General features: G+C 49.6%; 2 protein-coding genes and 1 non-coding gene across 3 annotated transcripts; all 3 read left to right on the top strand.

Moving 5' to 3' along the window:
• The first annotated feature begins 44,921 nt into the window (after positions 1-44,921).
• Positions 44,922-45,530, top strand: LOC133067163 (small integral membrane protein 20-like). Its single transcript, XM_061158346.1, has one exon. The coding sequence runs from the start codon at positions 44,922-44,924 to the stop codon at positions 45,123-45,125; it is 204 nt and encodes a 67-aa protein (XP_061014329.1). The 3' UTR covers positions 45,126-45,530.
• A 17,085-nt stretch (positions 45,531-62,615) lies between these two features.
• On the top strand, positions 62,616-118,852 carry ESRRB (estrogen related receptor beta). Its single transcript, XM_061158345.1, is given in 8 exon segments — positions 62,616-63,012; positions 81,755-81,871; positions 101,499-101,609; positions 102,603-102,764; positions 112,231-112,500; positions 118,111-118,349; positions 118,630-118,663; positions 118,666-118,852. Coding segments are annotated over 8 exon segments (1,455 nt in total). The 3' UTR covers positions 118,791-118,852.
• Positions 78,453-78,525, top strand: TRNAW-CCA (transfer RNA tryptophan (anticodon CCA)). Its single transcript has one exon. It is a non-coding gene; the product is annotated as a tRNA-Trp (tRNA).
• Positions 118,853-142,965: the final 24,113 nt, after the last annotated feature.

Genomic DNA, 142,965 nt, shown 5'->3' with positions numbered 1-142,965 from the left:
TCTGCTGACCAGCACAGGGGGATATAACTCCACATCCCCCAATTCAAGCCTTGAGAAGACAGTGGGCCCACAGGGGTGTATGGTTGGGGACATTTTCTCTGGCCGGGAGTTCACAGAGCCCTGACTTGATCAGCACGATCCCCAAAGATGCCCAGGTCAGACTCACTGTCCAGGCTGGGCCCACCTTAGTCCTCAGGGACCATCAATGGATGCACTTTCCCAGCTCACCTCCCCCAGTGCTTACCCTGGGGTGGAACAGGAACAGGCTTGGATTGTGACTCAGACAGTTCCACGGAGGCACCCTCTCCTTCCTGGGCTGGTGGTAAGGAGTAATTACATGCCTTGTAGGCATCATTCTCACCTGGAAACTTGGTGCAGTGAACGTGGATGCGGTCGAGGAACAGGGATGCTATAAACTAATTTTAGTGTCTCGCGTTCACTGTGCTTAGGGAGTACGTGGCAGGATCTCCAGAAATTCCTGCTGGGTCTTGTCTTTTGTGATGAGGCCATCAGGTCCTCCTGCTGGGTTGCTTGGCTTGAAAGAGGAGAAAAGCCTCCTCATGGTTGGGCTGGACAGTAGCCAGTGCAGGGAGGGGATTCAGGAGTCTGCGAGACACTGCTTGCTGCTGTTGTTTCCTGGGCAGAAAAGACCAGTGTCAGAGCAGGGTGGGGAGGCGCCTCGAGACAGGGACACACACTCCAAGGGCGGAGATCTTCACCACACTTGTGCCAAGGAGTGATGCTCTGGGTTCAGCTGCATAGATTACGGCAAGGCAGCTTGAGCGGTCCTCAAGATCCGGGTACAGGCACTCAGACAGCCCGTTCTAGGACTCAGCCAGACTGGGATGGGAAAGAGCAGGTGGTTAGTATGGACCTGGCTTCAGCTATTTGTGAGACACTGGCTGCTTTTTGTACCCAGGGGAACACAGGTCTGGGGGACAGAACAGGCTGAACAGTGTCTGGGAATCTTTTCCTACTTATCTGCCTCCTGGAACTCAGCCCCAAGGAAACCACTTGGGGAAGAGTCCACACCCTTAAGGGGATGGACACAGAAGCCTGGGTCCCCACCATCTCCCAGGTGATGTGTGTGTGTGTGTGTGTGTGTGTGTGTGTGTGCAGTGTGTTGCCAAGGGCATGGTTCTAGTTTGGCTTCATAGTCCTTAGGAGAGAGCTTGAACTTAGGGAAGGAGGGAGAAGGGAAAGCAAAGAGACCTGCATACAGAGAGTTAGGAGTAGAATAAGTAGAAATCCATGCTTTGCCAGGGCTTTGTTGTGTGACCTTGGGTAGGTCACTCCACCATACAGGGCCACTTAAAAATTTCCTTATTTATAAAGTCTGATGATGGTTCTAAATGATTCCCTGAACCCTCCCCATTCCCACCCGCCCCAGCCATAAGGTCTTGTGAATGTAAGAAATGTCTATTTAAAGGAGTTTGTCACAAGAACAATGTCAGCTGCGGTTCCCCTTCTACCCTCCACAATTCCTGTGTCCGATGCCTTTTGTTCCATTCTCCTTGGGCTGACTTGCCCACCTAGGGCTGCCAATATGGGGATAGAGGAGAGTAAAGAGGTGGCTTAGAGCTTTGTGCTGGGGTGGAGGTGGACTACAAATAGCACCTGCTCCGGGTGAGCAGTGGAATGATTGAGAAGATGATGGGTTGAATAACTTTCAAGCTTGCGGGAGCCCAAGAACTCTGCCCACCCCCACTCTGCCCCCTAGTACCACCTTTGCTTTCTGGAGAAGAGATGGCTTCAGCCAGGCCATGCGAAACGGTCGGGTCCAGAGCCGAGGTGTGCTCTGCACTCGCCCTCCAGCCAGAGGCCTGGAACCCACCTTCGCTTTGGGAAGGAACCCCGTGAGCTGGCTGGGGACAGAGGGGAGGAGAGAAACTGGTCCCACAAAGAGTGTGCGTCCTGGCTACACTTGCCTGGGAAACCACAGGAGAAGCCTGGCCCTGCTGGGCTGGATCAGGTCCCCAGGGTGTCCGTGCCAGTGGGCCCTCTCCTCCCCTTCAGGGGAGTCTGCAGGCGCACATTTGCCAGGGAGGGAAGGGAGGAAGAACTCTGCTCCAGGGCCGTGTGTGATGGGGCTGGATAGTCACTGCGGAGGAGGAGGACGTCCAAAGAAGGCTGGATCTCAGGGACCTCTTTCTCGTCCTGGAGGACAATCAGCTAGGGCCCAGGGGCAAGGCCCTTAGTTACCTGCGTCCCCATGCCTTGGATGCAGACAGTAGTTAGGTGGGCAAGAGCCTAGCTTTTTTAATGTTAATTTTTATTGGAGTATAATTGATTTACAATGTTGTGTTTTTCTGCTGTATAGCCAAGTGAATCAGTTATAGAATACCCACTCTTGTGTAGATGCTATTCCCATATAGGCCATCACAGAATATCGAGCAGAGTTCCCTCTGCTATACGGTAGGTACTTATTAGTTATCTATTTTATATACAGTAGTGTGTATATGTTTTGAACCAACACAGACTTTCTGCTTTCCCTCATTTGCACCCAGTGGCTTTGCATCCACTCCAAGCTGTGAAGTTGTCTTTCTTTTCACGCTCCACTGAGTGTGCTCTATCTCCAGTTTACAAAAGGCGCACCCACCGCAAAAGCCCAGTGGATCTCATACAACCTGTTAGGAGCTAAGTCCCTGTGGGGCAACCAGCCTGTCCCGACAGCAGACGGCCCCCGCCCCACTCTAAACTGCTATGGTCTGACATTTCATTCAACAAGGTTTTAATCAAGCAACTGCCATGTGCCAGGCACTGGTAAGCACTGGGGATTCTTCAGTGAACAAAACCAGACACGGTCCCTACCCTTATAGAGCTTACAATCTAGTGGTGTGTGTGCACGCATGCATGTGCAGGGGGTGGTATTAGTCATACCAATATATGTATAATTGCAAACTAATAAATTACCTGAAGCAAGGCAAATAGCAGAAGCTTTCAATGTGATCTGGAAGCTGGGGCATCCTGGGTGGCAGGGACAAAGCCTGAGGGGGCCATCTCATGGGCTGAGACGGGGTGTGGAGACACACAGGGGCTTGTCATCTGGGGCACGCTGGTTGGCCACGGGGAAGGACTGGGGTCTCTTTCCTAACTGCAACAAATTGCAAAGGGGACTTTGGATGTTCATTTTACAAAGTGCTTCCTGGCTGCTAAGTGCTTAGCGAGTGGATTTCCAGGGGCCAGAAAGGAGACAGAGAAACCAGTTTGAGGTCTTGGCAACACATGGTGGTTGGATCCCTGCACCCTCTTTCCATTTCCAATGTAACCAAGTACCTATGTGATTAAAAAAAAAAAAAAATCCAGGGCTGCTGGGGGCTCTACTGACAGAGCCGACATCTTCATCCATCTCTCTGTGAGATACCTGCCGGCATCCCGAGCCTGGAGAATCCCACGCGGTCCTCCACTTCAGCACATAGGAAAAACCTCAGCTCGGTTTCCCAGCCTGCACGAGCTTCCATTTATCCAAGTCAAGTATCATCTGCCGTCCTGCTGCCCATTCCCCAGCCCCTCCCGGGCGTCCGGCCCCTCCTGGGGTTTCTCACAAGCCTCCTGCTTTTATTCCTGAAGTGCTTGAACACTGCAGTTACAATCCATTTAGACTTTATTCTGATGATAAAATGATGTTTTCCCCCCTACTGCTCATTGTCTTTTGTAGAATATAGGAGAATAAGGTGGTGGTCTCTCTTGAGGGCTTTTTTTCCCTCCCTTTTAAATAATTCTATACCTATCTCCTCCCCACACTCATTTGAACCATCAAATTGATTATTATCCCTGTGGCTGGCACATCTCAAAAGACGACAAGCCCCAGAAGAAGGACTGGGGATCGACTTACAGCTGGTTTTAGTACAGTAATATTCGGGTTCATGGAGAGAGCAGCAGACAGGGATGCAGGTATGTTCGTAGCTGGGGATTCAGGTGTGTATGTTGAAGTGTCTACTTGTGCCTTGAAGTGGATGTGGCTGGTAAGTTGGTTGTTTTAACCATAATTGTGTTTTTCTAAGCAGACAGGAATTTATTTGCTTGTGTCTGTGTCCTGGGAACGTTTCTGAGGGTTGTCAATGAAGAGAACATCACTGTATACATCTTGAGAGTGTTTTATAGAATCAAGCCCTGCCGTCTAGTCGTACGAGAGCTGTTCAGAATCCACTGGCCCAGGTGATGAGAGCTGGGGAGGGAATCAGTCCCTCTCTTGCTGGGGCTCACCAACGAGCCTGACCCTTTGCACTTTTGTGCACCAAACACCAGGTGTGAGGTTCTGAATTTCTAAGGAGCTGGCCTCTTCTTTTTGATAGGCGGGAGGAGAAATGGGTCTCGTTTTTAAATTTAAAAACATACCCCTTCCAAAGAGCTGAGAGGTGAGTTTGCTAGACCTGCCAGTTAAAAGATCAGATTGGGGGTTGGGGGTGGAAAGGATATATAAAGGGCACACCTTTCAAGTCCCCAGCCACACCAGCCAGTTGGGCTAAAAAAGAGAAAAAAATTTTTTTTTCTTTAATGGCGAGAGGACAGGCCTTGCGGCTCTAGAGCACAGTTCTCCTACTCCTCCGGAGGTGGGGACCTCGCGCGAGCGCCTGGTTCCATTGAAGTCTCTCTGGCTCACCCCCCTCCCCCCACCCCAGCTCGATTCTGTCACTTTAAGTCCAGCCCCTGAGAGATAGCCAATAGGAGCCAAACCATACATCAGTCTCCGAGCCTTAAAGCTACAGTAGGGTTAGTGGGCTCCAAGTCTCTGGTGCCCGAGCCGCCTCCGCCGCTTCGCATCCCCTCTGCCAGCACGGGAGTGTGTGCCCGAGTGCGGGAGCGCTGGGCTGGGCGCGCACCGCTCTCGGCCTCCCTCGCGCCCCGCCGCGGCGCTTCCATCCACCCACTCCGCCTCGGCCGGCTCACCGTGCCCCTGCCCGGACTCGCGCCTCGCCGGTGCCCTTCACTCGCTCTTCCGCGTGATCTCCCCGCCGCCTTTTCTCTACCAACTGGGAATGCTAAAACGGGACTGATGGACGTGTCCGAACTCTGCGTCCCTGACCCCCTCGGCTACCACAACCAGTAGGTGCTCGGCTTCTCCGTCTGTGTCTGTCCTTCTGCCTGTCCGGCCGGCTCTGTCTTGAGTGTCGCAGTTCTTCTTCCAGGCATTCTTGAAGTGGCAGGGACCCCGGGGTTGGGGGGTGGGGGGAAGGTGAGGGCACTTGGGGGGGACGTCGGAAGGGGAAAACCGCACACTTTTCTGGGTTTCCTTCTGGGGGTGAACCCGACTCTAACTTTTCCCTCACCACCCCCACCCCCCCGCCTTTGACAAACCCTCACTCTTAGGTAAGAGCAGAGCTTTTCGCCTTCACTCCGATCGTCCCCCGCGGGGAGAAAATATTTGAGTTTCTGTGGAATGGGGAGGAGCGAGCCCAGAACAGGTGCGGGAATGTCTCAAGGATGTCCCGTTCCCACTCGGGAAAGCGTCCCTGCGGGCCCTTTGACTTTAATGTTTATTTTCATACTGGGGACCAGAAACGGTCCCGGCAAGGGGGCGAAATTGAACGTGCCGCGCAGATTTGCAAACTGTGGGCGGCGAGCGCGGTCTCGCGCTGCGGTCCCAGAGCTGCTCCCCGAGGGCGCGCACGCGGCGCGGCGGACCCAAGTCCCCCAGCCACCCGCCCTCAGGGGTGCGGGCGGCGCGGCCAGGTTAGACTGTGCCCAGAGCGCCCCGCCAGGGGATGCCCGCCTCCCGCCAGGAGTGGGGACAATCGGCTGGACGCTGCAGCGGAGGCAAAGTTGGTTCGCGGCTTTAGACGAGGCCGTGCCGGGTGATTTCCGTGCCCCGGGGCGGCTTTGCGCTCGCCTCCCTGGAACTTGGGGTCGTCTGAGCCGCGTGCCCGCGGGTGGCCGGCGGGGGCTGCGGTGCTAGACACCGGGTAACCGCAGGTCGCGGGACTCGGGCAGCTTGCCGAGTGCGCAGAGTGGGGAAGCGCACAACTGATTCCCAGAATGGTGGAACGCTGCCCCGCGCGACCATCCTTGACTTTGCGCGGTCCTGCTCCGGCCACCCGCCGTTCTCCTGCCAGGGCCCTCCGCGATCGTCGCCCCACCTGCCCAGGTACCTGTCCCGGGCTCCCCGCGGGCGCTCCCGGCGCCGCCGCGCTCCCGGCAGGTGTCCGGGGCGTCTGGGTGTGGGCGCACTCCGTGTGGTTCCCCCGGAAGGCTTCAGATAATACTACAATGAAAACTCCAGATTCTCGTGGACCTGCTTAAACTTCTTGCTATTCTTCCTCCTCTTCAGCCCCGCCACCCCGCGAAGCAAGCTGAACTACCAAAGTCAGTTCTCCTTCGGTCATCCTTTCGTTTCGTTCCCCTCCTCCCAGGAACCGCGACATCCCTAAAACAATACTCTGGATAACGTGGGGTCCCTGTAGGTGTGATTACGCCCCGCGCTGAACAGAATACCTCCACCCCAGGTGGACCGCGCGTGAGAGAGAAGGCGACTCCACAGCAGCGTCTCCTGGGGGCAGGGACCGCACGGTCCAGCCTCCACGCTGACCTTTTTGATTCCAGTTTGGCGATTTCCCCGGGCAGAGGGTCCTTTAGGTGCCGCCAGAATTGAAACAGAGTGTCAGAAGAGGCGATTGGATTAGGAGATGAGGGGCATCTTGGATTCACATTTCCATCAGTGTGAAAAGTGGCTTTTAATTCTCTTTAAAGGTTATACCCATCCCAGCTTGTATGGCTGGTGCAGTTGGGGTGGGGTTTGTTCCACACTGTGGTGCTCCCTCCGTAAGGGAGGGGGAGCCCCCAAAGAAATCTCCCGGTTAGGTGAGACTGTGAACTGTGTGTGATGCTTGTGGGGCATTTCCTTACATAAAATTACCAAGTAAGACAAATATTGGATATTTAAATTATTTAGTTTTCCCCTCTCCAGAGGTGACTTCTTTAGTTGAGCTTGAAATATCTATGTATTTGTCCCTGGCTCAAGTCACAGTCAATAAATATGAAATTTCATATGGGGAAGTACATCTTTTGATTATGTTGACCAGGAAAGCAAGGAGAGATGGGGGATTTAGCAGCTGGGTAATTCATCGAGTTGACGGCAACCCTGGCTTGAGTTTGAGGAGAAATATGGGCAAAGAAGGAATGTCAGGGAAGCGGCAAAGGGGAATGAGGTAGCTGAGGTCCTGGGTGTCTGGGAAGGGTTTGAAGTGGAAATCAATTATAAAGTAAGCCTGATAGTGATTTGGACTCCCTAGCCTTCTTGGTGTTTTTTTTTTTTTTTTTTGCAAAGAATTAGCTTCTCCCTCCATGGGGCACAGGAAAAGCCAGAAAGGTGCCTGCTTCGTCTACAGAGGATCTAAGCATCCCAGTGAGATGCTGTTTCTCAGAGTCCCAAACCTGCTGGGCAGCAGTCCAAGCATTAGTGAGCCGGGCCCCCACACACAGGTGCGTGCCTCCTGGAGAAGGTGTACCTCTGCTATGGTTACTGGGGTACAAAATTGCCAAGGACAAGCTTGTTGAGGTCGGAGGCTGCCGTTGGGGGAGGCAGCCTTCTGACCAGCCCCCCGCCCCCGGTGTTTCTCTGCTCCACAAAAAGTAGCGTTAGAGGCCCCCTGGCAGCAAAGTGACAAGACACAGGAATGCATTCTTTGGTTTGTTGGAAGGACGGTAGCATGAGTCCATCCATTTTGGTGCCGAGGTTTCTCTGGGAACATATACAAGAGTAGGTGGGTTCGCGTGCTCTGTATGGATAGTTTCTACCTATTTGCCTTAGTTGACATTTCTGGACTTGAATAAAAAAAAAAACCCAAGGGTGCAGGGACCACAGTCCAGCGAGGAAGAACTCCCCAGGCTTCCCTCTCACCTGCTAGTATACCGAGAGTGATCTTTAATATTTTAGTGTTATTTTCACTTTCCAGGTGAGAAATTCACTCACACACACACACACACACACAGATACACTGGGACCTTCATACCTCTCTCTCCTTCATTTTCCTTTTCCTGTAGCCGATCCTGTAGGTGACTCCATTAGCATTTCTAATCAATATTTTATGTACATATATAATCAGCCAGAGTCGGAGTGAGCGTGCTGGCTTGTGTGGGCCTGTGTACAAATGCGTCAGGGACGGACCCGATGGAGACCCTGGGCAGACAATCCGGGGAGTCGGGGGTGGGGGCTGTGGGGGCTTTGTCACCCACCATCCGATGACCACTTTGCTGATGTTAAAGAAGCAGAAAACAAACTGTCCCGAAGGTAAAATATGTGGGTTCACACGTAGGAAAAATGCCACATGGTAATTCAGAATCAGTGACCCAGAGAAAAACAAAGGGGGAAATTAATTTTTAATGGTACATTTAAGAATAAATCAGCGGGAGGACATTCATCTTGGTTTTCTGAGGGAGGGGCTCTAGGAAATAAACCTTTCTGTGGCTGCTCCCCCCTTCTGGAAGGTGTGGGCTGCCGTGGAAGAGGATGGGCTCGTTCAGGCCTGAGGGCGACAAGCTTAGCAGGGAACAGGAGGTCACCGCGAGGGCCCCAGTCCTGGGCCAGGCCCTTTCCAGCTGAGTGAGATCTTGACATCAACTGGAAATTTCCTCTCGGAGCTCATTTCCGCAACTCCATTTTAGAAACAGTCCTCGATTTTTACCAACAATTGGAACATATGAAAAAGATGTTTCTTAAACAAACATATATGAAGAAACAGACTGACCCACCAAACAAGAACCTTTTCATTCTATTGATTTGGAGGAATCAATACATATTCCATTTAGTCCGAGAGAGGAGAGACAGAGGGGACTTTCGGGGAAAGCTCTGTGAGGGAAGTGGCTGTGACAGAGATTGCATGTCACAACCCTGCCTTCTCCGAGTGTCCCGGCTCTAGCCCAGGGGGCCCTTGTGACTGTCTGCTTGATTCGTGTTCCTGATAATGGGACATATTGCCAAATGTTTTCTTTTCTTTTTTGTTTTAAGCCCCTTCCTCAGTCCTCTACAAAATGCCCAGCTTCTTTTGAGCACAGCGACTGGGAAGGTCTGTACAAGCCTGGCAGCCCAAAGGAAGGTGTGGGGAGGAGAGACATTGCCAGCGTGTTTGCATGGGGGTGGGCGATGGAGCTGGCTGTGTGAGGGAGCAGGATTCAAAAGGAAAGCAAGTTCAGTCAGACATTTAGACAAGAGCCGAGATGCTTTTGACCAGGTTCTGCAGCGCCCTTCCCTAGAATGTGTCTTCCAGACGCTTTAGGTGGTTTTCTCAATATGATTTTTTTGTGGTTCTCATTTAAGAGGACAGAACAGCAGAGATGCGGAGCCTAATCCACTCCTTCAAAGTAAAGTCCAGCCCACACCCTGAACACCCCAGGCTGGTGCCTTTTCACACCTACCGGCCATCGTTCAGCTCTGTCTGTCTTCCAGCTTGACCAGGAGGTCTGCCCAAAATTCGTCAGGACTCCTCCCAGCTTTACTGGGAGCTTCTGGCTTGAAGCTGGGTGGCTTTTGGCCGAAGAGTCCCCTGGGGAATGCACAGCTTGAGTGCTGAGCCTCCAATGTCCTCCACCAGAGGATGTGTGGGGCGCCAGCAGAGGGTCCACAGACCAGGCCAGGAAGCCCCGAAGGGCTCAGCTTGAGAATGGGCTGGGAGCAGACAAATCTGAGCTCATCTCCTGCCCTTGAGGCCAGTTGCTGACTTCTAGGGATAAACCGAAGGTCCGAGTGCTGGTGACCTCTGATTGGACTTCCTCTCTGGTGACCGTCCCCTTTCTCAGGCCCAGCAGCCTTGGACCTCCGGGGAACCGTCGTATGCCTGGTCACTCCTCGGAGGAGGGGTCCACGGGCCCCATGGGCTTCTGCTGGCCCCGGTGTCCCCCGGTGTGGCTGGGGTGGCCTGTGGCGGGCTCACATCCTGGTTGTCCCATCCGCTGGTGTGGCCAGGTCCCTGCGCAGGGAGGTTGCAGTGTTTATAATTGCAAATGTAATTAGCAGACCAGCTCTGGGGGACTGGGATGCTCAACTTCTCTACACATCAGAGTGACCCCTGTGCTGGCTGGCCGGCAGATTAACCCTTCCCACCCACCCACACACGCTCCCCGCACCTCTAGTGAGGCCGCTGACCTTTCCCTAATAATGGCAGGGCTGTCCCGGGGAAGGGGGTGGCCTGGCCAGACTGCTTTCTGGGAGAGGTTGTCAGGGCAGTGCCTGGGAGAGGTCAGTCACTGGGGGCGTGTTTCTTCCCTAGGCCACTGGGCATGTGACCCTTACCACTTGTGACAGTGTGACCCCCCCTCCTTTGGCAGGCTGGAGTATTTCCTGGCACACTTCCTGGGCCACACTGGAAGGAGGTCACTGGAAGACTGTGGGTGCATGCTGGTCAGTGGCTCTAGGGGCTTCGCTGGGGGAAGCAGGGCTCTGGAGGGGCCTCCTTGTGACTGCCGGCTGGCTCCCAGGTTCTGCAGGGTGCCCTCACTCCCGATGTGTGGGGGGCAGACTGCAGGAGAACACGGGCTCAATTTGTCCTTGGGAGCAGAGACCACACACCCCCCTCCCCGCCACAACCAGCCACGCAACGAAAGACACCGACAAACCAGACAAGCGGGAAACTTGGAGCCCACGCATGGCCCCCGCCCCCCACCCCTCCTGTGAGTGCACTGGTGTGTCTGCCTACCTACTGTGCCTTTCTGTAGGATCAGGATTAGAACAGAAAGGATTTTAATAGCCCCTCTACTTATAAGCATTGGCTTAAGGGAGTGTCAAGCCCTTTTTTGTTGCCGTTAACACCCTTGATACAGAGGATGTCTCCAAACCCCGAAGCATCAAAAGCCGAATCCATTCCTAGGAAAGTGTCTGTGTGTGCAGGTGTGTGAGAGCCACGGCGGGGCTCCCCTTTCAGAGGGGAGACGAGGGGCTCTGCTGTTTAAACCCGGCCCCTGCTGACCTGCCTTTTCCCCCTTGCCTGGATTGAGGTCAGGCTGTGGCCACATTCCAGCGAGGGGCTGTGCGCCTTGGGGTTTTTCCGTGGTGTGGGAGGGAGCCCAGAGCGACCCAAGGGGGCTGGCTGTCCCTGACATCGGAGGAGTTCAGTCTTTCCTAAGAGGCTTTCTTCAGTTCTCTGGGCCTGGGTAGGGCTGGCAGACCCCGGAGAGGGCGAGCAGGCCGGGCTGCCCTTCTCCCGGAGAACAGATGGCCACGCTCAAAGGGGCAGGCAGTTCTTCCCCAGGTTCCCGGCTAACCCTTCTCTCCCTGGATATGCCCATCGACAGTCTTATCGCTAAAGGTCAAATGTGTTCTTACGTCAAGGAAAATCAGACTGGTTTTCATTTGCCCATGGGACTTTCGATATGAAACTGGATGAGGTTAAAAAAAAAAAATCTATTGGCTAAATGCCTTAAATTCAGGATTGTGTGGTCTCGGGTTAAAATAAGCTCCAAATAAAAGTTTTCCTGGGGGTTAGAGATGTAATTGTTTTTTCATCTTCATTTGTCATGCTTTTTAACCTACACACGTTTTAGTCCCAAAGAATTTTGTTTTCCTTCTCTTCCTCTCCCCCGCCCCGCCTTTAAATTTCTCTCCTGTGTTCCTTATGACTTTAAAAATGTTCATCTTTTCAACACTGTCATTCAGAGTCCCCAGGATTGAGCCTTTTCTGGGAATGGTTTTCTGGATAATGTTATTTTGTTTCTCAATGTCATTTCATCCAGAGGTCAAAAGGCAGTTAAACAAACTCCAACAAGGTTTTGTTTTTATCTCCCGGTTTTAAATGTGATCAATTTTCATTTTAAACTATATCAGAGTCCTCTCCTGCCGATTACAGTAGCAGCCAGCCTCACGCCTGACCGTCAGTGTTTACTGAAACACTGCATTAAAATTGCACGAATGTGAAGTGCCCAATTAGAGTCAAGTCTTCCTATCTAGGAAGCTGTGAGTTTCAAAACCCCAATGCTAAGTGTTATTTTAACTTTATTTTTTTAACTGCTTAAAATGACTTACATTCATAATGTTTTTTCCTTTTCTTGTTATACAATTCTTAAAGTATTATGTTTACTTACCTTTATGTTTTTGGTGTTTTTACCTGGCTTGTATTTTTAAAAAGATACCCAGCAAAAGGTTTTTGAGCATCACTGGTCTTTTCCCGTGTTCTTGGTTTCTGAAAGACAGAGAACAAGAAAATACAGTCCTAAGGAAACGCTGTAGTTGGGGGGTTGAGGATGTGAAGGGTGACATTTCAAATGAAATTCTCTCATATCTTTCAATTTAACATTTCCTTTGTCTTTACTTATTTTTTCCCTTTATTTTCATTCCAACTTGCTCTAGTTCATGTTTTATCCCTCTTTGGTTTTATATGTTTTAGAGGAAGGAGTATAGGGTGTGTGTGTGTCTACTTGAGCGTGTGTGTAAGTATGTGTGTGTGAGTGTTTGGGTGTGTTGGAACTGTTTCGAGGTACTGAGCATGATTAGTTGAGAGAAGTCCCAAAGCAGAATGGCTGTTACAGGCCACCTCATTCTTCTTCAGCCATCAAGACCTTGACCCACTGGTTGCATTTGGTGGGGACAGCTAAGAGGGTAAAAACCTCCTGCTGAAAGCACACTCCAGGTTGGTCATCTGTTACCCGAGGAGGTACGGCTGAGAGGGTGTCAGGATGCCCACACTTTATTCGAAGCCAGTTTTTCCATCTCTCCGCCCTCTCACCTCCTCACACTTGGAGCTCTAGTGTGGGATCCTGGTGATGTGAGTGAATGAGCCGGTGTATGCTTTTGTTTTTGCCATCCTAATCGATAGGGAGGAAACATTCCTTTTGACGGTGAGACATCTCTTCAGTCCGCATGCAGAGTGCAGTATCTATCCTTTTCCTTTAGCCTCACTCTTTGTCATTTGTCCCTTGGGTATGTTGACATTGTCTACCTAAGCAGTCAGGGTAACAAGCTTTGGCAGAAAGAACACCTCTTTCACAGAAGTAATAGCAAGAATGCAATGGTTGTAATAATTATAACAGTAATAACAGCTTGCAGCTTTTTCTTTCCCAAAAGCGCCGAGCAATTCTCATGACCATTCCCTCATAGTAACTGGATGAGGGTTGCTGTGTCTTGCCTCCAAAAGTAAATGTTTTTCTGCAAGCACAACATACCAAGGCTTCAGGTTTGCATGTCTAAATTCATCCAGGAGCAAAGAAAATGCCTGGTGTCTGAAATATGAACAGACGGGTAAAGGAGAATACAGTGCTCGACACACGGCCCCCTTGAGAAATGCCGGGTGTGTTGCCTTTGAACTGGGAAGGCAGAGATGTTTCTTGTAAAGGATTCTGACCCTCCTGTCACGATCACCTGAGATCCATGCCATGCTCTGCCTCTCCTTGCCCCCGTGTTCCTTAGTTCTTCTGGCTGAGATCTCAGGAGAAGTTTGCAGACCAAAGGCACATGGAGGACGAGGGGGTTATGACTTGGCACATGTGAATAGCTGGGAACAGAGCGGGGTGAAGAGAGAGGCAAAGTCACCTTGCCACCCTTGATCGCCTTCCCGGCCGTTCAGCGTCTCCCAGGGCTTTCTGTCTCTCTTCCTGGGTACCTCAGCCTGCTCTCTGGATGCAGAGATTGGAGGGAGGGTGTCCGGAAGCCAACCCCTCTGGATCCCTGTGACCCTTTTGTGACTTTTCATGGCGACACCCGGACCTGGACCTGCTCACGTGCAAACTGCTCATCTCTGCGTTACTTCTGAAATTGGCTTGGCCTTTGTTATTTCCTCTCTCATCGCTGCCCCCCTTTTTTGTTTGTGTGGCTTGGAAATAGGAGACAGCCTCAGACACCAGCCTAATACTATCAGCCAAACATAATCAGAGCCACCTGAATATACCAAGGTCCCAGGACTGTCTGTAATTTTTTTCTACTTCAATATTCTTACTCAAGTTCTTACTCAATTTCCACCCCCCCCCCAAATACCCAACAACCCAAAGCTTTGGGTTATTAATTGATTATTATCTGATTTAACAAACAAAACGTCCTACCCCACAAGGAATCCCAGCAAAACTCTGGCTGTGCTGCTCAGGCTGAGATCTGCTTTCTTCCCCCCCTCCATCGGTGAGAAACGTTATAGCTTCAATTCCCTTGTTGGACCCTGAGTAAAAAATTAATTCATGAATAATAAAAACCAATCAGTCTTGTTGAGTTTAAGAAGGATTAGGAGAAAGGGTGTTTTTTCTTACAGCGAACATTTGGAATCTGCATGTCATTGTCACCAAGTGCTCAGGGTGGCTTGAGTGTGCCTTTATTCACAGCAAATGAGCTGTTTATTATCCCGAAGTGTAACACGTCTTCCTCAGCTGTAAGGCCAACTTACTGAAGGTTGTTACACGGGTTTCCCACCCAATTCTCTCCCACAGCCCCATACAAATCAGTGATAATTCATTGAAATTAAGACAGTTTCCTGTGGAAGTGGCACATCATCAAATAGCAACAGACCTGGCATTGCATTATGAATAAGCTGGTTTGTTGATGGAGTGGAGTCAGTCTCTCTGTTTCCCTCCCCTTTCTTTCCCTGGGAAGTAATTGACCAGAAATTTACATGCCTTTGCAAGAAGTACTGAAATTAGACTTGTAGATACTCTTCTTTTAGTTTCCAGAATAGAATCTACCTCCCAGCGTGGCTGTGAAGATTAAACAAAGGTAATTTACAAGTGTCAGGCACATAGTGGGTGTACATTAAATGTTTGATGTTCTTATTAATTTTTTGATGTTATCTATTGGGAGTTACTTTTCATTCCTTTGATACAACTCCACAATGAGAGTTCCTACTCAGGAGCGAGATTGGGGTGCTTGAACTGATTACTTCGTTTAATGAGATCAATGTGGCTTGGGTTTCCATATGTAACACAAGGGGATTATAGAAGGAATTATGACTTGGGACCCAAGGTGATGAATAGGAAATTTCCTCTGAATGAATCCCTCTATCCTTGGGCTGTGGGTAAAGTTGCCCAGTAAAATACAAGACCCTCGGTTGCATTTGAATTTTAGATAAACAACAAATATTTTTTGGTATAAGTATGTCCCATGTGATATTTGCTAAATCTGGCAACCCTACCCATGGGTGTTTTTCTTAAACTGATCTGATCAAGAAACACATTTCCCTTATTTTTTTCTACTTTTTACAAAGCTTCAAAGAACAATTATATGCAGTTTTTTCAAACTGTTTTTTAAATGACTATCATTAACTTTTTGCCGACATTACCTTGTTAGGTTGGTCATGTCCTTAGACGTTAGTGGGTACAAGTCATTTCCATCATCCAGATATATTGATAGAGTAGCAATAAGGTAAATACGTCTGCTGAATGAGGTCTTCTAGCACAGCACCCAGAGTTACTGAATGTTGCCTTAGGGAGGAACAGGGTAAGCAGTCTTTTAGGGAACTTGTCTCTGCATGATGTTTCTCTGACAAGCAGGTTGAGGGAGTGGATTACTTACTAGGAGCTGACACCCCAGCAGTTGGAAGCTACACTTGCGGCGGAGGCTGACCGTTTGGAGACATCCCCTAAGAGGGTGTGGGGGAAACAGCCCAGATCAGTGTTAGGTGGTAATGTAACAAGGACAAGGGCCCGAACCTGATACACGCAATTGAGGGCATGGGTGAACTGGGACACACCAACAGGGGACCAGCGAACCCCAGCTTTCCTTCACCTGCCTTCCAGGGCAGCATAGTGGTTTAGCCTAGGGAAACACAACCATTGTTTTAAGCGTGGTACCCTCATCGCCCAGAGTATGGGGAATGGAAGAGCTCTAGAGCCCCCTGCAGGCCATCAATGGCACTGCACCTCACGGGTGCCCGTCCTGCTACAGAGCCTCCTGAGGGTGGGACGGAGTGTGGAGGATCCCAGAAGGTGAACCTGTAGAAACGCAGGATCCTAGAGGACTGGGTGCAGAACCCTGGTTTCAGAAAGCAGCTATGGTTTCAGAACTGCCTTTCAGAGCCACACTCCTCGCTTTTTAGCACTGTAGTTACTTCCTAGTCTGGTATGCCAATGACCTCCCGCTATGCACACGAACACACGCAGGGTGCTCATCACCTCCGTGGCTTGCCGTGGCCTCCAGACAGGCTGGGCAGTGCTCAGGCCTCACTCAGCCCGAGAAAAGCCCTCCCTCCAGCTGCTGGAAGTGCAGAACCACCACGGCCAGCGCTATTTTCGGAGCCCGATTGACACTTGCTGTTCAAATTCTCCTCTTTAAGATACCTGACTCCCTGGGGATCATTTAAGGATTTGCTGGAAGAAAAGTCTTGGGGAAGAGGAGACAGCTGAAAATAAACTGCAGAGTCAGAGGTGGACAATTGTAATAATAGTAATAGTAACCGCCGTTAAGATTTATTGAGCACTTACTGGGTACCAGGCTTTGTCCTAAGATCATTTCATGTGTTAACTCACTGCTTCCTCACAATAACCCTATTGGGGTTAATCGGAAAATAGGAACTAGGTCCTATTACCATCCCCATTTCACAGGGAAGGAAACTAAGGTACAGAGATGCTAGGTCACTTGCCCAAGGTCACACAGCTGACAAAGCTGGGATTTGCTCAGGGGCTGGCTTGCTGCGTACCTCCAGTCTAACCAGTGTTACACATGTTACCTGTCACTCACTGGGTCTAGAGTTTTAGCCTTCTAACTTCAGCTTTCAGACCACCCCTTCTTAACTGTGTGGGTCTGACACATAGGTAAGGTTTGGAGAGGAGGCAGAGAGGAAAATTGGACATGTCTTATTCCAAATAGGCAGAGGCAGAAGGCTCACAGTGAATTGGACCATGTTCCCGCCCCCCATGCCCTCAGTCTGTGTCATGGAAAGGAAAGCTGGAGAAAGGAACTTTTCGTCTTCCTGGCCTCATCCTCCAAGGGGCCATGGGCAACCTCCAGAGGTACCCCTTCATGCCTCCCTCTGAGTCTGTCATCAACATATGCTGAAGCTGTATTTTCTCCCATCTCAAGCCCTCCCCATTCTCTCATCACCTGCTCTCCAATAACTCCTAAGTCTGAATCTCAGAATCCTACTCTTGTGTCCAGCTTGGGCTCCCAGGTGGACCTCCCGCCAGCACATGCAAAACAGAATTGCAGCATGGTCCTCCGGATTGCCTCTCCCTGTGTCTTCCTTGTCTTGCCCTCCACTGACGCAGAGACCCCCAGCCAGGATACAGAGCGTGTTTTCAGTTCCTCCACCTCCCTTTCATTGTCCAGTCCCCTCCTCAGTCGGCACAACACATTCGTCTATTTTTTCCTTTTTTGTTTTCGACTCCCCATTCCCCCTTTGGTGATTAAAAGTTTGTTTTCTATGCCTGTGAGTCTGTTTCTGTTTTGTAAATAAGTTTGTGTCATATTTTAGATTTCACATATAAGTGATATCATATGCCATTTGTCTTTCTCTGTTTGACTTAATTCACTTAGCATGACAATCCCTCTGTCCATCCATGTTGCCATAAATGGGATTATTTCATTCTTTTTTTTATGGCTGGCGTCTATCTAAATAGACACCTCAGAGCTACTCTCCCCTCTTTGTACTGATGGATATCCCCAACCCTCAGTCTGCTGGGAGACTTTCTATTTATCTTTTAAAACCCTGCTCGTATGTTCCCCTCCTGATGAAGCCATCCCTGACCCTTTCCAGGGGGAAGGAATCTCACTTTTTGCAGCAACAGTCTGGCCCCTGCCCCTGCCCCTGCCTGGGTTGTAACCTGTTGGATTTGAATATCTACTTATCTTTTCCCACTACATCATCAGCCCCTGGAGTATCAGCTTCATCTCTGTCCCCATTGCCTAGAGCAGCACCTGGCATGGAGTAGGTGCTTGATGCATGTTGGTGGGGTTAATCTAGGGAGATCAGATATAGGTAAAGGGGCATTCTGGGGGCATAAGAGGGAAGTAGATGGCTATGGGAACAGCAGTGTCAGGAGGGCCCTGGCCCCGCAGCAGCTATTGCCCTGTTGATGGATGAGGGCAGACCTGGCTGGCTAGGTGGACCTCTGTGCCCTTCTTGGGGGCAGTATAGTGTAGTGATTAGGAGGGAATGCTCTGGCTCCAGATTGACTGAGTCTAAATCCTGGCCCCAGTAGTGTACGGGAACCAGCTCAAACTGGCTCAGAAGAGTCGAGCATTAAATTTTCAGGATTTTTTTAGCTGATTGTTAAACACAATCGTTATTAAAAATGAAATTATATAAACTTACTAGTTAATACATTGTCTTAAAAACAAAGGTAATAAGTACTCAAAACTCACTTGGTTGTTGTTCAGTTCAGTTGTTACGTCGTGTCTGATTCTGCCACCCCATGGACTGCAGCACACCAGGCTTCCCTGTTCTTCACCATCTCCCGGAGTTTGCTCAAACTCATATCCACTCATGAATTGGTGATGCCATCCAACTATCTCATCCTCTGCCACCCTCTTCTCCATTAGCCTTTAGTCTTTCCCACCATTAGGGTCTTCTCCAGTGAGTCCACTCTTCCTATCAGGTGGGCAAAGTATTGGAGCTTCAGCTTTAGCATCAGCCCTTCCAATGTATATTCAGGCTTGATTTCCTTTAGAATTGACTGGTTTGATCTCCTTGCTGTGCAAGGGACTCTCAAGAGTCTTCTCCAACACCACAATTTGAAAATCTCGATTCTTTGGCATTCAGCCTTCTTTATGGTCCAATTCTCACATCCATACATGGCTATTGGAAAAGCCATAGCTTTGACTATACAGACCTTGGTCAGCAAAGTGATGTCTCTGCTTTCTAATACGCTGTCTAGGTTTCTCATAGCTTTTCTTCCAAGAAGTAAAAGTATTTTAATTTCATGGCTGCAGTCATCATCAGCAATGATTTTGGAGCCCAAGAAAACAAAATCTGTCACTGTTTCCACTTTTTCTCCATCTATTGCCATGAAGTGATGAGACTGGATGCCATGATCTTAGTTTTTTAAATGGTTGAGTTTTAAGCAAGCTTTTTCACTCTATTCTTTCACCATCATCAAGAGGCTCTTTAGTTCTTCTTCATTTTCTGCTATAAGAATGGTGTCATCTGCATATCTGAGGTTGTTGATATTTCTCCTGGCAATCTTGATCCCAGCTTGTGCTTCACCCAGTCCAGCATTCTCATGATGTACTCTGCATATAAGTTAAATAAGCAATTTGACAATATACAGCCTTGACTGTACTCTTTTCCCAATTTTGAACTAGTCCGTTGTTCCATATCTGGTTCTAACTGTTGCTTCTTGACCCCCATACAGGTTTCTCAGGAGACAAGTAAGGTGGTCTGTTATTCCCGTCTCTTTAAGAATTTTCCACAGTTTGTTGTGATCCACACAGTCAAAGGCTTTACCATAGTCAATGAAACAGAAGTAGATGTTTTTCTGGAATTCTGTTGCTTTCTCTATGATCCAAAGACTGTTGGCAATTTGATCTCTTGTTCCTCTGCCTTTTCTAAACACAGCTTGTACATCTGGAATTTCTTGGTTCACATACTGCTGAAGGCTAGTTTGAAGGATTTTGAGAATAACCTTACTAGCATGTGAAATAAGCAGCATTGTGTGGTAGTTTGAACATTTTTTGGTGTTACCCTATTTTGGGATTGGAAAGAAAACTGACCTTTTCCAGTCCTGTGGCCACTGCTGAGTTTTCCAAATTTGCTGGCATATTGAGTGCAGCACTTTAACAGCATCATCTTTTAGAATTTAAAATAGCTCAGCTGGAATTCTGTCACCTCCACTAGCTTTGTTCATAGCGATGCTTCCTCAGGCCCACTAGACGTCACACTCCAGGATGTCTGGCTCTAGGTGAGTGACCACACCATCGTGATCATCTGGGTCATTAACATTTCCATTATTATTGTCGTGAGAACCCCATGAACAGTATGAAAAGGCAAAAGTCACTACTTCTCATATTTTACTGCCTTTATGTACTTGAACTAAATTTGCATCTAGTATGTCTGTATGGTGGGAATACTTTTATTACTGCCCCTTTCTGCACAGCACCTATCATGTCACATTGGTAGCTTGAAACTGACCACAGTGGGAGTATTTATACCACAGAAACAGGCAAATCAGTCTGCCTTTTCCAGCCGGTTCTTAAATATTTACCATCACACCGTTGTCTGGCTTCATGACATCCCAGCTCTGTGACCCCGGATAAGTTACTTAATCTCTCTGTGCCTCAGATTCATCATCAGTGACCCCCTTCAATGCTGTTAAGATTAAAAGTTGATCACTATAAAGTAGTTAAAGCAGACACTGGTACAGAGTAAGTGCTCAAGAAATTTTGGCTGTTTTTTTTTTTTTTTTGGCTGTTTTTTCAGTATTTCTTTCCCATGGCTCCAGGCATGTCCCTGTTGAAATTTTATCAAAACTCATGACCTTCCCGGATAGCAGAAGGTGAGTTTTCTCCTTAGACTGTAAGATGATTGCTTTTTCCCTGCTGAACCCTTGCCCATGGGGTTTAACTGTAGTAGTCTAAAGCAGGAGGCAGAAAGCACTCGTTTTCCTGGGAGACAGGCCCTGGTGGAGAGGCACACTCAAGCCTCCAGGCCAGGAGAGGAACTGGGACTCCTGCAGTCACGAATGTGGCTGAATGGGTGAGGCGGGCGCAGGTGAGGTCAGGAGAGAATCAGAGCAGATGCTAAGCAGAGCCAAACTCCAGGGTGGAGGCAGCCTGTGTGGTGGCTGCAGTGGGTCCCTTAGACCATATGAGAGGGTGGCTCCTCTTCCTGGAAATGCCGGGGAGTGTAGCCATGCCGGAGGAGGCAAGAGTTCCTCTGATTTGGGGAGTTGGGGGAATATTTATTCCGGAGCATCCCCACGTTAGTGCACATGCTGTAGTCAGCTTGCCCTGGGGTTACACTGGCCGTGCTGCAGTGGCTGGGGAAGCCACAGGAAAGTGGGAAGTAGAGAGCTTGTGGTCCACAGCGCCCAGCACAGGAGAGACCCAGGAGAGGGCCAGAGTGCGCCAGCCTCTCCTGGACTCCATCTCAACCGGTTTCTCAGGCCCCAGCCCTCTCTGGCCTCAGAGGTCTCTGCACTGGCAATTCCCTGGAAATTGCTTCTGGCTCAGACCGTTGGCATCAAGAGGCCCAGCTCAGAGACTCGGTCACAGACAGCCCGCTTTTAGCGGTGAGAGGACCGCCAGCCTGCAGACTTGGGAACGGCTAGACCCGCACAGCTTTGCAGGCCAAGGGCGCATCTCATCACTGGGGGCTCGCTTCATTCTCTGAATTCTTGGTCTGTTGAGAAATGACTTTGCCAAGGAGGAGGCAGCCTTGAGAATTACACCCTCCTTCCCACCTCTCTGTGAATGTTGTCCCATTACCCTGAGCCCCTTAAAGGCCTGAGTCCCATTTATTTGTGAATCTGCAGCACAGGGCCAGGTGTGGAGGAACCGTCAATAAATAAGAGGTGAAAGCTTGGATACCTTTTGAGAAAATCTGTGCATTGGACAATAGGCCACCTGTACGGTTGTACAGGTTGTCCACTGACCAAGAGTGCCTGGTTGAGGGAGTGGGTGAGGTCTGAAGCTAGTTTTTCTGATTCCCTCCAGGGTATACATGGCAGGGGGTTAAGCTGTGAGTATTCAGGGCCTAGAGGGGCTGAGGAGTCCTGAGCCCTGACACACACTGGGAACAGCCCACTGACTTACACATGCCCTGGTTCTCTAAAGGCCACCATGTTTCCATCTGCCCAGCACCACCCTTGCAGCCTGGATTTAGAGCCTGAGAAGTCTTCGGAAGCCTTTCTGCCCTGTGTTACTGCAGTTCTGAGTGGGTCCCCGCAAGCAGGTGGGACCAAGAAGGGGCCCCCAAGCCCTGCTCTTGCCGCTACGATTACAGCATGCCCATGAGCAGCTACGGGCTGGGCCCCTGTGTTCCCAGACTCAAGGGGCCTGGTGGTATGTGGGTGTGGGCAGGCAGGAACCCTGGCCTTCAGGGATGTTGGAGGGAGAGTGTCACATGGTCCCTGACCACATGAGTAGATTTCGGGGAGTGCCAGATCTTAGCCACGTGGAAGGGAAGGGAGCTGCTTTGTTGGCATTTGATCAGGGGCTCACCGGCATGATCTCTTTATCAGTGATGCCTCAGTAAATTAGGGGTCCCTCGTGCCGAAAAATTGATGCTTTTGAACTGTGGTGTTGGAGAAGACGCTTGAGGGTCCCTTGGACTGCAAGGAGATCCAACCAATCCATCCTAAAGGAGATCAGTCCTGGGTGTTCATTGGAAGGACTGATGCTGAAGCTGAAATTTCAGTACTTTGGCTATCTCATGTGAAGAGTTGACTCATTGGAAAAGACCCTGATGCTGGGAGGGATTGGGAGCAGGAGAAGAAGGGGATGACAGAGGAGGAGATGGCTGGATGGCATCACCGACTCGATGGGCATGAGTTTGAGTGGACTCTGGGAGTTGGTGATGGACAGGGAGGCCTGGTGTGCTGCAATTCATGGGGTCGCAAAGAGTCAGACATGACTGAGCGACTGAACTGAACTGAACTGATCCCCCTTTTAGGGAAGAGGACCCTGAGGTCCAGAGAGGTTGAGCGACTTGCTCAAGGTGACGGGGATCCACGTGAAAAGCCAGGCCGCAATTCCAGATCTGGCTGAAACAGCGCAGTCCTCCAGACCCCCCCTTCCTGACATTTCCCCCACCCCGATAACGTGGTCCCAAGCTGCCCCAGGAACGGGAAGCACAGCCCTGAGAAGGGCACGTGGCTCAGCTGAGCAGGGCATCAGGGCCTCCAGAAGTGTGGACCTCGGTGTCCGTCGGGCAAGAGGAGGAGTAAAGTCCCACCCGCTCGCTGCTCCCAGCTCAGCCGCCCAGGACACCGTCGGCCTTCGTGGGGAAAAACAGCCAAGAGTGGTCCTCCTGCTTGAGCTGGAGCTCCTGGCTGGTGCCTCCGAGGGCCTCCACATAGCCTGTGCGGAGGGGATGTGCCGAGGGCGGGTTTCCTGCTCGTGGCCTTCAGGGCATGGGGCGAGGGAGCCGGCTTTGGTTTGTCTGAAGCTGTGGCCGGTGTTTAGCAGGCTTGGGTTTGGCTTTGAGGTTTTCCCTCTCGTGTAAATCCAGCTCCACCCCTGACCAGCAGAGCAATCCCAGGAAGGACTAGGGACCACAGTAGGGGACCTGCCCTGCCGCCGCCCCCCCCCCCCCCACCCACCGAGGACAGGCACCCCTCAGCAAAAAGGCTCTCATCGCCTTGGGAAGGGGCTCAGCTTGGCCTGATTAGATGCCCCAAGTGTGCTCACGGCCATCAGCCTTGTTCACCCCTCTGCTGCCCCTCCTGACCTCCTAAGTCTTTACTTTGCCAGTACTTTATGGTGGTAATAGTAAAAAAAAAAATAATAATAATAAATAGTTACAGTGGTCTGAAATGGATTTTTTTTTTTGAACAGGGTCTGTAAATGTATTTGTCTAAAAAATGTTGCATGTTATGACATCTAGATATTGCATGAAATACCTTTATGGCAGGAGATTAAAGTTACCTGGACCAGAGGGGTCCCAGAAAATAGGGACCCCTGGCAGCCAAGCCAGGCCCACTCAGTCCCTGAGTGCCCCGCATGGGTAGTAAGTGGGACTCCCTACTTCCCAGAGGGAAAAGGCAGATCCTGGGGGCTAGGGAAGACCCAGGAGGCTCATGGCCACCTTAGCCCCCATTTGACAGATGGGGAAACTGAGGCCCTGAGAGGATGAGGGCCTTGTCTATAGTCCTGTAGCTCACGTGCAGAAGCCAGGCCCGGCCTTGCCCCGCGCTTGGTTGTGCACGGCCTGACTTTCTGAATGTAAATCCTCTTTGTCCTCTGGCTTCAGGGAGGGCCTCCAGGCCTCATGGTCTGGAAGACCTGATCTCTGAACCTCAGAACCAACTAGGGCTTGTCACCGTCTCTCTATTCCACTGTCACACTCTGTACCCATGCCCAGGTCAGGCAGAGAATCGTAGGGGTGCTGGACAGACTCAACAATTCCAATCTTTTAAAAATATCAAAGAATTGAGGGTTTCAATAGACGGTCCTAGGCAAGGAGACCTCCCCTCCGCATGGTTCCCCTGCCATCCGTCCCCGATGCAGGCTTATGGGCCTCTTCATATTTCTTTCCTTGTGCATCGCTTAGGCGGTGCTGTGCTCTTGGGGACCAAGGTGGAGACAGCAAGGAATTCCTCTCCCAGCACATGTGGAGGAGAAGGTGGGCGATTTGAGCCACATGATAGTAATCACCAGGTGCTCTGTCTGGCTCCCACGGGCCCTCCCCTCCTGGTGCCTCGCCCCATGGCTAGCACCAAAACAAACAAAAAACACGTTGCCCTGTTGCCCACCCTGTGGGCACTCTCAGGCAGCACCCCAGTTGCTGCAGTCCATGGCCGAGGTCAGCATCTGACTGGCCAGCCCCGACCTGAGGTCAGCGTCAGGGTCTGCAGTGTTCATAAATACACCTGGCCAGGCTGGCGAGGCTAGAGAAGGCCTCCAAAGAGGAAGGAGAAGGAATCATTTCCTGACACCTGACTCACGCTAGTGGACCCACAGGAGTAGACCGTCCTTCTATGATGCGGTGGGGAGGGCAGAGCCTTTGATGTCAGACTGGGCTGAATTCACCGACACCCCTGGCTCTGCTTGCTGGGCAGCCTTGAGTGAGTCACCAGACCTCTGTGCCACACTGGCATCGTCTGAAAAACAGAAATGATAACCCGTCCTTTACAGGGCTACGGGAAACTTTATTACAATAGTACTTATTAAATGCTCACACAGGGATATTGTCAGGACCTCACAAAGTCCATGATGCCCTAGCATTCTCTGTAAGCATTCTGCAGTCATTGGAAGGAAACCTGCAAACTCATGTGAAAGTATGACTGAGTTGTGAATTTACTATGTATTTTCCAACTGATGAAGAATACAGGTACCAGGATTATGATAGAGGGGAATCAAGAAAGGTTTTGATGTTAAAAAACCCTCCTGGGCATTGTAGGTGGATGCCTTACCCGCTGAGCTACCAGGGAAGCCCTAGGTTCACACGGAAAGTGTGAAAGTGTTAGTTGCTAAGTCGTGTCTGGCTCTTCATGACCCCACGGACTGTAGCCCTCCAGGCTCCTCTGCCCGTGGAATTCTCCAGGCAAGAATGCTGGGGTGGGTTGCCATTCCCTTCTCCAGGGGATTTTCCCAACCCAGGGACTGCATCTCCTGCGTTGCAGGCAGATTCTTTACCCCTGAGCCACCAGGGAAGCCCATGGAAATACAGACAGCATAGAGTTAAGCGGAAAAAAGCAGATGGCTGAGTAGCATATATAGTCAAATCATAGATATGGGTTTTTAAAGTTCCAAATCCTGGGCATATGCTTTGGGAATTTCTGGAAGGAGACACAAAAAGCTGTCCTTTGAGTTACCTCTGGGGAACCTTCTTAGGAATCCTGGAATTGGGAAAGATGTTTTTCTTTCGACCTTACCCTTTTGGTTGTATGGAAGTATGTGCTCTCTATGAAAACAGTTTTAATTTAAAAAGTTGACGAAACTGACTTAAGTAAACATGCTCGCAAATGCACCTAAGAAAAATATCAAAATGAAAAAAGGATCCTCTACAAACTTGGAAGCAAGTGCTCTGGACAGACAGACTTCCAGAGACAAGAGTTCTGTCCTTCTCCACTTCCCTGCCCACCTGCTCCCCATTGGCCCCTGCGGTGCTCAGCTCAGCACGCCAGAGTGGGTCATCCCTCTGCCAGCAGCAACTGCTGAGACAAACCCTGGTGCAGGTCTGCCCGCAGGCTGGGCTCCCAGGGCTAGAGCTGACAGTGGATGAGGCAGCCCGGCTCTCCTGGGCAGGCAAGGGCTGGCCTCCCTCCCTCCCGAGTCTTTCTCGGCTTCACGCCCGGCAGAGCCAGGTTGGGGGAGTCGCTGGAGGAGCTTGATTGGACGAGTGGGCGGCTGCCCCCCTGCCTCGGAAACCATTAATCTTGTGTCTCCTCGGCCTCCCACCCACTGCCGCCCTGGCGCAGACAGACTGGAGAAAGGACTTGAAAGGGGCCCTGGGCTTCTCTCTGTGGTGGACCGTGACCCTGGAATGTACCATCTGGCTTTTCTGTGTGTCTTCTGACACCAATCCCCAAGGTCGGGACCCATCAAAGAGAGCTGTGTCTGGTGACATTTCTTATTGTTATTCCTTGGGCCAGGCCTTCTGGGTTCAAGGTCAAAGGTAGATGCAGTCTCCAGGGGCTGCCTGGGGGGCCTAGGGCCACCCATCCTGCTGTGGATGCCTTAGGTGGGGTTGGGTGTTTACACTGGGAGACTCAGGACCACAAGACTCTATTCAGGGCTAGGCCAGGGACCAGAACTTCCTGGGGCTCCCAGCTCTGTGCTTCCTTCCCAGCATCCTGACCTCTTCCCACACACAACAGCCAAAGCACCAGGTACCCAATCTGGGGTGTCAGCAAACTGTGTAACATTGTATAGAGTTTGATGCTGGCACAGGAATCTCAGCTTTAGTCTCAGATCTGTATTTGCTTTAAGAAGGCAGAGGTTGCTGGCTTTAGATTCATTCCAAAATAGAATTATTGGGGATAGGGTAATTTGGGGCAAAGACGAGTGTCTTTGATTAACCTAGATGTTTTGTACTCCGAAGTGGACTCTTTCAGAGCAGTGAGTTCTCCATTGCTAGGGGTATGTAAGTAGAAGGGGAACCTGTTTGGATTGAGCTCACTGTTGTACACTTTGCCCTTTAGGAAAAAAAAGGAATCCATCATTTCATATCAGTGGGGAGCAGATGGTGGACCTGTACGGGGCCACGTTGGACAGCATCTCACCTTTTTACTTCTGACCTTTCCAGCATGGGGCAGCACCTCGTGAGCTAACTTGCACTTATTGGAAAGTTGGTTCACTCACCCTAAGAGCTAACACATATCTAAGTGTTTACTGTGTGCCAAGCACAGCACTGCATGTTTTTACCATTTTTTGTCTTTGCACCCCCACAGTACTGCAGAGTAGGCACACATATTTTTCTCATTTGACAGATGAGAAGACCAGAGCTCAGAGAGGTTGAGTAGTATCCACAAAGTCACAGAGCTAAAACAAGGCAAAGCCAGGATTTGAACCCAGAACCACCTCCCTGTCCGCTGTGCTAGACACCCTCGTGGGTGACAAAGGGTTCCCCCGTCTTCTTTGTTCCCTGTCGGAAATTGTTTGCTTCCCCTTTTTGTCACTGTTTATACTATCAGTTTTAGAGGCTGTCAAGAACCTGGGTGGTCTCCACTTGGCTGCTTACTGCCTTGGCAGGTCTAGGGGTAGAAGGGGGTCAGGGCTCCAGGGGAGGGTGCCCAAGGGGTCACCCTTGGCAGTAAGGGGGCATTCACCCAGGGCTGGAGGTGCTTAGGGTTGGGCATCTCATTCAGAGACAACCTTCTCAGGCAGCAGACATATGCTCACCGAATCCTTGCAACAACCCAGGGCGTCTTTCTGTACAAACACTGAAACCAAGGCCCAGACTGGCTGCATGGTTGATCAGCTGGTGGACTGTGGAGTCAGAGTCAGATAAGGGTCTACATGATTCCTAACGCCATCTCTCCACTGCCGTCCTGCATTTTATACAGTTCGGCCTCTGCTGTGTTGTTGAAGGGATGTAGGGGATCAGAAAGGGTTCATTTACATAGGTGGATGAAGGCCATCCTAATCCCCCTTTTCCAGGTGCAGACCCCGAGGCCCCAAAGTGTCTTGTTGGGGAGAGAAGTTAGGGACCCAACTTACCATCAGGCCTCTCTGTGTCCCCTGGCTCCAGTCTTCCCTCTCTGTGGAGATGTCCAGTCAGCAGATGCTGACCATTTGGGAGGAAATGGTCACGTGACTGTGCACAAGGGGAGGAGACTGGATGATCTGTTGGCTAGATGTTTTACTTATTGTTTTTTTAAGTCAATATTCACATCTTGATTTAAACAGGTGGAATTCTTTGACCAGTCCAACAGGACACTCCCTGTGTGGGAGTCTGAGGCCCTAGCTTAGCTCCTTTGGTAGATCTGTCATCATAACGAGACATTAGCCTCTGGATAATAAGGATAACAGCACCCCAGTTCTTTGCGTACATGGGAGGGTTGGGTGAAGTCAAGACTCCAACCATGGTGAGACTTGACTCCCTGCAAGGCACAGCCTAGCAATGTCTCCATCCCTCACTCCACCTCAGTGGGCCCTCGGAATCTGCATCATCTTCCCTGAGCACGCCTGCTGCTGACACATCTTCTCCCCATGGGGGTGGATTTCCTTTTTAATGCAACCAAGGTCATTGGAAGGCAAGTGTGGGGAATTAGCTGGGTGACAAAGCGATTTCTGATTACAAAGAAAAAGTGAGTGTGTGACTCTTTTTCTCTGATAATCGGGCTCTCAAGTCAGTTCCCAAGAGGGGCTTTTAATAATGCTTTGACCAAAGACAGCATTGCCAGGACCTGGGCAGAGATGCCCAAGGTGACCACGTGGAAGGGGGCAGCACTCTCCGGGTGTATAAATATCAGTTGGTCACAAGTGGTCTCCTGACTTCACAGTCACGCCCCACTGCTCCTGACCAGCTGCCACTGTTGGTGGAGCAGACTTGGGGCACCAAGATGGGGGGTGGAGGGGGGTGGTTCATGCAGGTGTCCAGGGGAGCTTGAGTAGTTTTGGTATCCATGGGTCAGGTTCTGTGCCTGCTCCGTAAAGAATGAGTCACGGCCCAGCAAGATGCCTGTAACTTTCCCATGTTACTAGCCAGATCTGCAAATTACCCAGCAGAACCCACGCTGCTTTGGCCAGGAGGGCCAAATAAGCCAGACCTTTGGAGAGTCTAGCTGGAGGCAAAAGGGAAAAAGAACACCCACCCCCTCACAACCGCTGGAACATCATTTGCTCTTGAGAATTAGCCTGGCAGTGGGAGCCCTAAAAGTGGGAGTTTAAATCCCTTTTTCTTGTACTGCCATCCCCTGGCATTTTGCTTCTGGGAAAACTTCCAGAGGAGCCCTTCTGGGAAAGGTAGAAATTCAGAAGTTCTGAGTAAGAAAACGGCAAGCCAAGAACATAACTTGGGGAGAAAGGCAGAGAACCCCGAATAGCGGCAGATGGACCTCAGAGACTGGTCTGAAGACTGTTAGAGATCAGAACAAAATGAGGCAAGTAAAAGTAGCACCGGAGCCTTCCAAAGGCGGTCACTTCAAGGGCAAGGCTGTCTCCATGATTCAGAGATGATGGCTTCCTCATTTGGGATGCTAAAATGGCTTTTCTTTCTTTCTTTCTTTCTTTTTTTAAAAAATGGTTCTTATTTTATGAAATGATGGTCATTCTGTGTTCTTCACACCGCCCCCCCGGCCCCGCCATTAAACTTCTTACTTGATGAAATAGTCAACTTTGTATTGGTTCCCAAATTTGGTGGTAGTGGGGTTGAGTGGGGTTTGTTCCGTGAGACTGAAAGATGGGGACCCATTGGCCTAGGACGCAGAACCCAGACCCCAGACGTCCACCAGCTAGGCCACAGGCTTTGCAGGGAACCTGAGCAGCAAGTGCGATACAAGCACTCCTCGCTGATACTTTTCAAGGGAGAGGCTCCTGTGAGATGGGGCTCCGTCCACTCCGTCTTTCCGCCTTGCAGCTCTGCTCTGTGACGTTCAAGGGGCAGCTGATTGGAGGTCCCAGAGAGGGGAGACCTCTTCTCTGCTTTGGCCAAGCACCATCCTCACCCTCCCTGGATTCCACCCCTGGCCTCCTGCAAGGAAGAGTGGGGGGAGATGCATGTCTCAGCTGCATGTCTGAGAAGAAAGGCTCCTGTTACCCGTTGTGTTGATGGCTGTTCAGGGCCAGGCCCTGTACAGGCCGTCACAGCCCCAGGTGCTCATGTGAGAGGATCCAGAGGAGAAAAGCGCTCAACTCCTAGTGTCAGCTTGTGTCAAAAGAGATAAAATCTGAAACAGACTGGGAATGGTCATTCATGAAAGAGCTCAGTCCAACTCTTTGCGACCCCAAGGACTGTACAGTTCATGGAATTCTCCAGGCCAGAATACTGGAGTGGGTAGCCCTTCCCTTCTTCAGGGGATCTTCCCAACCCAGGGATCAAACCCAGGTCTCCCACATTGCAGGAGGATTCTTTACCAGCTGAGCCACAAGGGAAGCCCAAGATCACTGGAGTGGGTAGCCTATCCCTTCTCCAGTGGATCTTCCCCACCTTGGAATCGAACTGGGGTCTCCTGCATTGCAGGCAGATTCTTTACCAACTGAGCTCTCAGGAAAGCCCCATGAAAGAGCACCCTTAATCCCCATTCCAGCCCCAATTAAGAGCACTTCTTAATCCCCATTCCAGCCTTTTCATCCTTGAAAGTGTAAAGTGTTAGTCACTCAGTCCTGTCTGACTCTTTGCAACCCCATGGGCTATAGCCCACCAGGCTCCTCTGTCCATGGGATTCTCTAGGCAAGAATACTGGAGTGGGTTGCCATTTCCTTCTCCAGGGAATCTTCCCAGCCCAGGGATCGAACCTGGGTCTCCCACATTGCAGGCAGATTCTTTACCATCTGAGCCACCAGGGAAGACTTCAGATTAAAGGACCCTGATGAATAGGGACCACAGTGACACATTGCTTCAGAGAGCACCCCAGGGTTTAGGGTGAGGGTGGCCCCACTTTCTGGGCAGTGGGAGGGAGCCAAGGCCTACAGCCCTCTTCAATTCAGACTCTCAACTGCAGAATTCCTTGAAGCATTTGTGAAACTTAAGGGCTGCAAGATGCTCTCAAGAGAAAGAAGTTTCTGTGGTTGTGGGTTCTCCAGAGAATCAGAACAAATAGTGTGTATATACACACATATATATACATATATGTATATATGTTGTTGTTGTTCAGTTACTAAGTAGTGTCTGGCTCTTTTGAGACCCCATGGACTGTAGCGTGGGGGGCAGTGGGCCATTCATGCACCACGTGAAATACATAGCTGAGCAGGGCCTGTCACCAGCAAGGGGGACCGTGGGCCAGGACACTCTAAATCAATGCTCTCTGCCTTTCCCTCTGAAATGTAAGCACATTTTGTTGTTCAGTCGCTCAGTCATGTCAGACTCTTTGAGAACCCATGGACTGCGGCACGCCAGGCTTCCCTATCCTTCACCATCTCCCAGAGATTGCTCACACTCATGTCCATTGAGTCAGTGATGCCATCCAGCCATCTCCTCCTCTGTCATCCCCTTCTCCTCCCACCTTCAATCTTTCCCAACACCAGGTTCTTTTCCAATGAGTCAGCTCTTCGAGTCAGGTGGCCAAAGTATTGGAGCTTCAGCTTCAGCATCAGTCCTTCCAATGAATATTCAGGGTTTATGCCTTCTAGGATTGACTGGTTTGATCTCCTTTCAGTCCAAGGGATTCTCAAGAGTCTTGCCTGGGGAATCCCATGGACAGAGGAGCCTGGCGGGTTGCAGTCCATGGGGGTCGCAAAGAGTCGGACATGACTGAATGACTTAGCACGCATGCACTCAGGAAACTTCAGGTAGCTCTCCCAGCCATCTTCCCCTCCCTCTCCCCTTCCTCCCCTTCTCCACCTCCTCCTCCTCCCCCCTTTCTCTGTCTCTCCCTCCCTCCACCCTCCCATCCTCTCCTTTCCCTCCAGTGCTCATTTCCCCTCCCCTCTCCTTCCCTCCTCCCCTCCCCCCTTTAGGTCTCCCTGCCTCTCCCCCTCTTCTCCTCCCTCTTGCTCAGTATCCCCTCCGGGTCCCTGGTGCTCAGAGTCATCTCTGGCTCCAGCCCAGCCTCTTGAATATCCTTAATGATTTTTACCTCCCCACCCCCCCCACCCCCAGCCCCGAGAGACAAAAGTCATTCAGAACCAAATACATGAGCTGGGTTGTTGACCGAGTTGGTCACTAATCCAGAGATGATAAATGAGGTGTAGTAATCAGACTAATTTTTTTTAATATTAATACTTTTTTGAAGATGGCCCAGTGCCCAGAGGGTGGGAGGAACTGCCTTCTAAGTTCTCCTGGGAGGTGGTTTGGGAGCTTAAATGCTGAGTTTAGGAAATGGCAACCCACTCCCGTGTTCTTGCCTGGAGAAGTCCATGGACAGAGGAACCTGGCAGGCTGCATGCAGTCCATGGGGTCGCAGAGTCGGACATGACTGAGTGACTAACACGCAGATACACACACACACACACATGCTGAGTTTATGGGCATGATCGGAGAGGGTAGAGTGTGCCCGGCAGTATTTCCTAGTGAACCCAGGGTGAGATATCCTTGAATCTTAGCAAACAGATCCCAGAGGGGAGAGGGAAACAGACAAAGCCTCGCATCTCCAGGGGCCTGTGGTCAGGTTGGTAAACCAAGGTTAAGTTAGCTCGTCTCTGCCAAGCCTCTCCTTTGCCTTTCAGATGTCTCTGTGGGGCCTTGGCAGGAACTCCTCCAACTCTGATTTCCTCTTTTTCTTGTGTGTGCACCTAATTTCACCATGTTCTCACTGCCTGCCTGGGAGAGCAGCTACCCAGGAGGCCAGGCCCTTTCCCTGTGATGATGGATCCCTGCAGAGATGGAGGTTGCTCCAAGGGGTTCGCCCTGCTACCCCTGGGCATAGTTGGAGTGGGAGAGAATGGCGGTGTTCTGCCTCCCGGACTACCTCTTGCTGGGCAGGCCTCCTTTCTGTCTACCCTTGGGCTGCATTGCCTCTTCCTGCTCAATCTCTGGGAGCCCTGATCCGGGGGCCCTGGGCAATGAGCCAGGTTTGGAACCCTTGCTGCTCTCATAGCTTAGAATACAGCCTTGCCCACTCCCCAACAAGGGTGTTTAAAATCTTCACAAATTATATCAAAGCATTTGTATTAAATGTCTCACTAAAATGCTTTTCATTGTAAAAGTTACTTGGAAAGGTTAAAAACCCTTTGGAATATTGGTGATGCAAATAACTCATTGACTTTACAATAACCTCTGATTTCTTGCAAATCATTAAGTCAACTCAGAAATTCTTACCAAAAAAAAAATCTAATCTATCGATTATTTTCAGATGTGATGAAATGTTTATGAATACATCATTAACAAGGCAAGTTGACATCGTTATGTTTTGTGAACATTTAATTAAACATTAAAACTTTTTGATTTTGCATGTTTTTCCTTTTCATATTGAGGATTAATAATATTTTGCATATTTCAAACATGTGAAGGTCTGTGAAAAAGTTCATGGGCCAGGGGCTCTGTGTGTGTAGAGCTGAGTGGACAAACCAACCCTGTTCCACCCTGGGGAGTTTCAGGGTAGGGAAGGTGCAGGAGGGGGAGGTGATGCCTGGAGAAGCCCAGGGTCTCCAGAGAGCCAACTAGGGTGGTGGGTGGAGCTGGAGCTAGGGGTTGGGGGGCTGTGTTCTGGATTCTTCTCTGATGTTTAGTTGATCTCACGTGTAAAAGGGCTTTGATGCCTTGTTCTGTTGCCAGGGGTGCTTCTCCTCTAGCCCTCTAGATGCGCATTTAGTTCCCTCCTTCTCTTCGTTCAAGACCCTACTCAAATGGACACATGCGTATGTACGGCTGAGTTTCTTTGCTATTCACCTGAGACTGTCACAACATTGTTAATGGGCTGTGCTGTTGGTGCTGCTAAGTCTTTTCAGTCGTGTCCGACTCTGCAACCCCATGGACCATAGCCCAGCAGGCTCCTCTGTCCATGGGATTCTCCAGGCAAGAATACTGAAGTGGGTTGCCATTTCCTCCTCCAGGGGATCTTCTTGACCCAAGGAGTGAACCCATGTCTCTTATGTATCCTGCATTGTCAGGCAGGTTCTTTACCACTAGTGCCACCTGGCTATACCCCAATTAAAAAAAAAAAAAGAAGAAGAAGGAAAGCAACTGTAAAAAAATGTCATCTTAGTTAAAATGACACTTCATCCTTCTCCAATATATGATGCAATGTTAAGGACCCATTAATACTATGAAGAAAAAGGAGTAGGGAGGGTCCTCTGTTATGCATTAGTTTACTTGCACGTGATCTGTCTGGAGCCTCTTGCTGAATGGGATTGTGTTTTGTTCACGGTGGCGTCTCCAGCACCTTGGACAGTGCCTGGCACCTAGTAACTCCACACTGCTTGTTGACCCCTTAAATGAGCGAGAATCTTTGTCTGCTGCCTCCAGTGGCTGTTGGGAGAATCAGGGGAGAAAGATGCACTCCAGATGATCAACTACTGTGCCAGCGGCCCCAGGAGTCAGAACACATTTTCTGTATGCAGACAGATTTCCGGGTGTTCACTATATGGTTCATAGAACAGCAGTTCTCAAACTTGTCTCCGTGACAGTCCCTTGGAGAACATATTAGGGTTTCCCAGGTGGTACAGTAGTAAAGAATCCACCTGCTAATGCAGGAGACCACATAGGAGACTTGGGTTCGATCCCTGGGTCAGGAAGATCCCTTGGAGTAGGAAAAGGCAGCCCACTCCAGTATTCTTGCCTGGAAAATCCCATGGACAGAGGAACCTGGTGGGCTAGAGTCCTTGGGGACGCAAAGAGTCAGATATGAATGAGCAACTGAGCATGTGCACACATGGAAAACATATCAAAGTGTAGCTTGAAGCCTCATGCCCAAGGATCCTGATTCTGTGGGTCAGGGGCAGAGCCTCGGCATCTGAATTAAACAAACCCTGTGGGTGATAGTGTTGCTGTTGGTCACTAGGCCACACTGGGTGAAGCCCTCCCCAAGCACCAGTTGTAATTTTCACTTCATTTTGTAGATCAAGCCAAAAACCCAGAGCCCCTGGGCTGTCTCAAGCTAGAATGTAGTGTGACCCTGGAGCCCACGGTTCCAGATTTGGTGGTTGATGGGGCCAGGGGGCTGCCCCTCTTGAGGGGCACTGAGTCCTCTGCACAGAGAAATGTGACTGGTTTGGGCATCCCTAGTCCTAGTCCCCCTATTTCTTCTTTTGAGACTAGAGGATCAAGGTGCTGCCATCACACAGGCAGCTCAGGGATGTACATCAGGTCCTGCAGGACCAGCCTGGCTTACTTCAGCCTGCAGCCTTCATCTCTGAGCAGTGACGGTGGCTGTGCTGTCTGGGAGGAGCGGGTCTCGGTGCCCCCAGGAGGGCAGGGGTAACCGGTGACTGCCTGATGACCCTGGCACAGGGCACAGAGCTGCTGGCATTGGGAGCTGAAGCAGCCCAAAGCTAATGAGCCCATTGTGGATGGAGGCAGCCACTTGGCTGCTTCTCTGAAGCAGGACAGATCCTCCCAACCTGATGTGCTTGTGCAAAGGGCTTGCAAATTCCTCTGGTACAACCCCTGGCTGGTGGTTATTGACGCTGGGCCGTGGCTCCTGGCCGCCCAGGCCTCTGATGGATTCCAAGCAGCAGACACTGTGCAAGTCACAAATGTACCGGCCACCTGTGAGGACAGGGTATCCAGCCGCAGTTACATCCGCAGAGCAGACTTGGGATCCCCAGGTCAGGAGGCAGGTTTGAGGGGCCATCAGGCCTTGGCCCAGAAAAGAGTGCAGGTGGCAGCTGCCAGTCCTCTGGCCTCACTCACTGGTTCATTCTTTTGTTCATTCCACGAAGAAGTATCAGGCACCTTCTATGAGGACACAAAGATGCAGGAGACAGTCTCTGTCCTCAAGGGACTTAACCAATAAACGCTGCCCCGAGGTACAAGCATTTACAGAGCGGCAAGCAGCCACTGCACGCATAGTGCCGCACACAGTTCAGTTCAGTTCAGTAGCTCAGTCATGTCCGCCTCTTTGAGACCCCATGGACTGCAGCACGCCAGGCTTCCCTGTCTATCACTAACTCCTGGAGCTTGCTCAAACTCACTTCCATCGAGTCAGTGATGCCATCCAACCGTCTCGTCCTCTGTCGTCCCCTTCTCCTCCTGCCTTCAATCTTTCCCAGCATCTGAATGTTGGAGCTTCAGCTTCAGCATCAGTGCACACATTAGGTGCCTAGGAAATCTCTTTTGAAGAGCGCGAGGTGCAAGAGAACATTGAGGAGGAAGAAGGAAGCAATGAGGACAGTGCAAGGGAAGGCTTCTCAAGGAAAGAGGGAAAAAGCATTCCAGACAAAGGGGTCAGAGTTATAAAATATTTGAGGCGTGTCAAGCAATTTGGTGAAGGTGGTGGTGTAAAGGAAAGAAGGAAGAGCTAACTTTTATTAGACACTGAGTCCCAATCAGGCAATGTTCTGAGCATGTTACACATGCTCTTAACCCTCAGGTGATGCAACTATATAATGGGAGTGATAGCAATTTCTTTAACCCTTGGAGATTGCTATCACCCCATTATACAGCTGCATAGCCTGAGGCCCAGAGAGGTTAAGTTAGTGCTCCAGCTCACACAGGTAGTAAATGGTAGAGCCAGGTGTTATACCACTCACCAGTTGGTACTTGATCAATCTGAGCCTTGATTTTACCATCTGTAAAATGGGATACCCAGGCTTCTCTTGTGGGGTTTCCCTGAAGGATAAAGAAAGTTATGCATGAATACACATGGAAAAGTTGTCAAAAGATACAAGATTCACGGACAACTTGGTAGCAGGGTTCACCGTGGGGAGGCTGAGTAGGGGACCAAGAATTAGGAGAACAGACTAGTTGCTGGATCACTTGTTGGGCCTCTGGTTTGGTTAAATGACAAGGAAACTTAATGTGAAGGACCTGGGGTGAGCGTTCAGTTTGGGAGGAAGAAGAGAAGTTGAGGCTGGTGTCCCTGGAGAAGGGAGGGCATCTGTCTGTAATGGACAGTCCCCCACCCCACCGTGACCCCACCCCACCCCTCTCTCTTTGAGGGGAAGGACGCTGGGGCCACAGGCCTTCTCCTTATACAATGTGTACATTTTATCTCTGCAAACTTCTTGCAGACTTGGTTTAAAGATCTCAGCTCAATACCATTAGTGTCTATCTGCAGCGGGCCCTTTGTAAAATTGATTAGAAAGTGGGCTTTTGCATGTGGGGTGGGGGTTGGGGGGCCTAATCGGATTTGAGCACTAGATGGTATCTAATTCCCTGCATCTAGCAACTGGCTTGGGGACCTCCTGGGGAGCCAGGGCCCCTAATTTGGTTTGCGAATACATTAGCCAAACAAGCTGAGGGGGCTTCTGTGGGGAGAGGGTTTGGGGAGGGTGGGGCAGGGAGACTGGGGAAGGCTGGGGAAATGAAAGAGGTGCTTTCTGCTCAGGTCCTGTGTGTCGCTGTACCCAGGATTGCCAAGGGAGTGAATTTCTGATGATTTTAGCCGAGCCAGGAGAATGAAGCAAACTTTTAAAACGACTTGCATTCCTTGCCAATTAAGCCCCTATATGTATCCTTTTTTCATTTTTCAAATTTTTCTAAAAAGTAACTGTTGTGCTTAGTCGTTAAGTCATGTCTGACTCTTCCCCGACCTCATGAACTGTACCCACCAGCCTCCTCTGTCCATGAGATTTTCCCAGGCAAGAATATTGGAGCGGGTTGCCAATTCCTTCTCCAGGAGATCTTTCCAATCCAGGGATCGGACCTGCGTCTCCTCCACTGGCAGGCGGATTCTTTACTGATGAACCATCAGGGAGTTTGTGGCGTTAGTGGTGGTGGTGTTAGTCCTCAGTCATGTCTGACTCTCTGCGACCCCGTGGACTGTAGCCCACCAGGCTCCTCTGTCCATGGGACTCTCCAGGCAAGAATACTGGAGTGGGTAGCCAGTCGCTTCTCCAGGGGATCTACCTGACCCAGGGATTGAACCTGGGTCTTCTGCATTGCAAGCGGATTCTTTACCCTCTGAGCCACCAGGGAAGCCTGCTAATACTCACATGTATAACCAAAAAAGTCAAACACTTTGAGAGCACAGGCAATGACTCGTGAGTCATTCTTTCTCCCCTAGTCCTTGGTCCCACAGTCAGCCTTCGCATAGTAAAACCGCTGTTACTAAGTTTTCTGTGAACCTTGTATGTTTCCTCAGGCTTTCAGTGTGTGTTAACAGCTTTCTTAATCCCTCCCAGAAACCTGCAAGAGAAGCCTGGATGTCTCATTTCACAGATGGAGAAATGGAGGCTAGGATTGGTAAAGTGCCAGCTGGTGAGTGGTGAGGTCAGGATCCAAGTTGTCAGTGACCTGGTCTTAAGTCCTGGGGTCTTTTCAGGGCATCACGTGCCAGTCCTGAAAAGAGAGAGGACAGCTCAAACCTAAGCCCTTGGATTTTTATGTCTCCAACTCTTCTCTTGAAGAGCTGTGCTGCCGTTTTGCCCATGTGTGCCCAAGAAAATTCAAAACAAGAGGGGAAACTTGCAAGGGCATCTTGGTGGGAGACTCCTTCAATTCAGCAGCCCTCAGGAGAGGGCGTTGAGTGAATTCTTCTCTGTTTCATCAGGATCTCATGGGTGTCTTCCTTTTGTCCCCTTCTCTGCCAGGCCTTGTGTGTGTGGAGGGGGATGAAGGTGTGTGTGAGTGACCGTGTGTGCTATAAAATACCTGTGGGTCTTAGAACCTAAGATCAGCTTCTAGTTGATTACAGAGGTCCCGGTTGGTTATAGATGGCAATGGTATCAACCTCATAAGGTTCTTGGGAGGTCTGAATGCTATGCTGGCATGGTACCTAGCCCATGGTAAGCTCTCAATAAATATTAGCAATAATTAGTAATACTGGCTAGGTAACCCTTCATGTATTATTCATCTACTCTGTACAAGTTACCTCAACCAGAATATAAGAATAGTATTGTTCTTGTATTATTATGCCATTATTTCATAGCTAATATTATTTAAAATATAATTATATTTACATACTGCTGTACTCTGTCTGACTGTTTGCGAACCCGTGGGCTGTAGCCCACCAGGCTCCTCTGTCCATGGAATTGTCCTGGCAAGAATACTAGAGTCAGTTGCCCTTTCCTTCTCCAGGGCATCTTCCTGACCCAGGGATCGAACCCCCGTCTCCTACATGGGCAGGCGGATTCTTTACCACTGTGCCACCCGGAAAGCCCAATTACATAGTGGAGTTTTTTAAAAGCAGAATTAGTGTAATGACAGGCAGACAAGAAACGCTCAAGAAATGTGATCTCACATTTTTGTTCCTTTCCATTTACCAGCTTTAAATCAAGATCTCGGTTCTCTTTTGTCTCCATTCTGAATCTTAATTTCTCCAGGGGTGAAGGAGAACAGGGAAAATCAATGCAGTCCGGAGGGGCGGGGCAGAGGGAGGGCAGGGTTTGGGGAAGGAGTGGGGAAAGGGGGTAAAACCTCCCCCGTGGAAGGTTTTGGAGGGACTAGAGGACCTCAGCTCTGATGCTGTAGAGTAAAACTCAGAATTATGTAACAGCTGGATTACGGGGCGATTATTAGCTTTGCTTAAAGATTTTCCACTTACCCAAGGATTAGCTGCGGGGTTCCTTTAAATAGCCGGCTTTGCTCAGGCATCTGTACTGTAAAGAAGGGGAGGAGGGCCAAAAAAGGGGCCGGGATAGCGAGGCAGAAGGACTTCGTTCTGAGCCTGCCTGCCGGGTGATGGTCGTTTTACCTCGTGGAGCCTCAGTTTCCTTGATGGAAGAGAGGAACAGCGGCCCTGAGGTGCCGGCAGGAGGACCTCGAACCTGGGTCAAGGCTGTGCGGCACAGCTAAGGCGCAGGGCGGGTCAGACCTGCCCCGAGGGCGTGGGTGTCCAGCAGCAGCCCAGCGGATGCTCCAGGGCCCCGCAGCCTCCCTGCCAGTGTTCCAACATCCAGGCTCCCTAATGAAGCCCCCAGGGATTTTTCTGGACCCCCCACCCGCCCCTCCGTCACGCCTGTCACGCCTTCAGTTGCCTGGCTTCCACACACACCCCTCTCCCAGCCATCCCAGGATACCTCTGATTCCTATCCCTGTTTCCCATCTGTGATTTTCGCCTGGTGGTGGGGCTGCCTAGAGGCCACGCCACACCCGCTTTCCTTACTGGCCTGGCTAACACTTTACTTGTCCTTCTAGGCAGCCTAGGGGACGACACCTCCTCCAGGAAGCCTTCCCTGACCTCCTTCCCTTGAGTATGGTTAGACACCCTTGCTTTCTGCTTCAAGGGTCCAGTTCATAGGCAGGTGTGACTCTATCATAGCGCTATTAGGCACTTTATCGTCAATGTTCACTTGTTTGACACAGTCAGCTTGTGCAAAATGAAGTTAAATAAACAGGTAGTAACTATTTTATGTGAGGTAAATGTGCTTCATCCCCAGGCACATAGAGCACTGCTACCCCCACCCCCCACAACCCAGGGAGCAGACAGCATGTCCTTAAGAGCCAAGCCCTGGTGTTAGACCACAGGACTCCAAATGAACCCTCATTCTACACCAGCTGTCGAAGGTGTAGAAGGACCAAATTACTGTGTCCCTCAGTCTCCCCATCTTTAAAGTGGGGTTGAATAGTTCTGACCTCTTAGGCTTGCTGCTAAGATGAAGTAAGGGCTGCACTTACAACGGTACCTGGACACTGTTCCGTGCTAGGTGGTAGGTGGCATTAGAAAACTCTGGAATCCTGCCCCTGCAGACTCTGCCCAGGCCCCCGCCTGCTCCCCAGGGTTGCTGAGCTTGCTGTTTCTCTCTCTTCCTGGCTCCAGTGAACTTTCTCACTTTTCTACCCGCCCTAACCAGTCAGCACGGAAGTAATCCAATTTTACTCGATTATTAGTCATTGCTTTCTGCTGCTGTTTATGTTTATTACTTTTTTTTTTAAGTGTTCGAGATTTAATTGAGTTGATTGATTAGTACCATCACTGATTGGAAGGAGATACTCTGTAACCCTCTCCTCCCTCCAGTCTGTACCTTCCCGCCCCAGAGAGGACCTGGGCTGGTTGTTGGGGTCCAGGGCACCTACTGCAGAGAGGCAGAGGCGTGACTTGGTGGAGACGGCACCTGGCCCTGCCTGGCTGAGTGACTTGGGGTGAGCTCCTTACCCTCTCTGAACCTGTGTTTCTTCCTCTGTAGAAAGGAGATGGAACTCCATGAGCCATCTTGTCCCTTTCCGCCCCAAACTTCTATGAAAACTCTGCTACTAAATACCACCGTCCCCCACCCCTGCCTTGCTCTGTGAATCATTCATTCATTCAGCATCACTGAGAGCCCATGCCCAGCACTCAGCCAGGTGCCGTGGGGTCCAGATGTGAGTGAGACCTGGGCCCCGCCTTCCAGGAGCCCGATAAGCAGCAGACTGCAGCATTGATAAATTACCTGTGGTCCAAATTCAACAGGGTTTCAGAGGGGAGTCCCTAACTCTGGAAAGCTGGGGGGGGGGGGGGTGACCTCAGTCCACAGCAAAACAAAACAGACTGTGATGGAGAGAGGTGACCTTGATGGAGGTCACCCCTCTGTGCCAAATACTGTGCTTAATCTCTTCTCATTTTCTCTAATCCTGACAGCAACGTTGTGACTAGCAGAATGTAATAGCAACTTTATAGAAGAAGCAGTTGAAGCTCAGAGAGGCTAAGTGGCTTGCCTAATGCCACACAGCAAGTAAATGACATCTGAACAATATTAAATCATGTCCTGCTTATGCAGTTTCCCACCATGTACAATGTTCAATCATTTGAGAGAAGTTTTTTTAAAAGTTCAGCTAATTTCCCCAAATATCATTTCTCTTTTCATTTTTGCATGTTATTTTCCATGCATACTCTTTATACTGTGAATAGACATGTATATCTCTCCAGGGCAAAGGCCCTGAGGTGATGATGCCCTTGGCATATTTGGGGACAAGGGAGGCTGGATCATGGGGAGAGGATGGAAGATGAAGTTGGAAAGGCAGCCAGGGCTGGAGCCTGGAGAGCTTTGCAGACCGTGGTGGGGACGGGTTTTATTCCTAACAGCTTTCGCCGATGTCTTCCAATCCCTGTTGTTCTAACATCCACAATTCAACCCGGTGGGCGTGGCTTTATTTGCCAACACTGAAGTTGTTTTCAGTGGGGGGTGTGTGTGTGTGCTTTTGAAGCGACTGACTGTTGCGTGTAACTGTCACATTTCAAGCTTGTGGCTTTCGCTTCCTGTGAACTTTCTTTTTCTTTTGTTTTTTTGGCCACACCATGTGGCTTGCAGGATCTGAGTTCCCCAGCCAAGGATCAAACTCAGGTCTGGCAGTGAGAACACCATGTCCTAAATCCTGGACCACCAGGGGACTTTCCTGGTCAACTTCCTTAGTCTAGAGCAGTAGGAATTGAGGTGACTGGTTTGGTGTGTGGTCACCTGTGTGACTAGACTGGTGTGGCCAGCCCGCGGCTTGTGGTGGAGAGGGGAGAAGGTATTCTAGCCAGCAGGTCTCTGTGTGCAGAGAAGCAGAGTCAGGAAGAGGAAGGCTTGTCTGGAGGCCTCTGGCCCTGAAGGAGGAGTGGGCGGGGAGGTAGATGTCTCCGAAAGACAGGCCAGCATGCGTGGCCCTTCACCTTCTCTTCAAGATGCAAAGTTGGAGCTTTTACATTTTTTCCAGTTTTTAAAAAATTTTTTACTAGAATAGTTTAGCCTTTGCAGAAAACTTGCAAAGATAGTGCCCACTGTTCCTGTATACCCCTGTCCAGCATTCCCTCTCACTGACTTCTGACGGTACGTTCGTCACAATGCTGAAAATGGCATTGGGATGTTCAGTCAGTTCAGGTCAGTTCAGTCGCTCAGTCGTGTCCGACTCTTTGCGAACCCCTGAATCGCAGCACGCTAGGCCTCCCTGTCCATCACAAACTCCCGGAGTTTATTCAAACTCTTGCCCATCGAGTCGGTGATGCCATCCAACCATCTCATCCTCTGTCGTCCCCTTCTCCTCCTGCCCCCAATCCCTCCCAGCATCAGGGTCTTTTCCAATGAGTCAACTCTTCGCATGAGGTGGCCAAAGTATTGGAGTTTCAGCTTCAGCATCAGTCCTTCCAATGAACACCCAGGACTTACCTCTTTCAGGATGGACTGGTTGGATCTCCTTGCAGTCCAAGGGACTCTCAAGAGTCTTCTCCAACAGCACAGTTCAATTGGGATGTTACTATTAACTAAATGCTGAACTTTGTTCAGATTTCATCCGCTTCCCACTGCTGTCCCTTCTCTCTTCCAGGACTCAGCCCTGCATCCTGTAGTCACACCTCCTTAGTCTCCTCTGGTTTGTGACAGCTTCTCAGACTTTTCTTAGTTTTCATGAGTTTGACAGCTTTGAAGTTTGCTGGCTGGGTATTTTGCTTTTGTATTTTTACACTTTCTTTTGCCATTGGGAATCATGATGTTGAGAGGCAGAGAAATGGCAGAGGTCAAGCTCAGAATGCAGGAGTTGGAAGGGCCCGGGTTCAAATTCTGACTGTGCCCCCGACCCACGAAGAACCCTCCCGTTTCTCGGTTTTTCTCTCCCCTTACAGTGGGGTGAGGCTGCCTCCCTCGGGAATGTGGGACCTGGTGACGGTTCCCTGGATGGATGCTAAAGTGCTCAGAAATTCAGGTTTCCTCTTTGGGGAACCCCTGATGGGACCAATGGCCATGAAGACCTTGTTCACTCCTCTCCAGGAGCCAGGGTTATGAAATGCCAGAGTGGGGAGGATGACGGGGAGGTTGTGACAACTTTTCAGGAAGTGGACACTTTGCAAAACTTTTGAAAATGGGGTCATAATTTGGTCCCCGCAGTAACTCCATGAGGCAGTGAGATGGGATAGACCTGTTAGAGTCCCTCAGACTGCAAGGAGATCCAACCAGTCCATCCTAAAAGAGATCAGTCCTGAGTGTTCATTGGAAGGACTGATGTTGAAGCTGAAACTCCAATACTTCGGCCACCTGATGTGAAGAGCTGACCCATTTGAAAAGACCCTGATGCTGGGAGGGATTGGGGGCAGGAGGAGAAGGGGATGACAGAGAATGAGATGGTTGGATGGCATCACCGATTCAATGGACATGAGTTTGGGTGAACTCCGGGAGTTGGTGATAGACAGGGAGGCCTGGCGTGCTGTGGTTCATGGGGTTGCAAAGAATTGGACATGACTGAGCTACTGAACTGAACTGAACTGAACTGAAGTGATGAAGAAACTGAGGCTCAGAGACCGTCAAGAATCTGCTAAAGGTCATGGAGGAAGGAAGGGGCAGAGCTGAGACTTGAACTGAGAGAGCCGGGATTTGGTGTTCCTCCCAGCTCAGCCTGGCCCGAGCTAGCTGGTGGGCAGGGCAGGTGGCCCTGGGGTGGATGTGGGTGCAGAAGTCGTGCTCCCCTGATCCTGGGCTGGAGGGGGTCTGTCGTGTGGAGCAGGTGGACTGGCGTTTGGCTGGGACACGTGGACAGGACAGGGCAAGAGAGTGGAGACTTACGGATTCCCAGTCTCTCCATGTCGTCTTGATCTCAGGCCTGGTAGAACAGGCAGTGTTCCATTTTGTAATGTGGATTTTCTCTTTCTCTTTGGCGATTTCATTTTTAACCCTTGAATTACCTTGAATTACCAGGATGAGCAGAAAGCTCATGACTGGGGCCTGCTTCCCAGGGACACCTGGGGGCTAGTGCTCTCTCCAGTGTCTTGCGTCTCCTGGCCCCTCCAGCAGATGGCTAGGCTGTCTCCATTTTCCAGAAAAGGAAATGAAGTGAGGGCAAGTGACTGTCTCAAGAACACACAGCCTTGGAGCTGGGGCAGAAGCCTTATCAGTCACTGGGCTCTTTCTACTCAGCATAATAAGAACCTCAGAAGACCCTTGTTGCTGTTTATTTCTTTAAAACCTTGAAATGTAAACTACAAAATGTTCTACCTTTGCAAAGGGGAGCTCTGTGTGTGTGTGTGTGTGTGTGTGTGTGTGTGTGTGTATACTATGAGGACAAAAAACAAAGCAATTTTGGCATTTAGGCCAAACAGCTGAAGTGTCAGTTGCTCAGCTGTGTCCGACTCTTTGCGGCCCCATGGACTATAGTCGAAAAGGCTCCTCTGCTCATAGGATTCTCCAAGCAAGAATACTGGAGTGAGTACTCATGCCTTTCTCCAGGGAATCTTCGCAACCCAGGGTCTCCTGCATTGCAGGCAGGATCTTTACCACCTGAGCCATCAGGGAAGGTAACATCTCCTCTCGCTTTTCCGAGCAGGGTCACGGCCCAGCCGGCGGGAGCCGGGTTTGGGGAGTCCCGGGCACTCGGAGAATCCGGGTAGCGCCGGCGGGAGCCATGTCCCAGAACCTGCACACTGCTCTCATTTTCGGTGGCTTCATCTCCCTGATCGGTGCCGACTTCTACCCCATCTACTTCCGGCCCTTAATGCGGCTGGAGGAGTACAAGAAGGAACAAGCCATTAATCGAGCTGGTATTGTTCAAGAAGACGTGCAGCCACCAGGGTTGAAAGTGTGGTCGGATCCCTTTGGCCAGAAATGAGAAGATGAACACCACCTCTAATGATGCAAGTAGACAGAGACGTCATGCTTTCAGTTCTGCAGCAAGCGCAATAAGTCACCTGGCTAGAGAACACTGGCTGGAGCAGAAAACTCTAGAAGGCCATAAAGAGTCCTGTGCGTGAGGATTACGTCCCTTCTTAAAAGAACCCTGGAACAAATCATGCTATTAGGAGGGTTTTCATGATTTGGTTTCCTTTCTAAAAATGAAGCTGTCTCACTCAGCTGGGCTTGAAGGCTATCTACATATTATTCAGTCTCTACCTCTTAGCCAGCCACGCTGTGATGTGAATACAAGCAACCAGTAGACTGGGAAAGATCCTAGACTGTTCCATCCTCCAAATAGGAAATTTCAGGGGAAAACTACCATATTGAGCAGCCTCATAGGGCTCTTTGAAAATGTTAAAATTGATAAAACTCTTTGAGGACAAGGTACATCGTACTCTTTAGGAATAAGTAGTTCAGCTCAACTATCTCATTAGGAAGGTTGCTGCATGTTGAGAAATAAATTTGAAGCAAACTAAATGGGTCTGCATGCCTATTAGAAATCATTGTTGAATTGGCTGAAGTGAAAATGTATATATTAAAATGATTTCTCTTACTTCAAAAAAAAAAAAAAAAAAATCTCCTCTCAATTCTACCACGGCACATAGAGGGTGAAGGGGTGGGCTGTCCTTTCTAAAGGAGCCTCTGAGGCCTGTGACTGCCTTTCCCTTGATATTTGGGTTCCCATTCCACCCACTTTGCACTTTCTACATTCAAGGCCACCCCCTTGTAGCTCTGCCCAGGAACGACAAGGCCCTAGCAATTCTGGTTCTATGTGCTGTCTCTTCTGCGCGTCCCCCATTACTGAGTTGTGCCCAGTTTTCAGATCTCTGAAGAGCCTAGCATCTCACTGAGCAGGCTGAGTGTTCACCTGCCACCTCATTCTCTTAGACCTGGTATCTGGCCTTGGGACACGGGTCCCCATACCTGGGTTGTCCAGAGAAGTGATTTTGCAGAGGCCTGCTGTCTTAGTCTGTCTGCTCAGGATGCCGTAACAAAATGCCATAGACTGGGTGGCTTAGGAGCAACAGAAATTTATTTCTTGCAAGTCCAAGGTCAAAGTGCTGGTAATTCAGTGTCTGGTGAGGGGCCACTTACTGGTTCACAGAGAGCTGTCTTTTCACTGAGTCCTCATACAAAGTGAGGGGTGGGAGCTCTCTGTGGTCTCTTTTGTAAGGGCACTGATCCAATTTATGAGGGCTCCACCCTTATGGCCCAGTCACCTTCCATAGCCCCCCAGTACTGTCACATTGGGGTTCAGGTCTCCACATATGAATTTTGGGGGGAGGACATACACACTGTGTCTATGACACCTGCTGTCTTCTTTCTGAATGTCAGTAATTTCTGCCCCTCCTCCCAGCTGGGACTCACTAGGAGAAAGAGTTTCTCTTCTGTCCCCTTTAAAGACCTGTCTGGCCCAGAAAAGGAAGAAGTAGCTGTTTGGAGTCATCACATTTCTTCAGAGATGGTCCTTGATCTTCTGGAGGAGGCAGGCTGGGCAGAGTGACTGAAACCCCCAAAGTGGGTGTCAGGATGGATGAGCATTCAACACCAACCCTTCGATGTACCGTAGCAGCTGTGTGGCCTAGGAGCCTCACCGCCTGTGCTCCCATAGATCTTCCCATCTGTAAAACAGGACTAGAAATCCAGAGTTATTGGGAGGATTAAATAAGTTTGTATGTGCAAAGCACTCTGTGCGTAATAAGTGCCTGCTAAACAAAAAAGTTCAGTTCGGTTCAGTTCAGTTGCTGAGTCGTGTCCAATTCTTTGCAACCCCATGGACTGTAGCACGCCAGGCTTCCCTGTCCATCACCAACTTCTGGAGCTTGCTCAAACTCATGTCCGTTGAGTCAGTGATGCCACCCAACCATCTCATCCTCTGTCGTCCCCTTCTCCTACTGCCCTCAATCTTTCCCAGAATCGGGGTCAATTCCCAATGAGTCAATTCTTCGCATCAGGTGGCCAAAGTATTAGAGTTTCAGCTTCAGCATCAGTCCTTCCAATGAACACCCAGGACTGATCTCCTTTAGGATGGACTGGTTGGATCTCCTTGCAGTCCAAGGGACTCTCAAGAGTCTTCTCCAACACCACAGTTCAAAAGCATCAATTCTTTGGCACTCAGCCTTCTTCACAGTCCAACTCTCACATCCATACATGACCACTGGAAAAACTATAGCCTTGACTAGATGGACCTTTGTTGGCAAAGTAATGTCTTTGCTTTTTAATATGCTGTCTCGGTTGGTCACAAACAAGAAACAAGAAATGAAAAACAGGAAAAGAAATTAAAAAAATATATATTTGTTTATTTTGACTGTGCTGGGTCATTGTTGCTATGCGCATGCAGGTTTTCTCTAGTTGCGGCGGGTGGGGGCTACTGTCTAGTGGTGGGTGGTGCTTGGGCTTCTCGATGTTACTACAGCTTCCCCTGTTGAAGAGCACAGACCTTAAGGGGCGCGCAGACTTCAGTAGTTGCGGCACACAGGCTTGGTTGCCCCACAGCATGTGGGATCTTCCTGGACCAAGGTGGATTCTTAAGCACTGGACCACCAGGGAAGCCCGAGAAAGGAAATTTAGTATAATTACTGCATTAAATAATACAGCAACATTCTTTTTTTTTTTTTAATCTCTAAAGGGCTTCCATGTCTGTTTTCTTACAGTCTTCACATCCAGCCAGGAAAGTAGGGCGATTTTTCTTGGACCCAGTTTACCCGTGTGGCACCTGAGATGCAGGGACTGTAGCGGCTTGTCCAAGGGCACTCAGCAAAGCAGTGGGGACGCTGAGGCCTGACCCTGTGGTCCCAGGGGTGTCCCCGTCTGGCACACATGCCGCCCCGAGGGCCTTTCCTGCAGGTGTGACAGCAGTCCCTGGCCTTCCAGTGCTCCATCACAAAGGACAAGGATGTTTCCTCTCATCCCCTTCCAAGAGCAGCTGTCCTCCCCACCCCACTCTGACTTCCCAGGGAAAGTGAAAGGATTAGTCACTCAGTCCGACTGTTTGCAACCCCATGGACTGTAGCTGCCAGGATCCTCTGTCCATGGAATTTTTCAGGCAAGAAAACTGGAGAGGGTTGCCATTTCCTTCTCCAGGGGATCTTCCCAACCTGGGGATCGAACCTGCGTCTCCTGCACTGCAGGCAGAGTCTTTACTGCCTGAGCTACCAGGAAACTGGACCCCCTAGGGAGAAGGGCCTTAATCCTGTTTGGTTCTGGCAAGGGGTGGCTCGCCTCTAGTGACAGGGCTGGTGTCATTGCCAGCAGCATCTTGGTGGGATGAAGGTTGCATTAGTGAGCAGTCATTGAAATGCAAAATAACATTTTGATCGAGCCAGCAGGCTGTTTATTTATCAGATCAATAGTCAAAATGCCCCATCTGAAGAGTCCTCCTGATAAGAGACAGCATTTCCAAGGGCAAGCCTGGTGAATCCAGCCCCTCCTCACTCCCAAAGGCTCAGATTAAGGGAGGGCCAAGGAGCCTGGGAGTGAGTCATTTCTGCTTCCCCCTTTCTTCTTACATGCAGTTTTTAGAAGAGACTGCTGAGAGTCAAACTATCAGACCATCCCTGCCGTGGCTGGAAGGACCTGCACCCAAGTTCTGGGGAATCATAGCAACAGCGCACATTTATTGATGTTGCGGGAAGGGGGACCGCTTCCAAGGCCTGAGAGCGGGTCTTGTCTGACACTCGGAAGTGAATTGTTCAAGGAGATACATGTGCTGACGAAGCAAGAGGCCTCATTGGGAGGGCACATTGAGAGCAGGAGGGTGAGGGGACCCAGGAAGACTGCTCGGCCACATGGCTTGCAGTATCAGGTTTTACGGTGATGGGATCAGTTTCCAGGTTATCTCTGGCCAATCGTTCTGATTCAGGGTCCTTCCTCGTGCACACATCGCTCAACCAAAATGGATTCCAGCAACAAAGATTCTGGGAGGGTATATGGACTGGCATTTCCTGTCTACTTTTGACCTTTCCCAAATTCTTCTGGCTGGTGGTGACTTGTTCTGTGTTCCTTACCAGGATTTCCTGTTGTAAAATCACTCATGCAAATGGTTACTATGGTGCCTGGCCAGGGCAAGCAGTTTCAGTCAGTGTTTCCCCTGACACTGTTCAGATCAGTTCAATTCAGTCGCTCAGTCGTGTCTGACTCTTTGCGACCCCATGAACCGCAACATGCCAGGCCTCCCTGTCCATCACCAATTCCTGGAGTTCACCCAAACTCATGTCCATTGAGTCGGTGATGCCATCCAACCATCTCATCCTCTGTTGTCCCCTTCTCCTCCTGCCCTCAATCTTTCCCAGCATCAGGGTCTTTTCCAGTGAGTCAGCTCTTCGCATCAGGTGGCCAAAGTATTGGAGCTTCAGCTTCATTGACACTCTGTTGGTGTTTCCCATTTATTGTGTCATTTAATCCTCAGAACAGTTCTCAGAGGTAAGTATTAATCTCTTTATAGTACCCATTTTGCAGATGAAGAAACTGAGTCATGGAGAGGCAGCACAGTGAGTGACAAAGCCGGGATTCACACCAGGTGATCTGGGCCCAGAACCCTCATGCCTGGGCCTGCTTCCGTCCTCTCTAGGGGGCAGGGAGCAGTCGTGGCTTCTTTTCACTATTACAGAGTCAGGTTCCTGGCTCCGAAGGTGAGGCAGGCTTTTTCTAACCCTACATCCCACAGGTTTTTATTGATTACATTGCTTCCTGTGTTAAAATATCTTCTTTAACATTTCAAAACTAGATTTCTTGATCAGTGGATCTGAGAGGCTAGCTTCTCAAAGTTGCTTCTAAACACGTTACATGGTTTGGGGCACTTAAGTAAACAAATAAAAGTAAGAAAAATGCATGCATCATTCGCAAAGTCTTTCCACCAGGACTAGTGGAATTTGGTGGGAACTGAGGGCAAGTGTTAGTCCTTCCGGGGGACTGTTGGCTGGATCTCTGCTCCTGAGGTCCTGGCTGGCTCCCTTGCCCTGACTCTGACCTTGTCTTGTGCCTCAGGCCTGCTTCTGTTGCAGCCAGAGGGGCAGACCTTGGGTAAGCCTCACATCCCACCCAACTCTCACCATCTCCTTCACTTAACAAACATTTTCTGAACATCTGTTGTACTGGGAAGCATCCTTGAGTGTGGAGAACAGCAGAGAAAGCAGACACAGTCCCTGCCTTCATGTCTGGGGTGGGGTGTGGTGGGAGGGCACAGGAGGCCAGTGTGGCTGGCCTAAAGTGACCCCAGGGAGGAGTGGGCAGCTGCGGAAAGGACCCCTGCCTTCCTGAGAGTGTGATGGGGATGCCCTGGCTGTGTCCAGCCAGAGAATGTTGGGACTTACTCCCCTTCGCCTTGTAACTCACTCCAGCACTTTCTGGCCGTGTGTTCCCTGCCAAGATATTTAGCCCTTCTGGGCCTCTGTTTCCTCATCTGCAAAATGGGAGAATAACAGGTTGTTGACAGGAACCTCGTGCATGTAGTTCCATGACCAGCACAGAATGAGCCCTCCTGTGGTCACCATGACAGAGCTCAAGAGCAGGTTCCCAGTTGGCTGCAATGCCAGGCTCTCAGCTGTCCACTGAGTTACGACGTCTATGTGTCATCTGCCCATGCTGCCCGTTGGCACGAAGGCTGAAAAATTGAGTCAGGGAGAGAAGTGGATGCTGGGAGCCCCAACCTTCCTGTGTCATCCCTGCGGTGGATAAGGCCACATGCAAAGGGCCAGTGCTGTGAGCAGGCGGCAGATGGAAGTGTGGTCTCTCTTGCTGGGTCTGCACACTGCCCTGCAGGAATGCACATAGGAAGCGGGCAGTGAGGCCCAGGATCAGCACACGCAAAAGAGCCTCAGGGGTGTGATCACACAAGCAGCAGAGTAGAAGTCAGAAGTGTGAGCCAAGTGCCTTAAATGCCGATTCCATCTAGGGCTGCATCAACAGAAGTATAGTATCGAGGATGAAGGAGGTGTCAGAACTGCTCTGCACTGGTCAGAACTCACCTGAAGGCTGTGCTTTTTTTTTCTTTTTATTTTTTTGATGTGGACCAAATTTAAAATCTTTATTAAATTTGTTACAATATTGCTTCTGGTTTTTTTTTTTTTTTTTTTTTTGGCCACAAGGCATGTGTTTCTAGCTCCCCAACCAGGGATCAAACCCACAGCACCCTGCACCGGAAGACGAAGTCTTTTCTAAAAAATTAATTAGTTTTTGGCTGTGCAGAGTCTTGATTGCTGTGTGAACGCTTTCTCTAGTTGCTGAGAGCAGGGGCTCTTCGTTGCAGTGCACGGGCGCAGTACCTGTGGTGCCCGGGTTTAGTTGCTCTGCAGCATGTGGAATCTTCCCCGACTAGGGATCAAACCCGTGTCCGCTGCACTGGCAGACTCTTATCCTCTTGACTGCCACAGAAGTCCCTGCGCTCTGTTCTGATGTTCCTTTTTATGAGGAGTAAACAGAGCAGATGGGTGATTCTCAAAGGAGGGCAAAATGTGAGCAGGAGTGATTCTAGGTCCAGGAGATGCATTCCGGTGAGGACAGGACTCAGCAAGCCGCCTTTAGCCATCTGCAGGCCTATCGGGTGGAAGGGGGTTAGGCTTATTCTGTAGGTCCTAAGGGAGGGAGTTGTTCAAACTATAACTGAAAGTTATAGAGAGAAGCTGAAAGCTCCAGAGAGAAGAAATATTTTGGCTCTTGACAAAGAACTTGCAAAAAAAAATCTAAGTTGTCTAAAGATGGAAGCAGCTGCCACCTGAACTAATGACCTCCTTATCACTGGCGGCTTCAGCCAAGGCAGGTGGCCGCGGGACAGACCAGGGGTGCTTTGATTTCCTGCCTGGTCCAAGCGCCACCGGCTGGGCGAGGGCCCTGTCCGTGGGCCTCCAGGGGTCTTTCTGCTGTTCCTCCAACTCAGAGCTCTCCCGCCATGCCTCTCGCCCTGTCTTTGCTCCGGCTTTGCTTAAAATGTCACCTCCTCAGAGAAGACTTTTCTGGCCACCATGTCCGGATACTGTTCTATTCTGCCATCTGTGCCTGGCCCTTCTCTTTCTTCATAATTCAGTTCAGTCACTCAGTCGTGTCCGACTCTTTGCGACCCCAGGGACTGCAGCACGCCAGGCCTCCCTGTCCATCACCAACTCCCAGAGCTTGCTCAAACTCATGTCCATTGAGTTGGTGATGCCATCCAACCATCTCACCCTCTGTCGTCACCTTCTCCTCCTGCCTTCTTCATAGTGCTCGTGATTATGCTGTTTCACTGGTTGTGTTTGTTAGAGTGGGTAACACTAGTTATTGTCACATAGTCAATACAACCCCTGTTTCAGCGGCTTAGCGTGACAGGTGATACTGTGCTCACCTAACATTCTGGGGAAGCTGCTTGGCAGATAGCCTTTCGTGAAGTTTTTCTTAGGTCCAGGTTCCTTCCAACTTGTGGCTCAGCTGCACCCCAGGGCGTTGGAGTCCCCTCCTGGAGACTCTGCCTGGATCCTGTGTGGCCTGCAGACGGGGAAGGACAGAGAGAGAGAGGAGTTGGGGCAGGGGGTGGCCAGGGGAGAATTTTATGGGCCAGATGAGGGAGTGGCTTACATCTCTTTGCCCACATGCCCTTGGCCAGGACCCAGTCTATGGACACAGCTGACTGCAAGGGAGACTGGGAAGTGTGGTCTTCCTGTGTCTAGGCAGAACGTGAAGCTGCTTTTGGTGAACTCATGGCCATCTCACCTATACTTATTATCATATTTCATTGAATCTATGACATCATAGACACCATTATTTTTATAACCACTAATTAAATGAAACTATGGCATGCCATCGATTCAAGATGCATTCTGATTGCCAAGATGTTAAAATATGAAAAAAAAAAAGGGAAACTAGACCAAAAAAAAAAGTGAATAAAAGGGTATAACTTAAAGTCAATGAAATACAGTGTTGCCACTCCTTGAGTACAGAAACCTGTTCACCTTGGACACCAATCCATCCTTGGGGCTAGAACGGTGTCTGGCACACCATGGATACTCAAGGAATAGTTGAAATGAATGAAGGAGGGAGGGGGCGAGTGGATGAATGGATGAGATGGCCGGGGGGGTGGTTAGCTGTCACAACCCCCCGTTTGAGCTGCCACAGGAAGGAATCATGCCTCATCGCCCCCCTGAGCATAGGCACTGCCATGCTGTCTGGTAGCTGCCAACTGAGGCTCCTGGGGCTCTGGTCCTGGCAGGCACCCTTCTCCACTGCCAGCTTCCATATTCATCTTTCTTGCTGCACCACGGTGTGAAGTATGACCTCGCTTATGCTTGGAACTATCTATCTTACGGCCTTTGTCCCTGAAGAGGCAGCCGTGACACCAAGGTCTCAAGGGAGAGACACTGCCCAGCGTAGGTCAGATGCACAGCTCTGGGTCACTCTGCTGGGCCAGCAGGTAGAGAGCCTTACAAATGTGGCAATTCCTATGGCATCTTGGTGTGAACGTGGGAATGAGAGAGAGAGAATGCTGGAGCTGGTTGGCAGCTCCCAAAAGAGAGGCTGGTTAGTTCCAATAGTTGGTTCTAGTAGCGCCTGAATAAGGAACCTCTTTGTCTGAAAAGGGACTTTCTCAGTGCAAGCTACAACATGCAGAGAAGCACACAAATGCATGATTAAATGGTGGATGGATGGATGCATGATGGATAAATGATGGGAAGGGGAGAGGGAGCAAGACAGGCTTGCTTGCTGTGGGACAGAACTTTATTAGAGACTGAATGGAAATGTCTCCTCATTACCAAAAAGAGTGCTAGTAACAACTGCTAGCGGTACTTACTGAACACTTTTCCCAGGTATAGTTCTAAGCTCTTTTCTGTATTAACTCACTAATCCTCAAGACTACCCTATGAGATACATATGATAATTATCACCATCCCCATTTTACAGATGAATAAACTGAGGCTCAGAGAGATTAAATTACGTGTGAGAGACAGAACTGGAATTCAAACTCAGGCAAGCCAGCTCCAACCACTAAGCTCTATGACCCAACACCATGGCACCTCTAGGATTAAATATCATCTGAAAACTGCCGAATCTGTTCAGTGACAGTAGGTGGGATATTTATGCCATATCACTGCGTATTATGGGGTGAAAATGAAAACAGACTCAAGAAGAGTTTAGATTCCTGAATGTCAGATCTCCAATAGTAATGGAAAGGAAGATCGCTTGAGGTGTGTTTGGGGGCATCTTTTGAAATTATGAGCTGTCCTTCCTCCAGACACATCTGTGGTGTCAGAGGCCAGAGTTTAGCCAAATGGGCTAAAGTGAGAGCCATCAGATACTTTGGGATCCTGCATGAGGGCACTCCCCTAAGAGGACCGGGGTGAGGGCTGAAGTTTTTAATTGGTCTGTCCAGAGGGGGCCCCTCTGTCTAATCTGCACACAGCCACAAGAAGAGCCAGCGACTGTCCACTGTGAGCCGGAGCTCTGCCAGGGGACCCGGCCCTCCCAGTGTCTCGGGGCAGCCCCTCAGTGCCCGGCAGTCTCCTCCTGCTTTGGCGAAGCCTCTCTCTTCTCATGATGATGGATGCAGCCTGGGACATCATGGATAAAAACCTCGATTGAAAGGCACTAATTACCCATCATTATTTTCCGTGCCGTAATTTGTGTGGAACGAGATTTCAATCAGTTGTCTGGGATCATCCTGGTTTTGACTAATCTTTCTAACGACAAGATGCTTAATTACAGATTTTTGCCTGAGCTGCAGCATACAGGGGGAGGCAGGCTCTTACTGAAGCCAGTTTGCAATTGGGTCATTTTGTAGTCTTAAGTCCCAGTCTTAAGGGAAGAGAGAGAAAGAGAGCATGAGGAAAGCATTTCTAAGGAGACCAGACAAAAACTGAGCCAGCACAGGACAGGTGCTGCGGTAGCGAGGTGGTGATGGAGGGTAACAGGTGGACAGAGTCTGCCTGTTCCCCTGCCCAGGTCACCTCCCAACTGTGTCTCCAGGCAGCCCCCAGCCAGCCTGGCTCTCTAGTAAAGTGTCTTTGAGTGAGTCACAACTTCTGGGGGCTTCAGCTCCTCCTCTGAAAGTCACCAGGTCAGCCAGGAGAATCTCTGGGCATTTATGATGAGCTGATTCCCGCTGTGCTGGTGTCTGTCCAGGAAAACGGGTCCAGCGTTGAAAGATATGCCTTGCAAGATTTCATGAGAGATAAAAACACTATGTATTGAAATGGGTGGTTTCAGACTACTGCAGGAGAAAGTCAATTTGAGTTAAAGAAATATATAAGTGTAAGGGGAAAAAAAAATATATATATATATGAAGAATGGGCTCAGATGCATGAAATTGGATTAACTGCAAGCCTTGGTTCATAATACTTCCTTCCTCCCCACCCCCACCCCTCCCTCCCTTCCTTCTTCCCTCCCTCCCATGTGATAAGTCCTCATGAATCCGTGTCCCAACAGGAATGCTGGGGACCTTGTCAGTTACTCACATTTAGCCATATGGTCCTCCTCATCTTTTTCCCTCCAATAAAGGTTCATTCTGCTTTCTCTAACATTATTTGTAAAGGAAGTTTAGCTCTGTTACTTTCAAGTGCCTGGGGGGCTGATTCATAACAAATAAAGCCTTGCTGGAGGGTCTGAGGGTCAGCTTTAATGAACAGCTCAGTGGCTCCTGGTTAGCAAATTAATTATTGGGAATGTACATAAGAGTCTCTCAAGTGTTCAGAAGCTATTTTTCTTCTAGAGTGGATTCCCGTTTCAGGCTTATTTATCCTCTTAATTTTCCTAACCCACCAGTTTTCTCTCCTGGTTAATGGCAAGTTCTTTGTGGAATTATCCTCAGTTCTAGAAATAGGGACTTGGTTGAGGGAAGAGCTTTGCTGGGTCTAACCCCAGGCTGCTGCCAGCTGCTGGCTTTTCTGGGAGGGGTTTCATGGGCGAATCACAAGAGAGACACTGTCCACGGAGAGCTCGCTGGGCCCCAGCATGTTCTAAACGTCTCGCCTACATTATTTTTGTTGTTCAGTCGCTCAGTCGTGTCTGATTCTTTGTGACCCCATGGACCGCAGCACGCCCGGCCTCCCTGTCCTCAGAGTTTGCTGAAACTCATGTCCACTGAGTTGGTGATGCCATCTAACCATCTCATCTTCTGTTGCCCCCCTTCTCCTCCTGCCCTCAATCTAGCCCCTGCTCACCCAGAACAGCCCTATGAAGGAGGTGCTGTGAGGGAGCCATTTTACAGATGAGGAACCTTGAGGCCCAGAGAGGTTGATCTGTTTACTCAAAGTCAACAGCTACTATGACTGGCTCATCTGACATCAGAGCAATGTCTTGTAACCATTAAGTGGCTTGGGGGCTTGTTTCTGCTCTTACAGGGCAGCCCGGCACAGAGCCAAAAGCTGATTCTGAGGGCAGCCCCTCTGCGTGTGACCCCAGTTCTGGTGTGTGGTGGCTGGACTCTACTCCGCAGAGGACAGAGAGCCAGGCCCTAGGCTTATCAGGCTGGCCCATCCCTCTTCCCTCCAGGAGACTTCGTTCCTCCAGAAGTTTCTTTTCTTTTGCCTGCCCACCAGCAAGTGGCCTTAAGGGGGGGTAGACCCCTGGGATTCCAGCTTAAAAAATTGATCGCTTTCTTGTTGAAATCCTGGAGTTTCTTTTCCTCTAGGGTTAGGGTTAGGTTCATGACAAAAGAGCTGAATGGTTTGGGTTTCCTTCAGAACTTCCAAGATGGTGTTGGTCTCTGTACTAGGAAAACCTCCAACCCACTTCACTGTCCAGCAAAGTGATTATCTGGCGGAGGCAGAGAGTAAGCTCAGGCATCCCAGGAGGTCAGGCCCCTCTGGGGTAAGGGCCCCACACTGGACGCGAAGAGGGGCGGGCCTGGGTCGGCACTGGGGGGCCATGTTAATCAGACGGTGGTGACATTGAGGCCAGGGCAACTCTAGCTGTGCTCCTGATACAAGCTGAATTAGACGGAAGAGAATGCCTCCGGGGACTTAGACCACTGACTATTGCTCTTTCAAAGGCAGCTCAGATGGGGCAGTGGGCCCCTCCCGCAAAGTCAATAGTCATCGACCAGTTGGGAACTGGGCCCCAGCCAACCACAGATGGTGGACTCCATGTGACCCTCTCCTCCCCAGGGCGCAAGCGTCAACAACACCTCTGCCTCATCCCGACACTATGCTCTTCCTGCATCCTGTCCCGGCCACTGGCCCCATGGCCACATCCTCCTGAGCCTTGGCATCCCAGCTCCAACCTCTGAGATCTTCCCTGACCCAGCTTCCCATCTTTCCAGCTATCTGGGTTCTTCCTCCTGCTGTACTTCAGCCTCCACCCCCTGGGAACCCCCCCATCCACCCTCTAGCCTTCTGTCTTCTCAGCTTCTCAGGCAAGTCAGCCTTGTCTTCCCCCTTCCTTCCAATAGCCAAGTCAGTGCTTTTCAACTGGGGGTGGACAGAGGCAAGGATGCTGCTGACCGACCTGTGGTGCGCAGTCTGGCCCACAGTGAGGAATGACCAGCCCCAAATGTCACTAGTGCCTGGGTTGAGAAATGCAGATCAAAGCTTCCCTGTGTTGCTGCCTTGCAGGGTCAGTCAAGGGGCCTGGTAAGTCTTTATGCCTCTGATTTCTGTTCTCTCCTCCTCCCGCAGTTGCTGTTGCAAACTTCCTTCCTTTTGCTAGATCTCCGGACCTCACCCCCCATTCCATAGAGTGTGGAGAGGCTGCCGGGGAGATGAGAGAGACCACCTCCAAACTTCTCCTCTGCGCAGCCAACCTTCCTTCCCCCTCGTACTGCCTCAGCTCATTTCTCTTCCAAGGCATCCAGATTCCTTGTGCACTTCCACCGGGTCCCCTGACCACCTGTGTTATTCCTATAGGTTTCAAACTTAACTCCCCTGAGAATCACAGCTGGGGTGCTAAAAACACACCAACACACAGAACCAAAACTGCAGATTTCTGGGCCCCACCTACAGGGATGAATATTCAAACTATGACTGGGCTTCCCACATGGCTCAACGGTAAAAAAAAAAAAATCCGCCTGCCAATTCAGGAGACACAGATTTGATCACTGGGTCAGGAAGATGCCCAGGAGAAGGAAATGGTAACCCATCCCAGTATTCTTCGCTGGGAAATCCCATGGACAGAGGAGCCTGGAGGGCTACAGTTCATGGCGTCGCAAAAGAGTCAGATATGGCTTACCGACTAAGGAACAACACCGGGTCAGGTCCAGGAAGCTACCTGTTCGACCAGCACCTTGGCTGACTCTGATGAAGGCTGGACCAGAATTTGAGAAAAGCTGACCCTCATCTTTGGTCATCTCAACCTCTCCATCTTGATTTGCTCTTTACCATTAGCACGTAACCTAGAGTCACCACAGAATTCGTTGTCTCCTCTGGGGAGACAAGGGGAGTGGTGGATGATTATATTGGGTCAGTATGTGGGATCAGGGTGGCTTCGGGCAAACTGGAAAGTAATTTTTAAATTTCTTAAGTTCCTTACGTTCTTGACACACCTCCTCCTCATCAAAGAAGCAGATAAATTACCGCCAATAACAACAAAAACATTCCTTCTCTGCCTCCACCACCCCTGATTCAAGTGGATGGTGTTGTGTAAAGGTGTGCAAGGAAGCCCCCACCTCTACCCTCTCCTCTGCCTGGGCTTCCAGAAAGATTGCCTGCCTTCAGTGCCTCCTGCAGCCCTGGCCGTATGGCTCCCACCCCTGCTCATGCCAGGACACTGCCCTGGGGACGTCACCAGCCACCTCCTGACTGCTCACTGAAGGGGACAAATGCACTCCTGACTTCCCCTGACTTTGCGGCTCCACCTGACCTGCTGCTACTCCCTTCTCCATGGCTGTCTTCACGTCCACAACTCACTCTCTCTTCTCAGCTCCTCTGGCCACTACTTCTTGGCCCTTTTCTTTCCCTTTGTCTTGACATTTTGCTTTTGAATTAAAGAGTGATGTCCAGAGGTTAAGGATGGGTGGGGGGAGGGGGCAGGTTTCCTGGAGGGAAAATGAATGCAAATACAAATGAATGAGTGAATGAATGAAACCAGACCTGAGGGGCATGGTGGGTGAGCCCCTGTTAGTGTAGTGTTCCCCACTGCACCCCCTGCCTTGCGCTCCACACACATGTGTTTGTTTAGTATCTGTCCTTCCGGGGAGAGGACGAGCTTCTTGACATCATGAGCTGTGCTGGGCATGTCCCCCTATCTGGTCAGCCCTTGGCTCCCTGGTGCCCCGAGTACGTGTTGGTGCTTTTTGGAATAGATATTCTACTCGGGCCAAAATAATGGTCACCGAAACGAGAAGCCTGCAGGAATGAAATCATCAGACTCTCAGCTGGAGCCCAGGCACTAAATCAGTAGCTGGATTTCTGTGCCAACTCTGAGGTGAGGGGCAAGTTTGCTTCCTTTTCAGTCCTAGAGTCACTTGGCCAGGGCCTGGAGGCAACAGCCTGGACAGGGTGCGTCTTGGCTGATCAGCCCGCTAAAGAATGCTTTGTGCACCTTGAAGCCTTCAAGGCGAGGGCTAGGAGGGAAAACCAAGACTTAGGGCATGAAACCACTGCCTGGCCTGTGTGTACATCAGGGCTGGCTGAGCCGTGAGGTTGGGGAAGACGGTTGGAAAATTGTTCACTGGACGTAGCTGTAGGGCTCTCCAACTGCTTCCCTCGGGCACAAGCTTCTTGTACACCTGAGGGACAGATCTGAAGTGGGTGGTACATAATACGTGCTCACTAAATAGCAGTTGCGATAATTACTGCTGACCTCAAGTGTGTCTTCCAAAACCTCTGGAGCACTCGCAAGCCTGAGGGAGGAGGTCTTGGGTCTGGGAGCTGACTTGTCCTGAAGTGTTTGTCACAGCAGGCCGGGGGTGTTCCTGGGGACTGCAGATCCCTAACGCTTGCTCCTTGGGGAAAAAGCTATGACCACCCTCGACAGCACCTTAAAAAGCAGAGACGTCATTTTGCCAACAAAGGTCCATATAGTCAAAGCCATGGTTTTTCCAGTAGTCATGTATGGATGTGAGAGTTGGATCATAAAGAAAGCTGAACACTGAAGAATTGATGCTTTTGAACTGTGGTGCTGGAGAAGACTCTTGAGAGTCCCTTGGACATCAAGGAGATCAAACTAGTCAATCCTAAAGGAAATCAACACTAAGTATTCATTGGGAGGACTGATGCTGAAGCTGAAGCTCCAATACTTTGGCCACTTGATGCGAAAGGCTGACTCATAGGAAAAGACCCTGATGCTGGGGAAGATTGAGGGCAGGAGGAGAAGAGGGTGACAGAGGATGAGATGGTTGGATGGCATCACTGACTCAATGGACATAAGTTTGGGCAAACTTTGGGAGATAGCAAAGGACAGGGAAGCCTGGAGTGCTGTAGTCCGTGAAAAGTCAGACATGACTTAGCATCTGAACAACAAAGCCGCAGTGGGAGGGGATTATAAATGTAATAGCGCCTAGTCCACTCTCCCTGCAGGCCCAGCGCATGGGCATAGTAGGGAGTGAACCCACAGGCGCCTCTGTGCCTGCTCAGGCTGATGGTGTTTCCTGAGGACACGCCAGGGACCTGCTGATGGATGGACGGGAGGCAGGTGACCATGTGGAGCCTGGGGACATGAGAGGGTACCTGTCAGAGGTGTAAAAAAAAAACAGAGGAGACTTCCAATGGGGTGCCCTCTGCCGATGTAAGGGAAACTTGGGGCTAGGAGAAGAGGTATCTCAGAAGACTAAGGAATATTCAGTTTGAAACCAGAGAGACCCGGGAGCCTCTATCTCCAAACACTACATTCCAGTAGATAATAAACTTCTCGACAGTAGGAGCCTCTTAGGGATCTTTTATCCTTCTTATCAGAGAGAGCTCTCAACTTCTGATTAGAACTGTCTGCGGGGCAATGCCTCCGGACACGTTCAAGTGTAGATGGATGGGACAGCCCACTGGGAGGGGCAGTGACTATGAAATCATTGGTAGGACCAGGGACAGGGGAGGCCCCCCCCCCCATCGTGATTGCCTTGGGTGGTGTGGGTAAGTGTGGCCAAGGTTGTGTTGTGAGGGTTGGCTTTGTGGGTGTGATAGGAGAGCCCCTTCCCCATGTGGGGACCAATGCTTTCTTCAATGAGCTACTCAGAAAACGGGGGGCTACCTCTGAGCATCATTGGAGGTAGGACTCCAGCATTGGGACTCCCAGCTCCTCCAATGCGAGGACTCTCCCTTCTTCCCAGCCAGGGCCATCTTCGCCTGAACAGGGCTGAACTCCCACCCTCTCCAGCCCCCTTCATTCTCCAGGACCTTTCCTTCTTAACTTCCACCTGCTGCTCAGGCATCCACCATGGCCTCCTCTGTACCTCCACCCGGCCAGGCCAGGACATGGACAGATGGCCAGGTGGACCCTGACCCAGCCTCCTGACTCCAGGGCCTGCCTGGCCCAGAGCTCTGGAGTGTGGGCTGCGGCTGGGCTTCCCTGAGTGCACTTCCCTGCCCTTCACTCTTCTTGCTCACCTGGGAGAGAAGCCCCTCCCCTGGTCCTGGGAGTCCTGTTTTGTCTGCCTTCTCATCCACCCATTGCGATTCTGGGAGGAGGGGTTTTCCCTATGGGAAATGTTTTATGACCCTTCGTGGTGATCCTGCCTTGCTGTTCTTGCTCCCTTGATTCTGCAGTGAGGCAGGGGCACTTAGAGGTGGAAACTTAAGGTTAAGAATCAGTGGGGTGATGCTCAGAGTCGGGGTTGGAGGGCTCCCTCATGTTGCATGATGGAGGCACGGTCTCTTGAGGGGGAGGCTAACCTCTTCTGAGGCAACAGAGGGGAATGAGAGAGGGGGCCTGGGGGCTACCCTCCAGATGTGCCCCGGCCAGAGGGGGTCCCCAGAGGGCGGCCAATTTGGCTGATGCCTTGGCCACAAGCCCTGCCTCTTGCCCTGGTCGGGTGACTTGGCACACCTGGTACCAGTCTCAGTGATGGTGGCCTTCAGGGGAAGCTCCAAGGTTGGGTTACCTGCTGCCCTGGGGTGGGGGTGGGGAGGTGGTCAGGTGAAGGGGGTCATCGGGTTGTGGTTCTGAGGGTGTCTGGTCTGAGGGTTGTCACCTTCGGACTTTCAAATCTATTACTGTTGCATGGGAAGGTTGGCCAGATATTTTGGCTGAAGGTCACCACGTTTAGTCACCCTTTAGGCCAGCAGTTTGCAGAGGGGTGGGGTGCCTCATCTGAAGTTTATTGATCAAACATAGTTTTCATTTTGAGGACTCAGAAGATTCTGGGGGATAATACCAGAAACTTACTCTGGCCTGTGCCATTTTTTTTTCCCCCCAGCCCAATTGACCTCTCCCCCACCCCCGCCAGCATTTTATCTCACCAATACCTTAGCATAAGGCCCCTCCCAGCCACCCCACCCACCCAGTGCCGGGAGCCCAAAGCTAATTCCTGGGGACGTCACACTCACCGCACCCTCTCCAGCTGACTCCTGCTTTCTCTGTCCCCAGGCTGCTGAACAGGATGTCCGCAGACGATCGGCACCTGGGCTCCAGCTGCGGCTCCTTCATCAAGACCGAGCCGTCCAGCCCGTCCTCGGGGATCGATGCCCTCAGTCACCATAGCCCCAGCGGCTCGTCGGATGCCAGCGGCGGCTTCGGTCTAGCCCTGGGCGCCCACGCCAACGGTCTGGACTCGCCACCCATGTTCGCAGGCGCTGGGCTGGGAGGCACCCCGTGCCGCAAGGGCTACGAGGACTGTGCCGGCGGCCTCATGGAGGACTCGGCCATCAAGTGCGAGTACATGCTCAACGCCATCCCCAAGCGCCTGTGCCTCGTGTGTGGGGACATCGCCTCCGGGTACCACTACGGCGTGGCATCCTGTGAGGCCTGCAAGGCTTTCTTCAAGAGGACCATCCAAGGTGCGGGGCCACTGGGCGGGCCAGGGAGGGGTCGGGGTGCGGTCCGGCAGGGAGCCAGTGATCCCCCAGAGCGAGCTCCTGGCGCAGGTCTGGGCGCCTCTGAGTGCCAGGTTCCAAAGGCTCTCCTTTCCATCTCCCAGAGCTTCTCATCCTGGGATTCTGGACATGGGCTCTAACTCCCGGGCTGTTGTTGAATTGGCATTCACCCCCTTAGGGGACCCCGGAAGATCTGCACGAATGCCTCGGTGTGCCTAGGATGGGAAACAGTCAAATGTGTGATCCTAAAGAGCTGATTCGGGGGGGGGGGGGGGGCGAAATGTTAGCAGCCCTATTTGCCCTGCAATTCCAGACCTCTTGAACTGTAATGGGTCTCTCATTTTGTTCGCTGGTGGCTCAGACAGTAAAGCGTCTGCCTACAGTGTGGGAGATCCGGGTTCAATCCCCGGGATAGGAAGATCTCCTGGAGAAGGAAATGGCAACCCACTCCAGTATTCTGGCCTGGAAAATCCCATGGATGGAGGAACCTGGTAGGCTACAGTCCATGGGTTCGCAAAGAGTTGGACTCGACTGAGCAACTTCACTTTCACTTTGTAATTGCACAGGTGGACTATGACTACTCTCTTTATCTTTAAAGAGTCGGGGAAGAGCAAGGGGAATCTCCCCATGACCGCTCATCCTGTCCCATCCCTGAGTGGCCCATCTTTGAGGGCTTTTCACAAAGCGTGTGCATATTGGCTGAGTCAAGTTCCGACGGCCATGGGGTGGCTGCCTCTCTCAATGGGTGGGAAAGAGCCCTCCAGTGCTCTCTGAGAGGTCAGTCCTGGGTAAACTGGGGATAATGATGGCTGCGCATGGTAGCCAAGATTCTTACTACAGTAGGTCACAGGTAGAGCCCTGGCTTCCTGCATCCCATTGACATCTGTGAGTTCCTACTAAGTGCCAGCCTGACGCTAGGATAGACGGAAAGCCCTGCTCATGGAGGTCACTGAGATGAGCAGATGCTGTCCCCTGGGGACAGAGACTGCAAACCAGACTAGAGAAAACTCAGGGGTGCTTTCCTGTCCCTGCCCTGCCTGGCGGTCCGAGGGTATCCTCCCTTTCCCCCCTCCCCTATTTCTCTTTTGGAAGAGACAGGCTGAGCTTCCATGGATGATTCTTGGTTTGTTCACTCAACAAATATTTGCTTAAATTTCTTGTGAGAAGTTACTTATTAAACTAATTAAGGGTCCTAGGATGTTTCCAGTTTTATGTGTTAGTTCAAACAGTGTGCTGACCTGTCCAACTGCTGGGTGGGCTTCCGGGTCACCCAGCTCCATCCCTTACCTTACTGCTCAGTGCCCTTGGGGACTGCCTCAGTTTCTCTCTGCTTTAATTTGCTCCCAGGAAAGGTGAGATGGTGTCATGGCTACCTCACATAGAGCTGTTAAAAAGAGGCTTAATTATATACTATATATATATAATGCATTGTATGTACATTATATATATATAATGCATTATATATGATCATTATATATATAAAGCACATATGTAAATAATGCAATATATATGATGCGTTTTATATGTATATATATATATATATATAAAGCATTCATGTTTTGGCCTGGCACTTAGTAAGCACTAAATAAATGTCTGCAATTATTATTTTCACTTTTGCAGTATTCCTTAAGACACTACGGGCTTCCCTGGTGGCTCAGAGGTTAAAGCGTCTGCCTGCAATTCGGGAGACCCGGGTTCGATCCCTGGGTTGGGAAGATTCCCCTGGAGAAGGAAATGGCAACCCACTCCAGTACTCTTGCCTGGAAAATCCCATGGACAGAGGAGCCTGGTGGCCTACCGTGTACAGGGTCGCAAAGAGTTGGTCACGACTGAACGACTTCACTTTCACTTTCTTTCACTTTAAGACACTATTACTTAGACAACAGACATAATCTGTTTTATCTTACAAAGCAGGTTTTTGTAATCTCATTAAAGAGTACAATTATTATTTTGATTTAGCAGGATTGAAACCATTTTAAAGTGAAGTCGCTCAGTCATGTCCGACTCTTTGCGACCCCATGGACTGTAGCCTACCAGGCTCCTCAGTCCATGGAATTTTCGAGGCAAGAATACTGGAATGGGTTGCCATTTCCTTCTCCAGGGGATCTTCCCAACCCAGGAATCGAACCCAGCTCTCCTGCACTGCAGGCAGACACTTTACCGTCTGAGCCACTAGGGAAACCGTTTTAGCTATAGATAAATTTATTTATTAAATGGACCCTTTAAAAATATAAATATGGCAAATATTCAAATAGTACAAAAGAACAAAACAGTAAAAAAGTAAGTTTTCCTAGAACCCCAGACCCCAGTTCCCTGTACCTTTCCTAGAAGGAGCATGGTACCAACTTCTCTCAGCAAATACTGATGGAGCCCTTTTCTGTCCGGCCCTGTGCTAGCCTTCAGCACCGTGAATGGATGTATGCTGGTCCCTGCTAGCCCTGGGAAGAGTCCCTGGAACTTCTAGATGTGAAAAACACTGTGTGCAGTTCTAAGTCTCAGCCAGGCTTGAAATCCCCCAGTTCCATATCCAATCAATATCATTGGATATTGGACGGATAAACATGAGATGTTTAAAACAATTTAAGCCACTGAAAGAGGAGTGTTTTTCTTCTCAAATTGGGAAGTAATCTTGGTAAAATTGCCACTATTTGAGACTCCTGAAGGTCAGTTTTTGAAAAATTGCCTTTTAAGAAACAATTACATTTTCTTCTCTCCTTGTTCTTTAATGTGCTGGAGAATTCTGGATCAAATTTTCTGAAAGCAGAGGCTGGTGTCGACTCAAGAATCATGCTACACCCTCGACAGCAACGTGGGTGCTGAGAACATTCTCAGTAAGGGCCCACAGGAAGGATTTGCAAATAGTCTTCATTATTTGCTCCCACGAATAGGATAACGATCTTTTCCTAGAAGCCCAAAGACAAACAGCAGCATTTAGTGCCATCAGAACTGGCCTGCTCGTGTCCCTTTTCTTAGTCACAAGAAGAGTTATTCATTTACAACCAGAAAGACATATCTGTCTGGAACAGGGACTATCCATCTAAAGCTGATGGATTGCTCTGGTTATTTTATCAATTCTTTGATTTTGTTCTAACAAAGATTTTGATTTTGTTGTCTCTGAGCATGATAGTTGTAGGAAATTTGGAGAAAATGGGACAAAATATAAAGAGGAAACAAATTACCTACAATTGGACAACCCCAGAGATGAGCTTAGAACCAAGAGAGCATTAACTGAGTCCCTGCCCTGAGTAAGGGGCTTCCCTGGTGGCTCAGAGGATAAAGAGTCTATCTGCAATGTGGGAGACCCAGGTTCGATCCCTGGGTCAGGAAGATCCCCTGGAGAAGGAAATGGCAACCCACTCCAGTATTCTTGCCTGGAGAATCCCCAGGGACAGAGGAGCCTGGTGGGCTACAGTCCATAGGGTCACAAAGAGCTGGACACGACTTCACTTTTCTTTACTTTCCTGAGTAAGGTGCTTCAGGGAAAGACACAGTACCTGCCCTCAAGATGCTGGAATCAAATGCTTAGAGCAGGTGAGGCTACAGGCGTTGCCTTAGGCTTCCAGCCCAGGGCATAGTCTCCTAAGCACCTCCCCAGTTAAGGAGGATATTCTTAGTCACATGCAATAATAGTCCATTTGCAAAGTAAATGCCAGGACAGCTCTGAAAATCATGCTAAGCTCACAACCTCCAGCCTCCCTTCCCTCTTTAGTCCCATCTGCTCTGTTCAGTGGTTACACTAATAGGAGAAGAAATTTATGGGAACCAAGGAGTCACAAGAGACTTAAGGAGAGAGCCCTCAGAATCCCATTCCCTGCCTACAAATATTTATTGAGCAGTCACTGTTTGCAGGCTCACAGTACTCAGCACCATGCTGGGGGCTGCCTCTGTGGGGATGGGGGAAGGGGATGGGAGAGGTGGGCAAAGTACAGTTTGCAGGCAGCTTCCTGCTTTTGTAAATCAAGTTGTCTTAGCACAGGGCCACACCTATTTGTTTACATATTGTCTCTGTATTGGTGCTTTGGTGGAGTAGTAGTCAGACGTTCAGGCCACAAAGCATAAAGGGTTTACATTTTTCTGGCTTTTTGCAGGAAAAACAAACTTACAACCCCCTGCCCTTTGGCATTAGGTCCCTCACAGGTCTTCTGCTCACAGTGAACTTGATGGTTAGGCAGAATGCTGGCTGGACAGATCAAGTTTTCCTCATCCTTGAGCGTGCTGGCATCCCCAGGCTTATCCATCAGGTCCCTGAATTTGGCCAATGTGAGTCATCCTGTCAGAGATGGAGCCCTTTTCTGTGACTGGCCCAGACAGGTTTCTGGGCTGTGGTACTGGCCCACAGTAGTGAAAACCTTTGTCATCATTACTGCAGTGATGAGGGGGGCCTTTTGAGGGACCACCCAGGGGTCCATGCCGAGCTGTACCCCCAAGCCCTGACCCTCTCAGCAAGGACCCTGCCTTCTGTTTCACTGGTTGCCCCTCATGTGTGCTCCTGTGAAGCTTCTGCACACGGATAATATTTCCTCCACTGTACCATCACTGCCATCGCTCGTCTGCTTTCCCAGGATCTCCTGAGGGATGGCATTACATTTATCTTGATTTTTCCACTGAGCCCCATGCCCTTCCACGGTACCTGGCCCGTAGAAATTTCTCAATGTGTCTGAGTAGAAGGCGATCCCCAAAGTGATCTCTCATTTTCCCAAGGGCAAACCAAAGATGCTTGGCTAATTAATATAAGTAAACCTTTAGGATCTAAATAAAATAGTCACATGTTTAGTTATAAGCATGCTTGTTTGTTATACTTGCATATTTTCAGTCACATTCTGTGAGACCCTGGATTATGTTTTGAAAAACCTTTCCTTTTCCAAAAGGCAAGGTTACGCCAAAGTTTCACATGACTCTGATGAAAGTGTCTTTGCCTTCTCCAGAGCCACTTTCCGAGTCGAGCTGCTTAGCGTGGTGTTTCAGAGCACGCTGCCTTCCATCTCTGTTTCACACACATCCGTCTCTGTTATGGGAGATTTTGTGAGCCCGGATATGCTGCCGTCTCTCAAATTTCTGTTGGGAGCCCTAAGTACGTTTCCTAGATCGTTAGGATAATTCTTTTTCAGTTGTGTCAGTTTTTAAAAATTGAAATATGGTTAATTTACGATGTTGTATGAGTTTCAAGTATACAGCAAAATGATTCAGTTAAACACATATATTCTTTTTTAGATTCTTTCCCATTATAGGTGATTATATTGAGTATAGTTCTCTGTGCTAGGTAGTCAGTCTTTGTCGTTTACATACTTGTATAGTTAGGGCTTCCCAGGTGTTACTAGTGGTAAAGAACTCACCTGCCAACGCAGGAGATGTAAGAGATACAGGTTCGATCCCTGGGTTGGGAAGATCCCCTAGAGGAGGGTTCAGCAACCCACTCCAGTTTTCTTGCTTGGAGAATCCCATGAACAGAGGAGCTTGGCTGGCTACAGTCCAGGGGGTCGCAAAGAGTTGGACACAACTGAAGTGACTTAGCATGCAAGAAAGTAGTTGGGTCAATTTATAATTATGGTTTCCACAACATATCAGGTACTATACTGCTTTCGACTCCCAGTGTTTGCTATTGGGAATAACTAAATTTGTTTTAAATTTCTTCCTGCCTTTGTTACTGATTCAGTTGGGTGACAGGCCTTGATTGGGGTCTTCTCAGGGCAGTGGGTCTCCTCGAATTGCTATTGTTCAATATGAAGTGGCTGGCACAGCACCTCTGATATGAGAGACACCTCACAAAGACCCAGATAGAAAGCAACTTGCTATTTTCTAAAGAGCAGTGTTTGAGGGGACCTCCTGCCTTACATCGAAGCTTGTGAAGCAGTTGTTCGGTTCTTTCGTGACACTTTACGGAGTCGCAACCCTTGTGCCAGGAGCTGAAGACAGAGCCATGGGTCCTCCTCTATGGACTTGTATTCTAGGTGGGTTTAAGGCAGGCAATAAATACGGTAACAAATAAAGAAGCAAAATGAGAGACCCAGACAAGCGCCGCGCAAAAGAAAAGCCGGTGATGAGAGCCAAGGGGGCTGAGTGTTAGTCGCTCAGTCGTGTCCTCCTCTTCGAGACCCCTTGGACTGTAGCCCACCAGGCTCCTCTGTCCGTGAGATTCTCCAGGCAAGGATACTGGAGCGGGTTGCTATTTCCTTCTCCAGGGGATCTTCCCAACCCAGGGATCGAACCCGGGTCTCCTGCATTGCAGGCAGGTTCTCTACCATCTGAGCTACTGGGGAAGTCCAAGGTGGCTGAGAGAGGGGGTCTAATTTAAGAGGATTAGGTAAGGCCACATTAAGAAGGTGACTTGAATCCTGGAGCCAGCATTCCAGGCACAGGAAACAGCAAGCTTGTTTCAGAACCAGGAGGAGGGCCACAGTGGCTGTTGTGAGTGAGCAAAGGCCAAGTGGAAGGAGAAGAGGCTGAGAGGCTGACATAGTCTTGGGGCCTGGTGAGAGTCACATTTGAATTTCCTTCTAGAAGGAATGGAAGATGTTGACAACACAGGCTGCTCGGCCACGAGGGCTGTGCAGAGGGTACGACCACCCTGTCCCCCTTCCTTTCGTTCCCAGGGCACGTGGCCAACTCTGCAGGTCAGCAGGAGGCTCCTGGAGCAGCTCCTTAAGATGGGGAGGAACAAGAAAGAGGCCCTGGAACCAAGCTACCTCTGTTCACCTGGGGCCCAGATGCAAGCCTGGAAGGAAACTCCCCGAGGAGACTGGGCGGGGGGTGATTGATGTGTTATCCTGCCTTGGTTGGCAGCCAGGCCTTTTGTCCTGGAGAAGGAGGCCTGTGATCCCAGGGGAAGGAGGCTATGACAAGGATGCAGAGAAAAAGCCAGGAGTAAGTAGGCGCTGGAAGTGGGGTGCTGTCCTAGGCCTGATACTCGCCAGCCAGTAGCTGACCTTGAGCAAGGCCTGGGGTGCTCTGGCCAGGGTTTCCTCATGTGCACAAAAAGAATCAATTAAACCCACAAAAATGTTACTATCTGCAAGGCACTGGGGGAGTGAGAGGAAGAACAATCACGGATCCTCTTTTCAGAGGCACAGCCAGGGGGAAAGTCCGGAGACGCAGGGTGAAAGTCCGCCACGCAGAGCAGGGAGGACTTCCCAGAGGAAGGGGCAACTAAGGAGTGAAGAGTGAACATGCTTGGCAGAAAGAACAGCAAAACAGGCCCACGGGAGTTGAGTGCCCTCTGCTCAGGAAGTGAGTAGGTGAGGGGCTGGAACAGAGCATGGGACCAGATGTCAAAGGGCTTCACAAGCTGTGTGAAGGAAAAGGACAGAGGAATACTTTGGCATGAGCCGCTTCAGTTAGTTTAGACTCCCAATTTCTTAGTGGTGTCAACTTGGACAAGTTATTGAGTTTCTTTGGGCCTTAATTTTCTTGTCAATAAAATGGGATTAACGGGGCTAATAAATACCTCCTGCTTCTAGAATATTCTTGTAGAAATTAAATGAGACATGCAAGTACAGTGTGTACCTTAGTGTCTGGTATATGACAGCTTAGTGCCTGGTATTAAATAAATAGGATTTGTTCTTTGTTATTTATATTTGGCAATGAGAAGCCATTGAGGATTTCTGAGCAGGGAATTAATCACATCTCCTTTTAGAAAGGTAATTCTGGCAATGAAATGGGAGAGTTTAAGGTCAGGCAAACCAGTTAAGAGGAGATTTTAATAGTCCAGTTAAGAGATCTAGTTAACAGCCTGCTTTGTTGTTGCTTAGTCACTCAGTTGTGTCTGACTCTTCTGCGACCTCCGTGGACATAGCCCACCAGGCTTCTCTGTCCATAGGATTTCCCAAACAAGAATACTGGAGTGGGTTGCCACTTCCTTCTCCAGAGGATCTTCCCAACCCAGGGCTTGAAGCCGCATCTCCTGCATTGGCAGGTGGATTCTTTACCACTGAGCCACTTGGGAAGCCCTCCGGCCATATAACTTCTCTGAATTGGGCCGATTACTGTCTGCTATATGACAACAATACGTGGTTGTCACTGCCTTCACAAACGGCTTAAAAACTTGCAGAAACGGGCCAGTGACCTGGAATGAAAGCCCCAAGACAACAAGGGACACTTGAAAAGCATAGCATCATCTGCTCCTTTGTTAGCAGAGATGACAATTCCATGGAAAAACATGAAAATAATGACTTCGATCAAAAATTATTCATTCGGGAGAGTCACACTGAGAAATTTTAGCAATATCTTCAATTTATTTTTCTTATCTTTTCCCTTTCATGTATGCATAAGAATCCTATATGATTAAATCTGAACCTAAATCTCAGAGAGCTCTTTTAATAAGGGGGGGGGGGGGGAGAAAATGCTAGTGGCAAGGAAACATAGCCAAACTTTGATTGGCAGATGTTTTCTCTCTCTTTCTTGGTGGTATATAAAACAATGGTGCAATCTTACTGTTGAAAGCATCTTAAATTCTATGCAATAAAAACAGAAGCGGTCAGAGACCTTGCAAGAGTCCCTGCAGAGAAGGGAGATGAAATCTAACAGAGGAGTGGGTTTTAAGAGGTGTGATGGGCGTCTGCTGCTTCAGGAAGGACCAGGAAGGGAAGGCCCAGGGGAGGGGATTGCATTTGACAACTGGGAGGTCACTGTTGAATTCTAGGTTTCTCTGCATGGGGGCTCTTGCTTTAAATTCATTTGATTAACAGGTATTTCAGGTGGCCAGCACTGTACTTGAGGTACAGAATTAAAAGACCTACCCAGCTCGATCCCCAGTAAGCACACAGCTCAGAAGGGAGGACAGCATGCAAAATCCTGAGGATGAAACATTAAGCTGTTGCTTTCAGTTGGGGGCGGGTGGGGAGGGGAGTGATGGGTGAGGCCTATTAGGGGGCGAACAGGAAGGAGCATATAAACCTGCCTGGAACAGAAAAGAAGAGGGTGTCACCAAAAAAGGCCCTGGGAGTGCAGAGGCTCCAAGGATGTGGAAGACTTTACCAGGAGGGGTTTCAGCTGGAGGGAGGTATGAGATGGCTCAGAAGCTCCTCGTGGTCTCCTGGAGATGAAAGACTGGGGCCTAGGTGGAAGCGAGGTTAGCGTGGACTGGTCAGAGGTAGCCAGACCATAAAGTGCCTCATGTGCTTTTCCTGGAGGTTATATTTTATCTTTACAATTAATTTTACAATTAACTTTAATTAATTTTATAATTAATGTTAAATTAATTTTTAACTTTTATCCAAATAATGCGTGCACATAGTGTAAAAAGACTCAAAGCGTAACTCATAGTGAAAAATAACAGTTCCTGACCCTACCCCTTTTCTCCCCTCCCCCTGTGATCTAAAGTTAGCTGTTTAAGAAAATCTTTCTTCCAGCCCTTCATCTTCTTAGTTACTAGTTTGACTTTACGCCTTTACTTACTGACTTAGCAATTTCACATTTTTTCTTGACTTCCTGTTATGGAAGATGAAAAGTTAGTTCCATTATACAAACCCTCCCAACACACATACATTTCTCCATCTTCCCGTTGTCTGAATATGGTTATATCACATTTTTGGTTAAATCTATTTGCCTACTGCCGATTCCTCCTGCGTGTCCCCTTGACGTTTTTCCTGGTTGGACCCTCTGTTTTCCAGACCATGCCTCTTCCTCTTTTTGGCCCTTCCCTTTTGAGGCGGGGCTTACGCTAGAAGGTGCAGCGCATGTAAAATTGTTGACATCTTGGATTTGTGGAAATGTCTTTACTCAATCCTTCAACCCATATATTAGATTCTAGTTGAAACTAATTTCTCCCCAGAATTTGGACCCCATGGCTGCCCTGTCTTCTAGCTTCTAGTGCTGTTGTCAGGAAGTTTGCTTCATTCACTTAGAAAACGTATATGAGGCCTCACTCTTGCTCAGGTATGGTTCTAGGTGTTGGAAAATAGCAGCGAACAGAGCTGACAATAACCAACCTAAATAAACAAAGTCAGATGATGAGTCCTAAGTAGAAAAGAAGAGTGGTGAATATGCACATGAGTTCTGTGTATTTGTGTATGCACAGAGAGTTTTTCCGCCTTGTGGTCTGAGATATGATGACCAATCTTACTCTTGATCCTTTATATTTGGATCCTTTGTATTGGATCCTTGTATTTAATCTCTCACTGAAAGTTTTTATGATCTCTTTTTGTCTTCCATGACAAAAAAAAATCTATGTTGTGTGTGTAGGTCTTTTGTTATTATATGTGTATTGTTATTATAATTTTTTGTTTTGAGGTACTTGTAGATTCCCACGCAGTTATAAGAAATAATACAAAAAAAAATGATACAGAGAGATCCTGTGTACATCCAGTTTCTTCCAGTGGTAGCATCTTACATAACTATATGTACCGTACATAACTGTTCATAGCTGTATGACATAACATATATGGGTTATGTAACATAACTATATTTAGTAGCAAGATATCACAAGCAGGAAATTGGCGTTGATAAACATCAACCATATTGAGATTTTACTAGTTGTACTTACTAGTGTGTGTATGTGCATGTGTGTTCTATGCAGTCTTATTACTGCAGATTCCTGTGACCACCAATGCAGTCAAGATACAAGAGTTCCATTACACAGAGTTCCTGGCACTACCCTTTTATTTACAAGCACACCACCTTCCCTTTTCTCCCCTCCCTGACCTTGCAGTCACTAATTTGTTCTCCACCTCTATAATTTTCTCAAGTTCTTTTTTCATTCATGCTTGGACTCTCAGCAGGCCTTTTGATCTAGAAACACATATTCTTTAGGTCTTAAACATTTTCATCCCTCCCCTCCTTCTCTCCCTCCGTTTCTCCCTTGATAATAACTTCCTCTCCACTGTCGGCTCTTTCAAAAACTCTAAGAGTTGGATATTGAGCTTCCAGGATCAATCTTCTAATTCCTACATCTTTTCTAGCCTACTGTCCAAAATTTTTTGTATTTTTAATTTCTATGACCTCCATTTTATATTTTCTTTTTATTGCATGCTGTTCTTGTTTCATGAGCACAGTATTTTTTAAATTAATCAATTTATTTTTGGCTGCACTGGGTCTTTGTTGCTGTGTGGGCTTTCCTCTAGTTTTGGTGAGCACGGTCTACGCTCTAGTTGTGGACCTTGGGCTTCTCATGGCAGTGACTCCCCTTGTTGCCAAGCACAAGCTCTGAAGTGCTCAGGCTTCAGTGGTTGGGAGCACAGGCTCAAAATTTGTGGCATGCTGGCTTAGTTGCTCCACAGCATGTGGGATCTTTCTGGACAAGGAATCGAACCCTTGTCCCCTGGCAGGTGGATTGGCAGGTGGATTCTTTACCACTGTGCCACCTGGGAATCCCTGCTGCTGCTAAGTCACTTCAGTCGTGTCCGACTCTGTGTGACCCCATAGACGGCAGCCCACCAGGCTCCTCTGTCCACGGGATTCTCCAGGCAAGAACACTGGGGTGGGTTGCCACTTCCTTCTCCAGGGGATCCCTGAGTACAGTATTTTCACCTTCTCAAGTCAATAGTATACTGACGATTGCTTGTAGAGGTTTTAATACTCTGCTTGTCCTGGTTTCTTTCCACATGCTTTTCCTGCTGCTTATTCTGGTTAGCTTTTATAATGAAGGCTTTCCCAAAGTGTAATGATAATCCTTGGCCAGTAGGGATTAGAAAGGACAGAAGAAGTTTTCCTTTGGCTCATTGTTATCTGCTGGTCTTTCCCCTGATGCTGTTTCTTCTTTCCATCTTCAGGTTGGGGAGCAGGAGGTGGAGGATGGGAGTGGTGGGTGGAGTGTCCATCTATCTGGCTGCTAGGATTCTGGAAGTGGGCTTGGGGAGTGAGGCTGGTCTTACTGTTTGGTATGCAATATTCAGTCATCCTCTTTTCAGCTTCAGCTTCCCTCTGCTCTCAGCTGAGCCTCATGTTCCCGAGTCCCGGTTCTCTTGCTTATGATCTCTAGAGATTAAGTTGGTTTCTCTTGTGCAGGCTGTGGGGAGATTCTTGGTGGCCACATGAAGTGGTGATCTTTAAATATAGTTCAGTTCAGTCGCTCAGTCGTGTCCGACTCTTTGCGACCCCATGGACTGCAGCACACCAGGCCTCCCTGTCCAACACCAACTCCCAGAGTCTACCCAAACCCATGTGCATCAAGTCGGTGATGCCATCCAACCATTCTTATTCTTAAATACAGACTTCCAGCAAATTCCCATTTTCAATCCCATACCTCCCTCCATCTTCTGCTGTGTCTTCAACACCTGAGGCTTTTGAGGTCCTGTGGTACAAAGGGCTTATTTCTTATCTGGAATCCCCTCTGGCTTCTTTGGTTTCAGTGATGCTCTTTAAATACTTCCTTCATTCTTTGGTGATAGTTCTCACTCCCTGACTGCCCTTGAGTGGGCTCTTGGGAAGGCCTGCAGAATTAAGTGTCAGTGCGTGTGATGAGCCAGAGGTCTGGTGAGGCATTTTGCACAGGAAAGTTAATACCATCTCTCCAGGGTCAGTGTGGGGGTAGAGAGACTGGAAGTGAGTGAGTGATAGTCACTTAGTCGTGTCTGACTCTTTGCAACCCCGTGCACTATAGCCCGCCGGGCTCCTCCGTCCATGGAATTCTCCAGCAAAAATACTGGAGTGGGTTGCCATTTCCTCCTCCAAAGAGAGACTGGAAAGGACATGGAAATAAGAGGAGGCAAGTGAAGGGACCTCCCTGGCAGTCCAGTGGTTAAGACTCTGCAGTTCCATTGCAGGGGGCACAGAGCAGTCCTTGGTTGGGGAACTAACAGCCCATATGCCAAATGGCACAACCAAAAAAAGGAGGCAAGTGCATTAAAGGTGAGGCAAGAGATGACGGTCGTGAAAACGAGCTGCAGCAGAAGGGAAAGGAGGCAGGAAATATCAGGCAAGTAGGATGAAAAAGACCTTAGATGTAACAGAGAGGGATGCGTCGATGATGCCCTCTCAGTTTCTGACCCAGGTGGCAGGTGGCTTAGTGATGGCTTTGCTGAGACAAGGGATAGAGTACGAGCAAGTCTGGGTGAGGATGGCTTCAGCTGGAGGAGTATGAGAAATCCACGGGAATTCCAGGTGGAGGGATCCGGCAGGCAGGTAGATGTGAGAGTTTGATGCTGCCTTGTCCTTGCCAATTATGTCAGCTGAAGCCAGCGGCAGGAATCAGATCATCAGCTGGAGGGCAAGGAGGAGGGAAGGGTGGAGAGCTGAAGACCATGCCGAGATGGCAGGGATAATCTCTGTCCCTCGGGAGTCATATAAATGAGGGAGTGGGACCAGCCCAGCCCATCACTCCAGAGCTGAAGACGGTGGCCATTCAGGCTCTGATGTTGGCCAGCAGACTCAGAGCCCATAAATTCCTCAAGAACTGTTTATCTAAGCCCTGCAGCCCCCCATCCCTGAGCCCCGGGAGAGGACTTACCCGCTTTTCTGCAACTGTTTAAAGACAGCTGATGGGGTTGCCCCTGGGCTTTTCCATCTCCTGGGCACAAAGAGAGTTGATGGTGGAGGGTCCCCCTTCACCTCGAGGTCTTACTGAAAATCCAGATCGTTCCTGGCTCCCTCCCACAGGCACACACACAATATCAGCTCTGAGGTCTATCCACGGGAGACCCAGTCCTCATGTTCCTAGATGTCGGAGTGGGTGGCTGGCCTCAGGTCTGACACCCAGAAAGGGGTCACCCTGGAGTCTTCTGTCTACATGTACCCTGACAGCCCTGATGGATGTAAAAATGAGCATGTTCACTTTGATTGCTTGCTACCCAGTGTGTGCACTTCACCAAGCCCTTGATGTGCTTTCTGTCACTGAATCCAAAGGACTTTAGGAGATGGGAACATACTGTGCCCATTTGACAGATGAGAAAACTGGGGCCCAGAGAAGTCGAGTGATTTTGCCTGAGGTGGAGTCTGCATGCGCCTATGCTGGGCACACTCCCAAGTTAGAATGCTGAATTTATGATAGATGCTGGCCGTGTCCCTGTCCTGGGAGAGCCCACCCCCAACCCTGCCACCCCTCAGCCATGATGAGTGTGTGTGTGTGAGTGTGTATGTGTGTGTATGTGTGTCCCTCCCTGCTCCTGTGCTCTCCTAGACTGCCCTCCAGAGACCACAGGAATTCTGATGAATTAATCTCATCACTTTATCGAGAAGGCACTTAGAGAAATTACAAGGCAAGGCCACCAGCCTGGGTTTGCTGGCAGCCAGCCGCTGGGGCCATAAAACAAATTGAAGGGAACAAAAATAAATAAATAAAATTAGATTTCTCTCTCTCTCTCTCTCTCTCACACACACACACACACACATACACACAGGGTCAAGAACATCTCTAGGTTCTTGTTGTTAATGCTTAGTCTCTTGTCAAGGGAGTACACCGGTACCAAATCAACAGACACTTATTGACCCCAGGCTAGAGTGACAACCCCGAGAAACCCAAGACCTGTCCTTCAAGGGATTGACAGGGCTGGCCGAAGGGCTGAGACCAGTAAATGCAAACACTTAGCTGCCTGGAAGTGACATCTCAAGGTGGCCTGAGTCCCCATGCCCCAAGCCCCATGAGCACACAGCCCATTGGAACAGAGCAGAACCAGAGCCTCAACCTTTTCATTACTAGGATGGGGAGGTGTTCACTTGCAGCATTGTTGGGAAAGTGAAAGATGCAACATATGAAAAGCAGAACTGCAGCCGCTTCCTAACACCTACTCTGTGCCAGGCACGGGGACTATGGGGAGGAGTGGTCTGGGAGAAGGAGACAGTGGTGATCCGGGTGATGGACAGAAGGAGCACCTTCCCACGGGGCGTGAGGCGAGGAGGTGGAGGGAGCAGGGTGGGCTTGTTCTAAGGCGCAAAGGCCTGGGGGCCTAGGAGGTCCCTGAGATCCAGGAACTGATAGTTTCATAGAGCAGTGGGGAAGGTGAGGCTGGAGGTGAGGTGGGGGAGTGGGCTAGAGGCCAGGGACAAATTCTGCAGAGCCTTCTAAGCCAGGACAGATAATTGGCTTATGTATGGGGTTTCCTCCTTTCTTTCTCTCTTTTTCACAATGTGTTAATTTCTGCCATACAGCAAAGTGATTGTTCTACATAAATATATCCTTTTTCAGATTCTTTTCCATTATAGGTTATTACAGGGTATTGAATATATTCCTTTGGGCTATACCCAGGTCTTTGTTATCTGTTTTATATATACCAGTTTGTATCTGTTCATCCCAAGCTCCTAATTTATCCCTTCCCTGTTTCTCTTTTAAGTTTATCATGCTTATGTGAATACTGAAATTATTTCCCCTGAAGTTACACAAGTTACCTATGAGATGATTAGGGTCAGGTCATAGAAGGGAGGGGCACACAGACTCTTTCTTCTCTTTACCTCCTATCCTCCACAGAGGATGACCTCCGGACACCCTCCCCACAGAAAGATGGTGCTGGCTGGACTTAAGAATGAGAAAGAGGGGGATTTCCCTGATGGTCTAGTGGTTAAGACTTTATGCTTCCAATGCAGGGGGCGCAGGTTCGATCCCTGGTTAGGGAACTAGGATCCCGCATGCTGTATACTGGAGCCAAAAAAAAAAAAAGAATGAGGGATCTGTAAGGTGCTCCAGGCACATAGACATCTATGAGCCTGTTTTCTTACTGGTGAAAAATGAGGCTCAGAAGCCTCACTGAGCTGTGGTGAGTACTCTGTATATTAGGCACCTTGTAATTGGGACTCAGTAATGTCATTACTTGGGGGGGCTTCCTTGGTGGCTCAGACAATAATGAATCTGCCTACAATGCAGGAGACCTGGGTTCCATCCCTGGGTCGAGAAGATCCCCTGGAGAAGGAAATGGCAACCCACTCCAGTATTCTTGCCTGAAGAATCCCATGGACGGAGGAACCTGGTGGGTTACAGACCATGGGGTTGCTAAGAGTCAGACACGGCTGAGTGAGTTTCCCTCATTCAATGTCATTACTCAAAGCATTTTTTGGTGGTAGAAATGGTTCATGCTTGTTCTAAAAAAATCCAATAGTAAGTGGTTTCCAAATGCAATGTGTCACAGTGGATGACACATGGGACTCATGGAGAGACTGAGACCTCAGTCCCCCCTTCCTCTAGACCTCAGTTACTAGGTTGGTGCAGGGGCCTGTCTGAGGTCCTCAAGCTCCTTGTGGGGTGCAGGGGTGGCACAGGGGCTCTGTGTGGCCTCGGGTAGCTCACTTCTACTCCCTGGGTCTCAGTTTCTTGATCTGTGAAATGGGGCACCGGTGGGTCCCAGAGGGTCATTGTGAGGATGGAGGGAGCACATAGTAGGTGCACAATAAAGGTGGCTATTATTACTGCTAAAATGGAGGGGTTATGTGTGGGAGATTCCGAGGACAGGCAGGCCTGGGAGTTGCCCTTTTGAGCCCTATCGTGGGCTGGGTGTGGCCTTTCGGAGGCTGCTCTGTGCCAGGCATCATCCTTGCTGGGCGAGCTGGGTTCCAGAGGGAGGTGCAGGTGGTGTGATGGGCATTACTTATCCCTGCTCCATGAGGAGGTGGCACCGGGGTGGGGGTGGGGCAGACGGTTTGTACCAGTTCAGAGTCTGTTCTCTGAAAACCAGACTCAAGCAGACTGCACCGACTGGGAAGGGGACGGGTGCTGAGGAGGCAAAATAAACACAGAACAGCTCTTCGGCCCCCCGCGGCCCCCCACGACCCCCTGCGGGCCCCCGCGGCCCACCGTGGCTCCCCGCAGCCCGCCATCCTATACTGTATCTTCCTCGTGCCTGTCTCCCCCGCTCCTCTGACAATTCCACTCCCTTCCCGCACCTGCCCTCCCCCCAGCCCCATTGCCTTTCCTTTGGCCTCAAGGCTTGTTACGGCTGCACAGAGCACATTTGTGAGATGAATGTGGAGCGGGGAGGGTGTTCGAGACAGAGGCTGCACCCCAACGTTAGAAAGGCAGCTCCAGGGACTGCCCTGGTGGCCCAGGGGTTAAGACTTCATGCTTCCAGTCCAGGGAGCATGAGTTGCATCCCTGGTTGGGGAACTAAGATCCTACATGTCAGGGGAAGTGGCCAAAAAATAAATAAATATAGGAACTGATGCCAAAAAATTAATGATGAACAACAACAACAACAAAAATAAATAAATAAGAAAGGCAGCTGCAGCCTCTCCCAATCGTGCTGTCAGCCCTCCCGGGAAGAGGCCTGAAGAAGAATAGTGGCCTTCCCAGAGCATTTGAAAATCAGTTCATTGTCTCAGACGGTAAAGAGTCTGTCTGCAATGCGGGAGACCAGGGTTCAATCCCTGGGTCGGGAAGATCCCCTGGAGGAGGGAATGACAACCCGCTCCAGTAGTCCTGCCTGGAGAATCCCAACGGGCAGAGGAGCCTGGCAGGCTACAGTCCATGGGGTCGCGAAAGAGTCAGACACTTTCACTTTCATCTTGAGCAAGACTTATACAGTTCCCTGGCTCAGAACCACTCTGGAAACCTCCAGTTTCTCATCTGTAAGCTGGGGATGGTGTGAGCACCTACTTCATGGAATTGCTATGAGTGTTTGGTAGGTCGTTCTTTCTGAAGGTTTGTCTTGCCTGCCTTCTTTGCAGCAGGAGATGATTTCAGGCCATCTCGATGACGTGGTGAATAGCACACCTTGTCTTTTCGGGGCTCACAGCCTCCGCAGCACAGGGCCAGGTTCATGGAACTCATCATTATCACCCATTTAAGGGGTGACATGGAAAATTAACCGCAAATTCCCTCTGCAGCAAGGAACTGTGCTTATAAATTCACCAGCTTCCGTTGAATCGTGCTTTACAATTTTTAAAGCAGTTTTACATCCACGGTCTTGCTTGATCCTTCGTTTAGCAGTTATTACAACTGTTTTGCAGATGAGGAAACTGTGACTCAGTGAGAGAGAGAAAAGTGATTTTTCTCAAGCTGGGTGGCCTGGGCCTCGGCCGTGGGATGTGGGAGGCAGGCCCCTGGCCCATGTGGGCTCAGAGCTGCCAAGAAGCTTTTCCCATGAGTTGGGGCCCAGGCTGGAGGGCAGAGGGTCGGTCAGCAGTAGGATAAAATTTCTCTGCTTTGGATAAAACGTCAGCTCAGTGAGTTTTGAGGTCCCAGGTCAGTGGTGGCTTCAAGACTGTGGGTGACCCGGGCTTCCCTGGTGACACAGTGGAGGACAGTCCATCTGGCGGTGCAGGGGACACGGATTCAAGCCGTGGTCTAGGAGGATTCCACGTGCTGCAGGGCACCTAAGTCCGCGAGCTACAACTACTGAGCCCTTGCGCCAGAACGACTGAGGCCCATGGGCCTAGAGCCTGTGCTCTGCAATAAGAGAAAGCCATCTCACATGCCCACGGCCATAAGTCTGCACCGCAACTAGGGAGTAGCCCCCGCTGGCCTCAACCAGAGAAACCCACGCAGCAATGCAGACCCAGCGCAGCCATAAATAAATAGAGCACCGCGTGCGTGTCAAAGAAAATTTTTTTTAATTAAAAAAAACCTCACATCTTGTGCTGAGCTTGTTTGAAACTAGGTGACCGTTCTTCAAAGCTGTGGCTGCCTGGCTGACCTGACCTCTGGCTCTGGGGTCTCTGTGTTTAAGAGAGTTGGAAACACCCTGAAAAGTGCCTCGGAGCACTTCATCCTTTGAAAGCCACTGCTCCATGGGAACCTCGGGGGTGGGGGGTGGGGAGCGGTGAGCTGGTCAGTGAATCCCCATCTAGCCTGTGGCTGGCGGGTTGGAGCGGCGGGCCCGGATGCACCCGGCAACACTTCTGTGTCTGCTTCCAGGCAACATCGAGTACAGCTGCCCGGCCACCAACGAGTGTGAGATCACGAAACGGAGGCGCAAGTCGTGCCAGGCCTGTCGCTTCATGAAATGCCTCAAAGTGGGGATGCTGAAGGAAGGTAAGAGCCCCGCTTCGGCCACACGGGGCCACGCCGAGGCCCAGGCCCCAGGTGAGCTCGCCTTCCCCGGCGAGGCTCAGACCCCCCGGGAGATGCCGGCAAGCTCTGAACGTGCTCCCCGGGCAGCGCCCAGACACAGGTCTCTCCCTGCAGCCCAGGTGAAGGCCCTGTCCCTGGGGTTGCCATCTCACCCACCCTGCGGGCGGCTGTGCAACACCCCAGCCTCTGCAGAGTCCTCCACGCCCTCGGGAGCGGGATTTGGGAAGCAGGGGGTTGGAAATTCTCCACCAAAGGTCCTTTGGGGAATCACAGCCCCACTCGGCCCTTAGACAGCTGGCTTGGTGCTGCTGGGAAAGGCTCTTCTCGGGAACAAGCACCCTCTCTCTCCTCCCGGGGAAGGAAGGCTTGAGATGCTCAGTGGCCCATGGAGTGTGGGGGTGCAGAGACTTTAAGGCCGAGGATGACTAGTCCATGCTCTTCACCTGCCAGGGTCAGCCTCTGCTTTGGCAGGTGCCCCGGATGGACGTGGCCGTCACCCGGCTAGTGTGTTCCTCCGCCCCTGTCCCCTGCCCTCCCCCTTGCCTTCCTCTGTCCTGTGCCTCTGTTTCTCCTCTAGTGCCGCGCCATCCAACGCGGCAGCACGAGCCACGCCTTCTAAGTGTAAAACACACCCCAGACTCAGAAGACTTACCAGGATGGTGAAAAGGCCTGTGAAATATGGCAGTAATAATTTTTTAAAATGATGTTGAGATGATGATAATCCGGGTATACTGGGTTAAACAAAACATATCATGATATTGACATCACCAGCTTCTTTTTAACCTTCTTTAGGGTGGCGAGTAGAAAATTTAAAGTGACTGTGCTTCTCGTTATTAGGACAGCATGGCTTTTGGTCTCTCCACCACCTTCTCCGTCCACCTGCTCAGGCTGATGACGCTCACTGAGTAGCATACTTGGAAATGGGGTGTGTGTGTGTGTGTCTGTGGCTGTGTGTGTGTGTCTGTGTGCATCTGTGTGTGTGTATGTGTCTGTGTGTGTCTCTGTGTGTGTCTGTGTGTGTGTGTCTGTGTGTGTGCATGTGTGTGTGTGAGTGTGTGTCTGTGTGGCTGTGTGTGTGTCTGTGTGCATCTGTGTGTGTGTGTGTCTGTGTGTTTCTTTCCTTCCACCGCTTTTTGTGTGTGTGTGTGTGTGTGTGTTTTTAAGATTTATTTTATTTATTTTTGGCTGCACGGGGTCTTCATAGCTGCATGAGGGCTTGCTCTAGCTGTGGCGAGGAGGTTGTGTTGCTTGGCCTTCTCATTGCGGAGGTTTCTCTGGTTGTGGAGCACAGGCTCTAAGCGTGCGGGCTTCAGTAGTTGTAGAACACAGGCTTGGTTGCTCCTCGGCATGTGGGATCTTCCAGGACCAGGGATCGAACCCACCTCCCCTGCATTGGCAGGCAGATTCCTAACCACCAGACCACCAGGGAAGCCCCCTTCCACCGCTTTTAAGGGGACAATTCTTACAGATTAGCTTTTGTGATGTGGGGCCCTGGAATCCTTCCAGAAATGGGAGGGGGCAGGAAAAAAACTGTGTGCTGATGACCAGATGATCTGATCCTGAGGGGCTAGAAGGGAAGGGGGCTGGAATGCAGGCCCTCGCTGGGAGAGGCTTCTACAGCCCAGTCTTGAGGAGCCCAAGGCCCTTCTCCCAGCCTCTTCGAGGGCCCAAATTTAAGGTGCTTTGTCCGTAGGATGACTTGGACACTGTTGTGATGTGGAAATTGGGGATCCCTCCCTCTGTCTTCCAATCTGGGCTCCTCCTTCACCTCAGGTCAGCCCAGTTCTTCCACAACCCCGGTGTTGACATGTCTCATCAACTTTTAAACTGCGTGTCTTACTCGTTGCTTCATGTAACGCTTTTGAGATGGAGAAGGCCACTCAACTCTTACTCACAGGCCAGCTGCTCTGCAAAGTGGGAGCGGAGGAATCGACCAAAAAGCCAGTCCTCTTCCTAGATTAAAAAGAGGCTGCACTGGACCTGCTGAAAGACTTGTCTATTTATTTGATTCTACCCAATTTTGGTCCACCCCTCTGTTGGGGGTGGGGCACTCAAGCTAGTGCTTGAACCAGGTCCCCTGATTTCTGCACCAGGTTCTTTCTGCTCCTCCAGAGCATCTTGGGGTTCACAGATGAGGAAACTGTGAATAAATGTCCGCAGAGGCGTGCCTTAGCACTGGTCTCCTTACTTCCTCCTGCATCCTGCTAGGAACCAACCAGAGGCTTTCTCAGCCTTGGAGAGACTCCTTGCTCTTAAGTTTGTAAGGATGTTCTGGGAAGCTGGTGTGAGGATCCTGACTCAAGCTGGGGACCAAATGTCCAGCAGCCTTTCCTGGGTGGGGTGTATAGCTTTTCTTGGCATATTTCACAGCATCTGAAGAACTGGGAGCTGAAGGAAGCTGATTGCTATCAATATACTCCTGAATTTGAAGGGGGACAAAACCGAGTTCTGTAAGGACTCACGCTGGTTTGAGGGATGGGCATCCCAGAGCCTAGGGTCTGGAGCTTCCCCGTGCTCCGCTGTGTCTCCTCCCCACGGCACAGGTCAGGGTTTGGGTAGGCTGCCAGTCCCAGGGACGGAGAGGTAAGGAGAAAGTGGGGATGGCCGCTCAATCCCTGGACCACCTGGCAACCCTTGAACAGGGTTTTTTTAGGGACTACCGCATGATGGGAGGAGAGTTGGGGTACTTCCTAGTGGCCTCCAGAAAGGGGGAATGATGAGGGTAATCCACACAGGCCAGGAAGCAGACAGCCAAGGGCGCAATCCATCAACAACAGCAGCCCAGCCATTTAAGAGGAGTGAGATGGATGCTGTGTGCCCCAGGATGCTGGCATGGGATGCTGGGGGGTGGGGGGAGCATGGACCTGAGATCACATGCAGAGTGGGTGTCTGAAGCTGCTGGCGGAAGCCGGGAGCATGTGTTAGATGAGCTTCCCGGGGCCCGGCCCGAGGTCCCTCAAGAGCTTGGGTCCCAGGAGGAGGCGCAGACCCTCCCCGGCCTTGCCCTGCCCCCACAGTTGGCGGGGGAAGGTGACACAGAGGCTCCAAGGCTTCCACTTAGCTCATTGAGCTCGTCCCACGGTACCGAGCCTTGGCAAGATGCTGGGATCAGGAGCTCCACGGGGACCGGCCCCTTAGGAGGAACGTACCTTATTGCCGAGCCTGGGTCTCTGCCAGGCAGTAGCTCTTGGCAGCTGCCCTGGCTCCTGCTTTTGTTTGGGGGTGCCGTCCCCCACCCCCCTCCACTTTGGCCCCCACCATGAGCAGGGAGCCCAGGTCCCCAGAGTCAGCTCAGACTCCCTGCCTCCCTCTGTCTCCTTTCAGAATTTGACCTGACCCTGAAATGCAAACTCCAGTCTTCCCCGAGATGGCCTGCCATCTTCAAGGCTCCATGGTGGGCCTCGGGCGCTGGGGAGCCCGGCTCTGGGCTCTTGGGTCTTCTGGGGGAGGGGCCCGGGGAAGTGGAGAATGGAAGGCCACCTTCCCCCTCCTCCCCTCCCATTTCCCCCTTCTATCTAGCAGCTCTGATTGCCTTTTACAGCCTTTCTTTTCTTAAGTAAAATGACCTGAGAGGTTGCCGCATGATTTGGGGCGGGGGGGGGGGGGGGGGGGGGGGGGGAGGCGCCCAGCACCTGCTAGGGAAGTCAGAAGTGGGGCTTTCTTTGGCTCAGCCTCTGCCTCGAGGCTGCTGTTGGCTCTGGAAGCTTCAGCTGTGGAACCTAGGTGATGTCCAAGGGTCTGTCTCACTTTAACCCAGTGTTTGAAAATCTGTGTCTTCAGGGAAAAGGGTAATGATTCTCTTTATGAGAAACCAAATACAAAATCTGCTCTGGGCTAGGAGTTGGTGCCCACATCCTCTCCTGACTCTGAGGTGTCCTTGCCCTGTCTATTGTTTCTCACACACCTGTTTCCTCATCTGTGGAGCAGGGGTGTTGATGCTGAAACCTGTTCTCCATCACCAGGCCAAGGTGAGGCCCAGATGGGACAACTCCTTAGTAAGATCCGCTGCGGACTGGCTTTAAGAGGTCAGCTTCCCTGGCACATTAAAACAGTATTAGATTCAAACATAATCTCGTTTTGTGCTCAACTTTTCGGCAACCTAACCACTGTGTTAGGCGGGGCATATTGGTGTCCAGTTGCCCTGATTCTCTTCCTGGATTTGCTGGCAGGGGTCTTGGAGGAGGCATCTGCCTTGGGCGAACCCCATCTGGGGTCTAAAATGAGGATGAGAGGGGCTCCCTTGGGAGGACCATGGAGACAGTCTCCCCTGATGGGCGAGGGTGTGGCCTGATGGCCCCTAAGCCAGGAGAACCTGGAAAACCATTTGCTGCATTTCACAGCACCCCAGCCCCCGCCCCCACATCTGGAAATTCAGCAAATCACCCTGCACAGATTGTCCCTGCAAACTTCTCCTTCTCCCCACCTCACTTTACCTCCCTCAGGCCCCCGGCCTCCCAGGCCTGCCCCATTTCCTCCTCCCCTCAGCCCCTGGCCTGCCTTTCCCCAAGTGTTTTCTAAAAGATATTTGATTTCCGTGAAAGCTGGGCTGCCGTCCATGCAATACGCTCTCACTCTCTTTGTGCTTGTCGGGAAGGCAGAGGGCTCCTCCAGGGATTCTGGGTAATTGGGTTAGTGGCCAACTCATGTCAGGAAATTAAAAGGCAGCCCCGATCAGGTTCCCCCTGCATGGGATTTAATGGCTTTGTATTTATAGAGTCTCCTGCCTCTAGCCCATGCCAGAAATACCACTTCTCTGGCCTTATGAATGAAGAAAGAGGATGAGAGATGACTTGCCTTTAAAAATTCTCTTTCTTTTCTAAAATACATTAGTGTTCTGAAACAAAACAACTCTTGAGTACTTCAGAGAACAGTTTTGAACTAGAGCACAAGAACTCTGATGGATGTTTGTATTGCCCTGAACCACTTCCCACCCTACAGGCACACATGCAGAGGCACACGCAGCTAGCTGATGGCTCCCAATATCTTCCCATGTGGCCTCACACCTTGGGCCACTCAGGCTCGATGACTTGATGACTCTGGTTGAGGAACTGTGGATTGAATGAAGTCACAGAAGATGGTCTTGTCTGTGCTGAGCTCTTATTACTGTTCATTCAGGGCTTTGGCTCATCAGACATTTGATAACAGGTTCAATGGTCATATAGACCCTGTAAAACCCCAGTAGAACATTTATCAACTCCTTGGGTGATTTACTTCTTAAGCCTCCCTCTCCTCCTCTGTGAAAGGGAAATGTTAATAGTGCCTGATTCATCTTGCTCCCCATTCACCAGGGAAAGCCCCTAGGGTTGTACCACAAAGTAAGATGTCAGTCATTGATTTGAGAGACTCCACACTGTGCTAAATCATTGATTTCTTCCATGTTCCAGAGGGCAGTTTTGAATCTCCTGTAGCCTCCCTCCCTCCCTGCTCCTTGGCTGATGACCTTGCTTCATATTTGCTTGAGAACATAGAAACAGTTAAGTAGGGAATTTCTAAACTTCCTGCTGTTGAATCCACAACCTTCCCACTTGTTTTCCATCTTCACTCTTGTTAGAGGTGTTTCTATTCCTATCAAAAGTCAGTCTCCCCACCTCTGCTCTAAATTGCATTCCTCTTTATCAGGGACTTCACTCCTATAGTATCATGTCTGCTTCCAGCCCCATCAAACCCTTCCTCACTGCTGGGTCATTTTCATCAGCACAGAAACAAAATTTAATTTAAAAAGCCCACAACTGTACTTAGGGCTTCCCTGGTAGCTCAGCTGGTAAAGAATCTGCCTTCAATGCAGACCCCTGTTTGATTCCGGAGTCAGGAAGATCTGCTGGAGAAGGGATAGACTACCCACTCCAGTATTCTTGGGCTTCCCTGGTGGCTCAGCTGGTAAAGAATCTGCCTACAATGTGGGAGACCTGGGTTCAATCCCTGGGTTGGGAAGATCTCCTGGAGAAGGGAAAGGCTACCCACTCCAGTATTCTGGCCTGGAGAATTCCATGGACTGTATAGTCCATGGGATTGCAAAGAGTTGGACACAACTGAGCGACTTGCACTTTCACAACTGTACTTTGATCCAAACTTCATCTCTGTTCAGCTACTGCTATCTTACCCTGCTGCCTTTCTCAGTGAAACTTTCCTGAAGAATTGACAGCATTTACTATATCCATCCACTTTAAAAATAAAAACAAACAAAAACAAGCAAAACAGTCCCGTAAAAAGTAAGCATTGAGTAGATCCAGAAAAATACTTACACTATATTATATTAGTTACGTCTAAACTTCTATACAAAGAGACTGCCTTCCTCAAAACAAAAATCTCAGACTTAAGCAAGATGGAATTTTAATTCTTTCTCATTAAATAAAATAGTTGAGAGAGTCAAGGGTGATCCAGGACTGTTTAGGCAGCTTTACCATCCTTAGCAAGTGGTTTCCACTTGTGGACCCAGTTATCCCCATCTCCCAGACAACCAAAAGGAAGAAAACCCTACATCAAATCATTCCAATGGCAGGAGCCAGAGTGGAACAAGTTCCTTCCATTTACAACCCATTGGTGGAATCTAGTCACATGGCCACACATCTGTGCTAGGATGTCTGGGAATTGTAGTCTTTAGCTGGGACTACCATGTGTCCAACTAAACCTGTGTCAGTATGGAAAAAGAAAAGAACATATCTTAAAGGACAGGCATTGTTATTGGCCAAAAACACATGTAAAGTAGGGAAAATACTGGTACTGTCCATGCAGTCTAAGAAAAAAATTTTACCCTTAATTTTGAGGTTTCCTCTGTGTCTGAGCCCCCATTCATTACTTTCAAGGGCAGCTATTATCTTGATTTCACATTATTTTTCCTTGCCTTTCTTTGTAGTTTTATCGTAGGTTTGTATCTTGAATCATATCGTGTTTTTAGTTTTAAATGAAGTTATGCTATATGTGTTCTTCTGCATCTTGGTTATTTTAGTCAGTATTTCTGAGATGAATGCTTCTTGTTGCGTGGTTCTGTAATTCATTTATTTTCACTTCTGTATTATAGGAGTCAGCCGGATACATACATTTGTGGGCCAAAAGGTCTCTGTCTATTTAACTCCGCTGTTGTAATAGGAACACAGCCATAGACAATATGCTGCTCTTGTTGTTCAGTTGCTCAGTTGTGTCCAACTCTTTGTGACCCCACGGACTGCAGCACACCAGGCTTCCCTGTCCTTTACCATCTCCCGGAGCTTGCTCAAACGCATGTCCATTGAGTCAGTGATGCCATCCAACCATCTCATCTTCTATCATCCCCTTCTCCTCCCGCCCTCAATGTTTCCCAGCACAGGGCTGTGCTCCGTGAGCCTGTCCCCAATTTTTCCATATATTCTGGCCATTTTATTAGTCATTTTTGCATTTGTTGGTATTACAAAAATCTCATTTATAGCTTTCTTCTCTTTATGGAGTCCTTTGATGGACAGAAGTTAGTGATTTTAGTAAATTGGATGTATCAGTCTTTTCCTTTATGGCTTGCACTTCTGTGTCAATTTTTTTTTTAAAAAAACATGTTTTCTTAACCTGCTACTGTAAAGATGCATTCCTAATCTGCCTTCCCCATGTTGGTCTTGGATTCTGCTGGACTTGACTCTTGAGTACAGTGAGCTGGCTCTGGGATGGCAAACTGCTTTTAGGTGAACTGTCAGCTCTAGGGTGTGGGGCAACTGCCTAGAATGTGTGATTAAAAGGCTTCTTAGGCAGAACCCGGGATCAGTAGGCAAGAGTGCCATGATTGATTAGCAATGTCTGCCACAGACCAGGAAATGGAGGGTGGTGGCGTAGCTGACAGCTTTTTGCCATGACTGATCTAGTGCAACTGAGTTCAAGTGATTTGCCCAAGGCCACACAGCTAGTAAATAATCAAGTGGTTGGTTGCGGGGGGCGGGGGGGAGAGAATCCAGTCTCCTTGGTTATACAGGAATTCATTCTGTTTTAAAAGATGTATTTAGCTGTGTTGGATCTCGGCTGTGGTACGTGAGATAGCCATTGCATCGTGTGGGATCTCTCACTGTGGGTCACAGACTCTCTAGCTGTGTCGTGAGGGCTCCAATGCACCTGGGCTTCAGTCACTGTGACATGCACACTCTCTAGTTGTGGCACTCAGGCTTCGGAGTGCGCAAGCTCAGTAGTTGCAGTGAGCGGGCTTGGTTGCTCCAGAGCACGTGGAACCTTAGTTCCCTAACCAGGGGTCAAACCCTTGTCCCCTGCATTGCATGGCAGAGTCTTAACCACTAGGTCATCAGGGAAGTCCCAGGAATTCCTTCTAAGAAGCCCAGTTCAACTCATTGTAGATACCTTGGCCAGTAAGCTAGAAAGAAAGTGAAGTCGCTCAGTTGTATCTGACTCTGTGACCCCATGGACTGTAGCTACCAGGCTCCTCCATCCATGGGATTTTCTAGGCAAGGATCCTGGAGCGAGTTGCCATTTCCTTCTCCAGGAGAGCTTCCTGACCCAGGGATTGAACCCCAGGTCTCCCCTATTGAACCCCAAGTAGGCAGATGCTTTACCGTCTGAGCCACCAGGGAAGTCACCAGTAGCCTACAGCCTGTCCTCAACTGGGGAGAAGAGGAAGGGAATGCAAAGAGAGACTGGGCTGAAACAGCTTTTCCTGGTTTGGTGTTCAGTTTTAGAGACTTCCTGATAGCTGGGAATGCAAGGATAACTCAGCCTTGCTGAAATGTCCTTGGGGACATAGTGCTCTGGGTGGGAAGGGTCTGGAGGAGAGAGCAGCAAGAGAGTGGACACTTCTTTAAAAGGCAGAAGGCTAGGACCTCATCACCCAGTAGCATCTTACCCACTCTGGAGCAGCTGGCACAAGCCCTGGAGTACCAGGCGGCATGTGTGTTTATCCACCTGCAAGGTTTCATTCTCTGAGCTTGTAGGGTGCCAAGTGCCAGGCACTCTTCGTATGATGATATGACATCAGGGTAAAAGGCAGCCCAAGATAGTTGCGCTGCCAGAGACAGCTAGGTGAGCTCACCTGTCACCCAGAAACCCCTGCAAGACAGGTGGCTGAAAGGAGCCCAGATTATGCAGGGGCTGTAGATGAGTGTTTAGAGCATTCTGCTAGGCTGCGAGGTGGGCATCAGCACATCCACGTGACCCACAGCCCCTGGGCCCTTTAGAGGGGGTTGCTCCTCTTTCTGGAGATGGGTCAGCTATAGTTCGGTAGAACTTATAGGTAGAGAGTCAACACCTAAGTCTCCTGGAAGGAACACTGCTTAGACAAAAGCACCATGTAAAATAGGTTTAGTGCAGTGCTTCCCGGGCCCGGTAGGTAATCTGAGTCACTAGAGGAGTGATTGCAAAATTACCCTTTCCTGTATAGCTCCCCTATTAACTTAGAACCAGTTGACTCAGAACCTTGAGGAGGGTTCTGTGTCGTTCAAAGGCTCTTAGGACATTCTGATGGTCATACGGGATGGGTGGTCTCAAGTTCAGAGCAAAGATGATACGGCTTGGAGATCAAGCTTCAGATTCTCCCTCTGACCTTTCCTGGCTGTGTGACCCTGAGAGAGTTACCTGACCTTTCTGAGCCTCAGTTTTCACTTGGGCATAGTAATAATCACGTATTCCCTCTCCCTCACTTTTGTGACACAGATCAAACGAGATGTGGAAAGAGCTTTGCAAACTGCACAACGTTGTAGACATCATTAATAAACCAAGGATGTTCAGTTGGGTGTGTGTGGGTGGGAGCGGGGTGGGGTGGGGATTTCTAGGGGGAAGAGAAGGGTCTTGACTATGACAACTTTGCAGTGTCAGGACTGGAGAAGACTCCGGCTCAGAACCCTGCCTGCGTTTCCTGTGGGAAGAGAAATGTGATCCACAGTGCCTGTCACAGGGACAGGCTGTGGGCCAGGTGTGGGGCCATGCTTTCCCCAGCTTTACCTGGTTATTTTTAGTGCCTGGGATAAAAGAAAGAAACTTAAACTGCACTCCCCCCCCACCCCCCAGCTGCTGTCCCCCTTGCATACTCTGCTATTTTTACTTCCGAAAGGCTGGGATCTTGGCCAGCTTAGGGAGGGCACTGAAGAAGAAAGCGGGGAGTTGAGGGGTGGGGGGAGCAGGAATTATTTACTTCCATTAAGAAAAAAGTCAGAAGCCTGATCACATCAAGTCAGCAAGTGGACATCTGATCTAGGGCACAGCAGCCGTCAGCTCTGGCTGCTCTGACGTGCCTGCAGTGGGTTGGAGAGGTCAGCAGATGGGACAGGGGCTTGGGGGAGCTCCCCCTTACCAACCTCCCCCACTGCCCAGCCCCGACACCTCCAAGCAGTTTCTTCCCAGAGCAGCCCAGCAGCTTCTTCGCTCTTTCCTGTGCCCTGAGCTGGGAAGTGGGGTTGGGCATTTCAAGTGCAGGGAGACCAGCCCAGTGATGAGGCTGCTGGGGGTTGGGGACTGTGTGGCCTCAGCTGAGCACATTCAGGGGGGTATCTGTGTTGGCACCGCGTGCCCTTGGGCACAGTATTCTGCGTCTCTGAATCTTGGTTTCTTGAGAGGTTTTGTTTAACACATCTGACTCACAGTAGTTATAACTATGGAGAAGGCAGTGGCACCGCACTCCAGTCCTCTTGCCTGGAAAATCCCACGGATGGAGGAGCCAGGTGGGCTGCAGTCCGTGGGGTCACGAAGAGTCGGACACGACTGAGCGACTTCACTGTCACTTTTCCCTTTCATGCATTGGAGAAGGAAATGGCAACCCACTCCAGTGTTCTTGCCTGGAGAATCCCAGGGACTGGGGGAGCCTTGTGGGCTGCCGTCTATGGGGTCGCACAGAGTCGGACACGACTGAAGTGACTTAGCAGCAGCAGCAGCAGTTACAACTAAGGGGATGTGTTTCTCTCTCTTCCCATGAGGCGAGCTGGAAGTTCAAGGCAGACTCTACCACTTTCCTAGGCAGATGAAAGGAAAGAGATTCCTATTAAGTGCCTACTGTGTACTGGGCATATTACTATTTTGATATAATTACTATCAGTTCAGTTCAGTTCAGTTCATTCACTCAGCTGTGTCCGAATCTTTGCGACCCCATGGACTGCAGCACGTCAGGCCTCCTTGTCCATCACCAACTCCTGTAGTTTACTGAAGCTCATGTCCATTGAGTCGGTGATGCCATCCAACCATCTCATCCTTTATCATCCCCTTCTCCTCCTGCCTTCAATCTTTTCCCAGCATCAGGGTCTTTTCAAATGAGTCAGTTCTTCAAAGCAGGTAGTAATTATGTATGATTACTATATTGAGATATAATTCACCCAGGTAAAGTATACAATTCAATCGTTCTAGGTATATTGTATTATTTTAATTGTGGCAAAATATATACAACAAAATTCACCTATTAAAAGCCTTTTTAAATTTTTTTTGCTATACCATCTGGCTTGTGGAATCTTAGTTCCCCAGCCAGGGACTGAACCTGGACCACGGCAGTGAAAGTGCCAAGTCCTAACCACCGGACCACAAAGGAATTCCCTAAAAACGATTTTTAAGGAAAAAACATTTTTTACATACAGTTGGCGTTAAGCACATTCAGTGTTTTGTGACCATCACCACCACGTGTTTCCAACACTTTTTCATCATCCCAAATAGAAATGACAATAACGCCCCTCTCTCTGTCCCCGGCCCCTGGGATCCTCCAAGCTACTTCCTATCTGTTAACAGTTATTTCTTATAAGTGAAATCATACAGCATCTCTCCTTTCGTGTCTGGCTTATCTCACTTAGCATAATGTTTTCAAAGTTTCTCGATGTCATAGCAAGTATCAGAACTTCATTCCTTTTTCATGACTGAATAATATTCCATTGTATGTATAATACCACATCATATCATGGATGTTTGTGTTGTTTCTGCCTTTCAGCTGCTGTGAATAATGTCACCAAGAACATATGCAGATGGGTATCTGTTCAAAGTCCTGATTTCAGTTCTTTTGAGTCCAGACCTAGGAGTGGAATTGCTGGGTTGCATTTCCACAAGTAGTTAAACAAATTTTTCATTACTCTTTTTATTTTGATATAATTGTAGATTCATATGTAGATGTAGGAAATAATGCAGAGAGATCTCATGTTTACCCTTTACCCAGTTTCTCCCAATGGTAACATCTTGCTAAACTGTAGTTCAATATCACAGCCAGAATATTTACTTTGATACAGTCACAATATGGAACAGTTTCAAGGATAAAGTATTTTTAATAATGTTACTATTAGCTAACATTTATTGAGCACTCCCTATGTGTCATCTACAATATTTTAAGTACCTTACATGCATTAACTCATTTAATCTTCACCACAATAAAGGTAAGTGCTACTGCCATCCTCATTTTACAAGTGCAGGAGTTGAGGCACAGAGGGGTGAAGAACGTGCTCAAGGTCATTAAGGCAGCAAGGGGTAGAGTCAGGTCTGACCCTAACATCCGTGCTTCCTCTTTTTAGAGGCACAGACACCTCTGGGCCTCTACACAGTTGCAGCTCTCAAAACAAGCACAGTCTCCAGGCCAAGCAGCAAGTGGCAGCCGGGTAGGCTCCTGGCTCTTTGCAGCCAGGCATTTTTTTGGCCACACCACAAAGCTTGCTGGATCTTAGTTCCCTGACCAGGGATCGAACCTGTGCTCCCTGCAGTGGAAGCGTGGAGTCCTAACCACTGAACCGCGCCAGAGAAGTCCCTGCATCCAGACTTTATAATGGAGCATCTCGGTGTGAACCTGCTCACTCACTCCGTTCACAGTCTTCGCCCCCTGCTCCTGGGGAAGGGTGACCAAGCACAGCCCACCTCCCCGCTGTCTTGCTCAGGGCCAAGCAGGAACAGATGTCCCCTCACAGAGCCACCAAAGAGGATTTTATGAAGGCACTACTTACAGAGCGGAGGGTGGGATCCGGGGAACCAACCAGAGGGGGTGATACACCCTGAGACTAGCAACAGCAGGGAGCATTTAATAATCTCAACTTTCAGAGACCAGAGATGAGTTGCTCCAGGAAGCCAGAGAGAACTGGGCTTGTACTTAGTGGTCAGAGTTACACTTCGGGCCCAGCAGGAAGGGAGTAAGGGTTAAGTACCCCTCATTCCAGCTCTCTGATCGAGGCACTGCAAACCCAGCAGGAAGCCAGAGACCAGAGATCCCTGGCGATGGGGCAGGGCTGACTTGATTAGTAGCTGGGACTAGAGGAGCCAGCTGAGGACAGCCGGGCAGAAGGCTGCTGGTGCGGAGGCGTAGCTGGCTCTGACAGGGTCTTCACGCCGGTGGTTCTCAAACCGCCTCCTGGCAGGATTCCCCCACCAGCAATGAGGGAGTCTGTTCTCTGCTGAGGCCACACAGACTGCAGGGCGCTGGGAGGCACAGCTCCAGGGCACCATTCAGATGGAATTCCAGGCGATTGGTCCCCAGGGGTGTGCCGTTTGGCCCTGGCCCCCCCACTGCTGGGTTTCTTCTACCACCAGTGACTCAGGGCCCTTTGAGAGACGTAAGACGCCTGGGCTCTGGAGTCAGATCGAATTCCTTCCTATGAGGCTTTGGCAAGTGACTCACTTTCCCTCATCTGTAAATGGGATAATAATAGAAGCTCCCTCATAGGGTTGTTGCAATCCCTAAATGAAATATACACATGCAGCGCTTAGAGCAGGGGCAGCGCCAGGGAGCAACTGGTCAGTAGAGGTGAACTTCAGCTTATACTTGTATCTGTTAGATTTAAGGGGGTTACCATGTTGGCCAAGAAGGGGGACAGCTTCTTATCTGGGCTTGGACTCAGCTAAAGGCCTCAGTCTTCAAGGTACATGCATTCCAGTAATTATCAATCTTTTTTGTATTCAAATGACACACTAATGAATACTTAATTTTGGCCTGCACATGTTAAGGGATTAAACTGTACTGAACAGTCATTGAAGCAAAGGATAAGTATTTATTATAGTATTTAGAGATCTGGTACACTTTACCTGAGAATATTATTGATGCCTTTTTAAATTCAGAAAGTATCAATAAGATGATACAATCTAATAATCCCAGACAGTAACTGTAAATTACTTAGTATTTTAATATGCTCTCTGAGCCTGCCTTTTAGATATTTCACTAATGTAAGAACACAAACAATGAGTTTACTCTCGTTTCAGTTTCAAATCCCCAGCTTTATTTTTTTTTCCATTTGCTGTTTGTAAAGACTTAAGTATCCTAATTTAAAAAGTAATTGCGCATCCTATCAGTGAAAATTGCTTTTTGCTGCAAGTTGCAGAGAACTTGACTGCTAGTGGCTTAAGCATCAATAAATGAGATTGATTTCCCCACCAAACAAGAAGTCTGGAGATGGGTGATTGCACAGACTTCTCGGTCACAGCGTCAGGGGCTCAGGCTCTGCCTTTCTTCTCTGGTGTTTGGTGTCTTCACATGGCTACTTCATGGTTGCAAAGGGGTTGCCTCAGCTCTAGGCTTCATCTTCCAGGTCAGGGCAGAAGGAAGGCAAAAAGAGCTGCACCAACAATGTCTGTCTCTCTTATCAGAAAAGCAAAACCATTCCCAGAAGCTCCCACCATGGGCTTCCCCTTATATCCCATGGGCCAGAACCAGGCCATATGACCAGCCTTGGTTACCAGGGAGACTGAAAACGTGGGAAACAAAATTGCTTGGACTAGCTAGGGCTCATTGTGTCTATGAAGAAAATCTGGATCCTGTTAGCATGGAAAAGGGGAAATGGAATGAAAATTGGGTAGACAACTAATAATGTCTGCTAGACCCAATGGTTAGAATTTGGTGATCCACCTCTAAAGGATTCACGATACAATATGCTGCTGTATCTCTCTGGATGAGGACTCAGTCCATACCATTACCTCTTGGGAAGGAGCTACTTCTTGTTCACTAAATATGTGCAGCAGAGTCAAGGGAAAAAACACACACATTGGCAGATAATAAGTATAAACATAGACAAATGTCTGTTTAGGCCAAGTGCCAAGGAATTCAGATCTCTGTCCGCTGTCTCTGCCCTTGAGGGGCTGAACCTTCTCAGGGCAGAGCAGATCACATCAATAAAGACAAATGCGTAGAAGGCGAGGAGGTGACCGGCCTGAAAACACTGTACAAATGTAGGAAATACAGGGCGCTTGGCTATGGAAGGAGGGTGACCAAAGATGTTCAAGTCCATAAAGGTTGTCTTGTGGAAGGGAGGTAATCCTGTAGGATGGAATGCAAGGTAGGAAGTGATCTGGGGACAGAATTTAGGTCAATACCAGGGGAAATTTTCAGGAGGAATGGGTTGCCTTGAGAGAGTGAATTTCTGGCGGCTGGAGAGACAAATGGAAGCTGGGGGAAGGTCTTTTGTTTCTTTGGTCGGAAAGGCTTCATTTTAACGGGCACATCACTTTACTCAGACACTTGATTGCCTCCCACAAGTTGGGTGCTGAAGCGAGACTGCAATGATAAATGAAATGAAAGTGCTTGTCGAGGAGTTGCCCACAATCCACCCGGGAGATGGGCGCATGGTGTACAGTGGTGAAGAGTTGTTTTGACCTTGGTGGCTGTAACACAGAAAAGACAAAGGGAGCCCAAGAATGGCATGGTCAGCTCTGCCAGGGGAGTCTGGAAAGGTTTCCCAGTAGAGATAATACTTGGACTGGGCCTTCAGAGGTGCGTCCAGGATATGTACTGCCTTTGGGGGTGGTTTGGGCTATTCATTTAGAGGGGGGCCCATCTGCCCAATCCCAGCCAGGGTTTATGACCCTAGACAGCTCTACCCTAAATGACAAACCCTGACTGTGGGGCAGTGTTATGGGGAAGGGAGATCTCAGAACTGGGGCAGACGGGACCCTGTCCTCTAAGAGCCTGTTGAGTTGGAGGTGGTATGTGAAGTGCCAGGACACAGAGCCGTGGGAGTGATGGCCTCGCTCGGCTATTGGAACCACTTTCCGATTTACCAACCATTTTCCCACTATTTTGTCTTTTATCACAAAAGCCATATGCGGCAAGCAGAGTTGGTATAACCACAGTTTCCATCTCTACACTGGGACCGAGGCTGTGAGAGCCAACTTGGCCGAGGCCGCCCAACCTGTAAGGGCGGAGCCGGCCTGGGACCTCGATCACTGGATCCTGTGGGCTGGAGGGATTTGGGTTTGTGAGCTGAGCATGACTTGGAAAAGCAGATGGGAAGCAAGGAGATGAAACAAACCTCAATACCAGATATCAATTTGTGCATAATCAAACCCTACAGGCTCCTTTTTTTTTTTTTTATCAGAATAACCTGATAATCAATACACTTATTGATTGGAGCTATTGACCATTGTGCTGTCAAGATCTAGAGGAGAAAATTTAGAAAGTTTATACCTGCTGTGCCCTGGAAAGTCATACCTTGGAATGGCAAAGAACTTGGATATTGGTTCATTTATTGGGCAAATTACTAAATCTCTGTGAGCCTCAGTTTATCTTGTAAAATGGGGATAATAACCCCTGCTGTATACCTTGTGGACTAAATACAGCAACACATACAGAAAGCCCGCCATAGGATTGGCTGTTCTCATTCTCGTTGTCAATGTGATTTACCGGAAGGTTGCACAGAACTGGGAGGAAGAGTACTAATGATGGTGATGGTGATGATCTTAGTAACAGCTCCGTTTTCTAAGCACCCATGTGACATACTGGTACCACAGCAGCCCCTGGAGTAGGACGGTGAGCAGCCCCTGGTCATAAGGAGTGCCTGATTAGGAGAATCCCAGTGTGTTATTGGAGCCCGGGAAGAAGCACCCAGCCTGGATGGGGGACTGGGGTGGGGGCGGGTTGGAGGCAGGTTCATTCGTGCATGTATCAAGATTTTCTCGAACACCCACAAAGTGCCAGGCCCTGTGTGAGGACAGAGTGTATTAGATGGGGAGGCAGGGACAGAGGTGGCATACGCCCATCTCCTTGCCCCACTGAGGGGTGGGTGCCTCCTTTTCCCCTTGTTGAGCAGCTCCCTGTCCCATTGACAACTGTCTGGGATCAGGCAGCCTGGGTGGGAGGGGGGAGTTCATGAGACTGGCTTCTAGCAGGGAAAGCCAGTGAAGTGGGGAAGGGCCCCACTCTGGACTCCAGGTCAGACCCTGGCACATAGTGGGTGCTCAGGAAACTGGGATCCTCACGTTCCTCTATGCCTGCTGCTCGGCGTTTTCACTCATGGTCTTGCCAGCTTTCCAGGCGGAGAAGCCTGGTGGAGGGCTGGACTCTCCTCAGGGGTAGTACGCAGGGCTGAGCTGCTTTCAGGCTGGGTCACAGGACGGGGCCAGGAAGACTCTTCATGGTATGCGGGGCCATCCTTCTGCCTTCACATGCCTGCTCCTTCTGCCCTCCCAGAAGGGGCTGGGAGGGGTGAGCCGGAATCCCATCAGCACACGGGTCTCGGTCTTTTGCTGAATGGGATTCGGCTGCCCCGTCAAGTTCCCGAGGTGCTAATGGAAGTGGATTATTCAGACACGTCTGCTAGGAGACTGGTGCAGCCCAGCTCAAACTCTTCCTGTGCGTACGAATCACCCTGCTGAAATGCTAGCTCAGCTTCTGCCCAGGGCCAGCCCTGAGAGCTTGCAGAAGAAGCTCCGCCCTGCTACTGCTGCTGCTGGTCAGGGACCACCCTTTGAGAAGGAGGCAGCGGTCGGTGCCCCGCACACACCTGCATAGGGTTCTATCAAGTGTGTGCTAACCTGCCACCTCGTGACTGCGGCTCTGCCCAGGGCTTTCTCTGGCCACCAGAGCCTTCTCAACGCAGACCTGTGACTTGCCAGTGACTGTGGGAGAAGTGGGTAAATGCCCCAGTGGCCCTTGTCCCCAGCACCGTAGCTGAGGCATGTTCTACACTGCCTCCCCGGGTCCGTGGTGAGGCTGAGCCGGTTGTCCACAACAGTCATCCACTCAGGAACACACTCGTATTGACTTCCTCCCTGCAGTTGCCTCCCAGATAAACCGCCTGCGTTATCTCAGCATCTGATCCTGGAGCACCCACTGCAAACGTGGCCCGTTGCAACCCATTCTGACACTCAACACAGAAGGGAAGTTCATTCATCAGGAGGCTTAAGAACCACACTTAGCCAGACAAGGACCAAGGAAAGCCCCTGAGAGCCCAGGCACGGGAGATGCCCTAACCAAGAAAGTCTGGCCCAGGGCTGCCCATACCCCTGCAGCTGAGGACAGTACTGCTGGCCTCCTTAATAAGATGACAAGAGGGGAGCTGCCTTGAAATAGGAAGCAGGGGTGGGACGCTGGGTAGACCCTATTCTGGAAAAGAAAAACTTTACTACAGCCGTGTTCAGCATCAAGCACAAAAGCGCCAGTTGTGGGGTAAAATGGACACTGCTGATGAAATGCCAAGCGACTAGCTCCCCAAAAGACATTCCCTCTAGGGCAGCCTGGCTGGGTGGGCTTACAGCAGCCTCCAGGCCCTTGGCACACCCGCTGTGGGCCAGGAAGATGGCAGAAGGTAGGACTGGCAGGAGGAAGTGCCAAGGAAAGACAGGGCCCTGAAGACCAACTGGCTGGAGCTGTGTATTGTGATGCTGTTGACCTTTGGGGAAAGGACGAGAAGGTGAAGCCACTGAGCTTGCTCCTCTGGGGCCTCGGACTCTGTCTTTGACTTCTTGCGTGTTTCAGTCAAGGTCCATCTCGTGGTGAGGGAAGGAGCGCCGCTTTGCTTATGGTGTTCTCACTTGGAGCTAAGTCGATGGGCTCCAGCCATCTTTTTAGGGCAGGCCATACAAGTCGGTGGCTATGCGTAGTTGTGTGTGCCCGGGTGAGGAACCCACAGGAGGTCCTGTCCGCCCCGCCTGCTGGCAGGGGTGTCAAGTGGTAACAATGTGTGTATCCAGAAGGCAGGGGCTAGGAGTGGGGTGGGTTTCCTGAAGGTGGTGCGAACTCAGTGACAATAAAGGGTCTCCCTAGGATTGGGCCTTACTCCACTGGAAATGGGTGTCAGTGTGGTGTGGCCACACCTGCTTTTGAACTTGCTGTTGGCATCCTTCTAGGCACTGATGTTCCAGGTGTGACCAGGACTACCTGGTTCCCATTCGGTGGGGTTTGTGTAGAGGACATTTGTGTCTGCATTTATGTGGAAGACAGACTTTAGAACTGAGCCCTGGAATTTCTGAGGGTGGGATCCAGAAATTGACACTTGTGACGCGTGTCCACCATCTAGACGCTTCTTGTGTGAAAAGTTTGAAAGTCATTGTTTTAGCTCTTTGGAAGTGTCACCCATGGCAGGGATTTCTTTCCTCTCTCGGCAAGCTAACTCAGTCCTGTTTGGATTCATAGCAGATCTAAAATGATGCATCATCTTTCCCCAACTCTTGGAGGAGTGCTTTTGCTGTGCTTTGCCTTCTGGAAACAGAAAGACTCAAGAGCTGAAGTTTGCTTGGGAGAGATTTCAGGACAGAAAGGCAGGACCAGGCCTAGGGGAAACCTGGATGGGTCATTACTGTGAAGACGATTATCTTAGGATTGTCCAACCACCTGGCCTGAGGCTGGCCATGGGGCAAGGTGCAAACAGCCATCGGGGTGTAGCCCTGAAAGATTTAGCCATTGCTGGTACTCTGAAGTCAGCACTGACACCGCCGGTGATGTTGAACAACTCTGAGACCTTCTTTTCCTCTCCAACAGGTGTGCGCCTCGACCGAGTGCGTGGAGGCCGCCAGAAATACAAGCGACGGCTGGACTCAGAAAGCAGCCCGTACCTGAGCTTACAGATTTCTCCTCCTGCTAAAAAGCCATGTGAGTGCAGGGCAGTCTGTGCCCCTTTTGCCAGCCTCTGTTGCTGGAACATCTGGCATCCCTTGGGGAAATGCCGCCTTTGCACTGCTGGGTTAGGGCACTGAGGACCACCGAGGAGGGGCAGCAGGGTCTGTCCTTGGTATCAGGTACTTCAGGCTTCATTCAGAAGATCTTTCTTATGGGATTTACAGAAAGTGAAAGTGTTAGTCGCTCAGTCTAACCCACCAGGCTCCTCTGTCCATGGAATTCTCCAGGCAAGAATAAAGGAGTGGGTTGCCATTCTCTTCTCTGGGGGATCTTCCCAACCCTGGGTCTCCTGCCTTGCAGGCCAATTCTTTACCATCTGAGTCACCAGGATTTACAGAATGGTTTTCTAAATGCAGCATGATTCCAATCTCCAGAACATGTCCCCTCACCTCCCACAGAACTTGAATCAGGGTCCTCTCAAGAGAATTCACCAGGCAGCTTCCCTTGTTGGGATATTTCCCAGCAGCCAAAATCATCACTGCCAGCAACTTTGTGGAGTCAGAAAGGGAGGGAGTGTGGGAGAAGGATGAACTGGGAGTTTGGGGTTGGTAGGGATGCAAACTTTTACACATCGAATGGGGGTGGATGACAAGGTCTTACTGTAAGCACGAGGAACTACAGCCAATGTCCAGGGATAAACCATAACGGAAAAGAATATAAAAAAGAATGTGTGTGTGTGTATATATGTGTGTGTGTGTATATATAAAACTGTGTCACTTTGCTATATAGCAAAAATGAACACAGCATTGTAAATCAACTATACATCAGTAAAATTAAAAAAAAATAAGGAAAAATGAAGAAAGGGAGGGCGGGAGGCAGGGTGGAAGGGAGGGAGTCGGGTTTAGACATGTTTGACTTTCCTAGGGCTCCGTGGGACCCAAATTTCCTTCCAGAGCCATCTCAGGCTCCACCTTGGCCTCCTTCCTCTTTTCCCAGGCATTTACATTCTCCCTTTGGTCTTTGCAGTGACTAAAATCGTCTCCTACCTGCTGGTAGCTGAGCCAGACAAACTCTACGCCATGCCTCCCCCCGGCATGCCAGAGGGTGACATCAAGGCTCTGACCACTCTCTGTGACCTGGCAGACAGGGAGCTCGTGGTCATCATTGGCTGGGCCAAGCACATCCCAGGTGAGCCCGACAGACTGGGGGAGGGTGTAGGCAGAGACTAGCAGCTCTGCTCCCCATGGCTCTGGTTCTGATGTATGGGAGCCTGGAACCCAGGAGCCGTGTGGGACCTTGGCAAGCCTATTCTTCTCTGGGATCCTTTCTCTCTTTGTGGGATTGGAGGTGAAAAGGTGTTTGGAAGGTCCAGTGATGCTCCTGAACTGATTAGCATTCTAGTGGGGCTATGATTGCTTCTACATTAGGTAACAATCAAAGCAAGTTCTGTGGATCCTTAAAGGCCAAAGAACAGGGTTTTCTCCTTATTGATCATATACTGGGAAATAACAGAAGAGGCATTGACTCTCTTGTTTCCTATTGGTGAAGTGGAGTGGTTAAGAATGTGAGCTTGGGACTCAGATTGGGGTTTGAATTCTAGGTCTGCAACTTGCTAGCTGCGTGACCCAGGGTGGGTCACTGACCTTTCTGCACACAGGGAATACCAGCACTACCTCCTTCATGCACTTTGACGTGGGGATGAAATGTGAGCTTGTGTGGGATGCTTTTGATACATCCTTGATGTCAGCCATATGCTCACTATTGCCTTTTGCCTGATCTTAAGGGAGGCCAGTCTCTTAATTTGGATCCTATGATTTTAAGATCATTTCTGGCATGAGAAGATATGTAATGAACAGGTTTTGGGTGATCCAGACTTCTCATCATTGCCTGTGGCCCCAGACCCCTCCTTCAGCCTTTTTCAAACTGGATGAAGTGAGGGAGCTGACTTTTATAATTTGTTTATGTAAACACAGATGTCCACATCCTCTACGTCACATCTTTGCTGAGGGGCTTTCTGAAGTCTGCGCAGTTTGCTCCTTTAGAGTTCTAACAGCTTGGCTCATAGTGTCGGGGAGACAGCCTGTTCCCCTCTGGCAGTGACCTGTGGTAGACTCGGATTCTTCCTAGCTATGTGACATGGGACAGTTTATCTTCCTGTCTTGTAGATCCCTTTTGTGTTTGCCACTGGCTCTGAAAGATGAATACAGCATTCATGGTTCTGTAGCAAAGGTGTCCTAAACCTCAGATGCCAAGGCCCACAGTTGATTGGGGCAGGTCAGAAAGTCCTTATGTAAGATGCTATGTGCACGACTTACAGGAGTGAGCCTTCGGGCGGATAACAGCTCAGAGGTGGTGCTGGTGTCACCGTTGGCAGGAAGCCTAGAATTCCTTCGGCAGGGACTCCCGGACTCAGGGCTGGGCTCCCTGGGGATCTGGGCTGGAGCGCCCTTACTAAGGAGCTCAGCCTCTTGGGATTACACACTCAGTAGTTTTTTAATCTGCCCTGTGCTGATTCAGCAACAATGTAGGGTCAGGCCACTGCTTAAGACACCTCAGCCTGGATTGCTCCACTAACCCAGGGCCAAATGGGGCACGCCCCCCTCCACCCCCACCCCGCACAACCCCGCTTCCCATCGCATGCTCCTCTTCCAGGCTGAGCAGATAACTGCATCTCAGCAATGGCTCAGGAGTGGCTCCTGGTGGACCCGCAGGTCACTGCCTCCTTTTTTGACCACCTCGTGCCCACAGTGCCTCCCAGGGGGTGGAGCAGAACCAGGAGTCACTGCCTCCCCTGCACCCATTTTCCTTCCCACCCCCCAGCTCCATCTCTTGCCAGTGCCCAGCCAAGAGGGCAGTGAGCAGAGCAGAATGGTTGCTAAAGATTCAGGCAGACCTGGGCCCTCCTCCCAGCTCTGTCCTAACTGGCTTAGAGAGAGATACTTGGTGCCCCAGTGTGAGATGCTTTATTTTTTCTGTGCTTCAGAGTCCCCACTTGTGAATAACAGCCCCCCAGCCCCTCACTCCTTTGGGTTGCTGGGAGCCTATGACACATGTAGCCCAGCCCCCCAACACAGTGGGCGCTTGATAAATGGCAGAGACCGTGACCATGGTCGTTGTCGTTGCTAATAGTATTAAAAGCCTCCTTTCACATCATCATTTCTCCTTGTCCAAAGCTGAATTCTTTTTGATTAAAAAATAAAATAAACATAGGGCTCATTTGTCTGTCTCAAATGCTAATTTGCTTATTTTGCATACATTTGCATGCTGAATTATTTGGGCCTGACCTTCTAGTGTTTAAGGTAAAATTAATTAATAAGGTCTCCTGCCACTGCATGTAAACATCATATTAAGGGTGATGACATAATCAAGTGCCTGATACAGTTAAACTAATTGACTTAATCCCATCTCAGATTAGATGAAAAACTTGTCTGAAGACCTGCTCACTGGCCCTTAGAAAGAGTGAGAAAGAGAGCAGACTTATACAAGTCAGAACCCCATCCTGGGGCTTGAGTCATCAACTGTCCATCTTGGTTCCTGGACAAACAGAAGGCCTGGCTTCTTAAGTCGGCTCAGATTAGTGCTCTGGAGAGGAGCCCAAGCTGCTGTCCTGAATTAAGCACGGGAAACCATGCCTCATGCCTCAGTGTCATCTGGTCCAGAGCCTGGCACACAAAGGGTGCTTCATGTCTGCTTTTGCATGCATTTATTGAAGCGAAATAGCATGTGCACACATTGCACATGAACTGTATGTAAGCTCTCTTGAGGGATTCCCAGATGGCGTTCGTGGTAAAGAACCCACATGCCAATGCAGGAGACTCAGGCTTGATTCCTGGGCCAGGAAGATCTCCGGGAGGAGGGCATGGCAACCCATTCCTGTATTCTTGCCTGGAGAATCTTCATGGACAGAGGAACCTGGCAGGCTACAGTCCAGAGGGTTGCACAAAGTCAGACACGACTAAAGCGATTAAGCATGCACGCACAAGCTCTCTTGCTTGGAGTTTTAGCTGATCCAAAGAATTTGATTCATTTCTGCCCTAAGGGTCCCCTTTGGGAATGATATAGATAATTTTAAAAAGATTTTTTTTCATGGAAAATTTCAAGGGTAGGGTAGACCAAATAGTATGATGAACCTTCATTACCTTGTTTCAACAATTACCCCCGAAGACCAATCTTGTTTCTTCTCTACCCACCCATCTCCCACCTCCTGTATCTCACTCAGGAGAAGGAAGAGGCTTAGTTATCAAATGCAGCAGGAAAAACCACAGAATGGAACACAGAAGCAGGAGGGATGCCATGGGCTTCAGCACATGAGTTGAGCTGGGCCTTCAGGATTGATGGGCAGTGGCCATGGAGGAAAAGTCCAGAAGGGCATCAGGTGCCGTGCATGGAAGCAGACATACTCATGCGGCACTGAGTCACCAGCTTAGCCAGAAGGAAGGGTCATCTGAGCAAAAACTCATTGCTAGCACCCCCACTGCGTTTCCTCCATAGTTCAGTTTCAGTTCAGTTCAGTTCAGTGTCCGACCCTTTGCGACTCCATGGACTGCAGCGCGCCAGGCTTCCCTGTCTTCCCTGTCTTTCACCATCTCCCAGAGCTTGCTCAAACTTGAGTCCATCAAATCAATGATGCCATCCAACCATCTCATCCTCCGTCGTCTCCTTCTCCTCCTGCCTTGAATCTTTCCCAGCATTAGGGTCTTTTCCAATGAGTCAGCTCTTTGCATCAGGTGGCCAAAGTACTGGAGTTTCAGCTTCAGCATCAGTCCTTCCAATGAATATTCAGGACTGATTTCCTTTTGGATAGACTGGTTGGATCTCCTTGCTGTCCAAGGGACTCTCAAGAGTCTTCTCCAACACCACAGTTTAGAAACATCAATTCTTCGGCGCTCAGCTTTCTTTACAGTCCAGCTCTCACATGCATACATGACTACTGGAAAAACCATAGCTTTGACTAGACGGACTTTTGTCGGCAAAGTATGTCTCTGCTTTTTAATACACTGTGTAGGTTTGTCATAGCATTTTTCCAAAGAGCAAGCTTCTTTTAATTTCATGACTGCAGTCACAGTCTGCAGTGATTTTGGAGCTACAGTTTCCATTGTTTCTCCATCTATTTTCCGTGAAGTGATGTTTCTGAACACACTCTTCTACAAGGGTGCTATCAGTGGAGTACCTGGGGGTGATTGCGATTCCTTCAGAATAGCAGCTCTTCTTTTGTTTGAGTCAGTCTGAAGTTGCCCATCCCTAACACAGGCTTTCCCCTTGAGTTGAATTTTCCAAGTATTAGGTTGCCCAGAGGACAAGCCCAAGTCTTTGGAGTGTCCACCTCTGGTTCCCTGGGAGGGAGAGATGAGAGCAAGAGGCAGCCCAGGCAGTGGTATCACTTGATGAATTGCTGCCCCCAGATGTTATTAACTATTATCCTCCCTGCTCAGGCAGCCCCAAGGGTGCCCCAGTCAGACAGCCCCCCACCCCCCCCAGCCGGCCCTGCCCGGCCCAGGTTGACATGTGCATGGCTTCTGCAGGGGAGCCCCCCAAGAGGCCTCCTCATAGAGGGTCCCTGGGCGGCCCTGCGCCCAGGTAGCCACCGTCTGGCTCACCCTGGGGAGAGAACACCAGCGGCCGATGAAATATAGGCTGCCGAGTGACAGCAGCTGTGTCTGGAGTGGCCTCAGATCCTATAATTATATCTCCCTTTATTACCTCTGCTAATGGCCCTCCAGGTCGACAGAAACGATAATAAATTAACAGATTATGAACTCCACTTGCCACAAATTATGTGCTCTTTTTTTTTTTTCAAATTCTAGGAGCTCCTGCTGTCAAATCACTGGGGGATGGGGTCTTGGGAAGAGCCTGAATGTTATTAGATCAGTTGGTGCAGATAAAGCAACCTTCCGGGGGGCAGCAGAGCTCAAGGTGGGAGAGATGGGAAGAGAGGGGGAGTGGGCAGTCCCCCGGGGCCCGAGGCCACACGCAGCCTCCTCTAGCAGCCCCCTCTGCCTCGGTATTGCAGGTCACCTGATGGAGGGGCAGACCCAGCCCAGCACAGAAATGCAGACGTGAAGGGTGCATTGCTCAAGGGCAGGGAGGAGTGCTTCAGCTCCTTTGTTTGGGTTTAATAAAAGAATACTGCTTTCAGTAAAGGGGTGGCAGAGGAGTGGAAGTGATGTATTCCAAATACCCATCTTTTTTTTTTTCATTTATTTTTATTAGTTGGAGGCTAATTACTTTACAATATTGTAGTGGTTTTTGTCATACATTGACATGAATCAGCCATGGATTTACATGTATTCCCCATCCCGATCCCCCCTCCCACCTTCCTCTCTACCCAATCCCTCTGGGTCTTCCCAGTGCACCAGGCCCGAGCACTTGTCTCATGAATCCAACCTGGGCTGGTGATCTGTTTCACCATAGATAATATACATGTTTCGATGCTGTTCTCTCGAAACTTCCAACCCTCGCCTTCTCCCACAGAGTCCAAAAAAATATGGAACGCTTCATGAATTTGCATCTTTCTTAAGCACCATTGTATGTGTATAGCCACTGTGTGTGTGTTCCCTCCCCACCATGACTCATCCTGTAACACTGCTTTACATTCTGCTGTGTTCGCTTAGTTATATCAACTAGTAGCAATTACTGTGTGCTAAGACGTGTTCTTCTAAGTGGTCTGTGCATTAGCTCATTTAACCCAAACAAACTCATGGAGTAAGTATAATTATTATTCCCATTTTAGGCACAGAAAAATGTGCCCAGGGTCACAGCCAGGGGTCAGCAGAGCTAGGATTCCAACAGACAGGCTGGCTCTGGCATCTGCACCCTTGATAGTTGCATCCTTCTTGGGCAATGGGTATCTTTCCACATCTGCACAAATCGTTCTCTCTAGTGGCTTCTAATGTACCATTCACCTAGCTAATAATTACATTTAGTACAGTTCTATTTAAGGACGTTGGTTGCGTGCAGCTTGTTGTCTGCTTTGGGTCCTTACAAATGGATCAAGCAAACACCCCTTCCACATGTATATTTGTGTGTTTATACATCTCTTTCTAGGAGAAATTCCTAATAGTGAGATGGCTAGGTGGATAGGAGCATGCCTTTTATGTTACGGTTAATTTAATCTTACTTCTTCAACATACAAATCAAACCAGGCAAAAAAGTGTATGGAGAACTAACTCTTAGGTCCATCCCCACCCCTCCCCCTCCTTTCTCCTAGAGGTCATTTTTACTTACTTCTCTCTTTTTCTTCTAGTGTTTCTTTTGTCAAACATTAGAAAATATTTGGACTGTTTCAAATATTAGAAAATATTGAATCTATCTTCCCCCTCCCCACACCCCTGCAACATGAAGCCGTCTCTACATGCCGGGCAGCACTTTGGTGTGTACACCTAGATTTTCAACACCATTTCCAGCTCCTTCTGAAGGAGCTGAAGGAGGAAGAGAGTCAGGGGCTGAGTCACTCCTCAAACCAACCCAGCCAGGGGTGTGTGCACAGGCCCCTAGGCACCCTCAGGTGGTGACCCTATGTCCCCAAGGCACTCATCCCCTCCCACCCCACCACACCCCCACCACACCCCCTGCCCTGCAGGCCTGCCTTTGACTCACACGGGATCGGCAAAGGCAGCTCAACCCAGAATCCTGCGTGGAGGACTAAGAGGGGCCGACCCTGTTCTCTTGGCCCTTTTTCTCGTCTCCCAGAAGCTGAGGCCCAGTGGCGTCTGTCCGTTCCCTCTTCTGTGCTGGCAAGGTTTGTGGAGCCCCTCTGCCCCAGGCCAGGTGCTTGGCAGTGGGCGTGACCATGCTCCCAGGAAACCAGAGGTGACAGCCATCCATGCAGACACACCCCACTCGCCTTTCAGAGCTCAGCCCCAAAGCCTCCTCTTCTGTAAAGCCACCCGGACTCTCTCTCATTTGGGCCAGACTTCCCCTTTGTGTGTCCTCGGCCTTTCCTCTCGTGGTAGCTCTTCTGACAGTTCTAAACCTCACAAGACACACATCGGGGTGTGTCTTTCCCTCTTGACCGAGCTCATGAAGGCAGGGCCTGGCCCTGGTTCAAGCTGGCCGTTCTGTCCCCGGTGTCCAGCACAGGGTCTGGCACTTAGTAGGTGCTCAGTAAGTATCTGTGGGGTGAACAGAGGGGCAGAGCTCATGGTCTGCTAGTGATGAACCTCGCACAGGTCTTTTCTCCTTCGTTTCCAGAAGCCCAGCTCGCCCTCCTTCTCTGCCGCCTTCCAATTCAATTGTCTATTAATTTCGCCCCGTCCACCTCCTACATCTTCCCTCCCAGTCTGTCTGCTTTGAGACCTGCACCCCCAGTGCAGTCCACACGTCCGTGCATACACACACACACACACACACACACACACACACACACGCACACAAACCCGTGCTGGCTGATTGGTATCTGTTAATTAATGTCGCCCCAGGCCTCTCCCGCTCAGAGGCTCGATAAGGGAAATTGGATGTCCATTTCTATCTCTTTCATTACCTCCCGGCTCTCCCCACCACTGCAGGCAGCCACACGTCCTCTGCTCCCATGCTGGGATCTAGACGACAGCACCCACCCCTGACCCCTCTGTGCCACAGCCTGTCCCCCGAGAAGGCGCAGCCATCCACGCTGGCCCCATGGCCGCAGTGTAATCGCTCCAGCTCTGTGGGCGGTCACCTGGGGGGTGCCAGCGGCTGGGTGGTGATCCCAGGCCCCGGGGGGTGATAGATCAGCCTGTGAACCACAGTGATCAGACTAAGAAGGGTGTTCACTGGGAAAGAGGGACCTGCTAGTGAAGGGGGCTTCATCCCCTGGGGACCCCCTAAAGCTGAACACTGGTTGCACTGGTTGGAAAATAAGGAGGGACAGTGGCTCTCAGAGACCCGGGGCAGCAGATGAGGGTGGAGTAGACTCTATGGAAACCCAGGGCAGTGGGCCAGTCTGGAAGCTTGGAAGCCCCAGGGCCTCCAGTCTGTGGGGGAGAAGAGTCGTGAGAGTAACAGCTGCAGCCATCGCCACCTTCCTGGCTCAGGTTTGCTGAGCACGGACTGTGTGTGTGGCTGGGGTGGGGCAGGGGAAGATGGGGGTACAGGGGTGCTAAGTGTTTCCTCCGTGCCAGGTCTCTTTGTTCTCCTGTCACCCCAAACCAGAACCCCGCATCTAAGCTGGCTGAGGTTCTAGGTCAGCAAGAGTCCTCCATAAGCAGAGTTACCCCTGGGGAGATCGCTTAATCTCAGTTGCCCATGACAGACACAGGGTGCAATGACTCTGTGGGTACCTTTCCTTTTTGGTGTGTCTGGCGCAGTTGGTGTTGGAATCCACCCCTGAGTTTCTGATGGAAGTTATTGCCTTGTGTTTAGTGATCAAGATATTTGAAAATAAGCTTTCTTCCTCCCTCCCTGCTCCCTTCTTTTCCTTCTTTCCTTCCTTTAGTTTTTCTCTTTCTCTTAAATTGTTAATTGACTTCACCTAAGTTAAGTGTACATGTAATGCAGTTCCAGTATATCATTCTCATTTCGCAGATAAAGACTTTTCATCTCATCACTAATAATAGCAACAGCTCAGTAAATGTATGTTGCATGATTGTTGTCTCATTTAGGCCTCATAGTGGCTCTCTGAGGCAGGCACTACGGTTATACCCATTTCACAAAAGAGGAAGCTGAGGTTTGGGGAAGTAGCACAGCTCCTCCTAGGTCAGCCTACAGGTAGTAAATGAGGAATTGGGATTCAAGCCCAGGCAATCTCCAGAGCACACTGAACAAGATGGTGTCATAATTCTGGAGCTTTCCCCACCCCCAACCTTCTTTCACTCTGGACGCAGCCTCCATGCTCATTGTTGTTGCAACCCCTCAGACTATAGCACGCCAGCCTTCCCTGTCCTTCACTATCTCCCACACTTTGCTCAAACTCATGTTTGGTGATGCCATCCAACCACCTTATCCTCTATGGCCCCCTTCTCCTCCTGCCCTCAGTCTTTCCCAGCATCAGGGTCTTTTCCAAAGGGGAAATGGCCATGATCCAAGCCCACAGGATACAGGACTGCTTAGGACATCGTTAGGTGAAGAGTGATGGCCAGGCCAGCGGGGCTGACTTCTGGGAGGACAGGCTGCCCGTGATAAAGTCTCCCCCTGACTCCGAGGGCTCTGAGCAGTCAGCAGCCCCAGCTGTGGTCACTAGGGGGTCGCTGGCTGGGAGCAGGTGATTTCTCCTTCCTGGTTTTGGGCCCCTTGTTTCTGTACAGCTGAGGCTTCACCCGAAGGACCAGCTGTCACTCTAAAACCCCATGCCTCCCCTGCTTTGAGCAGAGAGGGGGATCTGGAAGCTTCTCGGAGTGGAGGGGATCCTGTCCTGCCACCTCCTGATTCTATGTATTCAGGGGCTCCTTAAATTACAAATGCCTTTGGTTAATCAAAAAGCCTCCTGGCACATTTGAAAAATACCATAGAATAACAAGGATAAGGACAATAACAACTGTCAATGTTGACCGAGCTCTCGTTATGTAAGTCTTTTCCATGAATTCCACGTCTGACTCATTCACCGAGGAAGGACCATGAGTCCAGCAGGTGGAATGGAGGGTCAGGATCCCCTCCTCCTCTGCCGCCCCGACCCCCCACCCCCCACCCCCCCGCCCACCCACCTGAACGCTGCCACCCTGCTGGCCCCCTCTCCCGGCAGGCTTCTCCAACCTCTCTCTGGGGGACCAGATGAGCCTGCTGCAGAGCGCCTGGATGGAGATCCTTATCCTGGGCATCGTGTACCGCTCGCTGCCCTACGACGACAAGCTGGTGTACGCGGAGGACTACATCATGGACGAGGAGCACTCCCGCCTTGCGGGGCTGCTGGAGCTCTACCGGGCCATCCTGCAGCTGGTGCGCAGGTACAAGAAGCTCAAGGTGGAGAAGGAGGAGTTCGTGACGCTCAAGGCCCTGGCCCTGGCCAACTCAGGTACGGGCGGGGGTGGGGCCTGCAGGGGGAGCTCGGAGAGGTCTTTGTGCCCAGGGGAGCACACACAGCTCTGGGACCAGCAATTAGGGTGGCTCTGAGCAGGAGTGGCATGATGATGCTAGAGCTTCTTGCCACTAAAGGTTGTGCACAGGATGGCCTGGAGTTGCAAAGGTGGTGACAAAGGCTGGCATTGGTTGAGTATTTCCTAAGCCCTCCCCTGGGCCCTTGCCTTGCAGATCAACACAGGGGTTAAGGGCACAGATTCTAGAGCCCAGTTGCTAAGAGTCAAATCCTGCTTCTGTCACTTGGGCAAATCTGTGCCTCACTTCACTCTGTGCCTCAGTTTCTTCATCAGTAAAATGGGAATAATAAACAGTCCAGAAGATTCCACCCCAGAAGACTGTGGAAGGGATTTATTTCTGTAAAATTATGCTTACAACATGCCTGGCACATAAATACTCAGCCTATTAAATCAATTAGCCATGAACCGATTTCGTCTTACAATTCAACCCTATGAGCAATGCTCTTATCATTTTAACCCCACTTTACAAATGGAGAAACTGGGTGTGTTGGAAAGCTGAAGCACATTGCCCAGGGTCACACAGTCAAAGAGTACTGAACCTAGGACCTAAGCCCAGGTCCTCATATTCCAAAATCAACTCCAAGCTTATACAGACTCCTTAAATCTCCTACTCAAATTGCTCAGGCCCAAGAGAGAAAACCTTCCTAGCATTAAAAAGGAGGCCTCACTCCAATTGTTTTAGCCTCTACCTACCAACTTCTGGCTAGACTATCTGGGGGCTTAAATGTAACCTGTGTCCACATTTAGAAGGTGTCCGCCCTCTGCAGGTACCAGGCCAGGTGCAGGGGGCTGGGGTGGGGATTGCAGAAGAAGGAGAAAGGCAGGCTCCCTGTCCTAAAGAAAGAGTGTCAGGCACACAGACACTTAATTCTGCTGCTGGGCGCATGCAGTAGTCAATTGCTCAAGTCTCAGTTGAGTTCAAATGGAACCCAAGTTTGAATTCTAGCTTTGATACTTGGTAGCAGTGTGGCAACCTTCCCCAGTTCTGTCCTGTGTGTAAGCACTTTTGTTTTTTAAATGATCGACTGAAGATAAGCACTTAGCTCTGTGCCTTGCCTAGAGGAAATGTTCAATAAATATTAATTATCATTATTATTAATATTTGAGGAAACAAGTGTTATCAGTGTATGGAAGAAGGAGAGCTGGTTCCAGATGTACAGACAGGATAACCAGCTGGTTTGCTTGATGCTGTCACACTTTCACTGGAAGTTCCATGTCCTGAGAAACAACAGTTCCTGGAAAACCAGGACAGCTGGCTCCCTAACAAATGGCTTCATGGAGAATGCAGGGGTTGCTTTTGGTGCCCCACTCAGACCGCCCCCTCACTAGCTTAACACACCCGCACCCCAGCTGCTGAATTTTGCTGCAAATAGCCCATGGCTTCTCCCTTCACCAGAGACCTAGCCTTACCTGCCTTGTTTGGAGGATTCCGTCAACTCCCTGCACCACACACACACACACACACACACACACACACACACACCCCTTCAGCCAATGGCAGGCACACACACACACACACACACACACACACACACACACACCTTCAGCCAATGGCAGGCACACACACACACACACACCTTCAGCCAATGGCAGGCACACACAGGAGAACAAAAGGCTGGACTCCTGGAGTGGGACCAGAACCAAGCCAGGCTGTCTCCCTATCTTGCTTTCTCCTACCCTTTGGTATCCTACCTCCCACCTTTCTTTCTCCTGAGAGCACACTCTCCACAAATCCCATGCACCTGAACCCCTGTGTCGGGCTCTGCTTCTAGGAAACCCAACCTAATAGAAGGAAACTTTTTTTTTCTTTTTTTTCAGTTCCAATCCCTTTTATTAAAAAAAACCAATGCAAAATAAGAATTAAACATTTTACATACCTCTGTAGAGACCATTTACCCACACCTTAGGATTCCAAAATTGCAATGTAGGCTTTGTTAGAGAATGCTAATGCTATTGGGGCTTTTTTCATACAGTTTCAGGCCGACAGAGTAACTGGTCAGGTAGAGTTCCGTAGAGTTGCACACACCAGCCCACCCACGTCCTCCAGGCCCTATGCACCCTTTCCCCTACTATTAACATCCAGGCTTAGTGTGGTAATTTGTTACAATTAATGAGCCAATGCTGATACATTATTATTAACAAAAGTCCAGAGTTGCCAGCAGAGCGCACTCTGTATTGCCCGGTTCCGCTTTGACAAACGCAGGAGACAGATCTCGGTCATCACGTATCACACAGCCAAGTCTCACACCCTGACAGTCCTGCACGCTCTCCTATTCAAAGGGAGGCATTGTAGTCAGCGGTCACAGAGGGGCTGGGGGTTTGGCTGGGCAGAGGAGGAGAGGAAACCGGTAGGAGCCGAGGACACTGGGGAGCACAGAGAGACGCAGCAAGGCTGGCCAGACCCCCAAGGGCACATCCTTGTTGTTGGAGTCTCCTGACCGCTTCTCATGACAGAGACCTGGAGCTCACGCTTGCCCGGACCAGGAGAAGAGTGTGAAGAGGTAGGAGTCTGCTCAGCGGTCACCTCACTCCCCCCACGGACAAACTGCAAGGGCTCTCTGAGGTCTATTCAGCTCTGCCAGCAGCTCTTGTCTTCATCTCAATACATACAGACAGACATGCACACATGCACATCCAAGTGCATGCGTGCACACACACACACACACACAAATACGAAACTCCTAAGGACTGACGGGCTTCCCTGGTAGCTCAGTGGTAAAGAATCTGCCTGCAACGCAGGAGATACATACAGGAGACCCGGGTTTGATCCCTGGGTCAGGAAGATACCCTGGAGAAAGAAAGGCATGGCAACCCACTCCAGTATTCTTGCCTGGAGAATCTCGTGGACAGGAGAGCCTGGTGGGCTCCAGTCCATGGGGTCAGAGTCAGACATGACTGAAGCGACTGAGCACGCATGCAAGGACTGATAGAGCCCATCAGGAACTTCAGCTAGCATCAAGCTCTGCCTGCGTACATGCTTTGTCGTGAGCGACAGAGTGCTGGGAACCTGGACTTCTTGGCCCCGTGGTGTTTACCAGGCCATCCTGCAGCTCTCTGCAGATCCAAGAGCTCTAAGTGGGAAAAGAGGAGTTTGTGATGCCCACGACCTTGGCTGAGTCATGGAGTGATCAGATGCATCAGGAAACAGAGAGAGAACAGGCCTGTTGAGAGATTAGGCTAGAAGAGCTGTTGGTGTTAGACTGGAAGCTCCAGGACTGTGAAGGGAGTGGGGTAGAATGGGGTTGGTATAGAGAGCCTTGAAAGCCTCTGGGGACATGGCCTGTCCCCAGCAATGAGGGGAAAGTCATCCAGGCAGATAGTGTAGCTGGAGGAGAGATGGGCCAGGAGATCATTGGAGTGGTTCTGGAGGCAAGCCACCATGGGTGCCTCTGCTGAGGTTAAGTGGACCAGAGCACCTCAGAGGCTGTTGCCCCAAAACACAGCCCCTCGGGAGCCAGCGGGCTATCTTTCACCCCCTCCTGGCCTCTCTTAAGGCTCCTTGACAGCAGAAAAAAATTCATAGCCATTGATTTTGTAATTAACAGTTTATCAATGCCATCAATACAGACTAGCTGATAGATTGCAAAGAAATTAATCTTGCAATGTTATTTTATTTCATTTTCGGTGGAAGGCAGCTGCCAATTTTGGCCTCCTTGGGGAGGGTGGGGTGATGGGGAGAGGAAGCTGGCAGGAGGCATGGTGTCTGGATGGACAGGTCGCAGCCTTACAGGGACCATGCTCTGAAATCAGCCAAGAGTGTAGGAATGGAGCCAGGTTTTTTCCCCAATTGCCAAAAGGAAGAGTCCTCACTGCCTTAGCAACAAGGGGCAAAACATTGTGTGGGAATCTTAGGTATAGGGCCAGCCCCGCGAGGGCATCTCCTGCCTTCTGAGCTCTCAAAGTAATGATAGTAACGATGTTTATTAGGTGCTTACAAAGTGCCTGATGACATGCTAGGTCATTTAGCCTTCACCTAGGAGGCGTGCACCCTCATTTGCTCCATTTCACAGACAAGGGAACAATCTCAGAGAGCCTAAGTAACTTGGCCAAAGTCACACAGCATCTAAGGCTCCAGAGTCTCACCCACCTCACTCTATTGATGTTCGCCCAAGAGAAAAGAGGCAGGACCCGTGGAGGCATGGCCTGAGTGCCACAAGGTCAGAGGGAACCACTGGGGTCAGCTAGTTGGTACAGCTGCCCGCAGCAGTCTGGTAGCTCAACAAACACAGCATAGAAAGAAAAAAAAAAAAATTAGCAAACAGAGCATGCAAAGAATTGTCCTGCTCTTTTGAGGAATTCAGGAAACTTGCTCAGCCTTCCTTGGTGACCCACCCCCAGCTTCCAGTTCACTTGACCCACATGCACCCTTACCCTCCCACCTTGGACAGGCCTTGGGTGCTGCAGTTCAGGGTGGAGGCTCAATTTCTTTAAGGAATGTCAGAAGAAGGTGGGTTATTTTTCCTGAGGCCAGGAAGTGGGCTCCACTTTGCTTTGGCTCAGACCCAACTATAACCCAGCTGTCCGTGAGCACCTCCTTGCCACCTCCGCAATTTAGGTAAATTTCATTTGAAATTCATGGCCTGAGTCCAAAGCCCTCCCCAGGATTTTCTAAAACTCCCAATAGCATCTCCCCTCTTTGTGCCCTACCGTGCTATCTCAGTTCCCCCATATGCCCCACCTCAGGGCACCCAGACACAGGATTCAGCCCCTTTATCTGTGTACATATAACTGTAACAACTACTCATGTGAGCTGGTGCCTAGTGGCAGCAGTAACAATAAAATCACGATGATGACTCTAATGGTGATGATGGCGGTGATATGACTGATCACATCATATGACTGATAAGCTGATATCATGATGCTGATAAGGTGGTGATGGTGATGATGGAGGTGATGGTGGTGGTGATGGTTATGGTGGTGGTGGTGATGATGGTGGAGATATGACAGTGGTGATAAACTGACGATTGTGATGTGTAAGATGATGATGGTGGTGATGGTTATGGTGATGATGGTACCATAGTTGGGCACTATAGTACCATAGTTATGACAAGTACTATTTTAAGCCCTTGGTGGGTATTAACTCATTTAGCCTCTCAAGGTAGATCTAGCTATTATGTGGCCCTTCACAAATGAGGAACATGAGGTGCAGAGAACTGAAACAACTTGCTGAAAGTCACAGAGCTAGCAAGTGAGGGGCGCAAGATCACAATTCCACCACTTTGGCGCCAGAGTCCCCCCCGGCACCTCTGGGGCAAACCCTTCACTGCTCATGTTCAAACCCTTCACTGCCACCTCCTGGTGGTTTTCTAAGAAAAGTCCTCCGTGGACACAGATCTCTCCTTGGGTGTGAACCCCAGCTCTGTCATTGGCCTCTGAGGCTTCAGACCGGCAGCTTAACCCTTCTGAGCCTGGGTTTGTCTCTGTAAAGTGAGGGTCTGGAAGGCTCTGAAAGCAGTGATGGGGGCCCCCTACACCCAGGGCTGCGCTCCACAGTTGCACCGCTGATGCCCACCCCGCTGTGTCCGCAGATTCCATGTACATCGAGGATTTGGAGGCGGTCCAGAAGCTGCAGGACCTGCTGCATGAGGCGCTGCAGGACTACGAGCTGAGCCAGCGCCACGAGGAGCCGCGGAGGACGGGCAAGTTGCTGCTGACGCTGCCCCTGCTCCGGCAGACGGCCGCCAAGGCGGTACAGCACTTCTACAGCATCAAACTGCAAGGCAAGGTGCCCATGCACAAACTCTTCCTGGAGATGCTGGAGGCCAAGGTCTGACGGCCCGGCCCATGGACGGACTCCCGCCCAAGGACAGACGGATGGACCGACGCGAACACCTCCACAGCCACCAGCCTCAACATTCAAGTCCTGTATCATGGCCGCGAGCCGTCCCGGCCGAAGGGGCTCCTCGCCTCCTGGCTGTGTGCAGAGTCCCGGGTGCTGGAGGGGCGGGGGGTACGGGGATGGGAAGGCAGGTGCGGGGTTCATCTGTAACTGGCTTTTTTTTTTTCATTTGGTTTTTTTTTTTTCCTCCGCCACGGGCAATGCCGAGGCCTGGGCCAGAGCTGACTCCCCCCTGAGGCTGGAGACCACCCAGGAGGAAAGGCCCCGTCTCCCCACCTGATCACCAAGAGGCAGCACGTACATTTCGTAACCACCTCTCCGACATCCCCCCTCCCCTCGGCCTCCACCCACGGCCTGGGCGGGCAGTGATGAGTGCCAAGGACTCTGGCATACTCAGGCAGGGGTATACTTTCGGGGGCTTTCCTCTCCCAGAAAGCAGGTACTTTCTTCCAGAGGGCCTGCCTACTCTGAGGTTCTGCCTCCCAGGAGGCCCCACGCCTTCCACAATCCATACAGCTTCCTCCCTCCATCCTTCACCTAGGCTCCCAGGCCAGCCCAGCTCACCATCTGGGGACTAGCTTCCAGAGCTCATGGATTTTCCTGGTCACCCTGCCCCCTTGGGGCACCCCCCACCCGTCTGACACCGCTGCCCCAGGGCCCGCTCCCTCTCTCCCCATCCCCAGGAACCCCACTGTGACTTCCTGCCCGACCTCAGAGCTCACCCCCACTGCGGGTTCCACCATCCAAGACTTCAGGGCCCACAGGTGGGGACGGTGCTGGCTCAGAGCAGAGCAGGGTCCAAGACACCATGGCCCAGCACCCCCACTTCTGCGGGCTTCTCCCGCTTGCTGGGAGTCCAGAGCAGGTGGGCCTGGGGAGCTAAGGGATGTGCAGGGACCTGGCCCCTCCGAGGGCACCCTGGGCACTTGATTCTAGGCTGGCAGCTCTGGGAGGACCCAGGTGGGATAGGGAGAGGCCCAGACCAAGCTTTGCTGAGCACAGAAAGGCCCAGAAGTAGAGACGAGCAGGCAAGGGAACTCTGAAGACAGGGGCTCCACAGGGGTCACCAGCCTGCCTGATCAGTGGACACCAGGATTCCCCCTCCCTTGCCTTCCAAAGGGCAGGGTGAATCAGTGCTACAGGAGGGTTTGCACCTGCCATCCTTGGACTGAGGAGGTATAGAATAGCTCCCCAGGTGCACTTAAATGCCAGCTTTCTGGCAGGACATGACCTCTACCAGACCATCAGGCTGCTACATAAGGTACCAACCACCCCAGTTTGCCCAGGACCCATTTCGGCATTGAGAATCTATTTCCCAGGAAACCCTCCAGTCCTGGCCGAATGGGAACAGTGGGTCACCCATTTCGGTGAGTGGCTATGGAAGTTCATTATAACACACTCAGATTGGGGGGAGGGCACCTTGAACACACCATCCGGGGCTCATGGGGTTGGCTGAGAGCAGCTTAGAGGACCTCCCATGGCTGAAGGAGTTTCAAGCATCCTTCCAATCAGCTGTCTTCTAAAGCAGGGATCGGAGCAGTCCTGCCAGGGACACCTGGGGAGTCCACATACATTCTACCCTGACCTCTCGTCACTTTGAGAGGCAGGCAGTTCCCACCCACCCAGCCCCAGAACCAGGGGACCAGGCGTCCTGTTCCACAGCCTCGCAGCCTTCCAAGGGAAGCAGCTACCGCTGGTTCTGCCTTTCCACACCCAGACACGGCTCCTTCTGAACTTCTGCCAGGATGTGCTAAGGTCACCCCAGGTGTGAGAGCTGGCTAAATCCCATCCGCTGCTCTCAGATACCTTCATGGAGAAAATGTCAGGGGTTCCAAGAGATTTCACAGACCAGCGAAGTATGCCCCCTCCCTTTTTTGCCTATGGGGTCTTCAAGGCCAGAGTCACTTGTCTGGCAACACTGGAATGATCCAAGGTGGCTGCTAGTGTCCTGTGCAGTCTCCAATCTGGGCAGATAAATGCACAGGCACCTCTGAGGGACCAGGGGTAAAATCCAGGCCTACTTAGCTGTTGGGGGCCATTCCTTGACATCTGCCTGGAGAGATGGGGGTCTGCTGTGTGGGAGCCTCCCCCAGCCTCTTGCTGTCTTGTGTGCTCAAGGAGGCAGGGAGCAGAGGGTCACATCTCATCACCCCCGTTCTGTGTAGGGTGGTCACTGCTCGAGCATGAGGACCTGAGCTGTGAGCCGCCCCAGGGGCTAGTTCACAACTGGTCTTCACTGTCCATCTTTTCTAGAAGAAGCACCTCTGATTAACAGTGCAACAAGTGGTTTGTAGTGGGTGGGTGTTGCATGTACAGGGCAGCTTTGCCTTGCCAGAGCCCATGCGTCTGCCATTGTGCCAGCGTTAGAGCCCCCTTATAGGAAAAGGGGGGCCATGGTCCTGATGGCTTGGTGCCACTGAGGTGGCTGCTGCTTTTACATTAAAAATCTCTCATGGCAACAGGAAATGTACAAGGAACGATGAGAAGTCTGTTCAGTGGGGAAGGCCGTGGTGTGTACTTGATGGATCCGTTGGCATTCAGAGAAGTTGTTTACGGGCCAGCTTCTTAGTTGGGAGCCTAGCCAGCTTTTGGGACCTCCCTGGGAAGTAGGGAGGAGGTTGGGGGGATGACTTAGCAGAGGATGTGAAGTGAGGAGAGTTTAGAACACCCCATCCCCACTAAACAGAACAAAACTGAAGTTTCCCCCCAAATCCACTGTTCCTGGAAAATCTGTAAAGAGGACATAGCCCTTCTCAGTTGTACTCTCATGATACAGGTCATTGAAATGAACCAAGAAATAAAATGGAAAAAAAAATCCAACCATGGAGAAGGTGGTATTGGCTGGGTTTTGTTTGGTGCCCGTGTCCCCACTTTCTCTCGAGATTCTAGACTGGCTTTGGCATGTGTGAACCTTGATAAGGGCTTGCAGTTTTGGTACAGAGGAAGCTTCAGTGATTCCCCAGGGCACAATTTAAGAACCGACTAGGAAAACCAGAGCCGGATGTTGGGTGGGAGGCCATGGCAGGGCCGTAGAGGAGCCAGAGTCTGCACCTGCCCCCGGGTCAGGGGCCACCCTTCCCTCCAGACTCCCCCCACCCCCTCGAAGACAGAAGGTGGAGGGGGTCGTGGCGAGGGGACAGAGGCCCATGCCCACGCAAGAGCACCAAAGAAAAGCACTATGTGGAGATTGTTTTATTTTCTAATAAGGATAATGTGGCTGGAATGGCTTCTTAAGATGTATATATTTTTTAAAATGACGGTCCTTCATTGCGTCACCCCCCTGTACGTACTCCCACCTCTGTATGTGTCCTCCCGAATGCCCTAGGAGTCTTCCCATCCTGGTCCCATGTATCTGGAATCTAATAAATAAGGAACGGCCTATCAAGAGAGTCTCTTAACACATTATCTTGGCTGGCGGGCTGTCCCCTGGACAGCACTGCCCGCAGGTCTCAGGCTGATGCTAGGAGAGGCCATCGGAAGAACCAACTCGGACTTAGGGTTCTCTGGGGGTTCAAATGGGCATAAAATGTGTGTTCAGCAGCAAGATTCAGGGATGTAAATTAAGTGGTCTGAAAATCCCTTCTACTACTTTTCAGGCTTTGAAACAATAAAAATGAGGCCCTTTATTATTTTCATTAGTGTCAGAAGCATCAGATATACGTGAACCAGACACAATCCATCGCCTTAGGACTTTGAAGTGCGTCTGTGTATGTATGCACACGGCACAGACAGTACAGAATGCCCTCGTGTTGTACCAGCACACACTCAGGTCCTGTGAGGCAGAAGGAAGGGCCTGAAAGAAATCAAGAAGACTCTATCAGGATGCTTTTTGTTGGCGAGTAGAAACACCCCAGCTTATATGGGCTTACAGGACTCATTGCATTGGATAGATGTGAAATCTATAAATGGGGGCAGGCATCAAGTAGGGTTTGGTCCCGAGGTTCACAAAGTCAAAGGACTCTGGCTCTATGCCTCTGATTCTCTCGGTTCTGCCCTCTTCTGTCTGTATGCTTTGTCTTCAAACTAGCCTTTTTAATAGTAACAAGAAGACTGCCAACTTTTTATTTTGCATCATAAGTAGAGAGGAAAAAAAAAATCTTCCTACAACCATGGAAAATATCTGGGCTTCATTCTGAATCCTGGTGAATTTTGTGCCTCTCCTCACTGTGACCACTTTGGGGTGGGGCCAGTCCCAGACATCAATCTAGCAGCCTCACAAAAAGAGTTGGTTTGAAAGTCTAGGAGGCAACCAACCAACTATGATACCCACAGAACCCACACACCTAGACAGCTCAAGGTCTGATCCACTTTCAGTGAGCAGTCACGTTCCCTGAAGCTCTTGGAAGAGAGGAGACACATGGCAGTCTGAACTCAACACCTAGCAAGTCTTGAGCATGAAATAAGTATTCGTGGAAGTGAAAGTACCCAATGTGGATTATTTTCAGTAAATTCTCAATTTACCTACATTTGGTGCATGTATACATGTATGAATACCCACACCCGTCCCCCACACACAGCTGGTATTCATGCTACATTATACATTATATATATATACATTATACATTATATAATGTCATAAAAAATTAGAAATTTTTATTGGACTATATTTTAAGATTTTCTGTACTTCGGTTTGCCTAGATAATTGTGATAGACTAGCTAATAGCTCATTTTTTCATCCATTTCTTTATCTCTCTTCATTTGTCCTCCCAAATATCCCTGCTTTGTGTTAGCAAAGGATTTGAAGCATCAAAGGGGGGAAGAAACATAACTGAGGGTCATTCATTCTGTGCCAGACACTTTTCTGGGCAAAGAGACTCCACCAGTAAAGAGAAGAGGCATGATCTATATCTTCATGGTGCACACAGTCTAGTGGGAGGAAGAGAAAGACAATGAGCACAGAAAGTAACCAGGTCATATAGTTGGTTAAAATGTGATAAGTTCCATGAGGGGAAAAGACAGGCTGTGGAGGGGAGGGGTGGATGGAACAAGAAAAGGAAGTGGGGATGTCATTTTAGAAGGAGTGGCCAGGGCAGCCTCACTGAGAATGTTTCAATGAACAGCAAGTTGAAAGGTGAGGGTCACGTGGGCATCTGTAGGAAGAACTCTCCAGAACTCTTCCTGCAGAAGCAGAGGGACTGGCACGTACAAAGGCCCTGAGGTAGGAGTATGCTGGTGTGCTCAGTGAACATCAGGAAAATGAGTGTGGTGGAAGGAACGGGAGGGGCATGGGGGAGGGAGCACAAATCATCAGGGGGTTTGAGGCCACGGGAAGTGTGGCTTTCACTTTAAGTGGAAGATTTTGATTAAAGAAGAGCTATGATCTCATCTCAACGGGAGCCTTTGGCTGATGTGTTGATGACAGGTCAGAGAAGGACAAGGATGGAAGCAGGAAGACCAATCAGGAGACCACAGGTGGGGTGACCACGGCTTAGACCAGGGTAGGGGAAGAGCAGGGGCTAAGAAGTGCTTGGGTCTTGGATCAGTTTTGAAGCCACCAGAATTTGGTGATAATGTTGGATATGGAGTGTGTAGGGGAAAGGGGGACATATGTGATTTCAGAGATTCTAGCCCCAACAACTAGAAACATAGTGCTGTCATCCAGTGAGGTGAGGATACTCAGTGAAGGCAACTCTAGAGGCTGGCTGGAAGAATTAACTCTGTTAATTTGAGAGGCTATTGACAATCCAGGAGTGACATCAAGAAGGTGCCAGGTGTGGGGTTGGCTAAGTAGGGAAGAAAGAATGAGCCTCCCTAGAGAGCAGATGTTAGCACGGACCATCTTCACCAGCCGTGAATTCTTTCTTTCATCTAGCCAACAGCCACCTTCACTCTCTACCTAGCCTCAAAGGCAGTAGAGTAGAATTCATCTTAGAAACACAGATTTGGGGGAGCAGAAGGGGCTTAGTAATTACCATTTTATACCCCTACTTGACAGTTGTGAGAAATGAGCCTAAATTATAATCTCACCCTTGAGTCTCAAAAACTGTGGGGTGATGGACTGCTTGATTTGATTTAGACTCAGTTCAGTTCAGTTCAGTCACTCAGTCACATCCTACTCTTTGCTACCCCATGAACTGCAGCACGCCTGGCCTCCCTGTCCATCACCAACTGCCAGAATCTACCCAAACTCATGTCCATTGAGTTGGTGATGCCATCCAACCATCTCATCCTCTGTCTTCCCCTTCTCCTCTGGCCCTCAATCTTTCCCAGCATCAGGGTCTTTTCCAATGAGTCAGCTCTTCGCATCAGGTGGCCAAAATATTTGAGTTTCAGCTTCAACATTTAGACTAGAAGTTCGCAAATGGGGCCAATTTTGCCCCCAAGGGTATACCTGGCAATATCTGGAGACATCTTTTGTAGCCACACTGGGGGCGCTACTGGTATCTTGGGTGCAAGCCAGGGATGCTGCTGGGTATCACACATTGCACAGGCCAGGCCCACAACAAAGGACAATCTGACCCCAAATGTCAAGAGTTCTGAGATTGAGAAACCCTGATTTACATATATTCTGGGCATTATCAGGAAAAAAAAATAACGCTATGGTTGCAAGGAACAGAATTTGGAGGTGTCAACTGTCATTCCCAAGCTCTTCCTGCCCCAAGATGCCACCTCTCCCTCACCTGGTCTTGCTCTGGCCCCGACAGGTCTGTCTGGGGCAAGCATCCCACACTCTATGTGAACTGTTCCTACTCAGACTCAATCTAGAGGTGCGAGGAGAGAGGGCTTCAGTTCTGCAGTTTCTGCAGTCAGGCCAATCTGGTTGCCATTTATATGCAAACATTTTGGGGAGAAGAAAGATAGCACCTATGGCTTCATGTCTGGAAGCAGTGAGGAGCCTTTGTAGTAGACCATGTGCTCCCTGTTTAAGGATGTTAAGAATGAGAACGTAGGTGCCTCCACCTTCTATTCCTCTTGGCCCCACATGACCCTCCCCATGACTGTCCTTACATATTTGGCTCTGTTTGTGGGCTTTCACTTATCATTCCCTTCCCTGGCCTGGGGATGGGCTGGGAACCTGGGGCATAGCCATTCAAAGTCCCATGTCTTATGGTTTGGAAGCCAAGTCTTCTCTACAAGAGGAAGGGTTAAGAGTCTCTAGAGAACTTTTTCCAACTTATTTTTTCCAGGAAGTTCTGCAACCATTTCCCCGCTTCTCAGCCCCAGTCCTTAGCTCATCGGTGCAAAGATCCCCTTGGCAGCTGTCACAAGCCAAAGCCAGGGCACTGTGGCTCTCACTCAGCTACTGAAGAGTCTCTCCCTACCTCCCCTATGGAGAAGATGGATCACAAGGGCCTCCCATCCCCTCCTCCCACAGACGCACATGACAAGCCCTACAGTCAAGTTTGGAGCACGGCTGAGCCAGGGTCTGACATAAAGGAGAGAAGATTCCAGAGCAACACACGGGCCACACGGACTACACTGGGCCCCACTCTCAAGACTCGTTAAATTACATGTTCCAAATAAAGACACAATGCCACATGCAATGCCTGTTCTTTGGTCACTTCCAAAGAAACAACAGTCCAGCCACCACAAATAATTAAAAAGTGACATTAGTCTTACCCTTGGCATACCCTTACCACCACCAGCAGGATGTTAAATGATCAACGCACAGCAAAACTTCATCAGAAATCTTTTTTCATCTCTCTCTCTCCTAGGTAGCACCTGCTGTGGGAAGTCTTTCTTGTGTACTCTGTCCCAGCCCAGCTCCCCCTAACTCAACCTTCCAGGTGCCCCTTCTCAGCTGTCCCATCCCTGATTCAACTCTTTGTTACCTAGATCATCTCAGCCTCTCCAGTCTCTTTCCACTTTCCTGCTCAAGCTAAAGAGGAGCTAGAAGCTGATCTGACAAGCAAAGTCTCTCCTTGAGCAGAGGGCATGGGCAGAGTGCAGTGGAGGAAGACTGAAAACCTCACCATGTCATATACTTCATTTTGCCTCGGATGCAAATTCACTTCACCCCCAAAGAACAGATGCTACCTGGAATCCCAGAGAGCTGACCCCTTAAGCTGCCCTGAGGTTCCACTGTATACCCTGTGGTTCCACAGACCCAGGAAGTGCCCTTCCAAGGACCCACCTCCAGACTCAAAGGGCGGTAGCTGTTTTAGGGGAACACCCAGAAGGCAAATCTTTTCTGATCCAGGATGTACCATCTTTTCTTAGTGAGGCCTGACAAATTCTAGTGACTTTGCCCCCCTCTCTTTACTCATTCATTCATCACCTGGCATAGGACTAGATTTTGGGGTATGGTGGGGACCCCTGGTTTAGCAGAGAAGATAGACATCAAACTAGTGGTTTATGAGGGCATCTTATCCAGGAGACTTTCAGCAGCATATGAGCATGTGTAACAGGGCAACCAACCTGGTCTTTGGAGGAGCAGGGTTTGTATAAGTAACCATCCTTCAGGAGCAGGTAGAGGCTGAGACCTATAGGAGAGGAGGAAGCCAGGTGAGGTTGGGGAGAGCATTTCCGGGAGAGAGACATATACAGAGAGAGGTTGATATGCTCTGGGATTGCCCAAGAAACTAGAAGAAGACCATTTGATTGGTTGGTTGGTTGGTTTAGTCATTGAGTCATGTCCAACTCTTGAGACCCCATGGACTGTAACCTGTCAGGCTCTTCTGCCCATGGGATTCCTCCAGGCAAGAATACTGGAGTGGGTTGCCATTTCCTTCTCCAGGGAATCTTCCCAACCCAGGAATCGAACCTGAGTCTCCTGCCTTTCAGGCAGATTCTTTACCCACTGAGCTATAAGGGATTGATTGGTTAGTCGGTGGCAAAGGGGCGGAAGAGAGAAGGCTCCAGCCTTCTCTGGAGGGGCCAGACTGAATGTGGCGTGGTCAGCCTAGTTGAGGACACTGCTGTCTATCCCAGAACAAGTGGGAAAGTCTGGCAGTGTTCCAAGCAGAGAAGGGCCATTGTCAGATCTGTCTCTCCCATCTACAGACAGTGGGTCAAGCTTTCCGTCCTCCATGGACCGGTTATGGACGTGAAGCACAGGCTTTGGATTCAGACTGGCCTAGGCTCGAAAGTCCCTGCTCTGCTCTCACTGGTAGTGTGGTCACAGCTAGGCATCTCCCCTCCCTTTCCATCTGCACAATGGAGCTTACCGTTCCCTGTAAAGATGTTAACGGGACCCCAGCTGCATCCCAGACAATTACACATATTACCCTGTTTGTTCCTCATGCTGGGTATTTGACATGAAGGCTGCTGTTTTCATGTTATGAGTAACTAAAGCTCAGAAAGTTTCGTCAACTCACATAAGGTCACGGAGCTCAGAGTGGAATGCAAGTCTGTATTGAGTTAGAGCCTTCTCTTGTGGCTCAGCTGGTAAAAAATCCACCCGCAATGCGGGAGACCTGGGTTCGATTCCTGGGTTGGGAATATCCCCTGGAGAAGGGAAAGGTTACCCACTCCAGTATTCTGGCCTGGAGAATTCCATGGACTATGTAGTCCATGGGGTCGAAAAGGGTTGGACACGACTGAGCAACTTTCACTTTCACTTTTCACCGTTCAGTTCAGTTCAACCGCTCAGTCATGTCCGACTCTGTGACCCCATGAACCACAGCACTCCAAGCCTCCCGGTCCATCAGCAACTCCCAGAGTCCACCCAAACCCATGTCCATTGAGTCGGTGATGCCATCCAACCATCCCATCCTCTGTCATCCCCTTCTCCTCCCACCTTCAATCTTTCCCAGCATCAGGGTTTTTTCCAATGAGTCAGCTCTTCGCATCAGGTGGCCAAAGTATAGGAGTTTCAGCTTCAGCATCAGTCCTTCCAATGAACACTCAGGAGTGATTTCCTTTAGGATGGACTGGTTAGATCTCCTTGCAGTCCAAGGGACTCTCAAGAGTCCTTTTCACTTTTTTCTTCTCACTGTATTTAGTTCAGTTAAAATCTCTCCTCTTCACCACCACACCATATTTCAGACTAATTATTTAAGGGCCAGACACAGAGCAGGCCCTCAGTAAGTGTCCTTTCCCCATCTCTCCCACATTAGGGAGCCACAAGACCTCACAGAAGCCACATGAACCACAGATGTCTGCTCCCTCCCCTGCCAGGGCCAGCTTGCTGCCCATCCAGGTCAGCTCACTAATATTCAAAATTTCCAGCTGGACAGGGAGGCTTCTTCTGTGCCACGCAGCTCACATGTACGACTGCAGTGGGGCCTCTGGAGGGGGCCTTGCTATGCCAGTTAAGTGACTTTGCCCAAAATCATGCCCCTTGTAGGTCACTGAGCTGGGGTGATGCTGCTGGCCTTCAGGCCGCATTGTGTGTGTGTGAACCTGTGTTAGTCGCTCAGTCATGTCTGACTCTTTTTGCCCCCATGGACTGTAGCCCTCCAGACTCCTCTTTTTATAGAATTCTCCAGGCAAGAATACTGAGTGGGTAGCCATTCCCTTCCCCAGGGGATCTTTCTGACCCAGGGATCAAGCCCAGGTCTTCTGCTTTGTAGGCAGATTCTTTACCATCTGAGCCATCAGGGAAACCACACCACTAGAGACAAAATTCCAGGAATTTCATACCTTGTTCTTTTCCACTTGGCTTTGAAAACATTCAGCCTAGCCTCATAGGCCAATACTGTAGGGGTATTTCTATCATCATCCTAAAGGTCCCTGGATGGAAGGGGTAGACTCATTTATCAGAGGAAAAGCCTTGGTTATATGCTATCAGAGGTCAGAGCTTAGACAGAAGGGATCTTATGTCCCCAAATTAAACACAGAGGATCTGAGGGTATCCTGGGAGGTGGAGGTGGACAGCGATGCAATGCCTGGTGTGTAGTTGGTTCTGTCTAAGGTCACTTTCCTGTTTGCAGGTCCCCTGCAGCGTGGACATGGGGAGGGGGTGCCAGTGTCTGGCACCGAGGAGGAGGTGGGTGGTCCCTACCTGGCCCTACATCCTATGTCCTCTGCATCCTATGATGCAAGTAATCCCCTGCTCCACACCGCCATCACTACAGGAGGGTGGGGTGGGGGAGGGGAGTAAACAGGAGACAAGTAGAGGAAAGTGACCTGGGACAGATGTGAAAAGTACTGCCCCCCACCACCAAAAAAAAAAAAAAAGAGAGAGAATTTGACTCAGAGGAAATGTTCCTGGAAGGAGACAAAGCTCCCCCAGCTTCCTCTGGAAATTGCTTTGTTTAAAATGCAAAGTGCAGATGTGTTTAGATGACATCTCAACATCCATCACGCTATGCAAATACCGACCCTGGGGAAGAGGAGCCCCTGTAAGTCACTCAGATCCCCTAATCGAGTGCACGCAGTGACGGCAGGCTGAGGGGGCAGCACAGGGGTGCGTGACAGCTTGCCACCCAGGAGAGGGGCTCGATCAGGTGCACGGGGAGGTGAGGGAGCTCAGCCCTGGTGTGGGAGGGGTGGGTGAGTGGGTCCATGTCTGTGGCCAGCAGTAGGGATGAGCTAAGTCAGCGTGCATGCACACACAGACACACACACACACACACACACACCCCTGCCCCAGGCTAGCTGCTCTTGGATGGGGTTATAGGGTGTGGGATGCTGCTGCAGGCAATTGAATGACAAGCTCTAAACAAGGAGATGCCAGGCTCAGGGACAGGGAATTAAATCCTTCTTGGGGAGTGGAGAGGATGCCCTGTGCCTGATCACTCTGTCCCAGGAAAACTGGGGAAACTGAATGCCCGATTAGAGGTGGGGTGGGGCTCTTCAACCCAAGCCCACCATCTGTTATCTCAACCAGTGGTCTTCTAAGTGATGCTCCAGATTCAGCTTGTATAACTTCAAGGACAAAAACTTACCATTCTGGTAGGATTAGCAGAAAAAATCCCAGATGTTCAGTTAAATTTGAATTTCAGACAAATAAGGAATGATTTCTAGCATAGCATGTATGCATGCTAGGTTGTTTCCAACTCCTTGTGACTCTATGGACTGTAGCCTGCCAGGCTCCTCTACCCATAAAATTTCCATGGGCTGCAAACACTGAAATACAGAATGACCTCTGTAACACGGCCCTTGATAAAATGCACCTATCATGACATGCTTTAGATATATTGTTAAAGTGAGGTGAGTTGCCATTTCCTCCTCCAGGGGATCTTCCCGACCCAGAACCCACATCTCGTACCTCTCCTGCGTTGGCAGGCTGATTCTTTACCATTGAGCGACCGGGGAGACATAGCATGTCCCAAATACTGCATGAGATTTTTGTTGTTTATCTGAAATGCAAATTTAACTGGGTGTCCTGTATTTTCATTTGTTAAATCTGGCAACCCTACACCTTAGACAATCCATGCCATTTCTGCACACATCTAATCACAAAGTTATGGGTTGAACTCAGCTCTGCCTTCACTTTCATTTCAGCCCCATCCTGGTTCTGCCTTCTGGACCATTTGCAACAACTTTGCTTCCTTCCCTTGATCTTCCACAGGTTCCCCCTGCCTCCCACCACTGATACATGTCCTGCATACCCAATCCTATCTTAGCTTCTGCCTGTGGTCCTCAACCTTGGGGAAAACCACTCAGGCTTGCTGTTAGCTCCACTCCAAACACACATTCATTTCTCTACTCAACAACTATTTGTTGAGTTCCTGCTGTGTTTGATACATGGGTAGACATTAAGGAGCCAGTAGTAAACAAGGTAAGTATGGTCTCTGCTTCACTGGTGCTTCCATACTACTTGGGTTAGACAGGTTTTCTAAAAAAGAAGCAGCAGCAGTTAATAAAGTGAGTATAAGTGTGAGGGATAGAAAGGAATAAAGGAGCTGAGATGGAGAGTTATGGGATGGGGAGGAAAGTTACTCCAGGTGGGAATATTGGGGAGAGTCACTCTGAAGAGATGATATTTAAGCCAGGCTCTGAAAGATGAGAAAACGTTAACCATACAGAGTGAGGGGCCGTGTGTTCTAAACAGTAAAAACAGCATGCGCAAAGGTCCTGGGGTGAGACTGCATCTCAGAATGGGGCTTAATGTTAGACAACTCTGTCATTGATTAGAATTTTTATTTTATGTTTTAGTTTATATTTTTCATTTTTCTTCATTAGATATTCTGATTTCCAGTATTATTAAGGCTGGCCCCAAGTCAGTTTCAACCTTCAGCCAGGTAACCTCAGCTCCTGATTCACTAAGAAGATGGAGTCAATGCAGCTTCCTTTTGTCACCAAGTTTCTCTTTATGGTCACACACCAATTTCTTCCTTGTCTTTGTTTACCAACTGATAGCTCAGTTGGTAAAGAATCTGCCTGCAATGCAGGAGACCCCGGTTCCATTCCTGGGTGGGGAAGATCCACTGGAGAAGGGATAGTTTACCCACTCCAGTATTCTTGGACTTCCCTGGTGGCTCCGCTGGTAAAGAATCTGCCTGCAATGAGGGAGACCTGGATTCAGTCGCGGAGTTGGGAAGATCCCTTGGAGAAGGGAAAGGCTACCCACTCCAATATTCTGGCCTGGAGAATTCCATGGATTGTATGGTCCACAGGGTTGCAAAGAGTCGGACACCACTGAGTGACTTTCACTTTTGTTCTTGAAATAAGATGAGCTCTGACTTCCCTCCACAGTCAGCCCTTCCCCTAGCCCCTTTGGGGCCTTTGCTTCATCAGTTATTTCCTCTCTCTTGTACCTTCAACCTTGCCCATTCCACTGGATCCTCCTCTTACACCTTCAAACTAGCTCAAATTTGATAGCTCCACTTCCAGCTGTCATTTTCATCTGTGTTCTCAGCCGTTTTGTTCTGAAGATATTGACACCTTCATCTTTCCTTCTCCTTTCTCTCTTCCCCCACGCCTTCTGTCTTCCACCATCTCCCACCCAACAGCCTCCGCTCCCTGAAAGGTTGTCAGTGCTGCCTCTCCCAAACTTTCCAAACGTGTGGTCCTTTTCCCTCCCTCTGCACAGGCCTGTGTTCTCTTGCCTGGGACTTCCTAGTTATTTCCTGGCCTGAATGCAAGGTCCTTTGAAGTCAGGGACTTGTCTTACTTATGTTTTACCACCCAAAGCCCCAAGTACATTACTTTGCCCAGAGGAATTGCTCCGGACATATTTACAAGCTGAATTCAATTGAGGTGTCTCCTGGAGCACTCCTGGGAGCCAATGTGGGAGAATTTCCTCTGGGGCAAATGCAAGAGGGCTCCCCTCAGGGGCAGAATGAGGAGGTTGCGTTGGAGATGGGGATGGGGAGAGAGAGGGAAGGAAGGGGTAACAGGCAGAGGGTGCCAACTTTTATAAGAGGATGATAAATGATAACAGCGCTGGGAACAAAACCAAACATCTTTCATGCTGTCAGAGCAATGAAGCCAGCACATTCCAAGACACAGGCACCAGGCAATGCCTCGCTTTCAGAAGAGGCGCAGGCTCTCAGTTCCCTTCTGCTCAGAGTCAACAGCCCGACTCATCTTCTTTGGGGTGTCTTCTGAAACTGGGGGAGATGGGTACCCTGGGGTTGGTGAGAGGGAGGGAAGTCAACCCGAGCCAGCTGTCCTTCTCAGTGTCCCCTTCCTGGGCAGTAGTAGTCTCATGTGACCCTATTGCTCCCTTCCATGCCTGGATGGTGCTAGTGGTAAAGAACACACCTGCCTACGCAGGAGACATAAGAGACGTGGGTTCAATCCTTGGGTCAGGTAGATCCTCTGGAGAAGGGCAAGGCAACCCACTCCAGTATTCTTGCCTGGAGAATCCCGTGGACAGAGGAGCCTGATGGGCTACAGTCCATGGGGTCATAAAGAGCCGGATGCAACTGGAGCAACTTAACACACACACACACACACACACACACGTGCCTGGGGTCAACTAGATGGTGTTGGCTTCCATCAATGTTGCAGGGCATTTGTCCCACCCTCTTTTATAGAGCAACTAAAATATTAAAGATACTCCAAGAACAAGCAAACTGAAATACACCTGCCGTATTTCAGTAAATCACCTGGGGTGATGAGAAGATCCCAGAGACTTAACTGTCCAGTGTTGTCTTCCTTTGTCCATTGTAGAGTGTGAAGCGGAAGAAGCCATGCTCTGAGAGTCGGAGAAACCTGCCTGGATTTGGGGTCTGACTTTGCCATGGAAACATTATTTAACCTCTCTGGGTCTTGATTACCTAACCCCTTAACTTGTTGGGTTGAGTAAATGAACTCTAAACCACCTTGCATTTTTTTTATTCTGTTATTCCTTGTGCAATTCAGCAATGGATATCTGTGGTTTTCTCAACCTTTTTCTCTCTTTATGATAAGAGCACCCCACTTCACCCTTCCTTTTCCACATGGTCCTGGCAAGGCTGTAGATCATACTGCCTTCCACAACAGGCGATGGGGCCAGGAGCCGAGCTCAGCCAATCAGACTTTGAGACAGGGTCACCAGATGGCAGCCCCCCTAAAGGACCTGCCCTCAATCCAGCTACCCAGCCGCCCAGTTGCTGTCCTTCCTAAGGTCAGATTCCCCATCACCTCAGTTCTTTACTGTCCAATAAAATCCCTTTTTTTCTCCAGGGTCACTGTCTAGCGCTTACAATCAGTAACCTTGATGATAAATTGTTAAAATCTTGAATCAGAAAGTGACTGGAGATGACACAGATTGAATTGTCAAGAAAACTGCCTCTTGCGTGGGGAGAATTTTAATGGAGAAAGAGGTAGTAATCTTGCTAAACTTTACCGTCTGCTCCTGGGAGTAAAGGGCATACGTCTAGCAATTATGAATCCTTAGGAGAATTCTGAGAAAACTCTGAGGTCCCTTGAGAGAATGTCATATATGCCAGTGACTCCAGGCATTTAATACCAAGGGAATTCCTTCAAGCCTGAGCCCAGACGTGGGTGCACCTGTGACCTGAATGATGCTTCCCAGGCAGCAGGCAAGGCCAGGTGAGTCAGCAGTTCATATAACTTCAGGAACTGCCATTGATCCAACACTGTCCAATAGCATTTAACAAAGAAGGAGGTATTGAGTGCCCTCCATGGGCTCATAGAGCTGGTCTGGTCATAAGAAACCCTTTGCAAGTGTGTTATTGAATGTCTGAAACCTTGAGTAGCTGGAAAGAAAAGAACTTGAACAAGAGTGGAGGTCAGAAGCTTCATCTTTGCTAAAAAGATTGAGTATGAAGATGGTGAAGGGAGGTCACCTGTGCACCTAGGGAGCAGACCTGGAAAAGAAACACAGTTTTGGACTTTAGTCCCTCCCTTCTAGGACCATGTTTCTCAAAGCATGAATATAGAATGTCTTCCGGTGGCTTATGGATATTTAAATTTTTTTTATTTTAAAATTTTGTTTTGCTTTATTTCAATGTGTATTAGAGAAAATATCACTAACCTGCCCAAATATGATCTACATATATTTTGCCTCAGTCAGTCGGTTCAGTCGCTCAGTTATGTCCTACTCTTTGCAACCCCATGGACCGCAGCACACCAGGCTTCCCTGTCCATCACCAACTCCTGGAGCTTACTCAAACTCATGTCCATTGAGTCAGTGATGCCATCCAGCCATCTCATCCTGTGTCGTCCTCTTCTCCTCCCGCCTTCAATCTTTCCCAGCATCAGGGTCCTTTCCAATGAGTCAGTTCTTCACATTAGGTGGCCAAAATATTGGGTTTTGGCTTCAGCATCAGTCCTTCCAATGAATACTCAGGATTGATCTTCTTTAGGATGGACTGGTTGGATCTCCTTGTAGTCCAAGGGACTCTCTAGAGTCTTCTCCAACACCACAATTCAAAAGCATCAGTTTTTTGGTGCTCAGCTTTCTTTATAGTCCAACCCTCACATCTATACATGACTACTGGAAAAATCATAGCTTTGACTAGATGGACCTTTGTTGGCAAAGTAATGTCTCTCCTTTTTAATATGCTGTCTAAGTTGGTCATAACTTTTCTTCCAAGGAGCAAGTGTCTTTTAATTTCATGCAGTTACCATCTGCAGTGATTTTGGAACCCCAAAAAATAGTCTGTCACTGTTTCCACTATCTCCCTATTTGCCATGAACTGGTGGAACCTGATGCCATGATCTTAGTTTTCTGAATGTTTTACTTAGGAAGAGGCTAAAGTAGGTACATAAGGCTAAAAAAGTGAGGTGATTTGAATAAAGATACTAAGTATGTAACAATATAAGTGGGATATGAATTTGGTGACCTTTGTGAAAGGGCAGTTAGAATAATGAAGTTGGGCAGCCCTTCTGTAAGAGAAGCTCTGAGCTGCCCCCCACTTCCCACCCTGCCCCTGCACTACCTCCAGGCCACACCGTTCCTCCTCTGCCTGGCTGGCTGAGGAAGCTGTCTTGAGTATCTGAGATCCTCCAGGCACGGGCGAGGCTTCGTTCACCGCGAACCCTCAGTGTCCAGTGCATGGCTGGCAGATAGGAAGCACTGACAGACAGAATGATAGTCTTATGCCCTGCCTTGTTCTAAAAAACAATCTAAGCAGCCAACACAGAGTGGACTTGTGCAGAATCAAAGCATGACACAAATCCTAGCCTTTCTTTCATAATATACTTATGCTGTCCAACTGGTCAACCACATACCACTCATTAGGTTAAAACCAAGCCTTTCTGTCTATTGTCATCCATCCCATTGCTACTGCCCAGGTCAGGCCACCAAAATATCTGTTCGCTGCTATCTCCTATTTGTTGTCCCTGTCTCCAGTCTTACCCCATATATGCCATTTTTTTTTTTTTAACCCAGCAACAAATGGATTCTTTCCAAAATGCAGCACCAGATCCTGATGGCTTCCTGCTGCTCCTTTCAATGTGTCTCAGAGAAAATATCACTAATCTGCCCAAATATGATCTACAGATATTTTGCTTAGGAAGAGGCTAAAGTAGGTACATAAGGTTAAAAAGTGAGGTGATTTGAATAAAGATATTAAGTATATAACAATATAAGTGGGATAACAATATAATGGGTTAGTGCCTGGAGTTTTTCAGGCAAGAGTACTGGAGTGGGTTGCCATTTCTTTCTCCAGGGGATCTTCCCGACCCGGGGATCAAACCCGGGTCTCCCACATTGCAGGCAGACGCTTTACCCTCTGAGCCACCAGGGAAGGGCAAGGTATTAAGTAGGTAGCAATGTAAGTGGGATGTGAATTTGGGGATGAATCAATAGTCCTCAGAATGGAAGACAAAGCTTATCATGACCTGGCCTCTGCCTGCTTCTCCAATATCATCTCTTACTAATTGCATTCCTTACCCCTCACCAGCCACATTTTATTTTTCTCTGAAAGCATCTTGTGTCTATACCTTTCCACATACCAATCCCTCTGCTCGAAATGCCCTTCCTTTCTTCTTCTTCCTCTTTCCTCCTTAATCCTCAGGATCCAGTGAAGCTTCGTCTCTTTTCAGAAGGCAGCCCAGGACATCCCTGGCGGTCCAGCGGTTGACAGTCTGCCTGCCAATGCAGGGGACATGGGTTTGATCCCTGGTCCAGGAAGATTCCACACACCACGGGGCAACTAAGCCAGTGCCCTTCAACTACTGAGCCAACACCCTAGAGCCTGCAAGCTGCAACTACTGAAGCCTGTTCTCTGCAGACCATGCTCTGCAACAAGAAGAAGCCCCATCAATGAGAAGCCCATGCACAGCAACTAGCAAGTAGCCCTGAATTGCTGCAACTAGAGAAAGCCGGTGCACAGAAGCAAACACACAGCGCAGCCAAAATTAAAATAAACAAATAAAAATTTTAAAAAAGAGAAGACAACCCAGACTTCTCAGTCTAAATCATGTGTTTCCACAGCAACTGCATTTACTTATCATAGTACTTACAATAATGAAGCCCAATTTTTGTTTACTTGTCCATCTGCCTCCTAAGTCTGTAAGGTCTTTGAAGGCCGCGTCATGGCTTATTCACCTTTGTATCTCCAGAATCCAACCCAATGATGGACTGAGAATAGGCCCTCAGCAAATATTTGACAACTGAGTAGCTGATGGCCACAAGTCTGGGGAAGCTCATGACAAATGAGCTTGGAACCATGGAGCCTCTTAAACTCATTAATGCTATTCACCAAATATTTCTATCTTTCCACTTGCTCAGCAAACAGCAGGATTGCACTCCTCTGCCCGCCCTGTGCCGCAGCCCGCCCCCCTCACATGGTAGGGACCATGTGATTTTTCTGGTCAATGAGTTACAAGCAGGATTACCAAGCATCACTTTTAGGCTGAAGCGTTTAATGCCAGAACTCTCCCTCCCTCTACTTTGAAAACCTGCAATGATCCAGATGGTGGCTCCTCCATCAGTCAGAACCCTAGAGTACCGACAACGTTGAGTAGAGCCTCCTGCCGACCTGTGATTAGCATGCAGGGTAAGTGAGAAGAACCCTTTGTTACAGTAAGTTTCTGACCTTTTTTTAAAAAACCAGTATAACCCATCACAACTAACACACCCATGTAGCCCCTAGGGCTCAAAGGACTTTAAGCTATATTCTATCATTTTATCCTCATTCTGGGCCAGTTCACTGCCCATGTTGACCACATTCTAACCAGCCTGATCTTGCCCAGAAACTAGGAGGAAGGAAGAAAGGAAGAGAGGGAGGGAGGAAGCAAAGCCATCATTACCATTAACCAGGAGTCCAGCCGAACAGCCACTTTGGAGACATGGCTTCAAGAACTGTGAAGTCCTCACTGCCATGAAGACAGACCCATCCACTGTCAGCTATGGTTGGACACCAGCTGACCTGATTTTTTACTTCCTGTTCTAGTCTCTGAGTCCTTGGGTCCTGGTGTGGGTCCTGTGCTTCCCTGGCAGCGTGGGATATGTGTACCATACAAAACCATACATGTTCCAGGCCTTCTCTCATACCCATTACTCTTTATTAAATCTAATTAGAATGCCAATGAATAATATTATTCTAATACACCATGTAATGATTAAGAATAATGGTGATTTCCACTTTTCTCTCCCCTTTCCTCCCCCACCTTCCTTTCCTCTCCTCCCACAGAAAAGCAATGTTTGATTCTTTCTGATTTTTTTGCTTGACTTTATTTTTCCACTGGGGCCTGGAAGAGTGCTGGCTGGGTAATGATGACAGTGGTCATCTCATTCTGGCACTTTTGTCACTGGATTCTCACTGCCCATTACAGAACATGGCATCAGATGTTGCCAATAGAGATGAAGACAGCACAGAGAGGAGAGCAATCTTGATGGAGTGGACACTTTGGGAGGGTGCTCTTGTGGATATTTGCTCACTTTGTCATGGCAACTATGCAGGGTAAATGATATTACAATATCATGGCAAGGCTGTCCAAGCTGGGCAATACTGGACATGCAAGATGGGTATGCTGCTGCTGCTAAGTCACTTCAGTCGTGTCCGACTCTGTGCAACCCCATAGGAGGCAGCCCACCAGGCTCCCCCATCCCTGGGATTCTCCAGGCAAGAACACTGGAGTGGGTTGCCATTTCCTTCTCCAATGCAGGAAAGTGACAAGTGAAAGTGAAGTCGCTCAGTAGTGTCCGACTCTTAGCAACCCCAGGGACTGCAGCCCACCAGGCTCCTCCGTCCATGGGATTTTCCAGGCAAGAGTACTGGAGTGGGGTACCATTGCCTTCTCCAAGATGGGTATGGGAGGTAAAAATAAAGAACAGAAAAAGGAGAATAGAGCTGAATTGCTCTCCCTAGCCCCTCTCCCCACCAACAGCCTCACACATACACATACTCACAGGACATTACCAAGTGTAGAAAGCTCTTCCATCCAAGACCTGATCACCTGTTTGCACAGGCTTGCCAAGATTTGCCAGGTGGAAGTGGCGAACTTGATATGTGGGAATTAAAGCTCCACTTCCTCAAATAGATAGCCTCCTGTCTTCACAATGTCCATCCTGAATCCAGCCTTGAAATGGAAGGATCCTGGAAAGTCCGCTGTTAACCTAAGATGCACCTCCTCAGTGGGGGGTTACGAGCATGGACTCTAGAATCAGGAGGATCTGGGCAAGTCTCTTAGCTTCTTTGAGCCTCGGTTTTCCCATATATGAGAATGGGAATTATCATGCTTACCTCATCAAACCGATGATTCATATAGAGTGACTAGAACATAGTAGGCACTTAATAAAATAACTATAGATAAACTGAGTCTTCATTCATATGTGTTACTTTAGATCTTGGAAAATAGTTTCACTGGGTATAGATATTAGGTTGACATTTTGAAGATAATATCAACACTGTCTTCTAGTTTTCAATATTGCTATTGATAAGTGACCCATTGCCTAACTGTTATTCCTTTGTAAGTAATCTGTCTTTTCTCTCTGGCTACTTTTAAAATTCCTTTTTCTTTAATGTTATGCTATTTCACTGTGATGTATTTGGAATGAATGTCTTTTAATTTATTGTGCTCAGAATCTGTTGAACATCCAGGATGTGAGGATTGATGTCTCTCAACAACTCTGAGAAATCCTCAGGTCGTGTCTCTTTCAAGCACTGGCTCTTCTCCATTCTCCTTCTCTTCTTCTGGGACCACAGACAGGGGTATCTTAGATCACACACCACCGTCCATGCCTTTAACATCTTTCATATTTTACATATCTTTGCCTCTTTGAACTAAATTCTGGAAAATGTTTGAATCTCTATCTTTCACATTTATTAGTATTTCTTCTTTTCAGTTGTGTCTAATCTTCTGTTTGACCTTTCCCTTGAGACTCAAAGTTTAATTATTATATGTACAAATCACAATCTACTGATATCATCATTTTATCAGTTCAAAGGAATTGTAGAAACTTTACTCCCCTTTATATTCCTTTACCCTCCTCTATTGTTATATAATTGCTTTAAATATTTGCTTGTGGCTCAGACTGACGTGACTTAGCAGCAGCAGCAGCTGGTAGAGTCCACCTGCAATGTGGGAGACCTGGGTTCGATCCCTGGCTTGGGAAGATCCCCTGGAGAAGGGAAAGGCTACCCACTCCAATATTCTGGCCTAGAGAATTCCATGGACTGTATAGTCCATGGGGTCACAAAGTGTAGGACACGATTGAGCGACTTTCACCTTCACACACATTTAGAGCCATATCAGACTGTGTTTTTTTGCTTCAACTGTCAAATGTAATTTAGGAAAATCTGTTGTACCAATATTTACCCAAATCTCTGCTTACTGTATTCTCTCTCTCGTCCTCATGTTTCAGAGTTCCTTCTTTTACTCTTTCTGTTTAAAGAAATTCCCTTAGCCACTCTTTTAAGGCTATCTCTAATGGCAACGACTTACCCCAATTTTCCTTCGTCTTGGAATGTCTTGACTTCCTCCTTTTCTCGTGAAGGATTTTTTTTTCCCCTGAATGTGGGATTCTTGACTGATGGTGCTTTTGTGTGAGCACTTGAAAATTATTTTTTCCCTGTGTAAGTTACGTGTCATTTCTCTTGCTGCTTTCCAGATTTTTTTCTTTGTTTTTAGTTTTCAAAAGTTTCACTATTTTGTGTGTTGGTGTGACTTTCTTTAGGTTCATCCTGTTTGTGATCTGCTTAACTTCTGAACCTCTCGATTTATGTCTCTTGTCAAATTTGGTGAGTTTTCGTCATGATTTCTTTTCAGCCACACCCTTCTTCTCTCCTTCCAGAATTCTGATGACACAAATGTTAGCTCTTTTGTTAGGTGCATGGACCTCAGTAGTTGTGGACCACAGGCTTAGTTGCTTAATTGCATGTGGAATCTACCCAGACCAGGGATCCATGTCCCCTTCATTGGCAGGTGGATTTTCAACCACTGGACCACCAGGAAAGTCCTGTTGTTTTATTTTCAAGTTTACTGATTCTTTCATCTGCACACTCTACTCTTGTACTGAACCCATCCACTGGGTTTTGGTTTTGTTTTCTTTTTTGTTTTTGGTTATTGTAATTTTCAGTTCTAAAATCTCGACTTGTTTTTATTTATATCTTCTATTACTTTTCTGAGACTTCTTTTTTCTTTCATTTTTTCCAAGCATGCTTGTTGCTTATTGAAACATTTTAATGTTAGGTGCTTTAAAAATCTTTGTTAACTAATTCTAACATCTCTGTCATCTTGATGTTGGCATCTATTGCTTGTCTTTTTCTTCTCAGTTTGAGATCTTCCTGAATCTTGGTATGGTACCTTTTCATTAAGACCTGGTATTATATTATGACACTCTGGATCTTATTTAAACTGTCTCTTTCAGCTGCATTTTTTTCTGACATCACTTCAGCAGGGGATGAGACGGGCACAGTCTTGTACTGCCAGATGGGGACAGAAGACAGGGTTTCTTATTACTCCTGGGTGAGGGTGGTTCCTCCTGGCTGGGAGGAGTAGGAGTGGCTCATTATTGCTCTCCACATGGACTCCACTGACATCCCAGAGTGAGGGAGGGGCTTCATTACTGACTGATGGGGGAAAAGGTCCCAGCTCCCTACATGGCCTTCCCTGACACTATCCTGAGGTGGGGTTTGGGAGCCTCATCACAGCCTCGCAAGGATGGACATCTAGGTTCGCACTTGGCCTTTGCTGCTGGGAGAAGGGGTGTGGACTCAGTTTTCCTACGGTATTTGGCTAGAATATTAGTTACCAACTAAAAGTTTTTTGTCTTGCCTTTCTGGATCCTTTGGATGGGAAGAGAGGGCTTTTGTAGGAGCTTTTAAAATGCTGTGCTTATTGGTGTCCGCAGGTCGCCAGCTTCTTCAGCTTCCTTTTGGGGGGTTATGAGACAAAATGAAAACACAGAGAATGCACCATAATGTTGTGCTTTGGGCCTCAACATCCTTACCTGGTCTACCGTCTTCTCTTCACCTTTCAGAGCATTTTAATGATTGTTTTACATGGAATGTCCAGGGTTTCTAGTTTTACGCAGTGGAAGTAACAGGGGGAAGTATGCCTATTCCAGCTCCCCAGAAGCAGAAATCCTATTGTATGACTTTTAAAATTAGAAAAAACAGTGAGTGTATATGGGTGTGTGTGTTTGGGAGCATTAAGATGCAGGCACATCAAGGCTCACCACCGGTCTTGTGGTTAGGGGCCAGGCACTATACTGGTACCACCACTGGGGCAGAACAAAATAAGGGACAACTCCACCTCATGGAGCTCACCCTGGAGAGGTGAAGCCAGCACGTAGGTAAGTAAGTACAAGACCGATTATACTTGCTGTGATGGAAATAAACCCCAGGAAAGAGTCTGGTCAAATCCTCCTGGTGCCTGGCTTCACAGAGGAGAAGATGCTTGAGCTGAGTCCACTGGAGCTCCAGGCCCATCTCTAGGAAAGACCCACTCTTGGCAGGTCAAGGTGGGGGCATCAAATTCCTGGGAGTGAGGAGCAGGTGAGCACTGAAAAAATTAAAGAAATATAGATAATATAAAGAAAGCTGAGCACTGAAGAACTGATGCTTTTGAACTGTGGTGGTGGAGAAGACTCTTGAGAGTCCCTTGGACTGCAAGGAGATCCAACCAGTCCATCCTAAAGGAAATCAGTCCTGAGTATTCATTGGAAGGACTGATGCTGAAATTGAAACTCCAATACATTGGCCACCTGATTCGAAGAACTGACTCATTGGAAAAGACCCTGATGCTGGGAAAGATTGAAGGCAGGAGAAAGGGATGACAGAGGATGAGATGGTTGGATGGCATCACCGACTCAATGGACATGAGTTTGAGTAAGCTCTGGGAGCTGGCGATGGACAGGGAAGCCTGGTGT

Source organism: Dama dama, chromosome 12 (assembly GCF_033118175.1).
Source record: "Dama dama isolate Ldn47 chromosome 12, ASM3311817v1, whole genome shotgun sequence".
NCBI classification, from domain to species: Eukaryota; Metazoa; Chordata; class Mammalia; order Artiodactyla; family Cervidae; genus Dama; species Dama dama.
The sequence above is the reverse complement of the archived record's forward strand: the minus strand, read 5'-3'. Positions and strand labels throughout refer to the sequence as shown.

Coding starts and splice junctions, on each gene's coding strand:
- LOC133067163 (XM_061158346.1), top strand. CDS start 44,922: ATGTCCCAGAACCTGCACACTGCTCTCATTTTCGGTGGCTTCATCTCC.